Here is a 144179-nt window from a genome sequence, read left to right as displayed (position 1 = left end):
GGCGCCACATAACGGGCGTCATCCGCGCATGCGCGGGTTGGCCGGCGCCAACCCGCGTATGCGTAGTTGTCGTCCTCTCTAAATCTGACCCGCAAGAAGATGGGGGACGGCTCTTGCGGGGCCGCGGAAGGAAGGAGGTCCTCCTTCAGAGAGGAGGACCCGACGATCGGTGGGCACCGATCGCGGGCCACCCCCAATCCAGGTGAAGCCCGGTGCAGGATCCCCCCTCGCCCCCCCACAGGCCCCCCCCCCCCCCCAGCGTTCACGCACCGCCCACGACTGCAGCTACCAGGTGTGGACGGCGCTGGGGGGAACCCTCCGTTTTTGCCTGGCTGCTTGGCCCATCCGGGCCTCAGAATAGCGGGGGTGCCGGAGAATCGCCATTTTGGGTGTGTCCGGCGATTCTCCGGCCTGCAGCCCGCGAAACTTGACCGGGCCGTTCCCGCCGCTTGGGAGAATCGCGGGAGGGCGTCGGACCGGCGTCCCCGGAAATTTTGGCGGCCCAGGCGATTCTCCCAACCGGCGTGGGAGTGGAGAATCGCGCCCATTATTTCCACACTGTCCCCAGTCAAATGGAAAGGCTGCGGTGGCAGTGGGAATCGCCAAAGGAATCATCAAGAAATCAAACAAATCTAACACAGATGTATACAAGGCAATCCTCAAGTGGAGAAACACATCAACTGAAGGCATGGAAAGTAGTCCAACCCAAAGACAAATGTCACTTCACACCCAAACTACTCTTTCAATCGCGAAAAACCTACTGAAGCCAGAAGAAGTAACAGGCATGAGTGTAAAAATCAAAGTTAAATGGTAGAAAGCCAAATTTCATTTTGATGAGGCTTCTAAACTATTGGCAGAGTTGAGCATTGGAGAGCCAGTCAGGATACAAACCTTCAATTCTATCAACACAAATTAGCCTGTGTCAACTCGGGAAACGCATAGGGCAGTTCTACGCAGTGGAAGTGAACAACTAAATATACTCGCACAACCACAGGCATATATGAACAACTAGAGAAGCTGTTCTTTCACTGCAGGTGGCTGATCAAAAATATGGGGCTGGATTCTCCACTGGCGGGATTCTCCGTTGCGCTGCCAGCTGCCCTGGGATTTCCCGTTGGCCTGGGGCTGCCCACAATGGGAAACCCCATTGGCCGGCTGGTGGGACGGAGAGTCCAGCAGCCGGCGGGGGCGCACCGCGGGACTGAGAATCCCGCCCATGAGTGCAGAATAATCATCACTCCCAGAGGTCCACTGCTTCCTGACAATGGAAATGGGACAACAACAACAGTAACCTCGACAACAACTGCCAGGGGAACAACAGTGCCTGGAGTAGTAACATCACCAAGACGAACAGCCAATGGAATATGCACACGTATCATTAAGTGACCTGCATGTTTTAATAACAATGTATTCAATGCATGTACAGCGACTGATGAGAATAACAAATAGTTCGTTAATGCAGGAGAACTGTTGTGGTATGGGGATAATTTGAGCAACTCACAGTTACACATGATAGTGCATGGACACATGTTTGTTTATCATTATGAAGAGGAGGACATTTGAGTTCTGAAATTCAATAATTACTAAGTATCCTACCTGGCTTGCCACAGTTATGTGATCTCTCCCATGGTGGAATGTCTTGAGGCAGCCCTGATAAATTCAGTTCAATAAAGACAATACACTAGAAAGACTGTAGTCTTTGAGCTTATAACAGAATGGGCTTCTTTACATTTGATTGTATGATATTGCTGTGTGCTAAGGTAAACTAATTATAACCCAGTGATCTGGAAGACATGTGGATAATGTGGCTTTAATGACTCTTACGTGCTATGCAAATGTAATCTACATTTTATTTAATTAAAGTCACAATCAATTAATTTTTACATTTTATGAAAAGGTTTATTGTCATCGGTCAATTTGAAAATGAAAATAAATCATAATTTGGCTAAAAAGGCAAAAATATCTGGCATGATAAATTGTGCTCACCATGCAATTATAACTTCATATTCATTATATAGAAATCAAGTAAATTAACATGTTAATAAGATATTCATTGTTTCATTTGATATTTTATAAGTGCTTTGTTCTGTGCTGTATTACATCGCAATTAATTCCAATTGTTTGTTCGCTTGACTTAGCCCTTCTGAGCAAATTTCTAGGGTCATTTTCCAATCAGTTTTAATGATGAAATATTACAGTGAATTATGTCAGTTTCACCCTACAGTCATGTTTAACGGCCTTGAATTTCCTCTCTAAATGCAACACCGGCTTCGGACCTGGATGCGCCACATTCTTGACGTTCTTTCAATGTCAAGTTGCATTTAAACTTTCTATGAATCTGGTTACAAAAAAGATGTAATATAACATATGAAAACCAATAAAAATGTATATTTTTTAAAATCAGGGCCTGGATGATCTCAGCTCATGGGCTTCATTCTCCGACCCCCCAGCGGGAACGGCGGGACAAGGCGGCGTGGGCGGGGTCCTGGGGGGGGGGCGCGGTGCGATCTGGCCCCGGGGGTGCCCCCACGGTGGCCTGGCCCGCGATCGGGGCCCACCGATCTGCGGGCGGGCCTGTGCCGTGGGGGCACTCTTTTCCTTCCGCCTTCACCACGGTCTCCACCATGGCGGAGGCGGAAGAGACTCCCTCCACTGCGCATGCGCGGGAATGCCGTCAGCGGCCGCTAACGCTCCCGCGCATGCACTGCCTGGAGATGTCATTTCCGCGCCAGCTGGCGGGGCACCAAAGCCCTTTTCCGCCAGCTGGCGAGGCGGGAATTCGTCCGGCGCGGGCCTAGCCCCTTAAGGTTGGGGCTCGGCCCCCCAAGATGCGGAGTATTCCGCACCTTTGGGGCGGCGCGATGCCCGACTGATTTGCACCGTTTTGGGCGCCAGTCGGCGGACATCGCGGAGAATTTCGCCCCAGATGTCAGGACATTGTGAAGAAAATGTTACCTATTTGCCAAAAAAGAATCCTGTGGTATTCAACATACCTAATGGACACATACCTAATGAAGAGATGTGTTGTTATCATACACAACAAATCTCTGCCCACATTTCCACTCTATTATACTCTATTGCACTAAGAAGTGGAGCTAGAATCTCTTTATTTTGCTTCAATCAATACATAGTGATCAAAACAAACTCATTGCCATGCGAGGCATACCTGTAGCAGCAGATATTATGGGTTGAAATTACACCAGTGAAAATAGTTTAATAAAATCTACTTTGCACCAGAAAACAAACTGAAGCAATGTGAATGTGATGCTGTAACATAATATTGTGGGTTCTGATAGTAACATAAATGTATTTAAGCTTGTTCTCTGTGGTCTCACAGCAGAACTACTCAAGTGTGCTATCGCACACACAAACATTCATTATCTCCTTTTTCAGTTCAGTAAAAACTCAGAGATCTATTCTGTATCTCTCAGTCAACCACTGTACACAAATCACTGTCAATAATTTTGTGGCACCAAAATAAAAGTGAAAAATTGACTCATTAGTGACCCTTGACCTGTGTGATAGATGAAACAAAAACTATATAATCTTCTATTGGGGTCCATTGTGCATACAGTTCTGGAGTAAATGTACAAAATGAATGCTGCGATAGCTTTAGTTTCAATGTACATCTTATTTTTTGTTTTTTTTAATTCATTTTTGCGGGATGTGGGTGTCACTGGTTAGGCCAGCATTTATTGCCCATCCCTAGTTGCCCTTGTACACCCACTGTGCTATTAGGGAGGGAGTTCCAGGATGTTGCCCCAACGACAGTGAAGGAGCGGTGATATGTTTCCAAGTCAGGGTGATGAGTGACTTGGAAGGGAATCTCCAGGTGGTGAGGTTCCCAGGCATCTGCTGCTCTTGTCCTTCTAGACGGTAATGGACATGTGTTTGGAAGGTGCTGTCTTAGGGACCTTGGTGAGTTCCAGCAGTGCATCTTGTATATGGCACGCATGGCTGCCACTTTTTGTCAGTGGTGGAGGGCTTGAATGTTTGTGGAAGTGGGGGGGGCAATCAAGTGGGTTACTTTGTCCTGGATGGTGTTGCGCTTCTTGAGTGTTGTTGGACCTGCACTCATCCAGGCGAGTGGTGAGTATTCCATTACACTCCTGACTTGTGCCTTGTAGATGCTGGACAGGCTTTGCGGGATCAGGAGGTGAGTTACCTGCCGTCGGATTCCCATCCTTTGACCTGCCCTGGTAACCACAGAATTAATATGGCTAGTCCAGTTCAGTTTCTAATCAATGATAACCCACAGGATGTTGATTATTTACTGATTATTCCTTATAATAACTATAATAACAACTATATATAATTTATAACTTCTGAAATAGAAGTTTTGCATTTGTTTCACATAGCATTTGTACAGGGCAAACTTTGTAATTGCAGTTACAATATGATTCCTCTTCTATTACTAATTGGCACCACTTGTAATCACTGATGATTGTCCGCCAATAAAAGACACAACTCTTTTTTTATGATTATGTCCGCGTCATATTAGATCTAGATACCTTTCAGTGTTTGAAGCTGAGATTATCCAATTTAATTTGGCTGTACAACGTATTTGCTGCAGTTTTACACCACTGAATGTTGTCAATATATCAATGCAGTGAAGGCCTAATTAGGGACATAGAAGACATAAAGAATATTTCTCCTCTACCTGTGGGGGAAGCTAAGCTACAGAAATTACCATGAGACTCTGAAGGTTATTATGGGGTCCTCTTGTAATTTTTTTCATGATTTTTTCAAATAACATGTAGCTTGCCGACTCCCCTGCTCTACTGTTATGCATTTTAGACATGGATATAGAATTTACAGTGCAGAAGGAGGCCATTCGTCCCATCAAGTCTGCACCAGCCCTTGGAAAGAGCACCCCATCGAAGCCACACCTCTGCCCACACTCGTAACCCAGCAACTCCACCCAACCGCTTTGGACACTAAGGGCAATTTAGTATGGCCAATCCACCTAACCTATACGTCGTTTGACTGTGAAAGGAAACTGGAGCTCCCAGAGGAAACCAAAGGAGACATGAGGAGAATGTGCAGGCACTACACAGATAGTGACCCAAGCCGGGAGTCGAACCTGGGATCCTGGAGCTGTAAAGCGACAGTGCTAAACCACTGTGCTACCATGCCACCAAAAAAACACTGATCTAAAATTCATAAGATTAATGGCTTTTTCGTTTCAATCCTGAAATACAGGAGCAATGACTATGCTGCAAATCAAGCAGGCACTGGCTGGTCAGTTATGCCTGCAGAATCATGTTGGTCTCAAGCATGATCCAGCGTCTTGGCTTAGTCTTGTATTCATTCATATTCAGGGTGAGCTCGTAACAGTAACTGAACTTCCCATGGGTCTCTTGTCCTTTGTGAAAAATGGGGGTCGGGATTGTCCGTTGCCTGACGCCGAAATCGTATTCGGTGATCGGGCGGAGAATCCCCGTTTACGACCGAATCAGGGCCAGCACCATATTTTGGATGCTCCGCCCCCTCCAAATTGGCATCATCCAGGAGGGCGCCGCATGCCGTTGCGACGGCGTCAGTGCGTCACTTTTAGGCACTCCCCCGATGCTCCGCCCCGATGGGTCAAGTTCACAACCGTGTGGGTTGCATGTGGTCTGAGTTTTCGTAAACCCGGCGTGGCGGCTGCAGACTGTGTCCAGCGCCGCCACAGTTAGGGGTGTGGGGGGAGCTGTGCTGCTGGCAGAAGGGACTTCAGCGAGGGCTGGAGTTACTGGTGGGAGGTGGTCCAGGAATGGCAATGGGAGGTCCAGGGGGACACTATTTGGCCGGCCGGGTTTGCGCACAGCCGGCGCCATGTTGTATGGCGCGAACGTTGCAGGTCGTCGCCGTACGCATGCGCGGCCATGGACCTAGAAATTCTCCGGCTGTTTAAGTCGGGAACGCCAGGAGTTTTAAATGGCGTGACTCCTGGCCCCCCACCGTGCAGAGCGCCGCTGATTTTTTCATTGTAAAACTAGACACTTCCTCCGGACATAGCCTCAAAATCGGAGAATCTAGCCTTGGGAATCTGATGCAGCTGCAGTATGTATCAATAGCTTCCTTCAATTCTTAAAAGGAGGCCCATGCAGTGTAGGAGCTTGAGATTGGAGACCATTTATCACACATCATAAATAGAATGACTACAGCAGAGCTGCTGGCATAAGATTCCCATTTACATCTATCTCACTCTCTTTAAAGGCCTGAACCAGTCCACTTTAGACCCAGCATTACCAATCATTCCCTCCCTTGCATCCTATCCATCTGTTCCCATAACCACAGAACACTCCATTGCACAGTATGTTTGCATTCTCATGACCTGCAATTGCCTTCACATTGACAGTGCCTGCATGCACACCTCACAGATCAGCACAGCCTTTCAAAAGGTAACCCATTCCAACTCTAACCCATTCCAACTCTTTCTTTAAGAGCATCTGGCAAACAGAAGTCAGATACTGACATAACAGAACCATAGAATTTATAGTGCAGAAGGAAGCCATTCAGCCCATCGTGTCTGCATCGGCGCTTGGAAAGAGCACTCGACTTAAGCCTCTGCCTCCACCCTATCCCCGCAACCCAGTAACCCCAACTAACCTTTTTGGACAATTTAGCGTGGCCAATCCACCTAACCTGCACATCTTTGGACTGTGGGAGGAAACCGAAGCACCCGGAGGAATAGCACGCAGACACGGGGAGGACGTGCAGATTTCGCACAGTCAGTGACCCTAGCCGGGAATCGAACCTGGTACCCTGTAGCTGTGAAACAACTGTGCTAACCACTGTACTACCATGCTGCCCATAATGGCTGGTTGCTCCGGAAATATTTCTAAGTATGTTAGCAAGCGCGAACTGCCGCGAGCTTCCCGGCACTTGGCCCATCGAGGCTGGTAACGCTATTCAATGTTAATTGGTCCACATAACAAGGTCACATGGGCTTCGCACCACAAATCAAGGCTTGCATTTGATTCGCCAGCCCCGCTCTCGCCAGCCACCCCACCAATAAGGTTGGGCAGCACTCAAACAGCACTTGCACAGCCAACCCCAGCCATCTCGCAACAATGGGGCCCAAGAGACAGGCCCCAAACTTCGGGGATGCAGATCTAGCCTGGCTCCTCGGCACAATGGAAGCCAGGAGGAATATCCTGTTCCCCCGAGAGTCTCGGAGGGCCAGTTATAGGGCAGCCAGTGCTGCCTGGGGTGAGGTAGCGGCGGCTGTGAACTCCGGAAGTGTGACCAGGAGGACTGCCGACTGGCCTCCAGTGCTGGAAAAAGGTTGATGACCTACACCAGTAGCACGAGTGAGTTGACACCAATGCAACCCACCGCCCCCCCCCCCCCGCTTTCTGCCCCCACGCGAGCACCCACCCCCCAAGTCTCCATGCAACCATCAACCCTCTCTCTACCCACTCTCCCCTCAATACCCCCAATCATTCCTTCACGCCCCCCCTCCCGCGACTGTGAACCATGCGTGTGCCCCTCTCTGCGTCTCCTCAGGAAAAGATGTCCCACAATCATTGGGAGAGGGCCAAACTGGTGGTGGGGTGCCAGACTTAAGAATCCTCACCTCCTTCGAGGCACAGGCCCTGGACGTAACTGGTGTGGCCGAGGACAGGGCGGTACCAACGCGGAGGATGGCAGACGCTGCAGAGGTGAGGAACCACCAGGCTCCATCTGGAGACCTGTCATACAGGAGTTGTTATTGTCTTACTGACTGACCCATCCCTCCCACTGACCACATGTCCATTCTCCCCCAGGTCCTCCAGCCGACGGTGCGGGACCATCCCAGGTGGGCCTCCCAGGAAAGCACCTTGAAGGGGAGCTCCGAGGAAGACACGATCGACGCGTCACAGCTGTTATCCCCACCCTCCACCAGTGCAGATGCACTCACGTTGTTGGGAAATGTTAGTGGTCAAGCTTCTGGGGCACAATCTAGTGAGCACTGCACAGCTGCTGCTGCACATCAGGTGGAGGCAGGAACATCAGGCGAGACAGAGGTCTGGTGGATCCCAGGACCCAGCTCGGTCCCAGCCTGATGCTGAGCCTGTGGAAGAGGTATTTCTGGAGCTGATGGAGATGATAGGGAGCAGTCAGGACATTCAAAGGGAGATATTAGCGAGACTCCAGCAGATCCATTGCCGATTGGAGGAGTCCCAGAGGCTACGGGCACAGGATATGTTGCCAGCAATGCATAGCACCAAGGCCAACACTGCGAGGGTGATGACCGCATTGGAGAGTGCACGACGTCTGACCATTAGTGAAGGTGTCCAAGGTGTCGCGCAATCGGTGATGGCCATGGCTGAGGTCTTGACAGAATGTCCGCTTCGCTAGGGGAGGTGACTCAGTGCCAGGCTGACCATGGTGAGGTTCTGCGGGACATGCATGTCCCACTCTCAGATAGGAATGGCCGAGGCGCTGCGGCACTATGGGGAGCGTGGGGAATTGTTACACATAATAAACACCCTTGTACACAACCAGTATGATGCCTCTGTCACTTTCTTCCGCAATGTGGGATGACCACCGAACCCATGGCCCATCTCTCCAGTCATCCCCCCCCTCCCCGGGCACACCGCATACAGGTGATGGGTGTGAGCGAGCACTTAGTAGACAGGCAGGGGTCAGAATATGGCATAGATTGAGGAGAACTGGCGCTCAGCTCTCTGCGGGTTATCATTACCCCCCCCCCCCCCCCCCCCCCGCCCTCGACAGTGACCCGCTGACGGTGCTGGCACAGTGCCAGCACACTGGTGTGATGTGACACACACTTTGGGAGGGTGGGAAATGGGAGTGGGAGGATGGTGACAGACCAGGCCATGTCCTAAGTGAATCGGGCGAGTATGAGGGCCCCCCTGGCCCTCCGGGCTTGCCAGACCCTCGCCGCTACCGCCTGTCCTGCAGCCTCCGGCTGGTCCTTCGGTTCCTCCCTGGGCCTGTCCTCCATCCCCTGCGGCCTGGCGCCACCTCATCACCCTCATCCTCATCCTTCTCCTTGGAGGTGGCCACATGTTCCTCATTCCCCACCTCCAGCACGTCGCCCCAGCATGTCGCCCTGCTGCTGTGCAAGGTTGTAGAGGGCACAGCAGCCCACTACAAGGCAGGGGACCCTCCGGGTGATGTACTGCAGTGCACCACCGGAGTGGTCAAGGCTCAAGAACCACATCTTGAGAAGTCCGATGCACTGCTCAATCACAGCCTTGCTGGCCACTTCGGTCTCCAGCCTCCATACTGGTGTCATTAGCCAGATCCTCAGTGGGTACCCTTTATCCCCCAAGAGCCAGCTGCCCATGCTGGGGTAGTCCTCGAAGTGGCCTGGGATGACCGACTGTCCCAGGATCTGGCTATTGTAGACACTCCCCAGGAAGCGTGCACATATATGCATGATCTTCATCTGGTAATCGCACGCGAGCTGTATGACCTGGTGAGTGCAGGGCAACATGCGTGGCATCTATTACCCCCTGGACCTGGGGCATCCTAGCGATGGCGGAGAAACCTGCTTCTTGGGCATCTTGCTAGGCTTGGTCCATGTAAAGATGATGTAGTTTCCATCTGTGTTGGATGCACCTGTGGGCTGTGGCCTATGAGATGCCACACAAGTCCCCGCTCGAGCCCTGGAATGATCCCGAGATCAGGGTTGCAGTGACGTTGACGGCCACCAGGAGCAGGTGCCCTCCTCCTCCACGTGGTGCCAAATCTGCGAGGACAAGGAACATCGCACCGTCTTCTTGTTGAGGCGGAGTCTCTTGCAGCACGCACTGTCCATCATTTGTTCAAATGACCAATGACGCCTGTACACCCTGGGCTGTCGCGGGCCTCCTCCTCTGGGTCTCTCCCTGGCCTGATGGGCGGCCGAGTCCTCAGGATGCGGGGAAGGGGGGGGGGGGGGCGTGGTACATGGGCCACCGCCTCGAACATCTGCAGATGCTGCTGCTGCTGCCGTCTCCAGCATCTGCGCACCCGGCCTACCAGCAGCACCAACAGGGCCTGTTTTGCAGGTTCCAAAATAGTGTCCATACCGTTCAACATCTGTAAGGAATTGGGAGAGGGTGTTTGATTGACAAACAGCGGTGGCTCCCACCCCGGGACACCCCATTCCCCCATTGATTCCCCTTATCAACTTATCATAAAACACAACTGGTTCACAAAGTCTTTCAGGGAAGGGAGATAGGACCATTGTTGACATCATGTGATTGACTCTTAAAGAACCTCTAAAGTGTTCCAGCCAATCATTCCATCATAACACCAAATTGTTATCAGGATAATTAGAAGCAAGCAATAAATGTGACCTTGTCAAATCCATTACCAGAAAGTGACAATAAACACAGTCTTACAAAATCAGATCTCACACAAAGGCTGACTTCTATGATGCTTAGTTAGCAAACAATCCAGTTTGCGCTCAGAAGCAAAGTAGAGTTAGACTCTGTTGATATTTGGATGCGACGCTGCCAGGAAATACCAGGTGCTGCAGGATTACTGCCTTTCAAATAACACAAAAGATCCCATGACACTCTGTTGAAGAAGAGTGCATTCAAATAAAATATCAAACTCCGTAGCTGTTGGCCTCGCTGGAGGAACACTGCTGAATTCTCTGCCGCTAGAATGATAGTAATTGGATCCCCTCCAAATTTCACAAAGAACAAATGTTTGAAAATGTGCAGCATGGATGAGCTATGTAAGATCAACAAAGGGAAATTGGTACATGCAAAACAAGACGAACATCAATTCATGGTTCCGCTAGCTTGTGGAGCTGTAATGTGGTTCAATGTTTTTGATCAATTGTTTGTTCAAAACGATTATGATGAGAGATTATCTGTTCCTTTTTTCTACTATTTGTTCTTCTCAGTCATGGGATAGCTCGATGAAAAAATAGAAACAATTTATGCAATTTATTTTTGTGACAAATAGTTTTAAACACTGATGTGTTAGGCAGGTCAGTTTGATGTGGACTGCACTCGATGCAGGGAAGCTAGAAACAGACGTCTAACACTGGAGAGGATCCAACACTGTTTTATTCAATGATAGAACTGATATACATATTCAGCTGTGGGTCGACACTCTACTGAACTGACTGGAGACCTTGTAGTAGCCTGACCAGACTTACTAGCCTACTGCAAGGTGTTTGCACTTGCTCGCTCGTGGACTCTGACTGTCTCAGTGGCTGGGTCCCGAGAGCGTGGGAAACCTAGTGCCCTCTGGCTTTATAGTGGTAGTGTCCTGTCTGGTGATTGGCTTCACTGTATTGTGTGCTTACTGGTCATCCTGTGTGTCAATCACTACCTGTCTGCATCTCATTATATACAAGAGTGGATATTATGACAAACACAACTTTCAATTTAGATGAACATATGTAACAATTCTTGGAAAATTGTCAGTTAATGGGGTCAGAGTTATTGACGATAAAGACAATGAGCGGAATCTTGTGAGACAATGGGACCCTTGGCTTCCAGCTGGAGAGCCACCTAGACCTGCGGAGCTCCTCTTTTCCTGAAGATCCGCAGCATCTTGTGTAATTCAGGTACTTGTCAGGCCAGCGATGACCTTCCCCTGGGATCAAGAACCGTGGGAACAGTAATATGATCCACCAAGATATGCCAGTCAGGGGGTGACAGTTCTTCTGTACTATAGTGTCACCAGCGAGATGGTGGCTGCTTCCAGTAATGCACCACCCGAGGCTTTGGATCGAGGAGGGTCCCAGGCGCAGGTAACTGATGGCAGAATGGAGAGAGTGGAGTGGGTGTTGCTGAGGAGGGGGTAAAGGTGGTCATCAGCAATAGCGAGAGGTGGCTTTCAGTGGTCTCCCCCCTCCCGATGCCAGGTCTCTCGATCAGGCACTGAGCGCAATTGAACAGGTGACACCCAACGACCCACGCCTTGGGAGCCGGCAAGAAACATGCTCGGAATTGTTTGCCATACTCCCTGCATGGCGAGATCTCAGGCTGCATCATGCCTGAGACAAGTGGCAGCAGAATGGGACCCTTAAATGGGTGTTAACAGGGAATTACAGACTGGTTAGCCTAACATCTATGGTGGGGAAACTGCTGGAGTGTATAACCAGGGATGGGGTTACTGAACACCTCACAAAATTTCAGATGATCAGGGAGAGCTAGCATGGATCCACGAAGGGAAGATCGTGCCTGACTAATCCTATTGCATTTTTTGAACAGATAACTAAAGGGAAAGTCTATGGATGTTATTTGTATAGATTTCTGGAAGGCATTTGATAAAGTCTCACATAAGAGGCTGTTAACTAAGGTGGAAGCCCACGGAGTTGAGGGCAAATAATTGGCATGGTTAGAAATTGGTTGAGTTGTTGAGGCAACAGAGTAATGGGAACTTACTCAAATTGGCAGGAGGTGACTAGCGGTGAACCACAGGGATCTGTGTTGGGGCCTCAATTATTCACATTATTCATTAATGACTTGGATGATGGTATGAAAAGTATTATATCCAAATTTGCAGATGATACAAAGTTAGGTGGCATTGTAGGCAGCCTAGATGATAGCATAAAATTGCAAGGCGATATTGACAGATTAGGTGAATGGGCAAAATTGTGGCAGATGGAATTCAATTTAAGCAAGTGTGAAGTTACCCATTTTGGACCAAAAAAGGAAAGAGCAGAGTACTTTGTAAATGGAAATAGATGAAAATCGCTTATTGTCACAAGTAGGCTTCAAATGAAGTTACTGTGAAAAGCCCCTAGTCGCCACATTCCGGCGCCTGTTCGGGGAAGCTGGTACGGGAATTGAACCGTGCTGCTGGCCTGCCTTGGTCTGCTTTCAAAGCCAGCGATTTAGCCCTGTGCTAAACCAGCCCCTAGATTAGTTATCGTGGATGTCCAAAGAGATTTTGGAGTTCAGTTGCTTAAATCCTTAAAATGCAACGAACAAGTGCAAAAAATAATCCAAAGACTAATGGAATGCTGCCTTTATATCTCGAGGATTGCAGTGTAAAGTCACAGGAGTAATGCTGCAGCTATACAGATCTGTCCACTTGGAGTACTGTGAGCAGTTCTGGGCACCTCACCTTTGGAAGGATATTTTGGCCTTGAGAAAGTGCCGCGCATGTTTACAAAAATGATACCTGGACTACAGGCGTTAATTACGAGAAGAGATTACTCAAATTAGACCTGTTTTTGCTAGAATCTAGAAGGTTAAACGGTGACCTGATTGAGGTATTCACAATATTAACAGGGAAAGACAGGGGGCTGGATTCTCTGCACCCCGACGCCAAAATCGCAGCCGTGGTGGGGTGGAGAATCCATATACGCGCACGAAATTGGGACCGGCACAGGTTCCCCAATTCTGATGGCTCCGAAAAGCAGCGTACTCGGAGGCACCGCGCCGCGTATCTCCTATCTGCGGTCATTGCTGGAGGACTGCCCCGTGCCCAACCAGCCGAAGTTCCGATGGCGTGGATCTAATGTGGTCCTGCCGGTCGGGATACTAGCATGGCGGCTGCGGACTCAGTCCGTGGCCACAATATTCTGGGGGCGGGCCGATCGGAGGGCAGGGGGTGGGCCTTATACGGCACTGGGAAAATATTGGGCGGGCGGTCTGGGTCAGGCGGGCTGCCGATCGGAGGCATTATTTGGAAGATCCAACTACGCAGTCTGAGTCTGCCATGGAGCACGGCGCGGCCACTGGAGGCTTCCGCCGTGCGCATGCGCGGCCTCTGACCCGGAAGTGCGGGGACCCGTATCTGCAGCAAAAGCTGCGAGCTTCCCGAAGGCTCACTGCTAGCCCCCTGCAGGGCTATGAATATGTGGCCCTTTCACGCCAGTTTTCCTGTTGTGAAAGGCCATAATTTGTACGACAGCATGGGGACATAGTCCCAAAAACAGAGAATCCAGCCCAGGGTATATAAAGTATTTCCACGAGTTTGAGATTCTAAAACTCGGAGTCATTGTCTAAGATTTAGGGCTAGACCGTTCAGAAGAGATGTTAGGAAGTACTTCTTCACTGAAAAGGTGGTCGAGATTTGGAATTGTCTTCAGCAAACAGCAGTTGAAGCTAGAACAGTAAAATCTGAGATAGATAGATTTTTGTTCAGCAAAAACATTAAGGGATATGGGGCAAATATATGGAGTTAGGTCATTAAACGGCAGGACAGGCTCGAGGGGCTGAATGACCTCCAGTTCCTATGTTAATTGCCCACTTAAGAAGGTGAATTGATGGTGGGCCGGGACTGCTGTCCATGGGCCTTCCTGCCATGCACTTAATCAAGGTGGAGAAAAGGAGATAGTGAGGTCCCTACATGCCACACTCCCACCCAATTAAATACTCCTCTGCCATCAAACTCCGCATGGGAAGGGCACAACTTTTGCCAAATGACAGCCTGCTAATGCTGAATGTATCAACAACTTTATGACTTAAAAATGCATTGGCCCTGAAATGTTGTATGTCGTGAAGCAGACATGTCTATTATTATATAAAACCCCATAGGTTGCACGGTAACCATGACAGTTTGGTTCAAGTCGCGAGCAACTTTAGTGTCAGTTAAAGGTCCCAGTTTCTGGAGTCAACAATGGCGCAAGCAATATAAGGACCCCATCACCGACTCTCTTTGATCCTATTAAATATTGGACAGGAGAACCAGTGTCATTAACCCTGTGTTGGGCAGGTGGTTCATTGAGCAGATGATGTTCCTGTACTAAATATCTTGTTTTTAGGAATCATCTGTGTGCATTAAATCTGAATCAATCAATGCAAATGTAGAGTGGATTGTAATTTCAAATAGCTTCCCCTTATCTTTTGAAGCAGTGATTGATTTTTGTTTCCAATAAAGGGACAATTTAGCGTGGCCAATCCACCTAGCCTGCACATCTTTGGGTTGTGGGGTGAGACCCACGCAGACATGGGGAAAATGCGCAAACTCCACACAGAATGTGATCCGGGGTCAGGATCGAACCGGGATTCTTGGCCCCTTGAGGCAGCAGTGCTAACCACTGGGCTACTGTGCCACCTGCAGTGATTGATTTTTGCTGGAATCCAGAATCAAGGGCACCAGACGACCTCTACGCATGACCCAAATGACCAATTTTCAAGTGCGACCTTGAACAAAAAATACTGGCAGATTATTGGGAGTCTCAGATCCCTTGTCACTCCAGTTAAGGTCCAGCAAACTCATCATAGACCGGGGACTGGATTCTCCGAGCCCGCGCTCGGCTGGATAATAGGAGTTTACGCCGAAACAGCCTGCGACGCCGCTCCGACGCTGTTTCCCAATTCTCCGTACCCAAAGAAATCGCGGGATCGCCGCACGACCCGGAGAATCGCTGGAGTTAGCCCGTGACTGATTTTTCAAGACCATAACTAAGCTGCGCCCCGGATGGGCCAAAATCCCAATGGCACGTTCCGAAGTCACGACAGCGTGGTTCTAACTACCTATCAAAAATCGTCAACCAGTCGTGCTGGCTGGAGGCTTCCGGAGGAGGTAGGGGGACCTGGGGCTCTCAAAACGGAAATGGCCGTGGCTGACGCGGGGCGGGGAGAAGCCATCCAGGTCGGGGGAGTGTGGGGGAAGGTGGTGGGAGGGACAGGCTGAGCGGCCGGGTACCACCCGCCATGACAGGGCGATGCCCTCAAAACGGCCGCTGTTATGACAGCCATGCCAATGGGCAGCCACACCGGGCGCTGGACCATCGCAGGCACCACGGCCGTTTGGGCGTTTGCCGGGCCCCTCGCTGGCCACCCCACCCAGCCTGCAGGGCCACACCCACTACAGTCCCCGGTGAGGGCTGTGCCATGGAAAGGTGGCCCTGGTGGGAGGGACGGACGACAGGTGTGGAGGCACTGACAGAGTGGCGGTGGGGGGCATGCGTGGCTGGGGCGCACGGTGCCAACTGGGGTGGCCATGTAGTCCATGGCACCTGGTTGTGGATGGCTGTATGCGCCATGATAACATTGCGTTTCCACTCACTCCCTGCAGATCATAATGTTTCGACACCACCCAGTGATGTTGGCGGCCATGGCGCTGCCCTTCATGTCGCCTTGTGGGATCGTGAGCGGGGACAGCTCAGAGAGGAGGCGCAGGCCGCAGCAGAGGAGCGGGCCGCAGAGGGGACCCCTACGCCACGGGGTCGTTCTAGTCGCCGAATGGGGACCTGTCAGGCATCTCACAGGTGTCAGTGCACAGGTGCATCCGTGCCATGTATGCCATGATGCCCTGTATGCCATTGCGGACCGGTACATCCAGTTCCCCGTGGAGTGCGCCCACCAGGTTGTCCGAACAGCGGGGTTCGCTGCCGTCGCCAGGATACCCATGTTCCAGGGGGTCATCGATGGGGTGCACATCGCCCTGCGGCCACCATCGTACAACAGGCCGGTATTCATGAACAGGAAGGGCTACTACTCCATGAACTACCAGATGAAGATACTGCACGTCTGCGCCTGGTACCCGGGCAGTGTGCATGGCTCCTTCATGATTGCACAATCTGTGATCCCCGACATGTTCGAGGGACACCCCTCCCCGTCTGCGGGGCTAGTTGCTGGGCGACAGGGGTTACCCATTGCGGCCATGGCTGATATACGGAGGCCACAGACCGATGTGGGGACCCGCTACAATAAGGCCCAATGTGCGAACAGGGGTGTGGTAGAGAGATGCTTTGGGGTCCTGAAGATGCGCTTCAGGGGCCTGGAACGTTCTGGAGGGGCCCTCCAGTACGACTCTCGGAGTGCCGGCCGCATCATTGTGGTCTGCTGCATTCTCCACAATATAGCCCAGCAGAGGGGCGATGTGCTGGAGGTAGAGGAGGAGGAGGATCAGGAGGAGGGGCAGGCCTCTCCAGATGAGGGGGAGAGGCGGGTCATGGGGGCTGGATATGGGTGGGTGGCAGCACGAGACCATCGGCAGGGCCAGCGAGCACGGGACAGGTTAATAGCCACATGTTTCCCCAACTAGCAGGGGGGTTCTCTTGATGCGAAGGGGCACGGACACCACAACATGGCACCACCTGACCACCGACCACCCTCCCCCACCCCCCCCCCCCCCCCCACACCACCGGCCACACTCACCTCCCCCACCACCCACCACACTCACCTCCCTCACCACCGACCACAATCACCTCCCCCCCACCGACCACCCTCCCCTCCCACACCACCGACCACCCTCCCCTCCCCCACCACCGACCACCCTCCCCTCCCACACCACCGACCACCCTCCCCTCCCCCACCACCGACCACACTCACCTCCCCCACCACCGACCACACTCACCTCCCTCACCACCGACCACAATCACCTCCCTCACCACCGACCACACTCACCTCCCTCACCACCGACCACCCTCCCCTCCCCCACCACCGACCACACTCACCTCCCCCACCACCGACCACACTCCCCTCCCCCACCACCGACCACACTCACCTCCCTCACCACCGACCACACTCACCTCCCTCACCACCGACCACCCTCCCCTCCCCCACCACCGACCACACTCACCTCCCCCACCACCGACCACACTCCCCTCCCCCACCACCGACCACACTAACCTCCCTCACCACCGACCACAATCACCTCCCTCACCACCGACCATACTCACCTCCCCCACCACCGACCACACTCACCTCCCTCACCACCGACCACACTCACCTCCCCCACCACCGACCACACTCACCTCCCTCACCACCGACCACCCTCCCCTCCCTCACCACCGACCACAATCACCTCCCCCACCACCGACCACCCTCCCCACCCACACCACCGAACACACTCACCTCCCCCACTACCGACCACCCTCCCCTCCCTCACCACCGACCACCCTCCCCTCCCTCACCACCGAACACACTCACCTCCCACACCACCGACCACCCTCACCTCCCACACCACCGACCACCCTCCCCTCCCCCACCACCGACCACACTCCCCTCCCCCACCACCGACCACACTCACCTCCCCCACCACCGACCACACTCACCTCCCTCACCACCGACCACAATCACCTCCCTCACCACCGACCACACTCACCTCCCTCACCACCGACCACCCTCCCCTCCCCCACCACCGACCACACTCACCTCCCCCACCACCGACCACACTCCCCTCCCCCACCACCGACCACACTCACCTCCCTCACCACCGACCACACTCACCTCCCTCACCACCGACCACCCTCCCCTCCCCCACCACCGACCACACTCACCTCCCCCACCACCGACCACACTCCCCTCCCCCACCACCGACCACACTCACCTCCCTCACCACCGACCACACTCACCTCCCTCACCACCGACCACCCTCCCCTCCCCCACCACCGACCACACTCACCTCCCCCACCACCGACCACACTCACCTCCCTCACCACCGACCACACTCACCTCCCCCACCACCGACCACACTCACCTCCCTCACCACCGACCACCCTCCCCTCCCTCACCACCGACCACAATCACCTCCCCCACCACCGACCACCCTCCCCACCCACACCACCGACCACACTCCCCTCCCCCACCACCGACCACACTCACCTCCCTCACCACCGACCACACTCACCTCCCCCACCACCGACCACACTCCCCTCCCCCACCACCGACCACACTCACCTCCCTCACCACCGACCACAATCACCTCCCTCACCACCGACCACACTCACCTCCCTCACCACCGACCACCCTCCCCTCCCTCACCACCGAACACACTCACCTCCCACACCACCGACCACCCTCCCCTCCCCCACCACCGACCACACTCCCCTCCCCCACCACCGACCACCCTCCCCATCCACACCACCGAACACACTCACCTCCCCCACTACCGACCACCCTCCCCTCCCTCACCACCGACCACCCTCCCCTCCCTCACCACCGAACACACTCACCTCCCACACCACCGACCACCCTCACCTCCCACACCACCGACCACCCTCCCCTCCCCCACCACCGACCACACTCCCCTCCCCCACCACCGACCACACTCACCTCCCCCACCACCGACCACACTCACCTCCCTCACCACCGACCACAATCACCTCCCTCACCACCGACCACACTCACCTCCCTCACCACCGACCACCCTCCCCTCCCCCACCACCGACCACACTCACCTCCCCCACCACCGACCACACTCCCCTCCCCCACCACCGACCACACTCACCTCCCTCACCACCGACCACACTCACCTCCCTCACCACCGACCACCCTCCCCTCCCCCACCACCGACCACACTCACCTCCCCCACCACCGACCACACTCCCCTCCCCCACCACCGACCACACTCACCTCCCTCACCACCGACCACACTCACCTCCCCCACCACCGACCACACTCACCTCCCTCACCACCGACCACCCTCCCCTCCCTCACCACCGACCACAATCACCTCCCCCACCACCGACCACCCTCCCCACCCACACCACCGACCACACTCCCCTCCCCCACCACCGACCACACTCACCTCCCTCACCACCGACCACACTCACCTCCCCCACCACCGACCACACTCCCCTCCCCCACCACCGACCACACTCACCTCCCTCACCACCGACCACAATCACCTCCCTCACCACCGACCACACTCACCTCCCTCACCACCGACCACCCTCCCCTCCCTCACCACCGAACACACTCACCTCCCACACCACCGACCACCCTCCCCTCCCCCACCACCGACCACACTCCCCTCCCCCACCACCGACCACACTCACCTCCCACACCACCGACCACCCTCGGCTCTCCCACCACCGACCACCCTCCCCTCCCCCACCACCGACCACACTCACCACCCTCACCACCGACCACACTCACCTCCCTCACCACCGACCACCCTCCCCTCCCACACCACCGACCACACTCACCTCCCCCACCACCGACCACCCTCCCTCCCCCACCACCGACCACCCTCGGCTCTCCCACAACCGACTACCCTCCCCTCCCCCACGACCGACCACACTCACCTCCCCCACCACCGACCACCCTCCCCTCCCACACCACTGCAACACCCGCATGCACACCACCCCTCCATTCCACATCCACCTGCGGCACATCGAGCTGGGGGCACATGGTTGCCAGTGACAATGTCTGCCTCATGCACACACTAAAACCTAACACCATTCAGCCGGGGGCGGGGTGGTGTGGATTTCCAGGGGGGTGCGGGGGGGTTACTGGGGCTGCACAGCACACCCAGCGGGGCTCAATGTTCCATCACCCCCTCAGCCACAGTGGCACTAACCTCCCTCCCCATCCCCGCACACATCAGACCGAGCACAGAGGCAGCTTCCATCAGTGATAAAAAGTGTTTAATTTGTACAGTTATCTCAATGTGCCCTGGCCCCTATAGCTGAACTGTGCCCTTCACCCATGCCAATTTACTCAGTGTCTAACCTTCTGGCCTTACGGGCCCTATCACTACGCCTACGTGCTTCCCCAGACAGCTCAGCAGCATTGCAAGTGGACTGTTGTGATCCCTGCCCTGCGACAAGGGTCCCCATTGGCACACGTTTCTTGGATGTGGCCGGCCGTTCCTCGGGCGTGCCGGCTGACGTGCTGCCGCCCCCTGATGTGTTGGGTGCTCTGGATCCGTGGAACACATACAGGCCACCAACACTTAAAATAGTGCAACACTATTTTATTAAGTTAGAAACTGTTGAACATACTTTCACTGTGGGTTAACATGATGTTAGATTAAACTAAAGACCTATGCCTGTCCGAACCAGTCTATGCACTCAGCAGATGGTGAGGATCTGTGCAGTAAGCTGTAAGCTCTGTCCTTGTAGGAGGTTGCATCCCAAATGAGCAGGAACTCTAATGCCCCCTGTCTTTATAGTGCGTGTGCTCTAACTGGTGATTGGCTGCGGTGTTGTGTGTGTTGATTGGTCCCGCTGTGTGTCCATCAGTGTGTGTGTATCTGCACCATGATATACTGGTGTATATTATGACATCCCCCCTTTTATAAAAGAATGTATGTGTGTGGCAATAAATAATGTATGGTGAGAATGTTCCTAACTATGTGTGGGGTGCGAAGACATATTTACTGGACTACGTACATGAGAACTAAGCTATTTACATGGGAAGGTGCCTGGTGCAGAGAAGCAGTATGCAACAAGAATAACGAGATCAACACTATATACAAACCAGGGAAACGATCAAACAAAGCAACAAAGCAATTCAGAGAGTCTATAAGTCCGCAAAGTTCATAAATTAAGTCTCTGAGGTGGGCGCCGAACTCTCATTGATCGCCTCAAGGGTGGGTCGAGAGCCGCCGGTTCAGGAACGGGCTAGACTGCATCAGAGTCAGGGGGATGCAGAGTGACAGGGAGCTCTGCATAGTCCGTGGCAGGGTCAGCAGGAAGGCGAGGCGACAGTGGAGGGTCACGTGGCGAGTGTGGAACGAGACGAAGGGCATGCCGATTGCGGTGCAGAATAGAGCCATCTGGTAGATGAACCAGGAACGAGCAGGGGGACACCTGCCGAAGGACAACAGCGGTTGCAGACCAGCCCCCATCCGGAAGATGGACGTGGGGACGTTGTCATCGGGAGCCAGAGCAGGGAGATCAGCTGCACGGGAGTCATGAGCCGCCTTGTGCTGTGCATGAAACAGCTGCATCCGACGAAGGACCGGAATGTGGTCGAGGTCTGGTACATGGATGGACGGCACCGTCGTCCTCAGGGTATGACCCATGAGTAACTGGGCTGGCGACAGGCCAGTGGACAGCGGGGCGGAGCGATACGCCAGCAAGGCAAGGTCGAAATCGGACCCAGCATCGGCAGCCTTGCATAGGAGCCGTTTGTCTATATGTACTCCCTTCTCCACTTTGCCGTTGGATTGGGGGTACAGGGGACTGGATGTCACATGGGCAAAATTGTACCGATGGCAAAGTTGGACCATTCCTGGCTGGCAAAGCAGGGGCCATTGTCCGACATAACCGTGAGCGGGATGCCGTGTCGAGCAATTGTTTCTTTACATGCACGAATGACTGCAGACAAGGTGATGTCGTGCAACCGTATCACCTCCGGATAATTCGAAAAGTAGTCCACGATCAGGACATAGTCTCTACCCAGCGTGTGGAACAGATCGGTGCCCACCTTGGTCCATGGTGACGTGACCAACTCATGGGGCTGCAGGGTCTCACGTGGTTGGGCCGGCTGGAAGCGCTGACAAGTGGGGCAGTTGAGCGCTGTGTTGGCTATGTCCTCATTAATGCCGGGCCAGTACACTGCCTCTCAGGCCCGTCGGCGGCACTTTTCCACGCTAAGGTGGCCGTCGTGTAGTTGTTCCAGGACAAGTTGGCGCATGCTATGCGGAATGCCAATGCGGTCCAGTTTTAGAAGAACCCCATCTACTGCCGCCAGATCATCTCTGATATTACAGAACTGAGGGCATTGGCCCTTGAGCCACCCGTCCGTTAGGTGGCGCATAACACGCTGTAGCAAGGGGTCAGCCGCCGTCTCGCGGCGAAATTGGACAAGGCGTTCATCCGTGGCAGGTAGATTGGAGGCCGCGAATGTCACACGGGCGTCAACCTGGCAGACAAATCCCGCTGGGTCACATGGAGTGTTGACTGCCTTGGAGAGAGCGTCAGCAATGATGAGGTCTTTGCCTGGGGTGTATACCAGCTGGAAGTCATATCGCCGGAGCTTGAGAAGAATACGCTGGAGGCGAGGCGTCATGTCGTTCAAGTCTTTCTGTATTATATTGACCAGCGGGCGATGGTCGGTCTCGACGGTGAATTGAGGAAGTCCGTAGACATAATCGTGAAACTAAACTACACCTGTCGGAAGGCCCAGGCACTCCTTTTCTATCTGCGCGTAGCGCTGCTCCGTGGGGGTCATGGCGCGTGACGCATATGCAACGGGGCCCATGATGAGGCCTCATCACATTGAAGGAGCACTGCCCCAATGCCAGATTGACTGGCATCGGTCGAAATTTTGGCCTCCTTTGCTGGATCAAAGAAAGCCGTCGTCAGTTTTGCTTTGAGTACTCTCCATTCGCGCTCGTGAGCAGGGAGCCATTGGAAGCCTGTTGTCTTCCTGACCAGGTTCCTGAGAGCCGTGGTATGAGAGGTGAGGTTAGGGATAAATTTCCCTAAAAAATTTACCATGCCCAGAAATCGGAGGACCGCCTTCTTGTCCTCTGGTGTTTTCATAGCTGTGATGGTAGCTACCTTGTCCGCATTCGGCTGCACACCCAATTGGGAGATGTGGTCCCCGAGGAACTTGAGTTCCATCTGACCAAAAGAGCATTTGGCCCTGTTGAGGCAGAGGCCATGCTCATGCATACGTCTGAATACGCGCTGGAGGCGACTAACATGCTCCTGTGGGGTGGTGGACAAAATGATTATGTCATCGACATAGAAACGAACGCCTTCAATGCCTTCCATCATTTGTTCCATAATCCTATGGAACACTTCTCATGCAGATATGATCCCGAACGGCATCCTGTTGTAACAATATCAGCCAAAGGGGGTATTGAATGTGCAAAGTCTCCTGCTGGATTTATCGAGCTGGATTTGCCAGAATCCTTTTGAGGCGTCAAGTTTGGTGAAGAGCTTGGCACGAGTCATCTCACATGTGAGCTCTTCGCACTTGGGAATTGGATAATGCTCCCTCATGATATTGCGATTTAGATCCTTGGAATCAATGCAAATTCTCAATTTGCCGGAAGTTTTTTTTACGCGTACCATGGAACTGACCCAGTCGGTCGGTTCCGTGACTTTGGAAATCACTCCTTGGTTCAGGAGGTCCTGAAGCTGCTGCTTGAGGCGATCCTTAAGGGGTGCTGGGACCCTGCGAGGTGCGTGCACCACAGGCGTGGCATTCGGTTTTAATAAAATCTTGTAGGTGTACGGGAGCGTGCCCATGCCCTCGAAGACTTTGTGGTACTGGTTGATAATGGCGTCGAGCTGCGCCCTGAAGTCGGTGTCCTGAAAGGCAGACGCGTCAGCTGGAGAGAGAGAGTGAACTCTCTGAACTAGGTTCAACAGCTTGTATGCCTGCGCACCAAGCAGGGAGGCTTTCGAGGAGCCCACGATTTCAAAGGGAAGGATGGCTTTTCCGTGACCTGTGCGTCACTTCAAGTTGACACAAGCCGCTGGCAGCAATGGCTTTGCCATTATAATTTAATAGCTGGCAGGCTGATGGGAGGATGGCTGGTTTGACACGAAGGCTTTGGAGGTCAGACCGCGCAATGAGATTGGCGGAGGCACCAGTGTCCAGGCGGAATCGTATTTGGGACCGGTTGACTGTAAGGGTGGCACACCACTGATCGTCTATATCGATACTGTATACTGCCAGAGGCTGGCTTCTTTGCTTCGGGAACACCCTGTTTTTTGTAACGATACCGATGCGAAAAGGTACCTTCAGTTCCTCGGTGTCAATATCGGGTAGTAGGTCCGCATCGGACTCGGTGACTGTGGGTTGAATGGCATTGGACATTCCTGCGAGGCTGGCTGGAGCGATACGAATTGGCAGGCCGAGCTGATCTGCATAAAGCAGCATAGTGGCCAAGTTTGCCACATCTCAGGCATTGTCGGGATTTGGCAGGGCATTGCCGCTATAAGTGGGCGGAGCCACAGTTGCCGCACGCTGTAGCATCAGTACATTCGCTGCGCCACCGCGCATGCGCGGTGCAGACGTATGTGGTGCGCGCCTGCGCAGTACGTTCGTCGACGTCGCCATCCCCTCGTTCGGTGCGCACAAGCGCAGGAGTCCGCGAAAAGCGTGTGAAATGGCCGCCCTCATCCAGGCTGAGGCCCTGGAGTTGCTCGATTGCTTGGACCCGTTCTGCCTCGTGGGGACCTTGCCGCGCCATTTCAGCCGCTTGGATGTGGGAATACCGACTAGTGGCGTGTTCGTGTAGCACGCAGGTCTTGATGGTGGTCGCTAGGGTGAGCTGCTTTACCTTGAGGAGCTGCTGGCGTAGGGGGTCCGACTGAACACCAAAAATGATCTGGTCGCGTATCATCGAGTCGGAGGTGGGCCCGTAATTACAGGACTGCGCAAGGATGCGGAGGTGGGTGAGAAAGGACTGGAAAGGTTCATCCTTATTCTGCAAATGCTGTTGGAATACATAGCGCTCAAAACTTTCATTCACCTCTGTGTTGCAGTGAGTGTCAAACTTGAGGAGGACCGTCTTGAATTTTGATTTATCTTCATCATCAGCAAAGGTGAGAGAATTGAAAATGTGGATGGCGTGATCCCCGGCCATGGATAGGAAGAGACCGATCTTCTTGGTGTCCGAGGCATCTTCCCGGTTTGTGGTTTCCAGGTAGAGCTGGAAGCGTTGTTTGAATATCTTCCAGTTGGCCCCTAGGTTACCGATGATGCGAAGCGGCGGCGGCGGGCGGACACTGTCCATTTTGCAGGATGACTGTATGCTGGTGGAAGGCAGATCACTTGCAGGTAGGTCTAAGAAGTTCTAGTATCCCTCAACTCCTGGTATCATGATGTGTTGGGTGCTCTGGATCCGTGGAACACATACAGGCCACCAACACTTAAAATAGTGCAACACTATTTTATTAAGTTAGAAACTGTTGAACATACTTTCACTGTGGGTTAACACGATGTTAGATTAAACTAAAGACCTATGTCTGTCTGAACCAGTCTATGCACTCAGCACATGGTGAGGATCTGTGCTGTAAGCTGTAAGCTCTGTCCTTGTAGGAAGCTGCATCCCGAATGAGCGGGAACTCTGATGCCCCCTGTCTTTACAGTGAGTGTGCACAAACTGGTGATTGGCTGCGATGTTGTGTGTGTTGATTGGTCCCGCTGTGTGTCCATCAGTGTGTGTGTATCTGCACCATGATATACTGGTGTATATTATGACACCCTCCTCTGCCCGCTGCCCGCCAGATACATCCGGGACGGGAGGGGGAGAATCCGAGGTGTGCAGTGTTCCACGACCTCCCCTGAAGGAGTCACCGGTACGATCCCCGGCACCTCCTCCTCCCTCGGGGCACCCAGTGGCCCCCGAGCTTCTCCATGGGACGTGGGTGCCAGCGGAGCCCTCCCCCGAGGCACCCCCAACATCTGGCGCTGCCAGTCCTGGAGTCCCGCCATGGCATCGATAAGGGTCTGGTCGTTAGCGGCTATGGAGCCCAGGGAGTGAGCCATCACTGACTGGGATTGTGACACATCCCACTGGGACTGTGCCACCTCCCTCTAGGACTGTGCCATCTCTCTCTGGTTCTGTGCGACGCCGGCCAGGGCCTGGGCAATGACATGGATGCTCTCAACCATGGCCTGCTGGAACTGGGCCATGGCCTGCTGAGACTGGGCCACAGTGAGGAGCATCACCGCAATCTGCACATGGCTCTGGCACATGGCTGCCCGTGAGTGGGCAGCCTTGTCCTGGGCCACGGCCCTTACATGCACATAAAGCCCCACACCTTGCATAAACTGACCCATATCCGACACCGTCACCCCCAGTGCCTCCACCACGGATGTCACCTGTGCGGTTTCAACCTGGGTGGCACGCATGACCGGCACTACTCCCTGCACCTGCATGCAGTTGGACTCCTCCACCTGCGTCTGCAGGTGCTGGAAGCCGGCCATCATTCCCTTGTCCGGTCCCTGGGTCGCTGACTACATCGCATCTATGGGTGGGAGTAGAAATTCCAGGAACCCGAGACCCGTCTGGGCGGCAGCAGGTTGCTGGGGTCGGGCTGCCCTCTGACCGTCCGGCCCCTCAGCTGCTCTTATCGCCACCTGCTGAACCGGAGCCGCTGTGTGGTGCGCACCAGTAAGTGTCCCAGAAGCCGCCTCACTAATGATCCCAACTGAGGTGATAGTATCTGCGGTGGTGAAGGATGTGGGTGATAGCAGTGCCGGAGAGTCTAATGCAATGTCCTCAGCGGACCCGAAGCCCAGTGTCTCCTGTGTCCTTGTGTGCTGTCCGTTGGATCCCTGCGTGTTCGTCCCTTGTGTATCCGTCCCCTGTGTCGATGTGTGCTGTGTGTCCGTCCCCTCTGTTTCTGTGCCCTCTGTTTCCGTCCCCTGTGCAGATGTGTCCTGTGTAGATGTGTCCTGTGTAGATGTGTCCTGTGTAGATGTGCCGGGTGCAGGGCTGTTGAGACGGCTGGCCTCCCCATCGGTGCTCGTGTCCCTGGGAGGCACCGGCCCTGGCACTGGCTGGGGGCGGGGGTCTCCAGATGGGCCCGGAATATCGCAGGCTAGTCCTGTAAGACACAAGACAGCGTATATGGTTAGACCGACAGGCAGGGTAAGTTGGGGGGGGGGGGGGTTGTTGTGTGGGGGGTTGGGGTGAGGGGGTTGGGGTGAGGGGAGTTGCGGTGGGGGGGGGGGGGGCTCTGTGGTGATGGGGGTTGTGGTGAGGGGGATTGTGGTGAGGGGGGTTGTGGGGAGTGGAGTTGTGGTGGGGGGGTATGGTGAGGGGGGGGGTTGATGGGGTTGTGGTGAGGGGGCTTGGGGTGGGGGAGTTGTGGTGAAGGGGGTTGGGTGAGGGGGGTTGTGGTGAAGGGGGTTGGGTGAGGGGGGTTGTGGTGAGGGAGGGTGGGGTTTGGCACAAATGTGTTGTGAGGGGCTACGGCCAGGCAGGGGGGCATCTCACTTGGTGGCACGCCTCCGACCTCGGCATCGGTAACCTCCCGATCCTCGGGTCCGCCAGCGAGGTCAAGTGCCTCTGCTCGGCCACGGTGAGTGGATGCAGTTCAGGTCCGCCCCCCCCCCCTCGAGTCTTCTCCCACTCCCTGTGGTTATGGGAATTCTTCTCCTGGGGTGGGGGGGGGCACCCAAACATCAATGGTGTTAGGCGGTCCGATGCATGCTGCCCAGTGGTTGGGTCCCTGATGGCATTGGTGCACAGGGCAAGAGGCCACTGCGGCTGCCATGGGTGGGTCAGGGCAGGGGTGGGAAGTGCTTGGGGCCATGCGATGGAAGTGCTTGGGGCGGATCTGGCTTTAAGGTGCCGCAGCGAATCGGCAGCCGCTCCCTCAGGCGCTTCGCACGGCGCCCATGCTGGCCCTTTACGGGCTGTTGAATCGGTGGACCTGGGGGCCCGTTGACGTCATCGTTAAACTCTACAGTCTACACAACAGCTTCAACACTTAGCCCCATTATCAGAGAATGCAGCCCCAGATATCAAACCCGGAGGCATTCTGCACATCATTCAACACAGCACTGATCAAAACATTTCCCCACAGAGGCACTGGGCATCCCAGAGTAAAATAATTTAATCCTTTTCAAAAAGGAGTGACATGTGAGGTCCAAAAGTAGCTACATGACAGGAAGCCCACCCAACACAGCAGCCAACTTGCTGAGCTGAACAGCTTTGAGTGCATGAAGTAAAGCCTATTCGATCGAGCTCCATTGCATGTCAGCCGAAACTGATCCGTTCCATCGCCATGGATCACCTGCTTCTGGAATCTGTAGTCAGGCTGATTAAGTTAGTGGGCACAAGCTTGAAGTATTAGAAAAAATCCTCCAATTTCCTAAAAGGCTGTAAGCTAGTTGCAGTTTGTGACCACTGCAGATTAATTTATCTGCAAACAAATAAAAGCTATGTCAGTGGCAAGCAAGCATTTAGTTTATCCATGGTTTGATTGGGTTGGAGTTGTCCATTAATATTCCAACAAGGCATTCAGGTTAATTGAAGTGAAGCCCAACTAATTCTCTGCACAAGGCTGAACACAAAATTGGAATCATCAACACAAATGGTGGTCAAATGACACCTCTCCTTGGTGTTCGATTGCATCTGTTCATCACTAAGTTTGAGAATTGTTATTGACAAAGGATGGCATTAGTATTATGGATAATATTATTCAATGGGAAAACCACTGAGACTGGAAGGTAGTTGCTGGACTGTCAAGGAAGTGAACTGTGAATGGCTGACATGCTGCAAAGGGCAGATATGCTCTGAGCCTAAAATCCTCTTGAAGATTAACCTACACAATCTCCGCATCCTCACAGCCATTAACACAACAGAAATGAGACAAAGCCTGATCTCCAGTATTAGGGTTTTATTTTTCCAGTCAGTATTATGGAGCCAGTGTGAAATCTCCTACCTTTTTGGCAGAAGTATATTGCATATGCAGTTCAATCTGAACAGGAGCAAGCATTGCCTGGAGTCTTCATTAACAAATGGATAAATAGTACCTGCACACCTGAGCTCTGTAATTACTGCAGCGAAATGAGCTCACAGTTCAGATTTTCTATGCAACCCACTGTCACATAATGTGCTGCTTATTGCATTAAACAGCTCCCTGTTGCATAGTGGTTTAATTAAAATCACTTCACAGAAGATAATTTTATTTTCGAGATATCATCCATCTGTGAAGAATTCAGGATCCAAATTATTGAAGTCATCTAATAAACACCTCAAACGTAAATTAAAAGCAGGCAAAAAACGGCGAGGACTTAATCAAGATACTGATTTGTTATGTTCTAGGTGTAACATAAGCGGCTTCCTTGTGGTGCACTTGACAAAGGAAGGTTCAGACGTGGAGATAACTTCAACACGTTTATTAAACTATTTACACTTCTATTACTCGGGTTCGACACTATTGCTAATTCTACTATAGTTACCCAGACTGACTAACCAATTGCTGCAACCCACGTGGTGGGTGTAATATTGAATCAACCATGTGTCTCTACTCACTGACTATCTCCAATGGAAAGAGACAGATCATGTGTGTGGTGTCCTTCATATATATGGGTTGGTGTAATGCCCTCCTGTGGTTGTGTCACCTCTGTGTGTATCGTGAATGTCCATTGGTCGTGTCGTATCCAACTGATCTATTGGTTGAGTGTGTGTGTGTGTGTGCGATGTTTCTGGTGCTCCCTCTAACGTCTAGCTAGCCTACATGCATTTACATTGATGCACATCACCACATCCCTCCCTTTTTTATATGTTACATATTTTCTGTACACTTTGAGAAAATTGAACAAAGAACAGGTAGATAAGGTAAGGTAAGGACAAGCCATGGGAACAGTAATTAAACAATAAGTCCAAATCATTCGTGTGAGTCCGAAAACCATCAATCATCATGGTCAAATGTCTCTCTTGGTTATGAACGCCATCAACGTCCCTGTGCCACAGGAACCAAGAAGTGGTCAAATAACTTTGCTGTCTGATTTGGATTCCCTTTTTCGATGTTTGTGATGGTGCTGTCGGATGGCATCTTGTAGCTGATAAGGTTGTGGTGGTATGTATTAAGGGTAATACGGTACACCATGAATGCCGAGGAGCCATTGGAGGACAGATGCTGGATCCCGATTGGATCCGCCGCCTACTGGGCTCCACCCAGATAGGCAGGGTATAAGAACCTGGGCTAATCCCCGCAGCTGCATTCTGTGACTGAGCTGCTGGGGAACGAGTCTGAACAAGTCTGCTCAATAAAGCCTCGATTGAAGTTCTTTACGTCTCGCCTCGTGTGTGATCGATGGTGCTACAATTTATTGAGCAGACTTAAAAAGGAATATGGAGCTCCGGATCGCCCCGGAGTGCCTGCGAATCGGCCCCCAAGCAGCTAACGCAACATCGGTGTTTAAGCACTGGCTGGCGTGCTTTGAGGGATACCTCCGAACGGCCCCCGGCAGACCAACAGAAGACCAGAAGATGCAGATCCTGCATTCCAGGGTGAGTCCCGAAATCTACTCACTCATCGAGGACGCGGAAGAATTCCCAGAGGTGCTCAACTTGCTGAAGGAGATCTACATTAAGCCCGTCAACCAGGTCTACGCACGCTACCAGCTCGCGACGAGACGACAAATCCCCGGGGAATCGCTAGACGATTTCTTCAATGCTCTAACGATCCTGGGACGAAACTGCAACTGCCCAGCAGTTACGGCAAACGAACATACGCACCTCCTGATCAGAGACGCTTACGTAGCAGGTTTGGCATCGTCGCAAATTCGCCAGAGACTTTTAGAGAAAGACTCTCTCGGACTCACAGAGGTACGGGCCCTTGCAGCCTCCCTTGACGTGGCCTCCCAAAACGCCCACGCCTATGCCCCCGACCGCGCTGCAGCCCCTTGGGCTCCGTGGACCCCCGCCACGACCGACCCCCCGGCAACCCCCACCCCTCTGCAAGCGTGTGCAGCCAGAATCCCAGACCACACGGGGGGGGCCCCGCTGCTATTTTTGCGGGCAGCCAAAACACCCCCGCCAGCGCTGCCCGGCCCGCTCGGCCAACTGCAAAAGCTGCGGTAAAAAGGGGCACTACGCAGCGGTGTGCCAGTCCCGTGGGGTCGCCGCTATCTCGGGGGAACAAATGGGACCACGGGCTCAACCCCCCAGCGACCCACGGGCGGCCAACAGCCGGCGCCATTTTGGACCCCGGACACCACGAGGGGGGACGGGCGCCGCCATCTTCCTACCCACGGGCCGCGTGCGATCCATGGGAGCGGCCATTTTGTCCACTCCCGGCCGCGTGCGACTCATGGGAGCGGCCATTTTGTCCACCCCCGACCGCGTGCGATCCATGGACGCCGCCATCTTGGCTGACAGGCAAGGACCCCTGCATGGACGGCTCCACACTGCCTGAAGACAACGATCTGATACACCAACCACGTTTGGCATCGGTGACCCTCGACCAGTCGCGGCCCCGGACGCTCCAGACGACAACGACAAAGGTGCTGGTGAACGGGCACGAGACGCCGTGTTTGATCAACTCGGGGAGCACGGAGAGTTTTATTCACCTGGACACGGTAAGACGCTGTTCCCTTGTAATTCGGCCAAGCACCCAAAAGATTTTCCTGGCCACGGGGTCCGTTGAAATCAAAGGGTTCTGCATCGCAAACCTAACGGTGCAGGGGAGAGAGTTCAAAAATTACCGGCTGTATGTCCTTCCCCACCTCTGCGCTCCCACCCTCCTGGGGTTGAACTTCCAGTGCAACCTCCAGAGCTTAACATTCAAATTTGGCGCCACTAGGAGCAGACGGTACAGCACCCAGGACCGGATGTTTATCAGGTCCGAAGTCCAGCGGCTGCTGAAGGAAGGCATAATCCAGGCCAGCAATAGTCCCTGGAGAGCCCAGGTGGTAGTAGTGAAGACAGGGGAGAAGCAAAGGATGGTCGTAGACTACAGTCAGACCATCAACAGGTACACGCAGCTAGATGCGTACCCTCTTCCCCGCATATCCTACATGGTCAATCGGGTTGCACAGTACAAGTTCTTCTCCACCGTGGACCTTAAGTCCGCCTACCACCAGCTCCCCATTCGCCCCGGTGACCGCAAGTACACTGCCTTCGAAGCAGACGGGCGGCTATACCACTTCTTAAGGGTTCCATTCGGCGTCACAAACGGAGTCTCGGTCTTCCAACGGGAGATGGACCGAATAGTCAACCAGCACGGTTTACGGGCCACGTTCCCGTACCTCGACAACGTCACCACCTGCGGCCACGACCAGCAGGACCACGACGCCAACCTCCAAAAATTCCTCCAGACTGCTAACGCCCTCAACCTCACCTACAACGAGGAAAAATGCGTGTTTAGCACCGACCGTCTAGCCTTCCTTGGCTAAGTAGTGCGTAATGGAGTGATAGGCCCCGACCCCGAACGCATGCGCCCCCTCATGGAGTTCCCTCTCCCCCACTGTACCAAAGCCCTGAAACGCTGCCTGGGCTTCTTTTCTTATTACGCCCAGTGGGTCCCCCGGTACGCAGACAAGGCCCGCCCACTAATCCAGTCCACTACTTTTCCCCTGTCGACAAAGGCCCGCCAGGCCTTCAGCCGCATCAAAGCGGATATCGCAAAGGCCACGATGCACGCCATCGACGAGTCCCTCCCCTTCCAAGTCGAGAGCAACGCGTCCGACGTAGCTCTGGCGGCCACGCTCAACCAAGCGGGCAGACCCGTGGCCTTTTTCTCTCGGACCCTACACGCTTCAGAAATCCGCCACTCCTCAGTAGAAAAGGAGGCCCAAGCCATAGTGGAAGCTGTGCAACATTGGAGGCATTACCTGGCCGGTAGGAGATTCACTCTCCTCACTGACCAATGGTCGGTAGCCTTCATGTTCGATAATGCACAGCGGGGCAAGATAAAAAACGACAAGATCCTGCGGTGAAGGATCGAACTCTCCACCTACAATTATGAGATCTTGTACCGTCCCAGAAAGCTGAACGAGCCGTCCGATGCCCTATCTGTGCCAACGCACAAGTGGACCGTCTCCAAGCCCTCCACGAGGACTTCTGCCACCCAGGGGTCACTCGTTTCTACCACTTCATAAAGGCCCGCAACCTCCCTTACTCTGTCGAGGACGTCCAAACAGTCACCAGGAACTGCCAAATCTGCACAGAATGCAAACCGCATTTTTTCAGCCCAGATAGAGCGCACCTGATAAAGGCTTCCCGTCCCTTTGAACGCCTCAGTTTGGACTTCAAAGGCCCCCTCCCCTCCACCGATCGCAACACGTACTTTCTTAACGTCGTTGACGAATACTCCCGCTTCCCCTTCGCCATCCCCTGCCCCGACATGACCGCGGCCACGGTCATTAAAGCCCTCGGCACCATCTTTACCCTGTTCGGTTTCCCCGCCTACATCCATAGCGACAGGGGGTCCTCCTTCATGAGTGACGAGCTGCGTCAATTCCTGCTCAGTAAGGGCATAGCCTCGAGCAGGACGACCTGCTACAACCCCTGTGGGAACGGGCAGGTAGAGAGGGAGAACGGAACGGTCTGGAAGACCGTCCTACTGGCCCTACGTTCTAGGAGCCTCCCAACTTCCCGCTGGCAGGAAGTACTCCCGGATGCCCTTCATTCTATCCGGTCCCTGCTGTGTACCACCACTAACCAAACGCCTCACGAGCACCTCCTTGTCTTCTCTAGGAGGTCCGCTTCTGGAACGTCACTTCCGACCTGGCTGGCAGCCCCAGGACCCATCCTGCTCCGGAAACATGTGCGGGCACACAAATCAGATCCACTGGTGGAAAAGGTACATCTACTCCACGCCAACCCGCAGTACGCCTACGTGGCATACCCAGACGGTCGACAGGACACGGTCTCTCTGCGGGACATGGCGCCCGCCGGAGCTCCACACCCCCCCCACCCCCCAACACAGATCACCTCCCCCTCACTCCCGCCGGTGCACCGCACAGCCACCCCATTCCCGGGGGGATCAGTTCTCCTCCCAGGCCCATCCAGGGGTAAGGAAACAGAGGGGGGACAGCGCGATGCTCCCAGAGTCGACCAGACCCGAGCCAGCACCATCGCCACCACCCGGGCTGAGACGATCGGAAAGGGCGACCAGAGCACCATCTCGACTCACCGAATCGACTTAAGATGTATATAATTCAGTGGCCCAGTAAAGCGGCATTGTTGTAAATAGTTAACGCTGCAAATCGGGTAAAATGTGAATAATTCGGTGGCCCAGTAAAAGCAGCATGATTGTATATAGTTCAATGGTTAATGCACCGACCCTGTAAACCCCTACCACCATACCACCCACCACCCCGCCGGGTTCTTTTTTAACAAGGGGAGAATGTGGTGGTATGTATTAAGGGTAATACGGTACACCATGAATGCCGAGGAGCCATTGGAGGACAGATGCTGGATCCCGATTGGATCCGCCGCCTACTGGGCTCCACCCAGATAGGCGGGGTATAAGAACCTGGGTTAATCCCTGCAGCTGCATTCTGTGACTGAGCTGCCGGGGAACGAGTCTGAACAAGTCTGCTCAATAAAGCCTCGATTGAAGTTCTTTACGTCTCGCCTCGTGTGTGATCGATATGGCGCTACAAAGGTGTTGACGTTGAAGAGGTACCATCAACAGTATCATTCGAGGTCATGGATGTGCCTTATGTTGAAATTGGGTAAGACTGTACATACTGGTACTGGCCATGTGTTGTGCAGGAAGGGTGATCCTGCTGAGAACCGTTGAAGCTTGTCGAATTGGAAACAGAATTGCTGCTCGCATAAATACCTGGTGATGGTGTGAAACTAGAACCTTGCATCTGATAAGAATATGCCGTCTGGCCAGGCTGGGGTGCAGCAAATCCTGGGCAGTAACTAAGGCATCCAGTCTGTAGTGCAGATTGAGCTGGCGGTAGTCCTCCTTCGGTCTTGGTTCCATTCCGTAGTGCTGGCCTGTTTGAGAATATGCTGCATCGACTGCTGGCTGCTGCATGCCTGAACACTGGGTTTGTCCAGCATGAGCTGTCATTGGCTGCACTGCTGGTGTGGAAAGAATGTGTGGATATAGCTGTGGTGAATATTGGTGTATTCCTCTTGGACTCTAGCCGCTGCTTTTTCTTACTGACCCAGTGTAATTGTTAAGTGATCCATCTCCTGTCGTTGTGGCATCTGCTGTCACCCTGAGCGTGCCATCACTGAGGTTGCGGCCCTCCCTGTCTGGAGTAAAGTCCGGCTTACGTGAATCAGAGTCGGCGTTTGGTTGCTCCCCATCTGGAGTCTGGTCTGTTTTCACTGAGTCCGTGTTGGTTTGTTGATGCTCCCCGTCCGGAGTCTTAGCAGGTTCACTGGAGTCAGCTGAGATTTCTTGAAGCTGCACGTCTGGAGTTGGAACATGCAGGAATGCATTGACTTGTGGATTGGATTGGATTGGATTTGTTAATTGTCACGTGTACCGAGGTACAGTGAAAAGTATTTTTCTGCGAGCAGCTCAACAGATCATTAAATACATGGGGAAAAAAGGGAATAAAAGAAAATACATGATAGGACAACACAACATATACAATGTAACTACATAAGCACTAGCATCGGATGAAGCATACAGGGTGTAGTGTTAATGAGGTCAGTCTATAAGAGGGTCATTTAGGAGCCTGGTGACAGTGGGGAAGAAGCTGTTTTTGAGTCTGTTCGTGCGTGTTCTCAGACTTCTGTATCTCCTGCCCGATAGAAGAAGTTGGAAGAGTGAATAAGCCGGGTGGGAGGGATCTTTGATTATGCTGCCTGCTTTCCCCAGGCAGCAGGAGGTGTAGATGGAGTCAGTGGATGGGAGGCAGGTTCGTGTGATGGACTGGGCGGTGTTCACGACTCTCTGAAGTTTCTTGCGGTCTTGGGCCGAGCAGTTGCCATACCAGGCTGTGATGCAGCCCGATCGGATGCTTTCTATGGTGCATCTGTAAAAGTTGGTAAGGGTTAATGTGGACATGCCAAATTTCCTTAGTTTCCTGAGGAAGTATAGGCGCTGTTATGCTTTCTTGGTGGTAGCGTCGACGTGGGTGGACCAGGACAGATTTTTGGAGATGTGCACCCCTAGGAATTTGAAACTGCTAACCATCTCCACCTCAGCCCCGTTGATGCTGACAGGGGTGTGTACAGTACTTTGCTTCCTGAAGTCAATGACCAGCTCTTTAGTTTTGCTGGCATTGAGGGAGAGATTGTTTGTCGCTAAGCCACCCCACTAGGTTCTCTGTCTCCCGCCTGTATTCTGACTCGTCGTTATTCGAGATCCGGCCCACTATGGTCGTATCGTCAGCAAACTTGTAGATGGAGTTGGGACCAAGTTTTGCCACGCAGTCGTGTGTGTACAGGGAGTAGAGTAGGGGGCTAAGTACACAGCCTTGCGGGGCCCCGGTGTTGAGGACTATTGTGGAGGAGGTGTTGTTGTTCATTCTTACTGATTGTGGTCTGTTCGAGCGAATGAGGGTGGAAGTATCATGGTGTCACCGGAGTCACCAGTGGTCTCACAGTGATCGTAGAGTGCCTCTGTACACACTAGCTGAGGTCTGTCACTTTGCACATCTTGCATGGGAAGTGGGATGCTGTCGTCACTCGTCTCACATACCGTGGGTAGAACCTCGGTAGCTGTTTATTGTTCACTTGGGTTGGGCAAATTGTCAGAGTCTTCATCTGGTGGCGCAAACAATGTGGGTGGACTGTCATTGTCTTGCTGTTGTCCTTCATTTGTCCTTGGACTGTCATCGTCGCTTTGTTCTTCACTGTAGCATGATAGACCATCATGGTCATCCTGCTGTGCACTGGAGCATGGTAGACTGTCATCGTCTTCTTGCTGTTTACTTGAGCATGGCAGACTTGCATCGTCTGCCGCTAGTTGGTCAGAGGAGGTTGCTAGACCCTCATGATCTTGTTCCTGCAAGGACTGCGTGTCGGAGTCTTGCATTGCTTCTATGGTGGAGGCTGTCCACGAGCTCGCTGCGGAGGCTTGTGACACTGGAATCACGTCTTGTGTGTGCAAGGACTGCGCTCTGGAGTCTTGCGTTTCTTCTATCGTGGAGTCTGTCCACGAGCTCGCTGTGGAGGCTTGTGACACTGGAGTCACTTCTTGTTCGTGCAAGGACTGCGCTCTGGAGTCTTGCGTTTCTGCAATTGTGGAGTCTGTCCATGAGCTCGCTGTGGAGGCTTGTGACACTGGAGTTGCTTCTTGTTCATGCAAGGACTGTGGTGTGGAGTCTTGCGCGTCTTCTTTCGTAGAGTCGGGAACCCTGAGCAGTGCGTGGACCACGCTCTATGTGGCAGCAGGCCGCTCTCTGTGGGCTTGTACCACTCTGTGTCTTTTGCTTTCAGGCCGCAGCATAATCCTGCACTCACGAGTCGGGATGTCATATCTGCTGGGCTGAAGATCCTCAAATCCGAAGAATACGTCGTCGGGGTCGTCAATGTGCAACATGTCTAGTTGCTGTTCGGATTTGGTACTGGGGTAGCCTCCCAAGGTGAAAGGTTTGTCCGAGTCGTAGTCTTCTAGGACCTTATCATCACTGTTTGCGTCGGAGCTGGCATTGGGCTCGCGAGGTCCAGAGAAAATGTAAAGGTCGGTGTCAAAGTATTCAAGGTCGGAATCATCGGTTTGGGCGTAGGTAACTGCTTGTTGCAGGGTTCTTCGGAGGTTAATTTCATTTCCTGGTTCTATTTGAGGCATTGTGCTGTCATTCCAGGTGAAAGAAGGTTGTTTTACGGTTTTAAAAGATTTTTTCTTTGATTTGGGACGTTTCCCCTTTAAATGGGCGTGATCCGGGGCTTCTGATGTCATGACGCATGTGACATCATTCATAGGAAGTGTTTGCACACGCGCAAATCGCTGTTCCGGTACCGGGTGCCGTTTTCGTGATTGCGCAAACGGACCTTCCCGTTCTGTGCGCTTCTCGCGCAACTGCGCAAGTGGAGTCTCTTTAGAAAGATGGCCGCCGATCAAAATTGTTCTCTGCTCCAGGATCTCGGCCTCGTGGTGAGTACGGGCGCTTCTCTTACCTTTTCTTGCTGGTTGGAGTGTGTTTTCCTCACAGTATTTGCCGAATTTGTCCAGAACTGCCTGGTGGAAGTCGCTCCTGTTTTTCCCTTTGGAGAACTTGAATTTTTAAAAGATTTCTTCTGCTCTGACACCAGCCATGTCTTCTAGTTCGGCTGCTACCAGGAAGATTTTAAACATTTGCTGGAATGCCCGCCAGTTTTTGCGGAGATCGCCGTGGCACTGGAGCTGCTGCGGAACCCAGATCTCGAACATCTTGCTTGGGTATCATTGCTGGTTGTCACTGTACGCTGAGGTATGGCTACATGGATTGAAACAGTTCACTGCTGGTACCATGATTTGTTATGTTCTAGGTGTAACATAAGCAGCTTCCTTGTGGTGCACTTGACAAAGGAAGGTTCAGACATGGAGATAACTTCAACAGGTTTATTAAACTATTTACACTTCTATTACTCGGGTTCAACACTACTGTTAATCCTTCTACAGCTACCCAGACTGACTAACCAGTTGCTGAAATCCACGTGGTGGGTGTAATATTGAATCAGCCCTGTGTCTCTACTCACTGACTGTCTCCACTGGAAAGAGGCAGATCAAGGGCGAGATTCTCCGACCCCCCGCTGGGTTGGAGAATCGCCGGGGGCTGGCGTGAATCCTGCCCCCGCCGGTTGCCGAATTCTCCACTACCGGATATTCGGCGGGGGCGGGAATCGCGCCGCGCCGGTCGGCGGGCCCCCCCCCCCCGCGATTCTCCAGCCCGGATGGGCCGAAGTCCCGCCGCTAAAATGCCTGTCCCGCCGGCGTAAATTAAACCAACTACCTTACCGGCAGGACAAGGCAGCGCGGGTGAGCTCCGGGGTCCTGGGGGGGGGGGCGCGGGGCGATCTGGCCCCAGGGGGGTGCCCCCATGGTGGCCTGGCCCACGATCGGGGCCCACCGATCCGCGGGCGGGCCTGTGCCGTGGGGGCACTCTTTCCCTTCCGCCTCCGCCACGGTCTCCACCATGGTGGAGGCGGAAGAGACTCCCTCCACCAAAGGCCTTTTCCGCCAGCTGGCGGGGCGGAAATTCGTCCAGCGCCGACCTAGCCCCTTAAGGTTGGGGCTCGGCCCCCAAAGATGCGGAGCATTCCGCACCTTTGGGGCGGCGCGATGCCCGTCTGATTTGCGCCGTTTTGGGCGCCAGTCGGCAGGCATCGCGCCGTTTTCGGAGAATTACGCCCCAGGTGAGTGGTGTCCTTTATATATGGGTTGGTGTCATGCCCTCCTGTGGTTGTGTCACCTCTGTGTGTATCGTGAATCGCCATTGGTCGTGTCCTATCTAACTGATCTATTGGTTGAGTGTGTGTGTGTGATGTTTCTGGTGCTCCCTCTAGTGTCTAGCTAGACTACATGCATTTACATTGATGCACATCACCACAGACACAACAGTCTTCCTCGTGAATTCATTTCACTTCAAATCATGGCAGGGGTTTATGAACATGCAGGTATAAATTTGATGTTTCTCAGCTTCTTGGAAGTTCACATACTCTCCACAGTCATTCAAATCTACCATTTTAGTAAGTGTCAAAACCTACTAAAATCCAGCAGATGCCAGATGATATACGTTTGTGTATCATCAAATTTGGCATTTGCACTTTTTAGCAAAGTTGTTGAACAAATATTCTGTAGTTGTCCCATTAAGCTCTTTTTTTCAAACCAACACTTCTTTATTCATTCATGAATATAATTGTTTATTCATATGTGTTGATATGTAAAGGCTAATGTAGGAAGCAAAAGATTGTGTCAGAATTAATTTACCTGAAAATTGAAGTCTTCTTTTGAATCTCACTTTTAAATCCTGCAACTATCCCTGTTAAAAAAATAATTTAAGCAAAATATAGTAAGAGATCAGAGTAGAAATATGCCTGGGCATTGCATGCTCAATTTGAGGTGCCACATTTGTGATGATATGCATACGCAATCATGTAAATAGTAATGTATATGACCTCCAACCAGCAGGTGGAAGTAGTGAACTTCCACATGGCACTGTTACCTCAGGGAGTCTGGAGATAGTCGTCATAGTGGATAGTTACATTTGTAGTAGCTCTTAGATAATTTATAATTGTTAGTAGTTTTTGATAATTTTCATAAGGTTAACAATAAACATTTAACTAGTCACAAACCAGACGTACTCTAGTGCACTTATTCCAATCGGCCAAGCACCAGAACGTAACATGGTACCAGAATTGGTTTTAAAGATCTAACAAGATACAAGAATTGGTTCTGAAGATCCAAAATGACAAAACTAACAGAGAAGAAAGAAAAAAAAGAATTTCTACTAACCACGTAGAGTACTGACAGATACCACTCATCACACTACTAGGCATCAAAGTCAATGATGGAAGGTCTGAAGTCTTCACACCAACTTCGAGTCACTGGTAATATAGATGTGAATTGATCTGTTTTGAGACAGTTAATCACACTGGACGTAGCAGCTTTAGATCTTCAGGCACAGCCTGATGAACGGAGAATAGCGGTGTTGCTCACTGAAGCAGGTCCAGAGGCAAAAGAACGCTTTAACACCTCCGTATTCAATAATGAAGCTGATAAAAATAACTTTGATGAAGATGTGAAAAAAGATGATCAGCACTACACACCAAAACAAAAATAAGCGTCCGGGCAGTACGTTTTTCGCACGCGTACACAGCAGGCAGGTGAATCAATCGCCAGCTTCTTAACAGACTTGAGATTAAAGGCTCAGACATGTAATTGCAACTTTACAAGCATCGATGATCTGCGATCAAATTGTGTTCAGGATTAGCAATGACAAAATTCGGGAGAGATTGTTGAGAGACGTGCTTCAGCAAACTAGCTGCATCGCAGGGTTTTTGGCAACTCAAGTTGGATAAGGAGAGCACAACATTGTGCACCTTTAACACTCCATTCGAATGATACTGTTTTCTCAGAATGCGATTTGGTATTGTTTCAGCATCTGAAATTTTCCACAGGGCAATGGAACACGTAGAAGGAATTCCAGGTGTCAGAGTCTACGTAGACAATATTATCGTTTGGGGCTCAACAAGAGAAGAGCACGACAAAAGGTTCATCAAAGTGCTGAGAAGCATCAAAAAGCATGGTCTGAAACTAAATAAAGCCAAATGCCAGTTTGGTGTCGAAAAAAATCACATTCTTGGGAGCGACATTTTCTGCTGGCGGTATACAACCTGACCAAGAGAAGATAAAGGCAATGTTAAACATGCCACGTCCAACAGACAAAAAAAGTCCTCAGGATGCTTGGCATGATAAATTTCGTAGGAAAATTTATTCCAAATCTATCAGCAAAAATGACATGCTTGAGGGAAACAATCAAAAAGGACACTGTTTTCCAGTGGCCTGACAGACATGAGCATGAGTGGCAAATGTTACAGGAAGCATTGACAACAGTTCCAGTGCTGATATTTTTTGACCCTACAAAGAAGTCAAAAATATCGACAGATGAGTCGAAAGATGGGTTGGGAGCAGTGTTAGTGCAGCAAGACAATGTTGAAAATTGGCTTCCAATTGCCGATGCTTCAAGGTCAATGACTGTCACAGAGAGGAGATATGCTCAAATAGAAAAAGAGTGCTTGGGCTTGATAATTAGATTAAACAAATTCCATGATTACGTATAAGGCCTACCGATATTCTTAGTTGAGACTGATCATAGACCTTGTGGCGATAGTAAAGAAAAATCGAAATGGGATGCCAGTGAGAATACAATGTATGATGATGTAGTTACAGAGGTACGTCTTCAATCTCATTTATATGCCGGGTAAACATCTCGTAGTAGCTGATGTACTTTCTCGAGCTACAGACATGAAGGAAGAACAACATATGGATGAGGATGTGCAGGTACACATGAATCTTGTGACAGAATCCCTTCCAGTGTCCGATGAGAAGTCAAAACTAATCAGGGATGAAACCAAGTAAAATGAAACCTTACAGAAGGTAATAAAATATCTCACTGAGGGATTGCAAAAAGGATTCTGTCCCAAATATTATAACATTAGAGCAGAGCTAAGTGCAGCCAGTGGTTTTTTTGCTCAGGCAAAACAGGATTGTCATACTACAATCTTTACGATCCATGATTCTAATGAAGATTCATGATGGGCACTTGGCATAGAAAAATGCAAATGAAGAGCCAGAGAAATGGTAAAATGACCAGGCATCAATCAAGACATTCAGATCATGATAGAACACTGTGCAATTTGTCAGAAAGTTCAGTACAAACAACAAAAAGAACCAATGCAAATGGGTGAAATAATTATCATTCCATGGCAGAAAGTGGGAATGGATCTGTTGTATCTGGCAGGAAAAGCATACCTGTTAGTGATCGACTATTCTCACTGGAACGAAGGAGGTTGAGGGGCGACCTGATAGAGGTATACAAAATTATGAGGGGCATAGACAGAGTGGATAGTCAGAGGCTTTTCCCCAGGGTAGAGGGGTCAATTACTAGGGGGCATAGGTTTAAGGTGAGAGGGGCAAAGTTTAGAGTAGATGTACGAGGCAAGTTTTTTACGCAGAGGGTAGTGGGTGCCTGGAACTCACTACCGGAGGAGGTAGTGGAGGCAGGAACGATAGGGACATTTAAGGGGCATCTTGACAAATATATGAATAGGATGGGAATAGAAGGATACGGACCAGGAAGTGTAGAAGATTGTAGTTTAGTCGGGCAGTATGGTCGGCACGGGCTTGGAGGGCCGAAGGGCCTGTTCCTGTGCTGTACATTTCTTTGTTCTTTGTTCTTTGTTGTATTTCTCTAACTTTCCAGAAGTGATACAAATAGCAAACTCATCAGCTAGGTGTGTAATCAAACATACCAAAGACATTTTTGCTCGCCATGGAATACCTCAAATTGTCCTGAGCGGCAATGGCCCATGTTTTAGCAGTCATGAATGGACAGAGTTTGTACAGAGCTCTGGGGCGCGATTCTCTGCTCCCGCGCCGTTTCAGAGAATCACCTGGGGTGCCATTTTTACCTGCGACGCTGGTCTGACGCCCTCCCGCGATTCACCCCAGCGGCGAGAACTGCCCCGTCGAGGTCTGTGCGGCGCAGGCCAGAGAATCGCCCGGGACCCCCAAAATGGCGATTCTCCGCTCTCCCGATATTCCCTGGCCGAGATGGGCAGAGCGGCCTGCCCAAAGCGACGGCTTCACGCCGGCGCCATCCACACCTGGTCGCTGCCGGCGTGAGCACCGCGGGAATGCTGGGGGGGGCGGCATGTGGAGGGGCGAGGGGGGTTCCTGCACTGGGGGGTGCACAAAAGGGGTCTGGCACGTGATCGGTGCCCACCGATCGGCGCGCCGGCCTCTCTGAAGGAGGACCTCCTTTCCTCCGCTGCCCCGCAAGATCGATCCGCCATCATCTTGCGGGGCGGCCGCGGGGAGGACGTCAACCACACATGCGCGGGTTGGCGCCGGTTATCCCGCGCATGCGCGGTTGACGTCATTTACGCGGCGCCGGCCCTGTCATTTACGCGCCGCCACGTTTACGCGGCGCCAAGGCCTGGCGCACGTAAATGACGCGGCACCGCTCCCAGCCCCCCGGGGGAGTGTGAATTGGGGTCTGGGAACGGCCTCCGCGCCGGAGTAAAACACCCCGGTTTTCACTCCGGCGTCGACACTTAGTCTCCAGATCGGAGAATCGCGCCCATGATTTTCAATAAATTACTTCTAGTGTTCTTTATTCGCAATCCAATGGGAATGCTGAAAAGGGTGTTCACATTGTGAAGCAGCTACTCAAAAAAGCTATGGACAGCGGGGAAGATCCATATCTTGTGTTACTTAGCGAGATAGTAGCACCATTGATTAATGGATTATCCCCGTCGTAGTTGTTGATGAATCGACAGCTCAGAACAACCTTACCATACATTCCACAGGAACCAACAAATCAAAAACTTGTGAAGAAGCTCACATTTCAAAAAAGGAGACAGAAGAGGTCTTATGATAAATCCACAAGATGTCTGCAACTTTAGCAAAGAATGACACTTAATAACTCAGACTCTACTTCTCTCTGTGGTAAAGAATTCCACAAATTCACTACCCTCTGAGAGAATAAATTTCTCCTCATCTCTGCCTTTAATGAGCGACTCCTTACTCTGAGATTATTAATTTTTTTAAATTTAGAATTACAAACAACAAAAAGAACCAATGCAAATGGGTGAAATAATTATCATTCCATGGCAGAAAGTGGGAATGGATCTGTTCTATCTGGCAAGAAAAGCATACCTGTTAGTGATCGACTATTTCTCTAACTTTCCAGAAGTGGTACAAATCACAAATTCATCAGCTAGGTGTGTAATCAAACATACCAAAGACATTTTTGCTCGCCATGGAATACCTCAAATTGTCCTGAGTGACAGTTCGCACAGGGCTATGACTTTGGTAATGTCTTTGCTATGTCTGATTACACACCTAGTTGATGAGTTTGCTATTTGTACCACTTCTGGAAAGTTAGAGAAATAGTCGATCACTAACAGGTATGCTTTTCCTGCACATATTAGAGTTGTTAGGGTACGACCTATGCAGACACGGGGAGAATGTGCAAACTCCACACGGACCCAGGGGCAGGATCAGACCCGGGGTCCTCAGCGCCGTGATGCAGCAGTGCTAACCACTGCACCACCGTGCCGCCCCTACTCTGAGATTATGCCCTCTGGTCCTAGACTTTATCACAGGAGGAAACATCCTCTCAGCATCTACCCTATCAAGACCCCTGAAAATCCTATATGTGTCAATATGTTCACCTCTCATTCTTCCAAACTCCAATGATTACAGTTCCAACCTACTTGACTTCTCCTCATAAGAAAATCCCTCCATACCCAGGGTCAACCCAGTGAACCTTTTCTGGACTGCCTCTCATGCCAGTATATCTTTCCTTAGAGAAGGAGACCAAAGCTGTTCACAGTATTTAGCAGGTCTTCGCCATTATTATACACCATACCCTTTGAAATAAAGGCCAACATTCCATTTTTCTTCCCAATTACCTGCTGAACCTGTACGCTTGTGTTCTATGCACAAGTGTTCCTAAATCCCTCTGTTCTGCAGTTTTCAGCAGCCTTTCTCAATTGAATAATATTCAGCTCCTTTATTGTTCGTACCGAAGTGCATAACATCACATTTTCCTACATTATATTCCATCTGCAAAGTTTCTTTTCTGAGGACTCACCGAACCTATCGCTATCCCTCTGTTAACTCTTTGTGTCATCCTCACTACTTGCCTTCCCACCTATTTTTATCTATAGCTTTTGTCTCCCTCCCTTTTTGAGTAAGCATTGGCAGTTTTTCAATTGTCTGGGTCTTTTCCAGAATTTAAGGATTCTTCATAGATTATCATAGAATTTACAGTGCAGAAGGAGGCCATTCGGCCCATCGAGTCTGCACCGGCTCTTGGAAAGAGCACCCTACCCAAGGTCAACACCTCCACCCTATCCCCATAACCCAGTAACCCCACCCAACACTAGGGGCAATTTTGGACACTAATTGCAATTTATTATGGCCAATCCACCTAACCTGCACATCTTTGGACTGTGGGAGGAAACCGGAGCACCCGGAGGAAACCCACGCACACACTGGGAGGATGTGCAGACTCCACACAGACAGTGACCCAAGCCGGAATCGAACCTCGGACCCTGGAGCTGTGAAGCAATTGTGCTATTCACAATGCTACCGTGCTGCCACGGTAGCATTGTGGATTCTTGGGAGATTACTACCAGTGCATCCATTATCTCTGCAGCTAGTTCCTTTAATGTCCTGGGATGCAACACATAAGATCCAGGGGACTTATCAACTTTTAGCTCCATTAGTTTCCCGAGTACTTTTTCCCTGGTGATTTTATTGCACTCATTTCCTCCCTCCTTCTGCCCCTTAATTATGAAATATTTTTGGAATATTATTCGTGTCCCCCACTGTGAAGACTGATGCAAAATATTTGTTTAACTCCTCTGCCATTTTCTGCATCCCCATTATTATTTCCCCAGTGCCATTCTTTAAGGGCCTACATTCACTTAGGCTTCTCTCTTCATTTTTATACATTTAAACAAGCTCTTTCTGTCAATTTATATAATACTTGTTAGTTTACCCTCATGGTTTATCTTCTCCATCTTTATTATTTTTTGGTCATCTTTTGTTGGTTTCAACAATCGCCAGGCAGGAGTGTTCCCTTCCAATCGGGGAACACTTCAGCAGTCAAAGACATTCAGACTCCGATCTTTGAGTAAACATTCTCCAAGGCGGCCTTCAAGACATGCGCCAACGCAGAATCGCTGAGCAGAAACTTGGATCCAAGTTCCCCACGCATGAGGACGGCCTCAACCGTGATCTCGGGTTCATGTCACTTTTCATGTAACCCCCACCATACTGCCCGGGATTGCAGAGTTCTACTGACTGTCCTGGTTGAGACAATTCACACCTCGATTATCTGTGATTATCCTTTACTCCACTCACATTGTTTGTATCTGTAAAGACTTGGTTACCTGTAAAGACTCAGATTTCAACCATTCTTCACATTCCAATCTTTAATTGCAATTGTGTCTCTCCTATACATGCTGTGTTTGTGAACCTGATGAAGCTCTGAAAGCTTGTGATTTCAAATAAACCTGGTGTTGTGAAACTTTTTACTGTGCCCACCCAGTCCAGCGCCGGCATCTCCACATCACATCTTGAGTAAGATTCCGGATATGTTTGATGGGCCACATAGGAACCAGGGCATGCTCAAAGAACATGGCTGATAACACCAAAGATGTATCAGAGAGTAGATGAAGCTCATTCTGCCACCCACCCATTGGTGGAGCAGACTATAGGAATCTAAAAGATTAACATCTTAAAGTATTGGTCCTGACCATCTCTGCCATCTCGTGCCAAGTCGGAGTGCTGATGTTGTTGGACCTCCTACAGCCAGAACGGGGGGAGCGGACAGCACAACGGTGACACACTATTAAACCTTGGGTCTGTTGTCTTCTTGCTTTTTGGGGCCATGTTTTCAATGGAGAAAATCATGCACAGCAGGCAGTGAGATCGCTGTGCGCGGCTGCACTTTAAATATGGCACATGAAGTGAGGAAACAATGAGCTGAGCTGCCTGCCCTCCGATTCAATGTGTTACCCATGCGCGCATTATTAATTCAGTGAGTAGTGCACAAATACGGCGTAAAACCCCGCCAGCCGTCTTTCCCACCCCACACCGCCCTTACAGCACAGATGGGAAAATCCTGCTCTATATTGCTGTTCCATCACTTTCACTGAGTCAAAATCCCTCCCTAATAACACCATGGGTTACCCGACACCAGTTGAACTTCAACAGTTCAAGAAGCCTGCTCAACACCACCTTCTCAAGGACAATTATGGATGTGTTGGCTGAACCAGTGACACCCACATCCTGTGAAGGAATAAAAATAAACTTAAAATGTGTGTTCTTTGGTTCATGAGCCTTCTGCCAATTGGAACAATTTCTCTCAAACTACTCTGTTCCCTTCATGGATTTGAGTACATCTGCCAAATCTCCTCTTCACATTTTCTTCTCTAAGAAGACCAGTCTCAGCTTTGTCAGTCTATTGACATAACTGAAGTCTGTCGTCTCGATAACTAGTCCCATCAATCTTTTGTATCCCATTTAAAGTCTTCACGTTCTTCCTAAAATGTGGTGCCCAGAACTTGGCACAATAATAGATGCCGAACCAGTGTTTTATAAATGTTCATCATCACTTCCTTTCTTTTGTACACATATGACTTTACGTCCAAACTTCAGGATGCTTTTTGGCTTTTTCAACACCTTCTCAACCTGACCTGCCACCATCAACAATTTTTGCACACATGCTCCAGTTCTTTCTATTCCTGAATCGACTTTAGAAATGTGACCTTTAGTTTATATTGTCTTTCCTCAACCTTCTTACCAAAACGTATCAGTTTGTACTTTGCCAAGTTGAATTCTGTCTGCCACCTTTTACCATTTCACTCACCTGACTATGCCTTGCTAGTGTTGTCCTGGATTATCATTTCTAAATGAATTCCCAGCATTGAGGTTAAACTGACTGGCCTATAATTGCTGGGCCTATCCTTGCACCCTTTTTTAAACAATGATAGGACATGGGACTTTCCTCCTCCTCTATGGTGTGTTCTGCAGCAGCAGAGGGCGGCTCGCCAGTGACCGGTGGTGTGAGCTACTGGTTCTGCCATTGTCACGCATCCCTCGCTGCTGCTAAACCTGTGGTAAGTGTGCACGGTTGGTGGTAAGACCAGTATGAATGGCAAGAAAATCCTGCTCAGAATGTTTTGCAATTCTTCAGCCCATTGGCACCATTCCTGCATCTAAGGAAGTTTGGATAGATTAAGGACCGTATTCCCACAGTTTTCACCCTTCTTTCCCTCGGCATCCTCAAATGCATCCCATCCAATCCTGGTGACTTATCAACTTTAAATAGAAATATACACAGACAGGAGTTTCAAAACCAGTTCAGCCATGCAGCGAGAAAAATAACAAGTAGGAGGGGAAATAAATATTAGAGCAAGAAAAGAGCAGATCAGATTTCTCTCTCTCTCTCTGGAATAAAAAGAATATCTTCAACAGAGTACAGACCTGACAAAGTAAACCCCAGAATTCTACCGGAAACCAACTAAACAGATCGCCCCGCACCCCCCCCCAGGACCCCGGAGCCCACCCGCGCCGCCTTGTCCCGCCGGTAAGAGAGGTGGTTTAATCCACGCCGGCGGGACAGGCATTCCAGCAGCGGGACTTCAGCCCATCCGGGCCGGAGAATCGCCGGGGGGGGGGGGGGCGCCAACCGGCGTGCCGCGATTCCCGCCCCCGCCGAATATCCGGTGCCGGAGAATTCGGCAACCAGCGGGGGCGGGATTCACGCCAGCCCCCGGCGATTCTCCGACCTGGCAGGGGGTCGGAGAATCCCGCCCCTGAGATCTATGCGTGTGTGTGTCTTTCACGTATTTTTTTCTCAGGTTAGTCACTAAAAAAACCTGATTGGCCCCTCATTAACAAATGAAGACATTTGTTTTGGAAAGACTTTTGAAAGGAAAATAATTTTTTTAAGCCTTTATTATGACAAACCAAGGGGTTACAAAAGGGAGCCAGCTGACTCCTGCTCACCAAGTCTGAAGGCTATTTCTATGTCAATTGAAGGTGCGATAATATGCATTTCAGGGATTCCAGCATGGTTTCACTGAAAAGAAGTGTGTCATGCGATCCAGTTTTAGTTTCATTTTTACTTTGAACAGTACACAGACAGACAGCTCTCTGCAGCTCTGATATGTCCAATCGTCCTTCCTGATGATTCCCTTACTTCCCCGTTCTTTATGTTTGCTAATATCAGTTTGATCCATGGATGCTAAATGTATATATACCTTTAAGTTACGCAGGGGAAGAAAGGAATTCAAAAGTTACAACAGAGACCACTCTACTAGCTTTGGACAGAGAAACTCAGACTTTCTGGCATCTGAGAGATGGGGTGGGATTTGGTTTGTTAGGTTGGCTGGTAGCCAATAAATTGGCCAAAAGGCCGTATTCTGCCTGGTTACAGGTGGTGATTGGGCCCTACTCAAGTGCAATAATTTTCAGAGACCCAAGGAGTTCAGTTTGAATTCAGGACACTCAAGTGAAGGATCTGTTCTTCTTCTCTCACTCTCTCTCTCCCCCCCCTCTCTCTTTCTCTCCAGAGAGGCTGTGATTTGCTGCATTTCAGAAACTGCAGGGGCCTGAATGAATTTCCAGTGAAAACCATTATAGACTGGAAAGCAGAAACCTTGACCTGAAAGCCTGGTTTAAGAGGCAGTGTGCTTAAAGACAACCAATGAAACAAAGATTATTTTCCCCTTCTCTTCCTTCTCTTTCCCGCTGTGTTTATCTGTCGTGTGTGTGTGTGTGTCTAGAGGGTAGGGCAAGTTAAGGTGGGGGGCTTAAAATTTAGATAATGGTTAGCCAGTTGTACTTACTGCATTGTTTTCGCTGAGGCAAAATCATGGAACTCCCTCCCTAACAGCATAGTGGGTGTGCCTACACCTGAAGTTCTGCAACGGTTCAAGACAGCAACTCATCACCACCTTCTGAAGGGCAACTAGGCCTAACCAGCGACGTCCACATCCCATAAATGAATAAAAATAAATAAATAAAATAAACAGTAATTGTGTTTAAAGTCACAAGCCTAGTGACTGCAATTATTGAACAGCCAAGGGACAAAGCCGTTGGGTATTTTTCAAAGAATTATTGGTTAATTCAATTGTGTTGTGACTCCGGGTCAAGTGAGGCTGGAATTTACTGCTGAGTTGCCCACGGCATAACACCCTCATAAGACCCAGGGGACACTCTAATTGATCTCCCTGTGGGACTGGTGGAATACGAGCTCCCCCACTAGTGACTGGAGCTCGAAAAACACCCTTTATAAAAGTCAGCCCAGGCTGGGATCCGTCTGCTCGGTAGTCTAGTTGGGACCTTTGGACTGTAAGCTGCGATGTGGCCTTTACGTTTGTTGCTAAATTAAACTTTGCTTGAACTTACCTTCTCGGGTCTCCTGAGCTTTTATTATGTGTATCTGTTCACATGTGCCCATACTTAATGAATGAGCCACAATGTGTTTACCATTCCCTCATGAGCAATTGGTGGTTTTATATCTTTGACAAAAGGTAGGGGAGCTTCAATCCTTATTTAAGTTGTCCCAGTTATGGGAAAATTGCTAAAGGCCAAATATGGCTTTGGATGATTTCCCCCCCCTTTTTATTAGGACATAGGTATAGCCTTGCAGAATTGGTAGTCTCTACTTTTCAAATGGTAAATTTATAAGTTAAATAAGCATACTATATTTTGGATTGCATATGTCAGACTGGCTTGATGTGTGAGTGTTACTTGCCTAAGTTCCAGGGATAATGCATTTGTTTCCTTATTTATCTACATTTATGGTGTACCAAATAACCATCATCAGATTTTTTTTCTTTGGTATATTTTAGCTACTGTTTTTATGGCCATGTTCCCACAGGCACATTGAATCTTAAAAAAGATAGCAGAACAAGCCACACATGATTTTGACTGACAATTTTTATTTAACATTAACCAAACAGCTACAATAACAGAGTTATTTTTATGATAGTTATTAAAATTAGTTAACTCCTTCCATAAGAGGAAATAGTAAATAATTTGGAGTTAAATTACTAAGCCAGGGTTGTTAAAAAGAAATTGCTGATTATTCACAGTAACTATGGCAACACGACAGGCACTAATTTCAGTTGTCTTAGATAGACTCAAATGTACTTCACATGGAGGCTTATTTTTTAAAAAAATCTAGCGCTATTCAGTAACCAGTAGAGTAAACATTCACGATGATTAAACAATAGTCATTCATTCTCCTCAGTCTTTTATCAACCAACAGAGTAAGAATTTGAAGTACGTGTGGATATAAATGTAAATATTAACATCAGGATCACGCAAACAACAATGATGTCTATTGCTCATTTATGCGATTAGCCGCATGGATTCTCAACTGGCCACATATGACTCATAGCCGATGCATTGGACAGCACTGTACTAGACGACACATAAACTGATTTTTAATATAACATATGGAGTTAAACAAAGAATGCAAAAATGTTTAATCTTCATCACATCATTCTATAAACTCAACAAAATCTTGGCTGAAAAAATAAAATATTTTTTGAAGAAATAAATTACCTGCGTCAGTCTTGCCTGTCAGCAACCAGCTGTTGTCCACTAACACCAGGCCTGCTGTGGGCAACATTAAACATTATTAAAACTTTACAATGGCAGTTATGTTCAGAGGAGCACAGTTCTGTGTGTGTGTGCAATACAGTTTTAAGAACAAAGTCCATATCCTGAATTAAATTGCATTCACGGCCAGAATCCTCCATTCTGGAGTCTAAGTTTGGTGGCGGGCCTGGAAGAGAGAGTGATTTCCACATCGGGGGGGGGGGGGCGGGCAGGGTGTGTGTGAGGGAGTGGGGGGCAGCTAGCCACATGGGATTTTATGCTGTTCAGCTCATTAAATATGCATCCGTGCAGAGCATGGCAAAACTCATGGCAGCGGCAGGCAGGAATTTACCATTCACATTGTGAGCTCATGGGAAGGTCCGGGCGCCATATATAAATGGCGCCTGGACATCCTGAACTATCCCTCCCATCGTTGCTTAGCCGCTGCTCCATCCTACCCTGCTAACCATTCCTCCCTTCTTTCCTCTTTGGTCATCCTCCACACAAGATGCACTGCCACCACTCGGTCTCAAGAATAAGCTGGAATTTACCGACATTCCCGAAAGATGGCAATGCAGTGGCAACTCACCATTCATCACAGAAGAAGTCAACCTCACCAGATGCACACCCCTTATGTGCAGTTACGTGAACATTCCAATTTCTTGCTGTTGGGTGACTTAATTCTGGTGAACTGGTCTTTTCATGATCATGCCTAATACACTGATGCATCCAAAAGAGCTTCCCGACATTGTCCATTGGGAAGCTCAATCATCTTTAAAGTCGCAAGAACTTAATCGCTAAAGTCCTTCACACCATTGGGAAACTGATTTACGGCCTGACCAGGGGCTTTTCACAGTACCTTCATTGCATTGCTAAAGTAAGCCTACTTGTGACATTAAAGATTATTTATTTATTTTATTCAAATTAATTCCCCCACCCGCCAAGCTTCCCACTGCTGGTGGGCCAGGACCATTCCGCCCCACATTCAACAATGTTGTTTTGAGGCTGACATCCAGTAACTAGCCCAGAGTTGGCAGACTACAGGTGCAGGTCTTGAGACGCACAAGGTCTCAAAATATTTAAGGATAAGGAAGGCCATTTCGCCCATTTTAGTTTAGCAATGCAGAAAGATCTGAAAGTCGCTTCTTGCTGCACCAAAGTGTTTGTTAATGGACTCCATGGCTTTTGTTTCCACATTGAACTCTATTCTACGACTGGGATTTTCTGACCTTGTCGTGGCGGGACCCCTTGCGGGAGATTCAGCGGTCCAGCCAAACTTCCATTGACTTTCAGCGGGACTGGATAGTCCCAGCAACAGGCGAAGCCAGAACATCCTGCCCGACGTGTTCGATACTCTTTGTACAAAAAGAAACTTCCAGGTCAGCATAAACTGGGCCTAGGAGACAATGTCAGTGCCTGAACAGGGACTTCAAGGGATGATATTAAACATTGGGTCTTATTAAATTAATGGAGCTACTAATGTCAACTGGAAGTTTCTTTTAGTACATAACCTTCAACTGGAAGTTTCTTTTAGTACATAACCTTTTCTCAATTATAAACCTCTTGCTTTGTATTCTTCACATCATTTATTTCTCACATCTTAGCACTTCTGCAACTGGAACTCCTCCCATGGTGCCACTGTCACTTCAAGCTCTTCGCTGTACAATCAGCATACATCCAGCTTCATGCCAGTATGCGGTAAGGGTTACACCAATTTTCTGCAAACCACCATGCTGAGCAACACAGGGAGGAGCAAAATCAAGGGACCACCAAGATGATTATTGAACAAACCGTAGGGTAGCTAAAACAGACTCAACTGTCTTATCAGGTTTGACAGCTCCTTGCTACGTCCTGAGCTTTGCATCCAATACACTCAATGAGGCCAAACATCTCAAATGAATTTTCCCACAGCCACTCACTAACTCCCCTGGAAGCAGAGGAATTAATTGATGAAAAAAATACTTTTTCACTTTCTACCATTCTGAGTGGCCACATGCTATAACAAGACTTGCTGACTAATCATGGGCAATTCAACTCTCATCTCTCTGTTTGCATAGCAAGACAGCAGATAATGCCAAGGAGCAGAGCAAGATTGGTTGGGGAGGTACACCTAACATTGCAGCCCTCACCCAAATGCAGCAAGCGACATAGGACTTGAATTGCTGAGCAATTAACTTGCCCTGTAGCTGTGAAATGCCCCCCCTAAATGTTCAAAGGCAATAACTATGCCTAATGCTAACAAACCAAAATTCAAAGGGGAACTTAACAAATTGATCAAAAATGGAGTGATCGAGAGTGGGACAACAAGCGGTTGGGCAACCCCTATTGTTCCAGTTATCAAGCCAGATGGCTCAGTAAGAATCTGTGGTGAGTTTAAAATGACAATCGACTCAGTGTTGTGTGCTGACCAGTATCCCTCTTTCAGTGACCCTGAGACACAAATTCCACAAGATTTTACTTGCATGCATTCATGAAGCTCTCACTCTTCTGGAAGACATGGCTGACTAAAAGAGCGGCAATAAAAATGGCAGCCAGCAAAGAACCTGACCGTTCAATTCTCACAGGACAACGTGCACTAAAATCATCCTTGAGTATTCTTGTTTATTGTATGCAGCTGCCCTCTTACCAGTTGTTCCATGCGGAGATTACTGCAGCAATGGGGGGTGAATATTCCCAAAACATCCAATCCTTATTATTTCTCCTTGGTTTGAACATATTCTTATGCCTTTTTGAGTTTCAGCATCTGCCATTAGATAGGCTTGCCCTAGCACCCCTCAGCTCAAAACTGTTGCCCAAGAAGTTTCTGAAAGTGAAATTTCACAATGGTGCAGCGAGGGAAATGGGGCATCTGACATGGAGCCTGTGTGAACAGGGCACAAACATGTCGCCTGAGCTAATAGTGATGGAAACAGACACAGAGGAAGGAATGATAATTAGTGTGAAGTAATCCATGGGGGAGGGGATGAATAAAGTACAAAAAGAGAAGCAAAGAGACGGAAAGAAAGATTGGATTCGGCAACATGTAAAGCAAGACAAAGAAAATTTAAAATCTGACTTTTTAAAAACACTCTGTAAAATTCAAAGTTAACTCTTACACTTGCAATAGATAACTTTCAATACCAAAGACAGAGACGGACTTTCAATGAAAAGCCTATCAGTAGGTAATGCAGAACAACACTGGGCTCTGATTCATGGTCTCCCCTTTAGAGGAGGAAAATGATTTGCCAGGCATTGAGAGGTGTTGGGGACTTTGAGCAGTTCAGACATAGATCTCATGAATTGGTGTAAAGTTTCTAAACTGTCATTGAGTAAAGGTGCAAAGCAGCAGCCAGGTTTCTGACGGGCAGCCTGAGGCAAAAGTGAGATCGCCGACCTAACATTGGGGTACGAGCCTGCGAAGCCTTTAGCGAGGCAAGGTGGTGCTGGTCAAAGGCCATTTAGGGGAGCAGCAAGGTCACTCTCGACCTTCAGGTCTAGAGCTGAGGAGGGAGGGAGGGCAACCAACCAACCAGCCAGCCAAATAAAAACAGGCCACCAGACCAGATAGTCAGCAACAGCAGGCCAGGAGCACACATGATTGTTGAGGGTAGAGGCTCAAGGCCAGGTCACCCGAGTGAGAGTTGACGGGCAAGCAGAGCAGCATTCAGGATGTGCAAAGATGGGTAGGCAAACAACGGCATTGTGTCTTCGGGAATCGAGGAACAGAAGCCAGCGAGAACGAGGCAACTCGTTCAGAGCCAGAGGCCAGTCAGGCAGCAAGGCTGAGATTGAGAGGACTGGGATGGGCTGGGCTGGGCTGGGCTGGGCCGCAAACGGACTGAGCGGCGAGGGTAAGAGGGACCAGAGGCCAGACCAGGTACCCAGCAGCAGCAGCCAGGAAGCCAGCTGAGAGCTGTCAAGCAGTGATTATGGGTTCCTGTGCCTTGTATTGTGTGAGCTGAGGATGGACAGAGTCAGGAGGGCATTGACGTCATTCGGGGTGGTGCTCGACGTCATTGGGGATGGAGCTCGACCTCTTTGGGGATGCGACTCGATGTCATTGGGGACAGGGCTCACGTCATTGAGGATAGTGGCTCAATGTCATTGGGGAATGGTGCCCAACGTCATTGGGTACAAAGCTCAACCTCATGAGGGCAGGGCTCAATGTCTTTGGGGCACGCGGCTTGACGTCATTGGGGTCAGAGCTCGACCTCTTTGGGAATGGGGCTCACTGTCATGTGGACAGAGTTGACATCATTGGTGTCAGGGCTCAACATCTTTGGGAGATGGGGCTCGATGTCTTTTGGGACGGGCACGATGCCACTGGGGGACAGGGCTCAACATTATCGGGGGATGGAGCTCGATGACATTGGGAGAAGGGCGGCATGTGGCACAGTGGATAGCACTGGGACTGCGGCGCTGAGGACCCGGGTTCGAATCCCGGCCCTGGGTCACTGTCCATGTGGAGTTTGCACATTCTCCCCTTGTCTGAGTAGGTTTCACCCCCACACCCCAAAGATGTGCAGGTTAGATGGATTGGCCACACTAAATTGCCCCTTAATTGGAAAAAAATAATAATCGGGTACTCTAAATTTATTTTAAAAAAGAAATAAAGAACATCATTGGGGGATGGGGCTCAATATAATTGGGGGTTGGGGCTCCATATCATTGGGGGTTGGGGCTCCATATCATTGGGGGATGGGGCTCCATATCATTGGGGGTTGGGGCTCGATATCATTGGCGGATGGGGCTCAACATTATTGGGGCCGGGCCTCAATGTTTATATATTTAACAATGCGTTCGCTCCTTGCCTGATGTTCCTGTATTATTTACCCATATATAACAAGCATCGTTAACCTCATCATTATTTTGACAGCAAGTTCTGGCCTGTATTTCAGTTGGAAACCTGCACTGTAGCATACTTCTTGGGGACGATTCTCCCAAATGGAGCCCAAGTGTTTGTGCCGTCGTGAACGCCAGCACGGTGCTGGAGCGGTTGACACTGCTCCAGCCTCCCTTCTCGGCGCCAAATGGGTGCCGCGCCAACCCGCGCATGCGCAGTTGGGCCGTGCCAACATGCGCATACGCGGGAACTTCTTCCGCGCGCCGGCCCCGACTCAACATGGCATCGGTGTTCAGGGGCCGGCCGCGCAGGAAAGTAGGCCCGGGGAGGAGAGGCTGGCCCGCCAATCGCTGGACCCCGATCGCATGCCAGACCCCATCGGAGGGCCCCCCCCCCCCCCGGTGAAGGAGCGCTCCCCCCCCCCCCCCCAGCCCGCCCCCCCCGCCCCCAACCGTTCGCGCAGAGTTCCCGTCACTGCCGGCGGGACTCTGTCGTACCACGCAGCCGCTCGGCCCATTCGGGCAGGAGAATCGGCGGCCCCGCTGCTTCCAGCGGCCGGCGCCGTGCCAACCACACCGGCGCAAATGGCGCCGATTCTCCGCACCTCGGAGAATCGCGCGCCGTCGTCGGGGCATCGTGGCGCGGTTGCGGTGATTCTCCGGCCCGCCGCGGGATTCGGAGAATCGCCCCCCTTGTATTTCAAAGATTGCTCACTTACTTCTAAAACCAGAGCTCATCAATACCGGATGATCTTGGAATCTGCTTATTAGGCAAGGACGTGTTATTGATTTTGGAAGTTCAGTAAACCTTACTGCCTTGGAGCTCATTTGCTGCAAGAATAAATCTTTTTGCCAACAGCTATTCCCAGCATTAAAACCATTAATGTCACAAGTTGAGGTTTGCTTACTCCGAAAAATTGTGTTTCACCAGCAAAATGTTGATCCTTTAAAGGAAATAAGCATAGCATTACCATTCAGCTATTTGTAAGGTTGAAGGTGTTGCGTGTCCCAGCACCTTTATCAGTGAGTTTGATATGCAGTTTGGAATGTTACTACCTCTAATCACTGATACATATTATTAAGCACATCATTATTGTAATTAATCATTTTACTTATAGAAAACTGTAAAGACTGCAATTACCACAGTCTGAAACTCGGCTGCACCGTATTTCAGTCCATCTACTGGATGTTACATGGTTTCAATTTGCATTACAATCTGAGCAGCAGCTCACTCTATAGTCGCCTGGTACAAGTGTTCAATCTCTGGCAGAGGCAGCAGCTGCCACATCTTGTCAGTCTCCCATTACAGCTGTTCATCTTACTGCCTAGATGTTTGGTGTGATGAATTCAAAATTACCTACTTGTGGGATTAGTTCAGAGTTTGCCACAGACTTCAAAGATAACAAAAGCAGCTTATTGAAAATCCTGCTATTTCATATGCATTTTCAGTTCTATAATTTAAAAAAAACTCTCTAAGGAATTTCTTTGCAATATACTTGCCTAAGATAGTGAAGAAACACCACCTGAAATCTGAACTGGTTGACTCTCTTAATCAGAATAAGAGAAAGGCTGTGCAAGCTGTTTTGATACCCTGGGCTAATAGACAGTCAATTCCAGCCCCAAGTGCCCCGGAGTCACAACACAAGTGAATTAAACAATTATTCTCATAAAAATATCTGAAGTCTTTGGCCCTTGGCTGCCCAAGAATTACAGTCACCAGGTTTGTAAAGATAAACACAATTATTGTTTATCTATAACAAGAACTGTAATGAAATATGCAGCAAATACAACTGGTTTACTATTAACTAATACCTGAATCTCACTTTAACTTGTCCCTACCCTCTACACACACACACACACAAGACAGAAAAATGCAGAGGGGTGGGAAGGGGTAAAAATCACAAGTGAAAGGAAAAATAACCTTTGTTCCAGATAATTTTTTTTGCGCACCTTTCTTCACAGCAAGCTTGAAGGTTAAAGATTCTGTATCCTGGATAGTCTTCTCCGTTGATTCATTCATTCCTTCAGGTTCCCTGCAGTTTAGAAATGCAGTACTCACACTTTCCCTGGGACCTTCCTTCCCTTCAAACATTTCTTTCAGTTCATGGTTTGTATTCAGGCTGCTGTAGTTTCAGAAATACAGCACTCACAGCAGGCTTTCTGGAGAGAGAGATAGTCGGTTCACATCAGCCTTGCTGGAGAGGGTTAGTAGAGTATTGTCTCCGTGTTGCCAGAATCAAAACTAAAACCGTGGGACTTTGAAAAGCATTCCAGTGGAACAGGATCTAATCACCAAATGTTGCCAGGTAGAACCCAACCTTTTGGGCCAATTCATTGGCAACCATCCAATCAATCAAACCGAGTCTCAACCCGATCTCTCACACTGGTTCGGACAAGTCTGCAGCTTTTGTTTACACCAGCCCAGACTAGCAGAATGTTCTCCCTTGTAACTTCTGGATTCTTCTTCCTGAATTAAAGATACAGGCTGCTTGCCTTAAAGCGACATGTCCGATAATCATCAAAGGATCAAAATAAGAATGGCAAAATAAAAGAAACGGGAAATAAGGGAATAAACGGGAAGGACCCTTACAAAGCTAATGTTCACTTGAATCTCAGCCCAGCCTGAATTATTTTGGTCAAAATTATAATGGGAAACTAGGGTTAAAGCTGCTCCACCTTTCTTCTGTCACCATGTTCTGTTGACCATAATTTCTCCACACTCAATTTCATTGCTTTAACAGTACCAAAGCAGCCATGCAGACAAGGTGCTCCATTTTCACACACTTGCACTCATATATTTATGTATATTCATATTTACATTTCTATTCCCATGGCAGTGCAATGGAATGGAAATCTACCTTTGGTACTTCCATTTGAGTAAACTTCAAAATAGTCTGTGGGTTAAAAAAACGGGTTGTATTTTGCAGTCAGTCATAAAGCAACAGCAGCCACTGCTGACCTTAAAGAAAACTACACACAAAGATCCTGGCCGAAGTTCTCCGGTCGTTGCGATTCACATTTTTCTGCCGGCAGCCCACGCTCGCCGCGGGTTTCCCGACTTTATTTTTGAAAATGAACTTTTCAGGGTCAGTGAAGATGTTCAGCAGCAATTCTGCACATAGTACACCAATCAAAATCCAGCTGCTCCCCATTCCATAAATTGTTACCTTTTCATGCGTTTTTTACAGCGAGGCAAAGTGTAAAAATGGAAGATTTTGTCAATTCACTGATGTCTTTGGGTTTACAAAGGGGACCTTAACAGTAGACCCTCTGGAGAATTACTGAAAGGGACCTCTTAATTTCTATGCTATTCTGTGGGTGTGCAGACTCCTGAAGTTGCGGTCACTTTGAGTGGAGTAATGTCGGTGAACACGAACAGTTTCCCTGTCATTACCATCGAAAAATCTGGGCCGGTATTTCTGAATCATAGAATAGTCAATAAATACAGAAAGTAAAGTCATCTGAATGTGACAACTTTATGCAAATGTTATTTTAGCTTTGATAATCAAAGGCAAAATGTATCTGTTTTATAATAGAAATTTGAAGAGCAGAAACTATACAGAATTCACACGGATGTTCATTAATGCTTGGGACAGGTGCAGCTAAACATTGCAGACTTGTATTAATTTCCTTCACAGCCATGAATTAATATACATGTTAATTTATTTCCTCAGTTGAATTATTGTCTTTTTCCTTTCAAAATATTCCTTCAGACATTTTTCACATCCATTGATATTATATATGTAATATTGTCAGAAGTGAATGAATCAGTAATTTGTACCATGTGTGTACATTGATAGATTTTCAGGCCTGAAGCCCTTGCATAGTATTTAAAATTTAATGTGGCTGTGTTTGGTTTTGCTTCAGTGACATATCTTTAAGGCTGTGATTGTCTTGCAGGATTTTTGGTGCTTTCACTTTATACTAATTGTATATGGTTAGTTTTGTTCTTGGGCCCTGTTTCCAATGTAGATTACAGAATCATAGAATCATAGAATTCCTACAGTGCAGAAGGAGGCCATTCGGCCTATCATGTCTGCACCAGCCCTCTGACAGAGCACCCTATCTTGCCCCACTCCCTCGCAACCCCATAACCCCCACCTAACAATAAGGAGCAATTAAGCATGGCCAATCCACCTAACCTGCACATCCTTGGACTGTGGCAGAAAACCAGAGCACCCGGAGGAAATCCATGCAGATTCGGGGAGAAAGTGTAAACTCCACACAGACAGTCACCCAAGGTTGGAATTGAACCCGGGTCCCTTGTGCTGTGAGACTGCAGTGCTAACCACTGTGCCATCATTTAATTTCAAAAAATTTTCAAATGATCAATGTGAATGAAAGAATATATAGCAGTAGGACTGGATGGCTGCTGTATAAGTGTCAACCTGTGCTTCCTTTTGTACTCTGTGCCTTTCTATTGTATCCTAATTTACCACTGAGGCTGAGCGTTTGTATGTGGCATATTAAAATGTTTTGATTGGCTCCTGATGAGTGTCACAATGATGCTGTGAAGTTCAATTGGGAGGGAGTGCGTTTTTGTGTGTGCAGCTGGGATTAAAGAGAATAATTAAGAGTTGCCTTGATCATGTATATGCACATCTGCATCATGCAATCCTGACAGAGAAATTATTTTTGGAATAAATTTTGTGCACCTAAGTCAAAAAAAACACTAGTGGGCCAACATCTGGGGCGAAATTCTCCGGAAACGGCGCGATGTCCGCCGACTGGCGCCCAAAACGGCGCCAATCAGACGGGCTTCGCGCCGCCCCAAAGGGGGCCGAGCCCCAACATTGAGGGGCTAGGCCGGCGGCGGAGGAATTTCCGCCCCGCCAGCTGGCAGAAACGGCCTTTGTTGCCCTGCCAGCTGGCGCGGAAATGACATCCCCGGGCGGCGCATGTGCGGGAGCGTCAGCGGCCGCTGACAGTTTCCCGCCCATGCGCAGTGGAGGGAGTCTCTTCCGCCTCCCCAATGGTGGAGACCGTGGCGGAGGCGGAAGGGAAAGAGTGCCCCCACGGCACAGGCCCGCCCGCGGGTCGGTGGGCCCCGATCGCGGGCCAGGCCACCGTGGGGGCACCCCCCGGGGCCAGATTGCCCCGCGCCCCCCCCCCCCAGGACCCCGGAGCCCGCCCACGCCGCCTTGTCCCGCCGTTCAAAAGGTGGTTTAATCCACGCCGGCGGGACAGGCAATTTATCGGCGGGACTTCGGCCCATTCGGGCCGGAGAATCGAGCGGGGGGGCCCGCCAACTGGCGCGGCCCGATTCCCGCCCCCGCCGAATCTCCGGTGCCGGAGACTTCGGCAACCGGCGGGGGCGGGATTCACGGCAGCCCCCGGCCATTCTCCAACCCGGCGGGGGGTCGGAGAATGACGCCCCTGGTAACTTCATCCCTCACAGCCTTACAGGAGTGAATTCACCATATGACTCCAGCGTTTTATGAATGAGTCCCAGTGCCATCTTTCTGGATGAAAAACACTAACCTTGCCAGCAGCATCCATATTCTGAGAATTGCTTATAAAAAATCATAGTTGAAATCATATCATTTGATGAATACATTGTTTTTGTAGTGGTTGATAGCTCTCCTTTAAAAAGATATGTTTTTGTCTGTTGCTGGCTTAAGTAGATGCTATATATAATTTAAATTATAAACAAACAGATCAGGTTAATGCATTTTGATTTTTGTCCGAATAACTCATTTGCTTTGCATGTACACAGCACTGCACTGGAGGTGGATTACTTGGTACACAAGTTTTTGGTCTTAAAATCCCTGCTCCCAAAGTGATTCATTCCCTCTTAGTCTGCAACATGACTATAAAAATGGAGTAAAGGTTGCAGAAAGGGGAAGTGCTGCGAAGAGGAAGGAGGAGTTGGATTCTCCACAGCTGACTGTACTAACCAATAGCTTACTTCTCCTCGTTCCACCTTACCTGGGATATACCTAAGGTGATTCGAGCTTCAACAAGGAGGTGGTAATTGAACTGTGCAACCTCCTACAAATTGACCTCAAGTCTTAGATGAGGGCAAAGGTAGCCCTGCCAGTGACTGTCAAGGTCATGGTGACAGCAAACTTTTATGCATCCTGGTCTTCCTCGACGGACGCAGGTGACAATGTGAATACTTTGCATTACATGATCTATTGGAGCTTCCAGGAGGTCAGGAAGGCCAGCTCTTTCTTCTGAGGAGAGATCGGGGGGTGGGGGCGGAGTGATTCACCAGGGCTGCTAGCCAGTGGCCAGAATTACAATAGCCCGGAGAATCAGGCATGAGGCAAAAAATGGGATTGACGCGCTCCGGCGCACAGAAGGTTCCCCTTGGCCCCAATGCGGTTCCCTTCCAGACCTGGTGTAAACATGCAAACATCTCATCAAATCTGATTTAAATATCATTATTGGCAGGAGGCCTGATTCACCAACCTCCTGGGATGCTCCAGCACCCCGAGTTGCTCGTCCCACTGGTATTAATTGGTGCAAGTCATCCTAAATGGGGACCTGGTGGCTGGCACTCCAAAGGATGGCAAGGCAGTCAGTATCCTCCCTCCACTTGCCTCCAAGGTGCTGAGGGGAGTCCTTCAGGGGAGGTGGGGGTCAATTGGCCTGTCTTCCCATCTCTAGCTTTTAAAACATTTAAACTGTATTTCATCATGTCAGGGTGAAAGATCTCTGAGAGTGGAAATCTTCTCTCAGTAGCCCAGGGGCTCTGTCTGAGTGCTGCCACCACACCTGCTCTTTCTAGGAAGCTCTTCAGAACAAAGAGACAACCTCTTTAAATAAAACTTTGGTGAGAAAGAACAGCTGCTCAAATGTGGAAGCATATCAGAGTTAGTGGATCTCTGTAGAGCTATATAAATAAATAACGGCAATCATTCCTTTGAAAGTGCCTGGACTTGCCAATCAATAGACTTTAAAAGGCAGTGGTCCATGAAATTGAATGTGAACTATATAGTTCAAAGCTTTTAGGCTTCTATGCAAGTTCAGAGGCTTGAAAAAGTTAAAGGGCAATGAAATTCACTGTGATAAAAGATCTTCTGGGGGAGTAAAAAAGGGGATAAATCTATACAGACTGTATAGTTGATTGTTGGGAAATATGTTTCCCGGGGTGTTTATTCACTGTACCTGTTTTGATACATGTTTGTGATAAAAGACATTTAAAAAAAACACTTCTAGGTAATCCACCATACTAAAGGGAAAACTTTTACCTTCAACTCACATATCTTGATAAGCTGTAAGGCAGTTTAAAGGGTTTGGGGCTACAGAGAGAAGACTTTCTCTTTCTCACGCCATGTCTCTTGTTTTGCAGGATCACCATCAGACAAGGCCGGGCCATCTGGGGTCGCTGCTCCCCATCTAGTTCCACGCTGGGGAAGACACCTAAGTTTCTCCACTGCTTTCACCTGAACCATCCACCATCGCAGAGACTATCACCTTGGTGGGTAATGTTAGTGATCAGGATCCAGGGTCACCCTCTGGTAAGCACTACACACATGCTTCAGCACATCAGGTAAAAGCTGAGACTCCTGAGGGAGGGGTTGATCAGAGAGCTCTCAATCCCAGGGATCGTCCTGGGGTTGTTGAGCTTCTGGAAAAAATGACCCCATCACTGGCGCAGATGCAGAAGCAGAGCCAGAATCTACAGGAGGGTATGTCAGTATCTTTCTGGTGCCTGAAAGTACAGCTGAAGGAATCCAGCCATCTTCCAGTGCAGGAGATGGTGCTGACAATGCATGGCACCTTTGTTAACACTGAAAGGGTGCCGTCCGCAGTGGAAGGCCTCAGGCACAATGTCAGAATCATGTGTCAGGACATCCAAGGCTTGGGGAACACTGTGCTGGCCATTGTTGAGGTACAGGACAGGAGAGCCCAGTCACAGGTGGACATGTGCCAGGCATAGAGGGACATTTCTACAAGGCTCCAGAATTTGGTCCATTCACAAAGGGTCATGGCTGAGGGCATTGAGAGCATTAATCAGGTGCTGACTGACTTCAGCCAGTCACAGAGAGACGTGTCACAGGCACAGAGGGACATGACACAGTCCAAGAGGGACATGACCCAGTTTCAGTGGTTGAGGAATCGAGACAATGGGTCAGACAAGGCCAGGCTTCCAGGACAGGCAGTGCCGGGTAGTGGTGGCGCTCCAGAGCTCACATGGCCTCCCATCCTTCCCATCGAGTAGCTCAGGTCCCAGCGAGAATCCCGAGGGAGGAGGAAGTGATGGGGCCCAAGCCAGTACCTCCCACAGATGAGGTGCTGGAACACCCTTCCGAATCACCCCCACCTAACCCTGGCACATCTCATGGGAAGCGGGCCGAACATGCTGACACATCGTCACCTGTGACACCCGAAAGTCGGTCGGGCTTACGCACTCCCAGGCCCTCCAGAGGACGCCCACCCATCAAGTGCATCATAGGGCAGAGGGCGAGATAAGCAGCAGGCCACCTCCACTTTTGATGTGCTGTCTGGGGTAACACCTGCAAGAAGCGGGAGACCATGAAGGAGTCGGGAACCGCCGAGATTGCCAGGAATCATGCGTCGCACATGCTGCCTGGATATCGGGTACAGACATGCATGATGTACAGCTGGTGGTTGTACACAAACTGCACATTCATGGAGTGAAAGCCCTTCCTATTGATGAAGGGAAACCCAAGTTGAACTGGTCCGCGGATGGCAGGTCCTGGGGCATGCCAGCAATGGGAGCAAATCCTGCTGCCCGGACATTTCTTTGAGCTTGGTCCAGTTTGAAGGTTATGTAGTAACACTAATAAAGATTATTATTATTATTTCTATGTAGTCTGATGCCTGGATACATATGGCATCCATGACATTGTAGATGCACCTTTGTGGAGAGGTTTGTGGTCCCCACAGGTCCACACTCAAGCCCTGGAATGAGCCAGAGGAATAAAAGTTCAGGACGACCATCACCTTGAAGCCCACCGGGTGTGGTTGTCCTCCCCCTTACCTCTGTAGTGTCAGGTGCACCACCAGCTGGCACACGTGGTGCACACTCGCCCTGGTAAGCTGGAGTCGTCAGCAGCACACACAGTCTGGCAGCTCCTTGAATGACAGGCAGCAATGGTATGCATATGGCCTGATGCAGCGTCTCATTTGCACCTCCTCCTCGGCTTGTTGTACAGAATGCACTTGAGCCTCTCCGGTTGGCCCCTGCTCTTCTGGGGCAGGCTCTGCTTGTGCAGGCTCTTCCCTGTGCTGACTCTGGTGCTCTCTATCCGCCGTGCATCCGCAACCACCAGCGGCCAGTTAGACAGTGAGCATAGCTGGCTGTAGTCCAAAGTTCATGTCTCTGCGAGGGGGAGGGGGAAAAGCGAGAGAATGTCAGCAAGATGGCGATTCCGTTGACCATCTAATACCACCAGGTTACATGTCACCCTGAGTTGCAATGATGCACCGCCTTCAACATGTCACCCACCCTCCATCGGCCTTTACAAGATGATGTAGTCCACACAGCACCCCTGTCCCCATCAGTGACTGACATCTGACCTGTGACATGTGGAACCTCTAAGTTCAGCATCCGTCCTTGCCAACAGGGGTACCGGTGGATGCCGTGACCGGTGTTAGCAATAGGCCCTGTCCTGTTTTTCCAAGTGTGTTCACCTGTAGGCCTACTCACTCGGTGTGCCTTGTGCGGTCTCACCAGGAGGATGGCAACTGGTTGTATGGTCGAGAAATTCATACAGTGCAACCATTCCTCTCCATGCTAAGAGACTGGTGTGCGGGCAGGTCCTTCAGACGGGAGTGAGCGGGGGATGTATGCATTTGCTGGGACTTTAGTTGCAGTTTTATGTGGAGTCTGAGTTTTACACACAGGTTGTGACAGGGAGCTGGTCAGGTTTCCTGGCAGGGAGCACGATGGATGCTATCAGGGGCACGGTGGACAGGCAGGCATTGGAGACATCTCGTGATCCTCGGTGATGAGTTAGCTGACAGTGTCATTGTGAAGCTTCCACACTGAGAGGGAGACTTCCAGCGACAACACTTAATGTGTCCTTTGTTTGGGGAGAGCTCTGCTAAATCCCCTGATTCCTCTGCTGTCGGGCTGCACTTCTGAGGAGTGCACTGAGGAGTGCCAACACCTGGTGGGCCGGCAATTGAGCCTGGCCATGCTCATCCCCTTGATGATACTGCTGGGGTCAGACGGAGGCTTTCCAGAGGAATGGGCTGGGTGACCAGAAGCCATCAGAGCATTTTAAGGTTCTGTGAGCAGTCAGCAATTTTAATAGAAACTTGTAAGTTGCAGCTAAGGGGTGAGTGTAAATGAATTTAGGCAACAATGAGGGTCTCAGCCAGGGCACCCTGATCCCACGGTCCACACGCTTGCCACTAAGTCATTCCTCTCTACTCCTTGAGTTCCAGGGATATAACCCCCCGTAAGCCCGGAAAGTTTGCTTACCCCCTTGCTCCCCCTCAATGACCATGAAGGCTGGGTCCTGCTTGTAAATACGTGCTGCAAATCTCGCCCACGTGAATCCTGGCTGAGAGGGCTGATCATCACTGAGGACAGGTGGACATGTGCCAGGCATAGATGGACTTTCAGCCCATTTGTCATATTAAAATGCATGCAAATTGCAGTTTTGCATGGTTCCGCCGGTGGGGGACCGGAGCATTGGAACGTGATCGGTGCCCAGCGCCAATCCTGTTTTTCGCCTAATGCTCCACTCCAGTACAGATCGAGAAACCCACCACCGGCGTCAGCAATGGAGAATCCACCTGACTGCCTTTGCCCTTATGTCCCACTTTCTTTCTACAGAATTGCAAATAACATCATTCAGCAGCAGCTTGTTGGGATTAAAAACGTCCCCCCTTTAAAGAGGGGTGGACTACCTTTCCGAGATGAAGGTTAGCTGCAGGTCTCACACACTATTTGGCCGCCAGTTGTGTGTGCAGCCAGTCAGCAGTGTGGGTTGCACTGAGCTGCATGCTGAAATCATGGAAATGAGGAAGCAACATGAAGTTCTGTGTATTACTTGACTTAATGAGAATGGGTGTGTTGGGGGGTGGGGGGGGGGGTGATGTTGATGGGTCCGGGGGTGCGGATTGAGGGGTCGTTCAAGCCATAATCATGACCTTTGTAGACACAAATGTCTCCAGACCAATTTCTTGTCTCCATCCTTTCCTGCAAAGCACCATTGATAGTACTGCTGCCCCACAGCGGCAGGGACCTGGGTTCGATTCCCACCTTGGGTGACTGTGTGGAATTTGCACTTTCTCCCCGTGTCTGCGTGGGTTTTCTCCAGGTGCTCCGGTTTCTCCCTACAGTCCAAAGATGTGCAGATTCGGTGGATTGGATATGCTAAATTGCCCCTTAGGATGAGATTACAGGGCAGGTGGTCGGGTGGCCTTTCAAAGGGTCGGTGCAGCCTTGATGGGTCGAATGGCCTCTTTATGTACTATAGGGAGTCTATGATTCTATGATATTCTATTCGGGGATATTAGCAAGTTTCAAAATTTAGAATGTAAAGGAAAAAATACGATCACAATAGATGTAAGAAGCTCTTGATGCCTTTATAATTCTGCTATTAAACCTTTTCATGCGATAATCTTGCCGTCTCATCATGTGCCACAGTGCCATGGCTTGTGATGTCATGGATTGTGATAGTTATTACTCACTGCTAACCATCCGACACTTCTACGTATCAGAGATCCCACAAAGGTAATGGAAGCACTTTCTCAATGCATGAGGGGTTTTATTAGAGGCAGGTGGAAAGCTCATTTGGCAATGAGGCCATTAGCCAGATGCTGTCAATGGTTTAATTTTATGGAACCGCCTCAGGCCAGTGAATATAGCATTACTTCTGCTTTTGCAAAGGTTACTCCTCCTGAGTCTCCTTAAAACTATTATTAGTGCCTCGCTATGGACTCCCAGTCTACCTGCTCTGAATCCTGGATCAACATTACACTGCTGCAAAGGGGAGCTATGTCTGCTCTCCTCCACTTTGGAGAATTTCAATCCTTCCCTGCTTCCCACTGTTTATTACAGTAAGTATACGGTCAGAGGTAGCAGAAAATAAAGCTACTTTTAACCATCATTCACAAACAGTAAGAAGATTCATTTACAAGTAAATATGTTAATTAGACACCAGCAACTGTGCCATACCAGATTGGTGATGATAGAATATTGAATTATATGATGCAGCTGAGATGTTGAATAAACCAATAGTAACACCAATCTCATTAATATGGTAATGGTTCACTAGTCTACACTGTCCAGGTGATCAGCAGTCTAACCAACAGTCGTTCAAGGGGCTGCTGGAGGCTGCAGCCCAAGAAATCTTCCTTTGTTTATCTTCCTGAGTCCAGGAGTATCAAAAGTTTTCCTCTTGAGGGTACAAAAGTAGTTAGCACACGCATAAGGCCCACCTCCGACGCTTCGGATCACCAAAAAGCCCCAACCTGAACTGCCGGCCAATTCTACATGACAATGAGCTGACTTCCTGTCCTCCCCAGTCACTGAGCTACAGCTGGGTGGGTGTCTGTTAAACCCTCTGCAACTTGAATTCCAATTGGATCTTAGGCCAGCGCTCTGTCAGTTGTGTACCATTTTGGTTTATCCAACCCATACTGCATCAATCAATTCAGATTACCATCTTCTCAATACAATCTGTACATTAATGCATTTACCCTTTCTTGCCTAATCATCAAATAAGATTTCAGACATTAAAGTCACAATGTTCATGAAATTTAGGATGTCAATGAGCAGTAATTAAACACTCCATATTTCCTTCTGGATTGGATTAAGAGACAGAATGAATACTGTATCACACAAGTAGTTCAGTTATGTTATGGGTCAGGGTTTAGAGAATCCCAAAGTGTATCATGGAGTTCACCTGACCCACAACTTTTAATAGATTGTGGTATGGGGAGCACACGGCCCACTCTCCAGGAATGGTACAGCAGAAATGGACCAGTATTTTTAAAAACAAAACAATGTTTATTCTATGTACTCAAGTTAACCTTTTTAAAACAAACAGTGAATATCTTAGCAACCATTAATTCAAAGATAACCCCCAAAGAATACAACACTAAGTAATCCGTCAAACTGTCCTTTTAACATCCAAAAGACTTAACAAACCTTTAAACAGGAGCACATTAGATTCATATTCACTATTGAGAACATTTATAATTCTGAATTCACCAAATGATCCAGAGATAGTCTTTGGATGGCAGAGATCAACAGGACAGCTCTTTGTTTAACTTCAGCTGCAGCTCACTGAAAAAACCCAAGACACACCCAAGCTTTTTCTCAAAGTGAAACTAAAAAGCAGAACCAGAGCTCAGCTCCACCCACACTCTGACATCATTGCAATAACATGAGCAGCTAACCATTTCTTAAAGCGACATTCTCATGACAGTTAGGTTACAGCAATTCACCATTAAGTGAATACAATCTGACAATTAAGATCAGTGTCCTAGATAGATATAAAATGGTGAGATTCATTAGTGATTGGATGTCTTCCATAGTTAACAAATTAACAACATTTGGAAGCCATTCTTTTCAGTAAGTTAAAGTCTGGATAATACTCGCTTTTTGTCACAAGTAGGCTTCAGTGAAGTTACTGTGAAAAGCCCTTTGCCACACATTCCGGCGCCTGTTCAGGGAGGCCGGTACGGGAATTGAACCCGCGCTGCTGCCTTGTTCTGCATTACAAGCCAGCTGTTTAGCCCACTATGCTAAACCAGCCCCCTGGAGTGAGCATTGTTTCCAGAACTTGCACTGCCGTAGCTTTGAGCTGGCATAATGGAGCTGGTTGCCATGCCCTCTGCTGCGGTGATTATATTCCTGAGACACCAGAATGATGAACTTTCATCCATTGAGGTAATTTATTTTCCCCCCTTGGATCCTTTGCCCCTCGGCCTATTCACCTTGCATGCTAATGGACATATTTGGAGTATTTGACTTATATCTCACTTCCCTATACCCGAGGAAACCTTTGCATCTAAGTGACATACTTGGGCGTCATTCTCCAACCCCCCGCCGGGTAGGAGAATGGCCGTAGGCCGCCGTGAATCCCGCCCCTGCCCCCGCCGAAGTCTCCGGTACCGGAGATTGGGCGGGGGCAGGAATCGGACCGTGCCGGTTGGCGGGACCCCCCGCTGGATTCTCCGGCCCGGATGGGCCGAAGTCCCGCCCAGAAATTGCCTGTCCCGCCGAAATAAATCAAACCTGGTATTTATCGGCGGGACCAGGCGGCGTGGGCGGGCTCCGGGGTCCTGGGGGGGGGGGCGCGGGGCGATATGACCCCGGGGGGTGCCCCCACGGTGGCCTGGCCCGCGATCGGGGCCCACCGATCCGCGGGCGGGCCTGTGCCGTGGGGGCACTCTTTCTCTTCCGCCTCCGCCACGGTCTCCACCATGGCAGAGGAGGAAGAGACTCTCCCCACTGCGCATGCGCGGGAAACTGTCAGCGGCCGCTGACGCTCTCGCGCATGTGCCGCATTTCCGCGCCAGCTGGCGGGGCAACAAACGCCATTTCCGCCGGCTGGCGGGGCGGAAATCCCTCCGGCGTCGGCCTAGCCCCTCAATGTTGGGGCTAGGCCGCCAAAGATGCGGAGCATTTCGCACCTTTGGGCCGGCGCGATGCCCGTCTGATTGGCGCCGTGTTTGGCGCCAGTCGGCAGACATCGCGCCGTTGGGGGAGAATTTTGCCCCTGATGTCATACAACTGTCCAATGTTAACATAGCTGATCTTGTTCTCTCCTTCTCGTTCCCTCCTGCTCAGAGATGTCTGATTTTTTTCGCAGAGACAGCTGTCTACATATCCCAGACAATGAAGTCCTACACTGACAGTAGCTTGAGATCTAGGGATTCCCACATCTTAACATATTCAAAAGACTGAGGTAATTTCAGGAGGATTCATTTCGAGGACTGAATGAACCGAGGCTAAGAAGGGGTTGATTTGCGTTAGATGTTTCAGTTCCAAAAGCCTTCTTTAGGTTTGAGGTGGTGATGGAGATGGAGTATCCCTGAAGAAATTATCAGTGAATGTGATTCGAACGAATGGGTGGTATTCTCCGGCTTCCCAGCCACGTGTTTTCCGACGGTGGAAGACAGCGCGTTTGCTGGCGGCGGGATTCTCTGCTCCGCCGCAGTTAGTGGGAATTTCCCATTGAAGCTACCCCACACTGCTGGAAAACCGACGGTTGGCGGTGCGCTGCCAACAGTACCAGAGAATCCCGTTACCAGCGAACAGCTGGAGAATTCTGTCCATATCTCATCATGTATTTGCTACTCCATTCAATTCAATAGTTAGAACCCTGGAAAACAAGGTCAGTGACAAATTAAAGAAAATCTTATTAGAAGAATAAGCATCAGAGGACAAAAGTAATAATTCTAGAGTTTTAAAATTTATTTCGCAATACTTCTTTTAACAACGGAAAATCAATAAAAACACTATCCCAAATGGCAGGCAGGAGATTCAGAGAATCAGAGGCTGGGGTTATCTTGGCCCTGTCATAGTGGGGTCCACTGCAGGAGATTCAGCGGCCCTGCCAGAGGTACACTGACCTTCGGCGGCATTGGATGATTCCAGTGGTTTTCGGGGCCAGAAGACTTCTCCTGCAGAATAATACAGCTTGAGGCCATTCAGCCCATCGTGGCTATGCCGGCTTTTTGAAACAGCTGTCTAATTAATCCCACTCCCTGCACACCCTATGGTTTATTTCCTTTTGTGTAATCTTCTACTGTCCAGATCATCATTTACAGCTCAGGCCCAAATTTGTCTCCTCACAAACCTTGCCGACCCTCTCAAACTTTGAAACATATTTTATCTTTCTTGTTAGTTTTAACCTGGACCATTGGAATCTCTCCTGTAAAATAAACAGGAGTAAAGAAAGTGTCCGTTTGAGAACTGAAGTGACAGTTCAGTTTTAAGGCACTTTCTCTTCCCTGGGGAAGAACATTAGCCGTGAAGCAGCAGCTTCTGATTTTCCAGATACTGGATGACTGCTGAGAATTGTAAGCTTTATTGTGGTTTTGCTTTCAAATTTAGAGACATAGAATAAGCCATTCAGCCTATTCAGCCCTCAAGCCTGTTCCATCATTCAGTTAGGTCATGGCTGATTTGTATCCGAGCACTATCTCCATACTTTAGTTTTGTAATCCTTTATTCAGGCACATGGTAGTACAGAACTTGAATATTGCTGAAAAGCGAGGCATGTTACCAAAGCTTTTAGTCTTGTACTTATCAGAACAAGAATGCCAAATGTCTAATGGTCACAACAATTTCTACAACATGAGGTGAGAATGCAGATTTGTTCGCAAGTCAACTCTGATTGGCCAAGGCCTTACCATGGAAAAAAAACAGGAAAATACAGGCTTCCAAACATCATGGGCAATTTTTAAAAAGGCACGAGGCTTGGATGTAGTCTTTTTGTTTGCAGAGAATGGGTCCCTGTCTATGAATGTTTGTCATTTCTAGCATACAAAAATGAACCATGTTACAAGCATAACAGATTATCCTCAATTGGTTGTTCGTGCAACTATTGTCACACTCAAGATTATTCAGCAAGTGCTGCCCAATTGCAGAATTACATCTTACAGTAGATGCTTTGTTCACCGTGTATCATGAAAATTTGCAAATGGGCCTGAAGATTTTAGGACCTAGGGCGAAATTCTCCGGAAACGGCGCGATGTCCGCCGACTGGTACCCAAAACGGCGCCAATCAGACAGGCATCGTGCCGCCCCAAAGATGCGGAATGCTCCGCATCTTTTGGGGCCGAGCCCCAACATTGAGGGGCTAGGCTGGCGCCAGACTAATTTCCACCCCGCCAGCTGGCGGAAAAGACCTTTGTTGCCCCACCAGCTGGCGCGGAAATGACATTTCGGGCGGCACATGCGCGGGAGCGTCAGCGGCCGCTGACAGTTTCCCACGCATGCGCAGTGGAGGGAGTCTCTTCCGCCTCCGCCATGGTGGAGACCGTGGCGGAGGCGGAAGGGAAAGAGTGCCCCCACGGCACAGGCCCGCCCGCGGATCGGTGGGCCCCGATTGCGGGCCAGGCCACCGTGGGGGCACCCCCCGGGGCCAGATCGCCCCGTGCCCCACCCCGGAGCCCGCCCATGCTGCCTTGTCCTGCCGGTAAGGTAGGTGGTTCAATTTACGCCGGCGGGACAGGCAATTTATCGGCGGGACTTCGGCCCATCCGGGCCGGAGAATCGAGCGGGGGGGGGCCCGCCAACCGGCGTGGCGCGATTCCAGCCCCCGCCGAATCTCCGGTGCCGGAGACTTTGGCAACCGGCGGGGGCGGGATTCACGCCAGCCCCCGGCGATTCTCCGACCCAGCAGGGGGTCGGAGAATGTCGCCCCTGAAAAGTGGCCAGTCTACCTCAAATTTCCCCAGGAAGGCAAAGTGTCCTAAAAAAAAATTGAACAGATTAAACAAGTTGTTTTTCAATATTACTATGTTCTATTAACAGGATTTTGAATTTGTCCAAATTAACATCCTGCCTGCCACACAATTGAGCAACGTTTTGTATGAATTTCAGTGTTGATACAATGCAAGATACGTGGGCCATATGTCCTAATAACGGGCTACTCAAATCTGACAGTATGTTCCTTTGGTTCTTCATAAATGCAGTACAGCTTGGGCAGCATGGTAGCACAGTGTGTAGCACTGCTGCTTCACAGCGCCAGGGTCCGAGGTTTGATTCCCGGCTTGGGTCACTGTCTGTGCGAAGTCTGCACGTTCTCCGTGTGTCTGCGCGGGTTTCCTCCGGGTGCTCTGGGTTCTCACATGTCCCGAAAGACATGCTTGTTAGGTGAATTGGACATTCTGAATTCTCCCTCTGTGTACCTGAACAACCGCTGGAATGTGGTGACCAGGGGCTTTTCACAGTAACTTCATTGCAGTGTTAATGTAAGCCTACTTGTGACAATAAAGATTATTATTATTATCACAGTTTGTACTCCAACAACCAGCGTTTGCAAACCCAAAACAGAAGTTCTTCTATTTGATGTGATTCCATCATTGGAATAGCTACAATAATAACTCAATGAACATAATCAGTCGAGCTTGTAATATGGCTCATTTACACTTTCTCGAAGCAACATATATTCATACACAGGAGTTCGTTCTCTGTAAACAAAAGGAACATGGTGAAGCTTAGAGTCTATTTTAAATAACCAGAAAGCTTGCAGTACCTATGATTCCCCACTGCTTTCTCCATGGCAAAGACTCAGGCTATCAGAGTTGACTTGCCCACCAGTCAGCACGTTTTTCTCCTGTGCATCTTGCGTTTTCCCTGATGGAGCTGTGATGAAAACCTGTGTACACGTCTCTCTATTCAGCAATAATCCTTTATCCCTTCCTTGACCAAAAGCAAATCTATCAATCTCAGTTTTGACATTTTCAACTTGTCTTACTTTGCAGAGTGCAGCACCTGAACAAACTGAATTGATGACACTTTTATTGAATTCCTTATGCCCCTTATCAATTAAACAAGACTTGTATCATTGTCATTATCTTCATGCTGCAAGTCATGAACAAAATTGTGGCTTTGTCATCCATTATAGGAGAAGCATACAATATCTTCACTCCAGGCTCAGTGAGGAACAGAGAACAAATTAAGAAACATAAATTGTAGCATCTCTGCAAAATCCTGCATTTATAAAGAAAGAAGAATTTCTGAAGCACCGTTCATGACCTCAGGAATCCTAAAGCCCATATAAGGGCGGACTAGTTTCCAGTGTAGAGACTAGAAAGGGAACTTGTGTAATGGGGATGCATTGGATGCATATGTGTTTGTGATTTATATCTTGTGTACCTCATAATGAAAAGTCTGTGTCCTGAAGTTTCATTCTTTTGTGTGTGTGTGTGTGTGTTTGGGGGGGGGGGGGGGGGGGAGGGATGTAAGGGTCCTTCCTGTTCCCTGTTTATTCGCTTATTTCCTCTTTCATTTATTTTGCTGTTGCACTTTTGACATTGTTGGTGTAAACTTTCTGCTTTGATAATGTACTGGGATATGAATTAATGCCTGCTTATTTTCTGCTGAGACAGTGAACTTTGCAATAAGACTCTAACTGGTGTACCTTCCAAAGACAATGGGTCAATGATGACCAGTGCTCCACTTCTGCAGGAGCTGTTATTCTAAGCTGTCAAAACAGCTGCGACCTCATTCAGGATTGTCAATTCATGACCTTATGACTGGCAACTCCTAACCTTATGACCTCATGTAATCACATGCACAACATATGGATTGGACAAAAAATAAACTACTGTGTAAAGAATTGATAACTATATATGGTATGAATTGCAATATTAAGAGAATTGATTGGCTGTATGTAAATGAGAATGTGAACTAATTCTGCTTTGAAAGGGTATATTAACACAATTTTAAGCCACAGCTCAGAGTGAAGGTGTGCCAGCAGGACTAAGAAGTCCAGGACCTTTTTCCCAGAGCTCTGCACAATAAATTGCTTCTTTTGCTCACGTTAAGGTCTACTTGTGAATATTTTCACCCAACAACCTATTGGTGATTGATACTTCAAAGGCTATGGCCCTGACAATATTCCAGCAATAGTAATGAAGACTTGTGCTTCAGAACTTGCTGCACTTCTCGCCAAGCTGTTCCAAAACAGCTGCAACACTGGCATCTACCCAGCAATGTGGAAATTTGCCCTGGCGTGTCCTGTACACAAGAAACAGGACAAATCCAACCCAGTCAATTACCACCCTTTCAGTCTACTCTCCATCATCAGCAAAGTGATGGAAGGAGTCATCAACAGTGCTATCAATGAAATGAAAATGAAATGAAAATCGGTACTCACTCAGCAATAACCTGCCCACGGATGCTCAGTTTGGGTTCCGCCAGTGTCACTCATTACAGCCTTGGTTCAAACATGGACAAAATAGCTGAATGCCAGAGGTGAGGTGAGAGTAACTGCCCTTGACATTTCATAGAATTTACAGTGCAGAAGGAGGCCATTCAGCCCATCGAGTCTGCACCGGCTCTTGGAAAGAGCACCCTGCCCAAGGTTAACACCTCCACCCTATCCCCATAACCCAGAAACCCCACCCAACACTAAGGGCAATTTTGGACACTAAGGGCAATTTATCATGGCCAATCCACCTAACCTGCACATCTTTGGACTGTGGGAGGAAACCGGAGCACCAGGAGGAAACCCACGCACACACGGGGAGGATGTGCAGACTCCGCACAGACAGTGACCCAAGCCGGAATCGAACTTGGGACCCTGGAGCTGTGAAGCAATTGTCCTATCCACAATGCTACCGTGCTGCCCCTATCAAGGCAGCATTTGACTGAGTATGGTATCAAGAAGCCCTAGCTAAACGAGTCAATGGGAATCAGGAGGAAAACTCTCCGCTGGTTGAAGACATACCTGGCACAAAGGAAGATGGTTATGGTGGCAGGAGGTTAATCATCTCAGCTCCAGGACATCACTGCAGGAGTTTGTCAGGGTAGTGTCCTAGGCGCAACCATCTTCAGCTGCTTTATCAATGACCTCCCTTCCATCATAATGTCAGAAGAGGAGAAGTTTGCGGATGATTGCACAGTGTTCAGCACCATTTGCATCTCCTCAGAGAATGAAGCAGTCCATGTCCAAATGCAGTAAGATCTGGACAATATCCAGGCTTGGGCTGACAAGTGGCAAGTTACATTTGCACCACAAAAGTGTCAGGCAATGACCACCTCCTACAAGAGAAGATTAAACCACCACTCCTAGATATTCAATGGCATTACCAATGCTGAGTACCCCACAATCAACATCCTGGGGGTTACCATTGATCAGAAACTGAACTGGACGAGCTATATTATTACTGTGGCTACCAGGTCAGGTCAAAGGCTAGGAATTCCTACGGCGGGTAGCTCACCTCCTGACACCCCCAAAGGCTGTCCAGCATCTACAATGCTCAAGTGTAATGGAATACTCTCCACTTGCCTGAATGAGTACAGCCTAACAACACTCAAGAAGCTCGACACCACCCAGGACAAAGCAGCCCGCTTGATTGCTCCCCCTTCCACAAATATTTAAAACCTCCACCACTGGGCAAAAGTGGCAGTCATGTGTACCATCTACATGATGCACAGCAGTAACTCACCAAGATTCTTTCGACAGCACTTTCCAAACCCACAACCACTACCATCTAGAAGGTCAAGAGCAGCAGGTATGTGGGAACCCCACCCCCTGGAGGTGTTCCCTCCAAGTCACTCACCACCCTGACTTGGAAATATATAACCGTTCTTTCACTGTCGCTGGAGCAAATCCTGGAACTTCCTCCCTAACAACCCAGTGGGTATACATACACTTCAAGGACTGCAGCAGTTCAAGAAGGCAACTCACCACCACTTTATAAATGGAAACTAGGGATTGGCAATAAATGCTGGCCTAACCAGCGACACCCATATACCATAAATGAATTTTAAAAAATATCTCACTTTAAGGCAAGCAGCCTGTAAGAAGCCTGTACCTTTAAATCAAACAGAAGAATCCAGGAGGCTGTGCTAGCTCAGACTGGCCGGCATCAGTCAGGACTCGGTTTGATTGATTGGCTTGTGGCCAATGAATTGGCCTAAAAAGATGTGCTCTGCCAAGTAACAGGTAGTGATTGGATCGGATTCCACTGACATGTTTTTCAAAAACCCAAGGCCTGTGTTTGATTTCAGTTTTGATTCGGGCAGCCCAGTGAAGAGATCTAACTAACTCTCTTCAAAAAGGTCCAGCTAATTCTTTCCAGAAGGCCACTGTGAGGGTTGACTCTCTCTCCAGCGAGCCTCTGTATGCTGTTCTCGAGACTTTAGAGGACTGAAGTAAAACCACAAGCTGAAAGTAAAGTTTGGTGTGTAATAAAGTGTCTCTCCTGAAAGATAGAGGCCTGAATGCAACCCTCGAGCTTGATGAGTATTAAAGGGCTGGATTCTCCGTTTGGGAGACTAAGTCCCCACGCCGACGTGAAAATGGTTGTGTTTTACGCCAGGAAAACTGGCGCAAACTGGCCACCGATTCCCTGCTCCGGGGCGTAGGGCTGGGGGGCGGGGGTCTAGCTGCCAGGCACGTAGAGCTCCCAGCTCTAGTTGCCGATATGGCCTGGAGCATTGCCAGGTCCATGGCCAAGCATGCACACGGCGGTGGCCTGCAGAGGCTGCGCTGTGCTTCATGGTGGATGTAGCCCGCGGACCCGGCCCACAAAAATAGTCCCCCCTTTGGCCGGCTCGCGCACCTCGGACTGCCCCCCCACAGTGCCCCCAGCCCCAATTAAAGCCCCCCCCATCCACGGATTGGCCCTCCCCTGACTGTGGCCGCTGGACTGAGTCCGCAGCCCCACACTGAATTCCCAAAGGATGAGAGTCCCACGCTGTAAGGAACTCGGCAGGTCGGGGACAGAGCATCGCCTGGCGAGCCTCAGGCAACGGCCTGAGGCCGTGGATACAGCATGCGGCGTACTAGAGTACGCTTCTTTTCAGGGGGCGGAGCATCATCAAAGCGGCGCTGCCCTCGATTCTTTTTTTTAGTATGCCCAATTAATTTTTTCCAATTAAGGGGCAATTTAGCATGGCCAATCCACCTACCCTGCACATCTTTGGGTAGTGGGAGCGAAACCCACGCAAACACGGGGAGAATGTGCAAATTCCACACGGACAGTGACCCAGAGCCGGGTTTGAACCTGGGACCTCGGCACCATGAGGCAGCAATGCTAACCACTGCACCACCGTGCTGCCCTCGCTGCCCTAGAATCTATTGTCATCGCTGATTCTCCGCCCCATCGCCGAACGCGATTCCGGCGTCAGGGATCGGAGAATCCAGCCCAAGGTGTCTCTCCAGAATGTCTGCTGCCTGGGAGTACTGCATTTTCTAAACTACAGGGAGATGAATGAATGAATCAACAACTAAGACCATTACCAGTTGAAAATCAAAGACACAAATTGCTGTGAAGAAAGTGTGCTAAAGAACCACCATCTGAAGCAAAGACTCTTATCCTCTGTCCTCATTTATTTTACCCCTTTCCACCCCTCAGTGTGTCTTTCTTGTGTGTGTGGGTAGAGGGTGGGACAGTTAAAGTGGGTAGTAAGTATTATCATGTCATTAACCAATTGAAGTTACTACATATCTTGTTGTAGTTCATGTTATAGGTAAACAATAATTGTGCTTGCATTTACAAACCTGGTAACTGAACAGCCAAGGGCCAAAGAATTATTAGATAATGCAATTAAAATCATAAAATCATAGAATCATATAATTTATAGTGCAAAAGAAGGCCATTTGGCCCATTGTCTCTGCATCGGCCCTACTTAAGCTCACACTTCCACCTTATCCCCGTAACTCCACCTAATATTTTGGACATTAAGGGCAATTTATCATGGCCAATCCACCTAACCTGCATATCTTTGGACTGTGGGAGGAAATTGGAGCACTCAGAAGAAACCCACGCAGACACGGGGAGAAAGTGCAAATGCCACACAGTCACCCGAGGCCGGAATTGAACCCGGGTCCCTGGAGCTATGAGGCAGCAGTGCTAACCACTGTGCCACCATGCCACTCTGCTGTGCTGTGACTCTGGGGCACGTGGGGCTGGAATTGACCGTGCACTAGCCCAGGGTGCCGTAACACACTTTACAACCAATTATGTACTACTGAAGTGTAATCACTGTTGCAATGTAGGAAATACGGCAACCAATTTTACACACAGCAATCTCTCATTAAAAAAATGTGATAATGAGCAGAAGAGATTTTTTTTTCCGGTGTTGATTGCGAGGTAAATGTTGGCCTGCACAGCAGAAATAAATCCCCTGCTTTTTTTTTGTAAATAGCGCCATGCGATTCTTTTGTGCCCACTTGAGAGAGCTGGTGAACATGGGAGACAGCAATTCCTGCTGTACAGCACTGGAATGTCAGCCTCGATTTTGTGCTCAAGTAGATTTTCATTTTTGCATTCCTACACAATGAAACCGAGGTAAATACTGATTTTTTACTGAACAGTAAACTTAGATCAATTATATATAATATATACATATTCTTAACGCAATAGATGCATTATAAAGTAATGCACACCTGAACTGTGCTTTATTAATTAACATTTAAATTTTAATTGCGGTTGTTGGATGCACAGAATAATTAAGTGGAGTTAATGACCTAACATGGCATATAATTTAATTCTGGCAGCACGTTAACATCTTGTACAGAGCAAATGACATGGATTAATTTTTTTCTAAATTGAAATTGGGAGTGACTCATATTTTTGTGCATTATGTTTCATGAAAATGAAAGACACCATGAAGTAAATCAAATTGACATGTTTTGATTTTTGAACGATAGTTTCATTAAAAAGTCAGTAGTTCATCCGTTTTAAAAGTGTTGTTTACAATTATTGTCTGAATCAGAGCTAGGAATTGTATCAGTTAGGCAAGGATGATTAAGGGCCTTATGGCTGGAACAACCCATCACGGCAGTTTGGAGCACACTTGGGTCCATTTTTGAGCTGTCCAACAACTCATTCATGCCTGCTGAGGTTCCTGTCCCTTTGGTGAAAGGGTAACCGCCCTCAAGAGCTGCTGTCCAATTGAAAGGCTGGTAAATCAGCAGTGCCACCGGAAGTGGTGGCCACTGCTGGGACCGCATCCAGAAGACGAGAATGTCATTGGTGCAGGTGACTCTCCCAACCGGGTGAGAGTAGTCAGCGAGCACAAGGGCCTCTCAGACAGGCCCTGGTTAGAGGACAGGGTGTTAGTGAGGGCTGCCATTCCTGCTGGGTGGGTGACCCTCCCTGTGCCACAGAGTGCTGGAATAGGAGGTTCCCATCTTCCACCCTAAGTCAACAAAGAACAAAGAACAAAGAAATGTACAGCACAGGAACAGGCCCTTCGGTCCTCCAAGCCCGTGCCGACCATGCTACCCGACTAAACTACAATCTTCTACACTTCCTGGGTCCGTATCCTTCTATTCCCATCCTATTCATATATTTGTCAAGATGCCCCTTAAATGTCCCTATCGTCCCTGCTTCCACTACCTCCTCCGGTAGCGAGTTCCAGGCACCCACTACCCTCTGCGTAAAAAACTTGCCTCGTACATCTACTCTAAACCTTGCCCCTCTCACCTTAAACCTGTGCCCCCTATGTCCATGAGGAAGCTATTAAGGCTGACCTAGTGGTCTGAAGTGTGGTGATATGCTGATGGGCTATATCACAGATGGATGGTGGGTGACCTCCAACCAGCAGGTGGTGGTGCGGACACTCCATGCAGTCTCAAGACCAAGGTCATGTGACCAGTGACTCCCATATAAGGGGAGACACATCCGGGCATCATCAGAAGATTGCAGAGGGTAATAAGACATACAAATGAATGGTCGATGTGAGGTGCAGTTCCAGAGGAGTAACAAGCAGACTGCATGATAACGTGCTCTGTAACAGATCTTACCACACGAGACCCAATAAAGATCCTGGTTTGGGCAAGTCTAGGTGTTTGGTGGATTCCTTCAAAAGGTATAGAAGACCAAGCACAGCATGGCGCTGAAGGTTTAAAGACAGTGACGGCAGTGGCAACATTAAGCATTCGGCTGGAAGACCGGTCTGGTGAACTGCAGCCTGAGGCGACCCAGCGTGCACGAAAATGCTGAAGCTCGAGATGGACAGACAGAGGGCCCCCACCAGCTTCAGATGTCTGGTAACGTAGATGAGAACTGGCGGCTGTTCAAGCAGCAGTTCGAACTTTATGTTTCGGCCCTGGGCCTACAGACCCAGCCTGATGAAAGACGAATTGCGTTGCTGCTAACGGTGACAGATCCACAAGTGCTTGAACTGTATAACTCATTTGTGTTCGATAATGACTAGGATCACAAGAAATTTGATGAAATGATGATTCATTTTGATAAACATTGTTCCCCGAAGAAGAATGAGAGGTTTGCGGGCTCCATGTTCCGTATGCATGCCCAAAGACCTGCCAAATCATTTGACAGTTTTGTCACGGACTTGAGGTTGAAGGCCCAGTCATGCAACTTCAGCGACCTGAAATCTACGTTGATCCACGACCACTAGGTCAGCCTTTGGTGTAGCTGATGATAAACTTCGGGAAAGATTATGGCAGTGAAGAGTTGCCAGGCGAGTGCGATAGCTGTGCAGAGGATAGGCACACTCTGCTCAGAAACTTTTGGCACCAACTCGGGAGAAGAAGCCTGCGCCATTCATGCTGTGATACACATCATGAAGAAACCTGGTCTCAGTGCGGGCGGCCATTTTAAGCAGCGGACAGAAGCCACAGCAACCACCTCGTGCCACTCGACATGCCCACGGCAATGTCCGGCGCACAGAACAGTTTGTTCCAGGTGCGGTCATATTGGGAATTTTGTAAAACAATGTTTTGCGTGTTATACAATGGACCATGCATGAGCGGTGCATGCAGTTGATAAGATAAATGCAGAAGAACAGTTTTTCAGCGATCTCATCGCAGCAAGGGATTAGAAGAGTACGCAGAACAATGATGAAAACAAAATCTTAAGGAAGACTGAAGATAGTAAGAACTGTCCGATGATCTTCACATCTAAATTGAAATCGATGGTGATACAGAACCATTCTTCAATACGTTGTGACTTTGGTCCATCTTCATGGGTCGGTCGGCTTTGCAAAAGCTGAACGTGCAGCGGAAATTCACCGATCGGCCAGGGCTGATGATAGACTTTGGAACAAGAATTATGGAGACCTTCGATGTTTGCGAGCTGATGCTCTCCGAGGCAGACATGAAGCACACACTACTCTTTCACATTATAGACATGAACATTGACTCAGTACTTGGAATAAAATCATGCGAATCCCTGAATCTAGTCGAGCGACTGTGTGTCCAAGAAGATTGTTGGTCATGTGAGCACTTTGGATCCCGACAAGACATTGCAATGTGCACAGTGCATAAGGATTCAGAAGAAATCCTGGTGGAGGACGACAAATCAGATGAAGGGACGGAACTACCAGTGAGCATTCCCCAACTCTGGTTAACAGTCTTCAAGAACGTGCACAGGCTCAATGGCATGATAGGAGAACATGATGAACCCTTATTACAGCCCCTGCAGGATGTGAGTGTTAAATGGACAGAGCCTGGGAAGCCGTGAAGCTTCAGTCTGGAGTTTACATTCGAGCCTAATTAGTATTTCACAAATGAGGTGATCACTAAAGTATATCAGTTGGACACGGGCCGCTTAAATCATTCTTTGCCGAACCACAAATCTTTAGTTGCACAGGCTGCGCAGTCATCTGGAACGAGGGCAAAAATGTAACGATAAGAACAATCCGAATAAAACCAAAGCACAAAGGTCGTAGTACTCCAGGAACAGCGACAATAACTGTACCAAATGAATCGTTCCTCAATTTCTTCAGTCCCACTGAAGTTCCACAGTGTGGAATCTTAAGCCAAGCTTTGGCGGGCAAACTAAAGGCTGACTTTGAACTTGGCACCCTACTGCATGAACAAATAATTCCGTATGCAATGTTATATTTTACAAGAGAGATCATTGCAGTTGATGCTGAATCCGATGACTACTACTATGGACATCTGCTTGACGATGATGCGAAAAGTGAAGGCATGGAAGGTGAGACAGATGAAGACCACTATGAACTGCTTGCAGATCTCTTTTGCAGACAAGGCTCCAAAGGCACTGCTCCAGTTGTCTGAAAGGAATGATGAGGAGGTCAAAGGAGACGCACAGACTGTGCTGGACTCTATGGAGAGCGGTGGTTTGGAGATGACGCATTTAAAAATTGAAGCTGCAAAAACAACCGAAGATCAGCCATTAACTGAACCACCAGATGGAAGAAAATATCCCGATCTTAGAAAAACTGGCCTCGGAGGTATGTGGTGACTCGTTCCAGGTCTTTGAAACGGTTGCTGTAATTCACTCCCAAACCATTGACGGCACCGATGACAAATGTGAAGACCTAGATGACGACTGTGATGACAGCAACGTGGAGATTGCAGAAAGAGACAGCGCTGAGACTGGCCCTGAGGAAGAGCTGCTGACAATTTCATTGGTGAGTTTGACTAAGATGACCCAGTGCTTGGATCAGCTCAACCAGAGACCATTGAAATCTCATGTGACGAAGAGCAAGTGAGCGATGCTCTAGTGAACCAGGAAGGGGCGATACCTGCATCCCCAGCTCCAAACTTCATTCAGGTACCAGAAACTGAGGTGTTCCAAAGTGTCAATGAGTCTGCAGAAGTGGGCGTGGGTCATACCACCCAAAGATGACGCGATGCCCCTCTTTTCGTAACGCTATAATTCCAAGTTTTGTGCGATGTGCACATTTTCAGATTATACCCTGTGTACCCAAGTTCATCATTAATATATATCAAGGAAAACAGTGGTCCTCATACTGATCTCTAGGAAACAGCAAGTATACTGACACCCAGTATGAAAAACAGCAATCACCACTAGTCTTTGTTCCTGTCACTCAGCCAACTTTGTATCCATACTGCTATTGTCCCTTTTATTCCATGGACTTCAGCTTTGCTGGAAAACTTACTGTGTGATATTTTTTGGAAGGATATATACATCACATCAACTGCATTATCCACACCAACCCTCTGTTACCTTATCAAAAAACTCAATCAAATTAATTAAATTGATTTGCCTTTAAAAGATCATGCTGGCTTTCCTTAATTAATCCACACTTGTCCAAGTGATTGTTATTTTTGTCCTGGATTATTATTCCTAAAAGCTTTCCTGCTACCTAAGTTAAACTGACTGGCCTGTCCTTGCTGGGGGTTAGCCATACATCCTTTATGGAAGAAGTGTAATATCTGCACTTTTCCAGTTAACTGGCACAACCTCCATATCTAAATGGGATTGGAATAGTGGAATTATGTCTACCACATCTGCACTTTTCACCTTTAAGCGCCTCAGTATCTTCGGATGCGCCTCATACTGTCTTGGTGGCTTATTGGGCGTGATTCTCCAACCCCCCGCCGGGTTGGAGAATCGCCAGGGGGCGGCGTGAATCCCTCCCTGCCGCTCCGATGCCGGCTGCTGTATGCTCCGGCACCGGTTTTCAGGCAGGGGCGGGGAACACGCCACGCCGGTCGGGGGCCGTTGGCAGCGCCCCCCCCGGCAATTCTCTAGTCCCCAATGGGCCGAGTGGCTGCCGGTTTCTGGCCAGTCCCACCGGCGTGAATTGGATATGGTCCCACACAACAGGACCTGGCAGCTAAGTCCCGGCTGGAGCGATCCTCGTGGGGATGCGGGGGGGGTCCGACGCTGGGGGGGGGACACCCCATGGTGGCCTGCCCCGCGGTCAGGGCCCACTGACCTGCGGGAAGGCCTGTGCTATGGGGGCACTTCTTCCTTCCGCGCCAGCCCAACTAGGGCTCCGCCATGGCGGGCGAGAAGACACCCCCCTGCGCATGCGTCAGAATACGCCGGCCTGTCTGCGCATGCGCTGAACTACGCCGGCGGTTCTACACATGTGCTAACTCGTGCAGTCCCTTTGACGCCGGCTGGCACGGCGCCAACCCCTCCATCACCGGCCTAACCCTCGGAAGTACGGAGAATTCTGCTACTTCCTGTCGGCCCGACGGTGGAGTGGTTTGAGCCCTTTTTTGCGCCGGCGTCAGGCCTTCACGCCGATTCGGGAGAATCCCACCTCTGGACTTTAAGTACAGCCAGCCAGCGCTCATTTCCAATTTTTAGCCCATCCAGTATCTCAACTATCTCTTCTTTCACTATTTGGCAGTAGTTCCATCCTTGGTCAAGACAGGTGGAAAATATCATTTAGTACTCACTCTGCTCTGAGTGGCCTCTGTTCATTATCTGAGTCATGCCATAATCGAAAGAAATGACCATTAAATAACCATATCTAGAAGGTCTTTCTGATTTTTATCTTTGCAGAAAGCACTTAACTGTCTTTGCTGTGGCCCCGGAGCAGTCAATCAAAGCTAGACGTTTACAAACGTTTTGGTTAGTTTCACTGCTGACTCCTTAAAATCCAGTCAAGAGTGAAGGGGAATGAATTAAACAACCCATACATGGGTATGTGTGTGTGGGAGCTGTCAAACACAACTGAATACAATCAATTTCAAATAGATATGAATGAAAGGCTTGCAGATCAATGATCTGAGGGAGTTTAAACTCAGCTGACTGTTTTTCTCTTTCCAGGAGTTTACAGGTGCTGCTTCTTCTGCCTGAGCCAGCAGCTGTATTGCACAGGTGAGTTTTGAAGCAGTGATTGTTTATATACTAGAATCGTTGAATACCTACAGTGCAGAAGGTTTCCACTGTCTCTGTCTGGACTGCTCTCTAGTTTCCAGACAGTGGTCTCTGTAACTGGGGGGTCTCTGTAATTGGCGAGTCTCTGGTAGGGGCCTTTGTAATTTGGGGTCTCTGGTGGGGTACTGTATAAGTCAAGGGTCTCTGATGAGTCTCTCTTATGAGGGATCTCTGGAGGGGGGCAGTGATCTGGAGGGGGGCAGTGATCTGGTGCAAGTGGGGTGGGCTGGATTTGCATTGTGGTGGAAGGATGGCCCTCTGATGGACTTTGGGCGCAACGCCATTAAAGAGTTATGCTTTTGGCCCACCGGGAGGTCCACCGTGTCAGGGCCATGCTTATAAATGCCTGCACCAATTCACGTCCACGTGAATCCTGGCCCAGAGGGCCAGAGAATCACAGGGGCTTGGAGAATCAAGTGCTCAGCCCAGAAAAAGGATGCAAATTGACCCATTTGTATCCTCCAGCTGGCACAGGGCATGAACATCGATGCTGCCGCCCGCCAGTGGGCGCTGATCCTGTTTTTTGCCCAACGATGGATTCTCCGCCGCATCAGGAACTCCGCTACCAGCAGCGGCCAGCGGAGAATGCAGCCCAGTTTCTGTAAATTGTAACTCAATGAATAGTTATGAGCAGGGCATAAAGCATTGCCTGAGAAGTTTAAAAGATTAGGAGAATACCTCTGTCAGTTCGTTTCAAATACCTGTTTTCTAATTCCTGATTAGCTAATTAAATTCTATTAAAAAGTTATGGTTTTAAAATGATAGAATCCCTACAGTGCAGAAGAAGACCATTCCATCCATTGAGTCTGCATTGACCCTTCGAAAGAGCACTTTGCACAAGTCCGCTCACCCATCCACCCCATGCTATCCCCGTAACCCCATAACCTAACCTACACATTCCTGGACACTATGGGGCAATTTATCATGGTCAATCCTCCTAACTCCCACATCTATGGACAATACGAGGAAACTGGAGCATCCAGAGGAAACCCATGCAGACACTGGGAGAACGTGCAAATTTCATACAGACAGTGACTGGAATTGAACCCGGTTCCCTGGTGCTGTGAGGCAACAGTGCTAACCATTGTGCCACTGTGCTGTCCACAATACTCAGGGCAAAGAAAATCTCCCCAAATTTTAATTTGATTAATTATTGTTTCCCAACCGGATTATGAGTACTGTGGACCTTATGTTTTCATGTGAGTTGAAGTGTTTCTCACAGAGGTCAGTTTCATTTTCACACAGTGCTACGGGACCATGAGGACAAATCTCAGTAAATGGTGGATTTGTATTTTGCAGATAATCTATAGAATTAGTAATTCTCTTCCCTGTCCTACTCATTTAATGGAAACTGGGCTGGGCTTAGTCCCGCGTATTGTAAACAATTGCAGATCCTGACAGCTCAGTCCCCGATGTTAAGATTTTAGAATGAAATAATGTTTATTTTTTTTATCCCAATTCCCAAGCGCAAGCTCTTCATTCTCAAATTGTCAGCAGATTCACACTGTCATGTTCAAATCCCCGTTGGCAGGGCAGAAGCATCAAAAAGGAATGATGGGGTAATTGCTGTTTCTGAAAAGAAATCAGTACAACTTCACTACTGAGCATGCGATTAATAAATCCAGCAGTTGAAAAGTACGACTTAAGGAAAAATACTTGGTATACTGCAGTATTGTAACAATTCACAGGTTTAAACACAACATTCTTTGTTGTTATACTCAACAAGCTTTGCAATGGAAGCCGAAGACAAAATCCACTTCCGAAAGAAAAGAATAACTGAAAGAATAAAAAGAGAATAAAAACAGACCAAAACTCTGATTGAAAATGGCATTAAAATGTTTAAAGGAAACAGATTATGGATAACATCTACAGAGGCACAAATATGGATAAGCTGTATACGTAGGTGAAGTTTTAATAATTGGATAAACTGTTTAAAGGTTTTCCCAATGTAAGTATAAAGAGGATTTGGAAACACGGGAGTAATTTCTTTGTCATTGCTGTTAAGTCCAATCTGGCAGTGTGGATCACTCGCGCGTTGTACAATCAGTGTCATTTTCATATTGAAATCGATGGAATGAAAACCAAGTTGGTCTGCTTCCCCAGACTACTGCCCCTGCTGTGAAGATGAAAATGTACCTGCAAGCCTGCCTTCTAATCTACTCTCAAAAGTACTTGGATTATTAATTTTGGAGTGGGTGCATGCAATAAATCATCAGATCAATACATGGTGCATCTTCTGGAAGGTTTGTCACCTCTTCTTGAAGTGGTATAAGTGTCTTCACATTGTTGTCATCTGAAATGAAAGGAATGGACAAGGGTTTTAGTGTGAGGGGAGAACAGAGAGAGAAGTGGTTTCTAGAGAACCGGGAACTTGATCTGCATATCCTGCGGCCACATTTTGCTTTTTACAAGTGCTCCCTCTTGTCTGCAACAAGAGTACACCTGCCATTTGAAATATGGTGAATGAGAAACTGATCAATGGTTTCAAAAGGAAATTGCCTCCCCAGGATACCCAATCCCTGTGCACTCAAAAACCAGGAACTTACCTGGCTCCGGTTGCCATCTGCTTTCTGGAGATGTTTGAAGTGTTAGTAGCTCCCATTACTGAGTTCTGGTGCTGCTGGGACTGCAAGAGCTGCTGGACAATCAGATTAGCTGGCAGCTCTTGAAGACATAACTTGCTTTCACTGAGGGACACAAGTCCTACTCTCAACTTATTAAGGCCACCTGCACCGCAACATTGATTTAGAACTGACCTTTTTAATGTCGATCAGCTTGTGAGCAATTTTTCGAACGGGGTCAGGGGAGCTCGATGTTGGCTGTTTTTAAGTGACATCAGAATCATTTAATTCCCAGAACCCCTAGGTATCTAGCCAATGAATAGAGTTGGTATCATTGGCTGACTGTTTTGATTGAGGCTCTAGCACCAATTTAACATGTTGTCTGGGGTCATGTGAACTATTGGATGAACTGTGAAACTGGCAACTGTGTAGGATCCTGACGAGACCCAACAATTTGCAATTTGTAAAATTGTGAGGAAAGGAAGCTTCACCATAGAAGTGATAGCACTGACCAATAGGTATCTTTTATGTTGAAACAAACTTTAAAGTAAACACACAATCAATCACATTAGCAACAGATTAAGAGCTTCACAGTTAACAGTTCAAACAGTTCTTAAATAAAAGAGAAAAAAAACTTTAACTGACAACCTAGACCTGCCATTATATATTTGAATTCAGCAAACCAATTGAGTTTCAAAGTACACATATGAATAAAGTTAGCAATCAAGCTTACTTGCTTTGTCTATGAAGAATCCTTAGAGAGAACCTTTCCAGAGCAACGGAAGAGCTGTCTTGTCGGACACTTCTGTTCAACTTAAAAATCCTACGGCAAAACTACAGACAGGTCTGGCTCCACCCATTAATTGCAACATAAGACATTCTTCAGTGTCCTCCCACTAAGATGACCCATAACCTTCTTAGCTAGGACTAAGCACCATCCCTCATAAATTATCTGCACCCCATGGATCAAAATCAAAACAATGTTCCATTAGCCACCTCCCTTTAAACAAGTAAATAGCTAAAATCAATGATCACCTTACCTTTACGACTCCTTAATCACAGCTTGAACAGATATACAGCATGAATGTATATGAACCTAGGGTTTTTAATAACATTATTGCAACAAATATAAAATGCAATATATAACAATTTCCGACATTCATCAGAACATATTTTGAATTTGATTGAATTTTGAGACCAATATGGGAGGTGACACTCACCGCCAGATCAGAAATTTGGCGTCCACGTTTCATGCCAAGAACTAGAGACCATTATCAATATGACCATCTCAGGGAGTCCTTTGGGTATGAAGGTCAATCTTGTCTACCTGTTTTGGAAGATGTCACAGCCTTATGCTGCGCTTGGAAATATTCCTCCATTACCATTGCTACCAAAATGCTCATTTCTCTGAGAATCGAGAATTGTGATTGATGGGTATTGTTTGAACTGGAGGGATGAAAACCTTTGGTAACCCTTGGGGTCAGTGATGGAACCATTGTTCCTCTTAAAATATAAATGATCCGGATTTGGATAAATAAACTACAATATCTAGATTTGCAGACAACATAAAAACAGAGAGCATCATTAATCATGAAGACATTAAATGTGACTGCAGTGGTTGCATGCTGACTAATAGCTGAGGCAAAGGGATGTTAAATGAAGACAAATGTGAATGGAAGTGTTTCAGGAAGAACAATATGAAAAGCCAAAATATTCTGAATGATAAAAGGAATAAAAGAAAAAAGGGCTCAAGGGAGTATTTGAAATCCCCCCATATGGCTGAAACACAGTAAATGAGGGTGGGCAACTTACCACCCCTTTCAAATTTTGTCATCATGGGCCTTCTGCTTACTGTCAAGACAACCATCTGAGCAAACATAAGCCTCAATAATCTTAAGGACTCCATAGCTTACTGGGTGGGATGTGCATGTTGAGCACTCAGTTAGGTCAAAACGGCTGGCCAAGAGGTCTCAAAATGGTCTCAAAAATAAAAATGCAAAATTCCTTTTCTGGAAATCAGGAAGAGCGGGAGTATTTCTTTGACTTCCAAGAACAGCATGGGCTACTGTTGCTTGAGCTTCATGCAACAAAAAAACATTGCAATGGACCTGCAGAAATGTTTTATGGGAGTGACAAAGAGGGATAAATGCATTCAGGAGGAAGGGGAAAATGTGAGTGGGAAAGAGGTGAAATGCTATTGACCTGAAACGTTGGCCCTCTGCATCCCTCTCCACAGGTTCTGCCTGACCTGCAGAATGCTTTCTGTGAAATGATTGTGCATTGCATCTTCAGCTAACATACAAACTTTCTATGAATTATTAATCAACTTAAAAGAATAGGGTAAACTTTTCCATTCATAAAGTTAAATATTTATATTAGCTACATTACATTAGCTATCAAAATCTTTAAACTGTTGGTCTCAGAATGACCTCTGTCTGCTAAGTGAAATGACATTCAGGAGGGCTCTATGTGACCATACAGTGTAGTCTTTGCACATGAGTTTTCTTTTTAGAATAAAGAAATTATATAATTAATGAATTGAATGTTGCATTCATTTCATTCATGAACTCTGCAATTCAAGCATGATTGACTACTGTCACCGGAAAATGTCTGTCACCTGTATTTCCTTTTTTGGAAATATTCAGGTTTCAAGAATACTTTTTTGACTTATTGGCTGCTAACATCATTTTTAAATGACTCTTGGGGTGATTAGGTATTGTATGTGGCTCTGGTCCGAGCAAGATTTTTAGTTTTTAAGTTTAAACAAGCTTGCTGTAGGAAAACATCAGTTCAGTTGAAATCCCGGGTGCTGGAGAAAAGAGTTAAATGTCTTGTTAGCTGAAAAGTCCATTCGAACTATTGGTTCAACTGAAAATTGTGCTTTCTGCTATTTATGAAAAAAATTTCAGAGGAGACCCAATGTATACATATGTAGATAGGCAAATCATTACGTATTGATGCAAGAGACTTTGTAAATGTGATGGGTCAGGATTTCCTATGATACTTCAAGAGAGAAAATGATGCAGTACTGAGTTGAAGATGTCATTCCCTTTTTTGGGCAGCAAACTATTAAATGCGTCTGTGAGGAGTTATGAACTGCAGACTCTCCTGAGCTTCGCTTGTTGCCTTAGGAAAATGGAAAATAATTACCTGGACATTTTCTTAAATTGGTTGTGTTTTTCTGCTTTTATTACACTTCTAACACTGAGATTGATGGTTAGATTGGGTATTTAAAGCATTCTTGAACCAGGGCAGGATAAGCTTGATGGGCCCAATGATCTCTTTTCACCCTTTTTGCATGTTGGCCCATTCCTAAATTCTATTCAATATTGAGATTAGTACTGTTACAATAGATTAAGTGAGATATCATTTGCCCATTAAGAGTTTGCTTCATTTTCAAAGGATGCTGTCAATTGTTCAGAAGAGGTTATTGAAAAGGGTACATTAACCCTGAATTGACTTTGCTAATTACATTCATATCTGATTATTGCAGCTTAATAACATGTATTGATTTTGTCTGATACCTGGGGCGGGATTCTCCCCTACCCGGCGGGCGGGGGGGTTCCGGCAAAATGGAGTGGCGGGAACCACTCCGGCGTCGGGCCGCCACAAAGGTGCGGAAGTCTCCGTACCTTTAGGGGCCAAGCCCTCACCTTGAGGGGCTAGGCCCGCGCCGGAGTGGTTTGCGTGCCGCCGGCTGGCGGGAAAGGCCTTTGGTGCCACGCCAGCCGGGGCTGAAAGGTTTTGCCGGGCGATGCGGATCGGCAATTGCGCGGGAGCATCAGCGGCTGCTGACGTCATCCCTGCGCATGCGCAGGGGAGGGAGTCTCTTCCGCCTCTGCCATAGTGAAGACAATGTGCCGAGATTCACGACCCCATGCCGGGTCGGAGAATCGCCGGGGGCTGGCGTGAGTCCCGCCCCTGCCGTGTCCCGAAGTCTCCGCCACCAGAGATTTGGCGGGGGCGGGAATCGCACCGCGCCGGTCGGCGGGCCCACCCCCGCCGATTCTCCGGCCCGCAATGGGCCGAAGTCCCGCTGCTGGAATGCCAGTCCCATCAGTGTGGATTAAACCACCTTATGAACGGCGGGACAAGGCGGCGCGGGCGGGCCCCACGGTCCTGGGGGTTGGCGATCTGGCCCCGGGGGGTGCCCCCATGGTGGCCTGGCCCGCGATTGGGGCCCACCAATCCGCGGGCGGGCCTGTGCCATGGGGGCACTGTTTTTTTTACACCTTTGCCATGGTCTTCACTATGGCAGAGGTGGAAGAGACCCCCTCCCCTGCGCATGCGCGGGGGTGACGTCAGCAGCTGCTGAAGCCCCCGCGCATGCGCCGACCCGCGTCGCCCGGCATAGACCTTTCGGCCCCAGCTGGCGTGGTGCCAAAGGCCTTTCCCACCAGCCGGTGGAGCGCAAACCACTCCGGCGCGGGCCTACCCCCTCAAGATGAGGGCTTGGCCCCTATCTCTTTCCTCATGATATTTCTCTCTCTCCTTCCCCCCGTTCACACTCTCTCTTTGGTCAAAAGCAAGGTTCCTTGAGATGAATTTGACAGAAAATATATTAATTGTGTAAAGTGGTGTAATTTAAGTGTGCAATGTTTATTATATGTGTGAATAAACCATGGGATTAATTCTCCCCCAGCGTGCCTCCCGCTATTCTCGAAGAATAGTGGGAGAGCCTCTCAACAGGCAACAAACGAAACGCGATGCTCCTGGCCCGTGGCATTGGATGCAATCTGCTTCACGCCCTCACTTGCTATGAACCAGACTTACATATTCAAACAAGTCTTTAAACTCATTTAAATATGCATTTTCAGGTTCCAGGTGGAGTAGGTTCCCGTGATGCATCTCTTTATGGAATTATTCTGTCACATAAAATGTAGGATGGGTGAGAAAGCCCCTCAGCTATTCTCCTAGGACCCTAACTAATGCAGAAAAGGCATGCTTGCAAATCGAGCAGTCAGCTTCGGAATAAAGAAATTCCACAAATATGTTTACGGACGGCATTCCACAGTAATAGCTCATCACAAACCCCTGCTATGTCTATTTAGAAAGGACAAAGTCATCCCCCCAATAGTGTCTGCAAGGGGTTTTATTTATGAATATACTTTCCAGCGCAGACCAGAGACCAGCCTTGAGACATCTCCCACTACCGGAAAACACGCTGCCCCCGCCAGTGCCACAAGAAATTATCCTTGCCTTGAATTTCTCAACACATCGTCTGTGTCGTCGCAACAGATCAAATATAGACTAGGAAGGATCCAATATTGTCCGGAGTTAAGCATATGGTTCTTCATGGTTGGCATTACCGGGAAATGTCTTTTCAAATAAGGAAGGACGACTGAGCCGCAAAGACGGGTCCCTTTGTGGGGAGCGAAGATGGTAATCCCCACGCCCAGCAAGAAGTTGTTATTGGAGGAACTACATAGCTCCCACCCAGGGATGTCCAAAATGAAAATGTTGACTTGCCAGCGTTAGATGCAGACATGAAAAGTTTGGTAAACATGGTGACCAATGGCAGGTACAACAAAAGTTGCCACCAGCATCCCTGCAGACCAAATAAGCATATTTTCTTATTACCTATTGAACAATGCCCCACACGACCACTGAGTAGCTCCTGCCAAGTTGCTGATGGGTAGGCATATTTGGACCATGTTAGGCCTGGGTCTGGATTCTCCGCTATTGCGACTACGTTCCTATGCCGGCAACAAAACTGTGGGGTTTGGCACCAGAAAAGCTGGCGAAACAGGGCCACAAATTCCTAGCCCTACAGGGGGCTAGCAGGGACCCAGTATAGATCTAGCAGCTTTTGCTGCAGATACAAGCCCCCGCACGTCCGGGTCGGAGGCCGTGCATGTGCATGGCGGCGGCCTCCAGCAACCCTGTCCACCTGCACAAACATTCCCCGGCTGCCTATAAGAACCCCCCTGCCCTCCGATCGGCCCGCCCCCGACCAGGGTGGGCGCGGACTGAGTCTGCAGCCGAAACGCGAGCATCCCGACAGGTTGCGCCACAATAGATCCACGCTGCCGGGTCTTCGACTGGTCGGGGGCGGAGAATGGCTGAGAGGACCTCTGGAAATAAGGGAGTTCGCCGCTTTTCGGGGCCTGCAGAATTGGAGAACTGGCGCCGGTCCAGATTCCTTATGGGAAAATTGATTCTCAGCCCCCGCACTGACACCAATTTCGGAGTCGGGGTGTGGAGATTTCAAAATTTGGTGGAGAGGGTGGAGGCAAAGGAAAGTGTGAAAAGTAAACATCAAGATTCGACAAAAAACTGTGAGAACATTTGAGCTGGATGATTTGGTATATATAAAGAATTTTGGTGCTGGTCCAAATTGGATCGCTGGAATGGTCATGATCAGAGCAGGTTCAGTGTCGTATGAGATAGATGTTCAAGGAAAAAGGTGAAGGAACACCTGAATAATTCTAGAAGAGGAGAATCACACAGAGAGCCTGTGATGCACTCCGCCTCTAATATGCCTGTCAGTGATATTGCTACGGATGAAAGTAATGCTGTGGCAAGGTACCCCAAGGAAGAGGCAAATATTGTTCCACTGGGAACTGATAAGTTATCTGCACTGACGCACCTTCACAAGTCAGAGTCAACACATTGAAGTTCAACCCAAAGTTATCTCTACTGCTGGAGGAACTGCTAGCGAAGTACAATGCTCCCAAAGAATCAGGAAGCCCCCGGATAGACTTACCTTACAAGGGACAGTGTTGCAATCCAGTTGTTGTATAATATTGTAAATAGTTTCATTGTTATTGAAATGTGTTAATCAAGAACTCGCACCCTGACAGCACAGTGGGTGTAGCAGTTCAAGAAGGCAACTCACCACCACTTTCTGAAGGGCAACTAGGGATGGGCAATAAATGCTGGCCGAACCAGCGACGGCCACATCCCGTAAATGAATTTATAAAATAGGAACAGGGATGTGGTAGCGTGTTGCTTTTATATTTATGTTGTTTTTCTCAAGGGAAATTATGGGTCAAGTTTCTGTTCAAACTTATTTGCATAATCAACAATTAAAATTGGCCAAAAACCAGCACAATTGGGCAGTGTTTTCAGACATAACTGTTATTTTAACACTTGCATGAAACATATTGCTTGCTACATTTAAAAATGGTAACCTGGTGCAGTTTGATTAATTCGGTTGAAGATGGGTTTATCATCAAAAAGAGACATTTTGGGGCGACACGGTGGCACAATGGTTAGCACTGCTGTCTCACAGCGCCAGGGACCCGGGTTTGATCCTGGGCCCGGGTCACTCTCTGTATGGATTTGCATATTCTCCCCGTGTCTGTGTGGGTTTCACCCCCACAATCCAAAGATGTGCAAGGTGGTGGACTGCCACGCTAAATTGCCCCTTAATTGGAAATAAAATTGGGTACTCTAAATTTAAAAAAAATAAACATTTTTGATCAGAATCTTAGTACATCACCTGTGGGTAACCCTATTTTAAATTCCTGAAAATATATTGACAAAAACTAGACACAACCATTTCCAAGCTTCATTTCATCAGAACGATTAGATGTTAACTCTGGCCCAGATTTTCACCACAACAGAGTTGTGGCAAAAAATCCCAAAATGTCCAAAATGTTTTAATTGCCATCCCATGAACCTGACATTCCCTGTCTTCGCGGGACAGGATTGGAGTCGGGTCAGAGTTCACGTATGCATGAATTGCAGAGGCAGCTGGTCTTTTTAATCACTGATTTCCAATTTTTGAACTCCAGCTGTGCAAATCCCTGAGTCCGCAGAGGAGACCAGGTAAGTGAATACCTGAACTTGGTGAATTCTTTGGATGGCCAGAATACCCCTTTGGAGAGGTAAGGGATAGTGTTCCAGGAGATCTTTGGAAGAGGGAAAGCACGTTTTGAATTGTTAGAAATAAACACAAATATGCACAAACTCGTTGCTACTGTCTAGCTGTCAATGGACTGTTCAGAAACATTCAAGGAATTGTTGAGCTGTTGAGGAAGTGTCAAAGCTGTCCACAAATTGTTAAAAGCAAATTACTGCGGATGCTGGAATCTGAAACGAGAGAGAAAATGCTGGAAAATATCAGCAAGAATGAAAGATTAGTCATAGCCACAGAAACCCAGGGAAACCGGGTGCTCATGGCCACAGAAACCAAGGGGAAAGAGTGCTCATGGCAGTCCCCAGAGAGGACAAAATATGTGAAAGGTCAAACAGCAGGGAAACTAACATCAGAAGATGACCTGTAGATGTGGGGGAAGGGGAAGGGGGAAGCAAAGTGGAAAAAGATGAAGGAAAGGTGGATAAGATTGTGGGGGGGGGGGAATTAAATATATATTAAGAAAGAAAGAAATGTTAAAAGACAGTTAAAATGAAATGAAAACAAATGGGCCGAGGTGGGGTAGAGCTGATCATCTGAAGTTGTTGAATTCGATGTTCAGGCCGGAAGGCTGTAGCGTGCCTAACCGGAAAATGAGATGTTGTTCCTCCAGTTTGCGTTGCGCTTCACTGGAACATTGCAGCAGGCCAAGAACAGACATGTGGGCATGGGAGCACGGTCTTTTGTTAAAATGGCAAGCAACAGGAAGGTCAGGGTCCTGAATGCGCACAGACCAAAGATGCTCAGCAAAGCGATCACCCAGTCTGTGTTTGGTCTCTCCGATATAGAGGAGACCACATTGGAAGCAGCGAATGCAATAGACCAAATTGGAAGAGATGCAAGTGAAGTGCTGCTTAACCTGGAATGAGTGTTTTGGGCCTGGGATGTTAAGCATGGAAGAGCTAAAGGGGCAGGTGTTACACCTTCTGTGATTGCATAGGAAGGTGCCATGGGTGATGGGAGAGGTACTGGGTATGGTGGAGGAGTGGACTAGATTGTCTTGGAGGGAATGGTCTCTGCGGAATGCTGACAGAGGGAGTGAAGGTAAGATGTGTTTGGTGGTGGCATCACGCTGGAGTTGGTGAAAATGGTGGAGGATTATGCTTTGCATACGGAGGCTGGTGGAATGAAATGTGAGAACGAGGGGGACTCTATCCTTGTTCTGGGAGGGAGTGGAGGGGACGAGGATAGTGGCGCGGGAGATGGACCGCACAGTGTTGAGGGCCCTGTCCACAACTGTAGGTGGGAAATCACGGTTGAGGAAGAAGGAACACATTTTCGAAGCACCATTTTGGAAAGCGGCATCATCGGAACAAATGCGACGGAGGCGAAGGAGGTGAGAGAAAGAGATGGCGTCCTTATAGGGTGTAGGGTGCGAAGAGCTGTAGTCCAGATAGCTGAGGGAGTCAGTGGGCTTGTAGTGGATATTAGTGGATAGTCTATTGGCAAAAATGGAGACAGAAAGATCAAGGAAGGGAATGGAAGTGTCTGAGATGGACCAGGTGAAAGTGATGGAGGGGTGGAAACTGGAAGCGAAGTTGATGAATTTTTCCAGGTCCGGGCGAGAGCATGACGCGGTACCAAAATAGTCATCAATGTATCAGTAAAGGAGTTGTGGGAGGGGGCCTGGAAAAGCCTGGAACAACGAATGTTCCACATACCCCATAAATACGCAAGCGTAGCTAGGACCCATACGGGTACCCATTGCTACACCTTTGATTTGGAGAAAGTGAGATGAGCTAAAGGAGAAGTTGTTGAGAGATAGAACGAGTTCAGCCAGGCGGAGGAGAGTGTAGGTGGATGGGAATTGTCCAGGCCTCTTTTCGAGAAAGAAGCTCAGGCCATCCTGGTGTGGGATGGAGGTGTAGAGGGATTGCACATCCATGGTGAATAGAATGCGGATAGGGCCCACGAACTGGAAGCTGCCAATATGACGCAGGGCATCAGAGGAATCCCGGATGTAGGTGGGGAGGGAATGGATCAGAGGAGTGAGGATGGAGTCAAGACAAGAGGAAATAAGGTCGGTGGGGCAGGAGCATGCTGACACAATAGGCCTGAGGGACAGTCCTTTTTGTGGATTTTGGGAAGTAGGTAAAAGCGGGCTGTCCGGGGTTGGGAGACTATGAGGTTGGAAGCCGTAGGGGGAAGGCATCCAGAGGAAATGAGGTCGCTAACGGTGTTGGAGATAATGGCTTGATGTTCAGTGGTCTAGTCATGGTCCAGGGGGAGGTAAGAGGAAGTATCTGAGAGTTGGCGCTCAGCCTCTGCGAGGTAGAGGTCAGTGCGCCAGACGACAACAGCATCCACTTTGTCGACAGGTTTGATGACAAAGTCGGGGTTAGACCTGACGGAGTGAAGAGAAGAAAGTTTAGGAAGGAGAGGGGTTGGAATGGGTGAGGGGGGCAGAAGAATTAAGACGGGCAATGTCCCGTCGACTGTTGTCAAGGAAAAGATCAAGGGCAGGTAATTGTGCCGGCAGGGGGGTCCACTTGGAGGCAGAATGTTGGAGGCACATGAAAGGATCAGCGCAACGGGAGGAGGATTCTTACCCAAAGAAGTGGGCATGGAGACGAAGGCGGTGAAAGAAGAGTTCAACATCATGTCGAGCCCAGAAATCATTGAGGTGCGGACGTAAGGGTACAAAGCTGAGTCCTTTGCTGAGAACAGCACGCTCAGCCTCAGAGAGGGAAAGGTCGGAGGGTATAGTGAACACGCAGCTAGGGCTAGGGTTGGGAGAAATGGGGTACGAGGGATTGGGACTGGTGGTGGGGCCTGCAATGGGCAGTGGTGTTGATATTGGGAGAAATGGGGTACGAGGGATTGGGACTGGTGGAGGGCCTGGGATGGGCAGTCGTGTTGATATTGGGAGAAATGGGTACGAGGGATTGGGACTGGTGGAGGGCCTGGGATGGGCAGTGGTGTTGATATTGGGAGAAATGGGGTACGAGGGATTGGGACTGGTGGAGGGCCTGGGATGGGCAGTGGTGTTGATACTGGGAGAAATGGGGTACGAGGGATTGAGACTGGTGGAGGGCCTGGGATGGGCAGTGGTGTTGATATTGGGAGAAATGGGTACGAGGGATTGGGACTGGTGGGGGGCCTGGGATGGGCAGTGGTGTTGATACTGGGAGAAATGGGGTACGAGGGATTGAGACTGGTGGAGGGCCTGGGATGGGCAGTGGTGTTGATCCTGGGGGAAATGGGGTACGAGGGATTGGGACTGGTGGAGGGCATAGGATGGGCTGTGGTGTTGATGAGTTGTTGAAGCTTGTGTTCCTTAACATCTGTAAGAAACAGGAAAAGATTCTTGTTACGGCGTCGAATGATGCGAAGGATGAAATGAAACTGGGGAGAGGGACAGCTTTGAGAGAGAGTAAGACGGTGCTGCTGGAGAGAGATGTCAAGTGTCTTCATGTGGCGGCGCATGGTACTGAGTGTGGCTTTCAGGATGTGGCGAGAGCAGCAGTTGGAAGAATGTTGTATATCCTGGAGGTACCTGTAATCCTGGAGGTTACATGCAGGGTGGAATTTAAGTTGAAATCCCCATGGGGTAAGTCAGAGACGAAGACAGTCACTGAGGAAGGAAATATGGCTGTGGAAGCGAGTCTTGGTAAATACCTTGTCCAACACTAAGAGATGAATGAACGGACATTGTGCGACAATCACCAGGCAGGAATGTTCCCTTCCAGTCGGGGAACACTTCAGCAGTCAAGGGCATTCAGCCTCTGATCTCCGGGTAAGCGTTCTACAAGGCGGCCTTCAGGACGCGCGACAACGCAGAATTACCGAGCAGAAACTTATAGCCAAGTTCCGCACACATGAGGCCTCAACCGGGACCTGGGATTCATGTCGCATTACATTCATCCCCCACCACCTGGCCTGCAAAATGCTACCAACTGTCCTGGCTTGACACAATTCACACTTCTTTAACCTGGGGTTACCCCATCTCTGGATATGTAAAGATTTAATCACCTGTTAATGCTCGCATTCCAAGCATTGTCTGGCATCTTTGAATCTGTCTATATATATGTTTCTGGAACATACCTCTTCATTCACCTGAGGAAGGAGCAGTGCTCCGAAAGCTAGTGACATCGAAACAAACCTGTTGGACTTTAACCTGGTGTTGTAAAACTTCTTACTGTGCTCACCCCAGTCCAACGCCGGCATCTCCACATCAACACTAAGAGAGAAATGGAAAGCAGTGAGGGAAGGACTTACGGAAATTCTGTCGCAAAGAGCAGTACAGGGTAGGCATTCCTGGAAGAGAGGTGGCAGTGAGTTAAACACTGGATAAAAGCAAATTACTGCGGATTCTGGAATCTGAAACGAAAGATGCTGGAAAATCTCAGCAAGTCTGGCAGCATCTGTAGGGAGAGAAACGAGCTAACGTTTCGAGTCCGATGACTCTTTGTCAAAGCTAACAGACAGAGAAGTGGGAAATATTTATACTGTGGAGTGAGAATGAAAGATGAGTCATAGCCACAGAAACCCAGGGAAACTGGGTGCTAATGGCCACAGAAACCAAGGGGAAAGAGTGCTAATGGCAGTCCCCAAGGAGGACAAAAGATGTGAACGGTCAAACAGCAGGGAAACTAACATCAGAGGATGACCTGTAGATATGGGGGGAGGGGAAGGGGAAGCAAAGAGGAGAAAGGTGAAGGAAAGATGGATAAGATTGGGGGAGGGGGAAATTAAATATATATTAAGAAAGAAAGAAATGGTAAAAGACAGTTAAAAGATAATCACAAATTGTTAAAGCTGTCAAAGCTGTACAGGAAGTCTCAGAGCTGCAAAGGCTGTCCAGGAAGTATCTAAGGATACTATGTGATGGGGTAGGGGGAGTGTGTGGGGGTATGTGGCTGGAGGGGTGTTTTTTATTTCATTACTTTTAATTTATTCAAGCACAGTGGCAGAGCACAGAAACAGGTTGTGCACCCAGCACGCATCTGCACCCAGAAACCTCTGCGAATGCACCCAGAAACCTCTGCGAATACTTCTAACATTTTCTGTTTTTATTTCTGATTTGTGGAATCTGCAGTATGAGAGTCATTGGTCTGTACTGTTGAGTCTTATTTTGTAAAACAAATATTCATTTATTATTGAAAATCTTTTAAAGGGTGCCAATAGTACCGGGGTGAGGTTTGTCTGGGTAGTGCCCTGGCACTTCCCCTTGTCACAGCCCCCAATACTTTCTCCTGGCATGGCCGTGCCAAGGGAAAGTGCCAGTGGCAATACCAAAGGGGCCCTCCTGGGGCGCTCCATTGGAGGTGATTCGCCTTATGTGTAGGGTGTAACCCAGTGCTTGTGTTGGGGCGGGGGGATGGCCCAAATCCTTGGGTAGAGTGGGTTTCCCAGTACTTGTGTGTGCGGCGCGGGTTCCCCTTATTTATGGGTGGGAGGGTTGTCCTGGTGCTTGTTTGCAGGATGTGATTTCCCCTTATCCTGAGGGGGAGAGGACTGGGGGGTGTTGCCCTGGTTCACATGAAGGGGCGGGGGGTTCCTCATATCCATGGGGGTTAGTTATTTCCAAGCGTGGACTGGGGTGCCACTTGCGCAGCCGTTGTTGTTGGCTCTGTCAGGCCTCGCCCTGCCAACATGTCAGTGTCAGGGACACCTGCAGCATTTGTTCACTGAATTATCTGGTGGGAAAAGCCAGCTGCGCAGTCGGAGAGCTGCTCATTGGTTTTCTCGCCCGAACCAGCACTTAGAGAAAGAATTGGAAACTTTCGCCCATCTTGCTTGTTTCAGCTGAAGAAAATAAGTGATAGCCATTCACTGGATCATTCCTCAGGGCAATGTCTTGACAAATCAATGTCAAGCTGCTTGGTGTAAATTTTCTAACAATGCTTGGCAATTAACTGTCACTCACCATCAACTGGTGCAATATCCATGGCAATGCCTCCACCAATCAGGGTCCACTTGCCAACCAATCAATGCTCTCTTCTCATACAGTATGAAGTTATTGTTCCCCCGACATTGGTATTCTTGTGACTGTCTTGATGAGTGCAAGAGCAAAAGCTTTGACAAAATGCCTGGCTTCAGCAATACTAAAGGTATAGGCGAACAAAGAAAATGTGCAGAAATATGTCATGGCGACTTGGGGGCATAGCTCCCAATGTTACTGGTGACATTTCAACACAATGGGCAGGATTTTCCATGCTCATCACCCCCATGTGATGTATTTTATTGCAGGGGAGGCGGCCCGCTATTGACCAGCAGTGAACTCATCCCATCCCTCTGCTGAAAACAGAGTTTCTGCAACTATTCGCCCTCCAATTCTGGGAAACCCATGGCGGCGGTTCGCCATCGGTGGGACCGGAAGATTCCCCCCGACCAGAACGGCCAGAAAATTCCGGCCAATATTTTTTTTAAAGTGAAAAAGTTTTCAAGGAGACAGCTCACAGCCACTCCCTCCAAGGAAATCAGGAATGGCTAATAAATACTGATCTTTCTTGAGACGGTCACAGCAACAACCCATCAATTAATTAAGGTCACAAAACTCAATTTGTGCTCAATGCAGCTCAAATTGGAAATTCCACCATCTTTTGAGCTTTGTTTTGAACAAAAAGGAAAAAAATATTTACAGAAGACATTCTACACAATTTTATGAAAACAGCTCAGTTACCATAGAATTGTCGCTGGATTTTGATTGGACTTTTTCCCACGAGCGTGAGCCTGTGTTGACCCCATGGGGTTTTATCAGACCTATTATTGAGGGCAGGCCCCAAGGCTCATGTGAAGTAGTAGACAAGAAACGTAGAGTTTTAGCAGCAGTTAAATTATGGCAGGAACTTAGAGGCAGAGGCACAGATTTTTGATCTGGGAGCATGGAAGATGCTTTCTACCTGTAATGATCCTCACGATACCCATGGGCTTGGCGCTGTTATGACCCCTTTGCAGGCCATGGACTGTGCTCTATATGATTACCCCGGGCAATTGGGGCAGAGTTTTCCCTTAACAAGGAGGACCCACTCAGGATAAATACCCTGATCTGGATCAGGAAGGGTGATCCAAAGGGGAGAGTGTAGTTGTAGTTTTGTTCTTTGTGTATATTGTAATAAATCACTTGTTCTCACGATGCTGAGGACCCGGGTTCGCTCCCGGCCTGGATCACTGTCCATGTGGAGTTTGCGTGGGTCTCACCCCCACAATTCAAATATGTTCAGGGTAGGTGGATTGGCCACACTAAATTGCACCTTAGAAAACAATTGAAAAAAGAATAAAAAACGTTTGTTCAATCCCATCCTGCCGTGCATTCCTGTTGTCTCCCGTCAGATCCGACAACATAATTGGTCCCCCCACCTTGGGGCTTGTGGAATATGAGCTCTCCCACTGATGGGCAGAGACCTATTAGCAGGGGCTCGTGAAGTACCGGCATGATCGGTAGTCCCGGTTGGGGCCTATGCGCAGTATGCCACGTTGCAGCCTTTTCTTTTGACTAGAAAATAGACCTATGTTTGGATCACCTTTTTGGTCTCCTGAAGATTTTATACTACCAAAGGAGCATTGTGAGAACATCACAGCAACAGCAAAGAGCACCCAGGTTTTCAGAAGCATTCGTTTATGTTTTAGTTTTCCAAATAAGGGAAAGAAAGTGAATACATGTTTGGAACTGAGAGAATGAGGCCAGCCAGTTATGTTCCAAGAACAATATCAATGCTGTGGCGTTCAGTACTATCTCCACCACACACCTCATGACAACTCACTGTTACACGAACCTCAATGAATTCACTAGGGAATAAGAAATAAGCACATGTTATCACACTGTGCAAGAATAAACTGTAATGGCATACATAAACAGCTGTGACTGTGATGGAGTGGCTCAACAACTTCAAGTAAAATACAGAAGACACTATCAGACACTTCACACCCATTTCGACTTGCATATATTCTTTTACACATGAAGACAATGTGAGACAAAGCTGTAAGAGTCTCAAGGGACTAAATCGGAAGCCCCAAAAGCAAGTGCCGAGATTGTGCTGCTCGGCTACTCGGCCACCATTCAGTGTAGTACAAGTTGATGTGTTCAGTAAGTTGGTTCAACGTTGATTGCAACTGGATGCAGCGAAACTAGAAACAGGCTTCTGACACAGGAGATGGTCCAACACTGTTTTATTGAACTTCCTGATTGCTGTACATAGTCTGCTGCGAGTTGACACTCTATCAATCTAACTGATAACCTCCTACTGGCTTGACCAGACTAACTCTCTACCTCATGGTGATAGTGCTCACTAGCTTGTGCACTCTTACTATCTCAGTAGCTGTGTCCTGTAGAGAGAGGGAGAGTCTTAATGCCCTGTGTGCTTTATAGTGGTGGTGTCCTGTCTGGTGATTGGTTGTTATGTGTTGTGTGTGTTCATTGGTTATTCTGTGTGTCAATCACTGCCTGCCTGCATCTCATTATATACATGAGTGGATATTATGACATCTCCCCTTTTTGAAGTAAATTTTGGGACGTGACGATATATATACATGCATGATTATATACAAGTGGTGAGTGAATCAACATATGTACATGGGAAGATGTCTTGTCGATCGCCTCAGAGGTGGAGGGGGGAACGCCGGCATTTGGACAGGCGGGATTGCTGCCATGTCGGTGGCCTCATGGAGAGGCGGGATCGCTGCCAGAGCAGTGGCCTCGTGGTGCGAAATGTCCGGAGGAGGCATGATGACATGCGGAGAAGTGCAACCAGTGGGCAGGGAACTTTTCATAGTGCTCTCCTGTTGCGCCGTAGAATGGAGCCATCAGCCATTTGGACAACGAAGGATCTTGGGGCAGCCTGCCTGACGACAATAGCTGGGGTTGACCAACCTCCCTCAGGCAACTGGACGCGAACAACATCGTCTGGAGTCAGCGCAGGTAGATCCTTGGCATGAGCATCAGACGTGATCTGCTGCTGGTCCCTGGATCGCTGCACTTTCTGCAGCACCGTGAGGCGGTCAAGGTCTGGAACATGGATGGCTGGAACAGTCGTCCTCAGGTTGCAGTTCATGAGCAGCTGCGCCGGAGACAAACCAGTCGACAGAGGGGTTGCCCTGCATGCCAACAGCGCCAGGTTGAAGTCTGAGGCTGAGTCTGCAGCCTTGCACAGCAATCGCTTGACAATATGGACCCCTTTTTCGGCCTTCCCGTTTGATTGCGGGTAATGGGGAATGGATGCGATGTGACTGAAGTGGTAGGATCGTGCAAAGTCGGACCACTCTTGGCTGTAGAAACATGGGCCTTTGTCACTCATTACTTTGAGTGGTATGCCGTGCCTGGCAAACGTCTCTTTGCTGGCTTTAATCACTGACTTGGATGTGAGGTCCGACAGTTTCACCACTTCCGGGTAGCTGGAGAAGTAGTCGACCAAGAGCACGTAATCGCGTCCATTTGCGTGAAAGAGGTCTATCCCCACCTTGGACTACGGAGAAGTCATGATCTCGTGCTGTTGCAGTGTTTCCTTGGGCTGAGCTGGTTGAAACGTCTGGCATGTTGTGCAGTTGAGGACCGTGTTGGCGATGTCCTGGCTGATGCCAGGCCAGTAGAGTGCCTGCCGAGTTCTGCGTCCACATTTTTCGACCCCAAGGTGACCCTCATGGATCTGTCTGAGCACCATGGCTTGCATGCTTTGTGGAATGACGATTCTATCCAGTTTAAGAAGGATCCCCTCGACAACCGTTAACTCGTCGTTAACGTTGAAGAACTGGGGGCACTGCCCCTTTTGCCAGCCATGGGCAAGGTGTTGCATCACGCGCTGCAGTAGAGGATTTTTGGCAGTTTCTTCGTGTATCTGGACAACTCGTTCATCAGTGGCTGGGAGGTTGCTGGCACCCAACTGCACCTGTGCCTCGATGTGGCGAATTAAGTCGCCCGGTTCACACGGCATGGTCATGGATCGGGATCGGGCATCCGCAATGATCAGCTCCTTGCCCGGTGTGCAGACGAGTTCAAAGTCATATCGGCGGAGACGAAGAAGAATTCGCTGCAGCCGAGGTGTCATGTCATTTAAATCCTTCTCGATTATGTGGACTAAAGGCCTGTGGTCTGTTTCCACCGTGAACTTCGGCAGACCGTATACGTAGTCATGAAACTTGACTATTCCTGTCACTCCTTTTCGATCTGGGCATACCGTTGTTCGGTTGGAGTCATGGCCCTGGAGGCATATGCCACTGGAGCCCAGGACGAGGAATCGTCTCGCTGGAGGAGCACCGCCCCAATGCCGTCCTGCCTTGTGTCTGTGGATATCTTGCTATCCTTGGTTGGGTCAAAGAATGCCAGTACTGGGGCTGTGGTGAGCTTCGCCTTCAGCTCAAGCCACTCCGCTTGAGGTGCCTGGAACACTGTCGACTTTTTAATGAGATGCCAGAGGGCGGTGGTGTGGGATGCCATGTTGGGAATGAATTTTCCGAGAAAATTTACCATCCCGAGGAAGCGGAGGACCCCCTTTTTGTCCTCTGGTGTCTTCATGGCATTGATTACCAGCACCTTGTCGGCGTCAACCTCATGATGATAGTGCTCACTGGCTTGTGCACTTTTACTATCTCAGTAGCTGTGTCCTGTAGAGAGAGGGAGAGTCTTAATGCCCTGTGTGCTTTATAGTGGCGGTGTCCTGTCTGGTGATTGGTTGTTATGTGTTGTGTGTGTTCATTGGTTATCCTGTGTGTCAATCACTGCCTGTCTGCATCTCATTATATACATGAGTGGATATTATGACACAAGCAGCATGCCATCTTAAAAGTAAGAAGGAGCCATTGTTTTGTTCAGAAGCCTTGAACTCAGCATGAAGTCATTCAACGTCCTTTATGCCATTCCCTGTCGGTTTTTGAAAATCGAAACAACTATGGAAAGCACCACAAATGTGTAGAATTATAGCAACAGCCTGAAGAAATCAATTAACAATTAATATGGAAGTGGTTGATGATCCCTTTAAGTAGCACTCGAGGCTCCCTTCACACAGCATGTTCAAGTATGCGAGCTTAAGAAAGTTGGCGCAAGAAATTTAAAAACGCTGGCGTCAAATCAGCCTCACACAGTGATTGTCTTCACGATCAGCCTGCTCTGCATCGATGTCACTAATGTGCAACACTAATAAAAGACACCTGTATTATTCTGACCACAATTACCATAATTTGAACTTGCCTGGAGGTGGGAAAAGACACCCGTAGGTTGAGAATTCAAGTGCTGATTCGGAGCAATTTTCTGCGAGCAATAGATGGAGATTGACTGCACTTCATGCACTCATTTCTGTTCAGGGACAGCGGGAACTAGCACAAAAGTACTCAAACATGACATTGGAGGTCCTGTTGGAGAAAGTCAAATGATGGGGAGTACATCCTGCATCCACATGGGGAGGGGAAAACACCACCTCACTCTTCTGTTCCTGTCTGCAGCTACTGCTGCTGCTCTGCCGGGTCACTTGTCTTCCTCCCAGTTCCTTACCGAGGCCACAAAGGAAACTTTCGCAATGTGCCAATGACCAAGCATTCCCTTTCTCCTGGTGGTTCCTACAAAGTGGAGTGGCAAAGCGCTCTTCGTGGATAAAGTTCTCAGAGAATTTCCAGAATAAGTGTAGGTGAAGGTTTTCCCAGAAAGTCTCTCAGTGGGAAGAATCTGTCCAATAAAATGGCAAAGTGTCAGTTCTGGTGTGAAAAGTGGTGTGAAAAAAGGGAATTTTGAAGCTCTTAAAAGTTTCCCCACGAGAATCATGGCCTCCCACAGGTTTGCTCATCCCGGATTTCATAGAATCCCTCCAGTTCTTTAGCTTTAAATATTTTGTTGGCAGAATTAACTTGTCAATGAAAGGTGAAATTGTATATCAAGCAAATGAACACCTCTTGTGGTAGAGGAGGCGCAGCTGATTAGAGTGAAACCTGCAGTTAGCATGACAAGCACACATCTATAGGGCACCCTCATTCTCCCATTTCACAGCCCTGCACATTTAATCCTGAGAGACAAACCTCCTGGACAGGTGAATTATTATTTAATTGAGCTTATCCCCTTGATCCCCAACATTCTGCCTGAGTATGAGAATCTACTCAATTCAGTTGTGCTTCCCCAACTGAGGCTGTGATTGACAGCTTCCACAGACCCACCTGTCTGCATTGTTTCATTCATCTCCCTTCATGCTTGAGTAACTTTCGAGTAGTCAGCTGTGAAACTAATCAGTTAAGTGCTCTCATTGCCTCTTTTCCATGGAAGAAAGCACTTAACTGTCTTTGATGTGGTCCAGGAGCTGTCAATCATAGATGCTTATAAACATTGTGGTTAGTTTCATAGCTGACTACTTGGAATTCACGAAAACATGAAGGAAGATGAATTAAACAGTGCAGACAACTGGGGGAATGTGGAAGATGTCAATCACAGCCCAGTTAAAGCAATCCCACATTGATCGGAATGAAAGCCTTGCAGATCAAAGATCTGAGTGGGTTTAAACCCAGCTGACTGTTTTTCTCTTTCCAGGAATTGACAGGTGCTGCTTCCTCTGCTCGAGCCAGCAGATGTATTGCACACGCACGTTTAAAGCTGTGATTTTTTTCACTGTCTCTGGCTGCACAATTCTCTAGTTTCCAGGCAGGGGCCTCTCTTCTCGGGGTCTTACAGCCAGGAGTCTCCCTTATGGGAGGTCTTTGGTGGGGTCTCTGTAATTGGGGAGCTCTCTCAATGGGGTCACGGGTGGGGGAGGTACACCCTCGTACTAGATGGGGAGGTGACTCAGAAATCTGGGTGGATGCTAGCTAACCTTGCTATATCAGGCCACCTACTCAAAAGGGCGGTCCAATAGCGGGATTCTCTAGGAAACCCCTCGCAATCCCCGCCATGCAGAAATTTTCATGGCTAAGGATTGTGACTCGCTTCCGGATTTGCGCTCCCACTGTGAGTGCAAATCAGGTGTGATTCAGCTCTAGTGGGAGAACACACAGCTGGATTCTCCGATTGCCGATGCTGAAATTGCATTTGCCGATTAGCCAGAGAATCTGTTTTGACGGCGAAATTGGGGCCGGTGCCATTTTTTGGATTATCCGCCCCTCAAAAACGGCATCATCACTGAGTACGCTGCAGGCCATTGGGACGGCCTCAGGACATCACCTGAGACCCTCTCCCGATGCCCCGTCCCGATGGGCCGAGATCCCGACGGCGTGGGACATGTGTTTTCACAGTTTTCAGGGACCTCGCATGGCGGCTGCGGACTATGTCCAGCGGCGCCACAGTCGGGTGGGGGGCGGGTTGGTGCTTCGACGGGGTTTGGGGGGACTGGCGGGGGATGGTCCAGGGAAGGCGAGGGTGGCTTACAGGTGGGCACTATCTGGCAGGCCGGGTCCGCGCATGGCCAGCGCCATGTTGTATGGCACAACCGCTGCAGATCGCCGCCGTGAGCACGCGCGGCCATGGACCTGGCAATTCTCCGCCCATATCTGCAGGTAAAGCTGGGGCTTCACGTGGCGCGGCTGCTAGCCCCCCCCACCGGACAGAGCATCGGTGCGGGGGCGCTGCTGGCATTTTTGTCGTAAAACTAGACACCAGGGGCGTGATTCTCCGACCCCCTGTCTGGTCGGAGAATCGCCGGGGGCTGGCGTGAATCCCGCCCCCGCCGGTTGCCGAATTCTCCGGCACCGGATATTCGGCGGGGGTGGGAATCGCGCCGCGCCGGTTGACGGCCCCCCCCCCCCCGGCGATTCTCCGGCCTGCAATGGGCCGAAGTCCCGCGGCTGGAATGCTTGTCCCACTGACGAGAATCAAACCACCTCTCTTACCGGCGGGACAAGGCGGCGTGGGCGGGCTCCCGGGTCCTGGCGGGGGCACGGTGCGATCTGGCCCCGGGGGGTACCCCCACGGTGGCCTGGCCCGCGATCGGGACCCACCGATCCGCGGGCGGGCCTATGCCGTGGGGGCACTCTTTTCCTTCTGCCTTCGCCATTGTCTCCACTATGGCAGAGGCGGAAGAGACCCCCTCCACTGCGCATGCGCGGGGATGCCGTGAGCGGCCACTGACACTCCCGCACATGCGCCGCACGGCAAAGTCAGTTTCGCGCCAGCTGACGGGGCACCAAAGGCCTTTCCCGCCAGCTGGCGGGGCGGAAATCAGTCCGGCGCGGACCTAGCCCGTCAAGGTTAGGGCTCGGCCCCTCAAGATGCGGAGGATTCCCCACCTTTGGGGCGGCGCGATGCCAGACTGTTTCACGCCGTTTTTGGCGCCGGTCGGCGAACATCGCGCCGTTTGCGGAGAATCCCACCCAAGAATCCAGCCCATCTCCCAAATGGAGTATTCCGACCGGAGTTGGAACAAACACGGGCCACCAAAAATGCTGCACAGCCTCCTTAATGAGCACCCAACAAGCATTTTAAATTGGAACCATCCCTTTAATGAGCCTTCACATGGTTGTCCCTGGCACAGACTTCAACTCTTTACTGAGACCTCACCCTGGCCATCTCAGAGGATCATTAACAACAGAATGAGCTGCCAAGTGTTGTCTCCAATCTCTCATTAAAATGCAACATGAAGCTTTAACACCATTCCTTATACTGAAAGTGGATGCCGTATTGCTACCCAGTCAGCTACCCACCCTGTCTTTCTCCACGTTTTGTGCCCTCCTCAATGTGTCAAAGCAACAAGCAGAAGTGTAACCTGACCCCTCTGCAGTTCTGGCCATACAGGAAGGTGTGAGAGGGTCCAGAGGAGATTTACAAGGATTTTATCTGGATAGGATAATTTTAGTTATGAGGAAGGATTGAATAGGCTAGCGATCTTTACTTAACACAGGAAGCTGAGGGGAAACCGATATGAAGTGCAAAAAATTATGACGGGTGTGTAAAGATTGGGGAGGAAAAGCCAATTCACCTTTGTTGAGGGGCTGACCAGGAGTTATAGGTTGAGAGTAAGATGTGGATGGTTTTGAGGGGATTTAAGAAGAATTTTGTTTACCTGGAGAGATGTGGTGATCTGAAACTCACTTCCTGAAAGGGTGGTAGAAATGCTCACAACAATTACAAAGTACTTGGATAGACACTTGAATTGCCTTAATCTACAAGGCTACAGATCAAGAGCCAGAAATCGGGATTAGGCTGAATGGTTCCTTGTTGGACCGCGCAGACAGAGTGAGATAATTGGCCTCCTTGCATGCTGTGAATTGCTACGATTCTATTTAAGTTCTGACGGCACTGCCTCCCACCCACCAGTCATCACTCTCTCCACTACCAGATAGCAACTCCGGGATGCCTAACATGGGAAGAGGTAGTTAATAAGTCACAGGAAAGTGCTCAGGATAGTGTGGCGGACAAGGGATCAAGAATGCTCAAAGTTGAGAAGACAAGTATTTTACAGAGAGTAAGGAATATCTCCCCTTGCCAGGGGAACAGAGGGATGCAGATGTCAGGGGCGGTATTCACCCCCCCCTCCCCGCCGGTGGGAGAATCGCCGGGGCGCCGCGCGAATCACGCCACGCCGTACCGACCCCCGCACGCGATTCTCTCGCTCCCTCAAAACCAGCGCCGCGTGGATCGCGCCGGGCCTTTTGGAGAATCGCCGCAAACGGCGAGCGGCAATTCTCCGGCCCGCATGGGCCGAGCGGCCGCACTTAAACGGCCTAGTCCCGCTGGCTCCGTCCACACCTGGTTGCTGACGGTGGGTACTCGTCGCGAAGGCTTGGGGGTGCAGCCTGTGAAGGGGGGGGGGGGTTCCGTTCCCGGGGGGGCCTCCGGAGTGGCCTGGTACGCGATCGGGACCAACCAATCGGCGGGCCGGCCTCTCTGTCGGCGGGCCTCCTTTCTTCCGCCGGTGATCCTGGATCCATCCGCCATGTTTGTGCTGGGCGGCCTGGGGGAGGACGGCCACCACACATGCGCTAGTTGGCGCCGGCCCAACTGCGCATGCGCGGGACCCAAGGCGCCGCATCTTTTACGCGGCGCCGGATCTCTGATGCCACGCCGAGGCCCCGCCCCCGTAAATCGCGCAACGCCCCTGCTAGCGCTACGGAAGGGAGAGAATAGGGGTCTGGGAACAGGCGCCGACGCCGGAGTAAAACACTCCGGTTTTTTACTCCGGCGTCAGCACTTAGACTCCCGTTGGGAGAATCCTGCCCCATGTATATTAATTTAAAATAACAATGCCTCAAGAATATCAAATACTAACAGAGACACAATAATGGGCAAACAGATGTGACAGGCGGTGACTCAGTTGAAATAGCTTATTACCCAGATCTGTGGAACAATTGCGAATGTTATGTACGCATCACCTTCATAATTCTGGACCAGATACTGATTCTGAATAAGCAAAATGATAATACTTTCCAGCACTGAACCTGCAAATGCTGCCTACAAGGCCTTGAAAATCAGAATGGTGGAGTCTTCAGTCTCCAAGTGATTCAGACTGGAACTAATAGCTGTCAATGATTCACTAATCTTACCGGAACCACTTAGCTTGCTTTCCCAAAGATCAGAAACAATACAGACTGAGGGCTCATTACCAGTCGGATGGTAGATAAGCATTTCCATGAGGATAATGCAGTGTGTGTGAATCCTGTCACTAGATCCATACAATGTATGCATGTAAAATGCCTTTGGAGCTGCAGAGGAGATTGTAACCTGCAATATGTTCCACCTGGGGTTTCAGTCTGATAAAGGCCTTTGCAGTTCTCAAGAGCTTATGGAGGAAGCAACAGTTAATCACTTTACATCCACTGACTGAACTTCAAGGGGATGTAAGAGTGAAAGGGACATCAAGGGAAAGCACAGTGGAATGAAAAGTAGGGAGGCATGTAGTTTTATTTCCATTCGCACAAAATTTACACTAAAGCTGCGTGTTCATATAGACATATAGCTAGGTGTTCCCGATAGTGGAAATGTCTTGGGTGAGACAACAGGAATGGATGATAAGTATGAGCACAGCTCTACTCCAACACTACCACTACCTACACATTGTTGATGACGGATAAGTATCTGTACAGGAATGAATTGGTGCTTGCAACAGTGTACATAAAACAGAAACAAAAGCTTGTTTGACACACGGATTAGGTACCACAGTAATATTATTGAACAAGATATATTTGTGTGCAAAGCAGTCCAGGCCCCGTTAAAATTGCACCGTTTAGCACATGTTGTCCAACCTCATTCTGATGAGGCAAGAAACTGAACATTAACAGGTAGGTGTCCAATTCAGTTGGTCCAAATGCACGGAGTTCTTGCCGATTGTTGCAGATGGAACATTTACTGCATTGTCTCATGTTTGAAGCCATCCAGCTCTTGATTTCAAGTCTTGCCTGTTTCATTCAGTGGGTTTTCAAAGCAATCAACTTCATATGGTGACAGTATTCTTGACATCCACACATGAAAAAATGAAATTTGATGGGCAAAGTAATAGCAGGAAAACAAATCCACTGAAATTAATATAGCTGCAGCTAGATTTGTTTTTTTACCAGCACATCTGTCGCTCACCATAATTGAAACTTGGCAGATCTGAAATGTTATAACTCAAGTTAATTTACTGCTTACCTTCACAAATCAACTGGTCTTGTCACCTTACGTGAAATACCCTTTGGCGTCCTCATATCAACTTACTTTTCTGGGGGTTTTTTACATCTCCCTCACCCACTGTCCCTGGTGCTTCCCCCTTGAAAAGAGACCTCCATCTCTTTTTAATTCTCTTCCTCCTTTATTTTGTTCCCCCTGCAGATCCCTTTCTCCTCACTGTTTTCTCTTTGCAAGCAGTCTTCCCCACCCCGCCTTGCTTTTTCAGTTTTAAAACATCTCCTCTTGCTTCTTGTCATAGCTATGTTTTTATACCCTAGATTCCGGAGTCAGCAGTGGGGCAATGTTACATCTCTGCTGACCTCCAAGACAGCTGCCAGAAGAGATGGAGTGGTTTGTGGCACAGTTTTCCCCTTGCCTGGCAGCAGTTCAAATCTGCTGCCAAGTCAACAGAATATCTTGGCGTGCTGCAACAGGGATGGCAGCAAGCTAATGAGTAGGCAATCGCATTGAAGTATTCGCACACAGCAAGTCAGGAATTTAAAGGCCCATCTTTATTCTTCCCTTTGAATTTACATTTCTGGACAGCGAAATAAACTTTTATGATTGGTTTAAGGAAGAAGTTAAAATAAAGGTTTTGAAAACAGAACCATTGTAGAGAAATTTAGCATTTCACAAATATAAAATGAGATTCTACGGGCCAGCGTAAACGTTTAATAATAACCCAAGCCAATATTTTATTGGCCATTTGAAAATGACTTCGGAGGTGAAGTGGGGGTGGGGGGGGGGGGGGGGGGGGCGGTGGATGTAATGTAGGGAGGCAGTGCCATAGTGGTATTGTCGCTGGACTAGTAATCCAGAGACCCAGAATCATGCTCTGGGGACTTGAGTTTGAATCCCACCATGGCAGATGGTGAAATTTAAATTCAGTCAAATAAATCTGGAATTAAAAGTCCATAGATGAGTATGAAACCATTGTTGATTGTCATAAAAACCTTTTGTTTCACGAATGCCCTTTAGAGGAGGAAATCTGTCATCCTTACCTGGTCTGGCTTACATGTGACTCCAGATCTACAGCAATGCGGTTGACTCTCAAATGCCCTCAGGAATGGGCAATAAATGCTGGACCAGCCAGTGACACCCACATCCCATGAACAAATTTTAAAAAATGTTCGGTAGCGTGATGGGGGGGAGGGGGGGGGGGGTGGGATATGGGGGAGTTGTGGGGAGGTGTAGTGATATTGGGGAGCAGTAATAAACTTGGAATGGATTATATTTGATGGGAAGTCCGATCTCTTCTCCTGTTTCTGTATTAAGCAGGTTGTGGCCAACATAGAAGGAGAACTTCATGCATGATCGTAGCAGGAAGGTATTTCAGGCAATTTACTGGCCAATCGATAGCAATTTTATAGAGGGGTTTTGAATGTTACAACGGAAGCACAGGGCAACAAAACTTTACTGCGTAAAAGAAGGCAGCAGGGCAATAGCTGGAGCTCAATGCACAATCTCTCAGACAGCCATGGAATAAGTCAATAAGGCATGCCAGCGAAGGTGAAGCAGCACAGGCACCAAAAAAATGAAGCCAGGAGGGAGGAATATGCACGATGCATAGTGGTAGCACTGTTGCCTCATAGCGCCAGGCACCAGTTCGATTCCGACCTGCCTGTGCAGAGTTTGCATGTTCTCCTTGTGCCTGCGTGGATTTCCTTCGGCTGCTCCGGTTTCCTGCCACAGTCCAAATATTTGCTAGTTAGGTGGATCGGCCATGCTAAATTGCCCCTAGTGTCCAAAAGGTTAGTTGGGGCTCGATAGTACAGTGCGTAGCACTTTTGCTTCACAGCTCCAAGGACCCAAGTTCGATTCCCAGCTTTGGTCATTGTCTGTGTGGAGTCTGCACTTTCTCCCCATGTCTGCATGGGTTTCCTACAAGTACTCCAGTTTCCTCACACAAATTCTAAAAGACGTGCTTGTTAGGTCATTTGGACATCTGAATTCTCCCTCTGTGTACCCCAACAGGTGACGGAATGTGGCGACTAGGATCTTTTTACAGTAACCTCATTGCAGTGTTAATGTAAGCCTACTTGTGACAATAAAGATTATTTATTGATGAGGTTATGGGGATAGGGAAGGAGCCTAGGTAAGGTGCTTTTTCCAAGGGTCAGAGCAGATGTGATAGGCTGAATGGCCTCCTTTCTGCCCAGTAGGGCTTCTATGATTCTACGAATATGGTGCCAGCACTATAGGGGGAGCCGTCAGTCTACCATTGGGGAATTGCGAGTGAGCACAAAAAAACAGGAGAAAGGTATCAGTGTCCATTTGCACAAAAGGCCTTGCAAACTGAGAGAGGCCATCTGCCACATTCATCCAGGCCTTTGGGCTCCCATTGAGGAGGAGGGCATCAGAGAGGAAAGGAGGTACATACACCAGCAAGCAAGACAGCAGTAACCTCAGGGCCAACAAGATGGCTTACCTCAGGATAGGGATGCAGGAGAAAGTGGCAAAGAGGCACACTAAAATTCTCCTTTGTGCAGAAGATTTTACTTGACAGAGAGAATCAACTAGCACCAGATTCAAATGACAGTGTCAATGAAGACTGCACCTCACATGGGAGGCCAACACTGAACCATGCTGCAGGATAAGCTCAGCCCCATGGGAGATGGTGACCACCAATTGCCAATGACACTGAAGGTCACTGTGGCATGGACCTCTACATCTCTGGATTTCTCCAGTGATCCACTGGACATGTGTGTGAGAATTCATAGACATTAGCACAGACATGTGACCAACGGCCTGTTCAAGAAGGTCACCAACTGTGTGCACTATAACACCGATCCAGCCAGTCTTTCTGATAGTTTTGTTGGATTCAGGGCCATCAATGGTTCCCACCGGTATAAAGGGTGTCAACTACATGCCTGTGGCTACTTAGATGCACAGACCAGCTGACGGCCTTCATGAACAGGAATGGATTCCATTGTCTCAATGTGTGCATGTTCCTTGGAAGCACCATGTCACTAACATATTGGGCATTCCCAGGTGCCATGGTTTTACTGCCACCTCCGAACCCCCACTCCACCATGCACCTTTAGGAATCGAGAACTAAAACGCCACCCACTGAGGACATGGTTACTTACACCACGTGAAGAACCCAATGTGGAGATGCAGAATTGTCGCCGGCGAACGCGAGCAACCATCAAGCTTCTAAGATGCGATTCAGTTGCCTTGATCTTGCAGGTGAAGTCCTTCAGTATACTCCAGTAAAAGTCTTGTGTATTGTGTTGGTCTGCTGTGTGCTGAGCTGAACCTGACCTGCTTGAGACAGCAGATAGTTTGAAAGGTTATGCGCTTCCCTTTGTGTTCGTCACACTGCTCTGACTGTGGAGATCCATGTGTCCAGTGCTGGACACATGAACACTATGGATTTTGCGTGTCTGATGCACCTTTACTCCCTCACATTTTGTTCCCCAAATCTTTTCTTGGCTGACGCTCCTGTCTCACCATCGGCAATGGTGGGAGGCACGGTGGCACGTAGTTAGCACTGCTGCCTCACAGGGACCTGGGTTCACTTCCGACCTTGGGCAACAGTCTGTGTGGAGTTTGCACTTTCTCCCCGTGTTGGCATGGGTTTTTTCCTCCCACAGTTCAAAGATGTGCAGGTTAGGCGGATTGACCCTGATAAAATTGGCCCTTAGGTTAGGTAGGGTTATGGGGATAGGATGGGGGAGTGGGACTGGATAGGGTGGGGCTCTTTCAGAGGGTTGGTGCAGACTTGATGGGCTGAATGGCCTCCTTCTGCATTGTGTGGATCATATAGCTCTACGATTCTAATGGAAAAGCTGCTGTGCTGTTCGAACACCTCTATCTCTTTGGGGGTCAGAGTATATAGGTACAGTACCCTGCCACTGGTCTTGTTCCATTCCTTCATGTTATGGGTGTCTTCTCCGACAATTACAAAATTGTACACTGTTCATTTCCGCAAGGAGACGAGCACAACACCGATGCTGTTGGTAGCCTCGTGGATCATGATGGGGGCAGATGAATGCCTCTTGCACACATCCGTCCTTGAGGGACCTTCTGATGGTCCAACAATAACAGACAAACATTACTTACTGAGATGCAGCCATGCCTTGACAGCATCTGCTACTGCCTGACCATTTTGTCATCGGCTGTGTGGTCACTCCCTCGCTCCCATACTTACCCTCCCATATTGTCACATGCAAGGCCCAAAGGAAAAAGAGCGATGGAAGTACTCAGCTTGGAGTCCCAACAATGTCATTTTTGCGCTCATGGCTCTTGATTCAAGTTCGGGAGCTGCTGGCCTTCTCCGTGATCTCCATCCAGGCTTGCTTGTTCTGTGGGCAGGCTTCTTCCTCTGGTCCCTGAGGAAGCAGGCCTGGGGGAGAGGCTGAAGGGAGTGCTCAGTGGAAGCACCAAAGGACTTCCTTCTGCTATTGTGGCTGCCGACCTCCTCTGATGTCTCAGATCCCCAGACAGGGAGTCCCCATTAAAAGCAATTCTGACAACCTTTTGTAGCCACTTAAAATGGCCAACTCACGATTCAAAATGGCGAACGGCAAAGGCTGATGGGAAAGTCAGCCAACAGGACAAAAATGAGCAGCTGCAGGTTAACTGTGTATTTGCCTCTGGAAAGGCCAGACAAGATCGATACCAGCAACCATCAGCATAACAAAACACCAGCCTTCTGCATACTAATGAGCAATCCCCGGGAACAATGAGCAACATTTAGACACATAAAGAAAAACCAGACTCTTCGGCACCAGCAGAAGCCTACACAAAGGGAGGTGAACGACCCACCTCAAGACCGCCCATCGATCAGAGAACCGCTACAGCATTGGAGAAAATTGAACCAAGTGATTGGGCCAAAGTCCAATCACTTGGGACCAGGTACAGGGTCAGCCCCGAAAGGCGGGAAGCCCCTGGGGACTATAAGAATTGAGCCCCAAGTTCAAGGCGCTCTCTCTTCAACCACTCCCAGCTCTCTTAACTCTTCAACAGCTGCTCAAAACTGTAAGTCTTACTTCAACGCTCGCTACGAGATAGGCGCTCCGAGCTACCAATCTGTACCAACTTCGAATCCCGCAGGCTCAGAACCCGAACGAAAGGCCATTCGTTTCCTTGACCTGGTGGGCCAGTTCCAAGTTAAGTATTGGCCTGTTAGCTGTAGAAGTAGCTTAGACGTAGAATTTGTACATGAGTTGTGATTACTGTGTATAATAAATGTGCTTTGATTTAAATCTTACTAAGCGGTGTATTGGATTATTTATCATTACTCGGACTTGAACCATGTGGCAGTATCATAAAGGTACCTGGCGACTCAAGAGCAAAGGTGATAAAACAGAGCAATTAAACTAAGGGAAAGTTAGCAACACTTTTCAATATGGTGGCAGCACCTGCCATGGCATCACCTCAGCACCCTCTCCACTGCCTCGAATTCACCACTGTACGCCCAGTAGTCGATCCCCACACTTCCCCAAGGAAGATTGTGTGTGGCTCGTTGATTCAAGCCCCAACATTGGGACCTGTAGTCGAACCACATAATTGAGACCCCATGTAAAACCTCTTTCACAAGGTGTAACTTTTTCTCGGGTTTTTAGAGGGAGATTAATAAAGTAAGAGTGAAGAGTGAAGAATTCATAACATTTTCCATTGTTGGCGCTCTTGTGGTGCCTTAACAGTGCATCGTCTGGAAAAACGTAGAGTTACTGTGACTATGAAAACTCCCAAAGTCGCTGTCAGTTTCAATGGAGGAAAGAAATGTTCAGGCATCTTTACCATTGCATACTTTGAGCCATTATCTTCAAATCATATATCTCAATCCTTACAGGATTGTCTTCCAAATGGTAAGGAGGAGCTCTGATCCACAAATGTTGCAGAGTATTAAATGTTGCATCTCCGCACCTTATTGGTAGACTTAGTTTCCCATTGTGCTGGGAAAGTTACAGACGTTCATGTTGCTGAGTAGAGATTAAAGTGCAGTGATGGGTAGAGCGTGGCAAGCAGGATTGGGGAATGACTCAGAGAAAGGCAGAGATGATGCGTCAGTGGGCCAGTGATCACAGGATTTGTTATCAATGACTTGCCAATGATCATGAATTATGATGAAATTCCCTAATTATAGGAGTATGATTGATGATTGCCAAGTCCACTGATCTTGGTTGAGTGTTGGTGATGTTGGGGGAATCAATGACGGTGGGGAGTTTTGGTGAAAATCAGGATGGATTAGTGATCTCAGGGTTGGTCAGTGATTGTGGGGGGTTGTCACTGTTAGGGTTGCTGTTTGTGTAAGTGTGTTTCATAGCTTGGGGCGATTAATCACACAGAAGGATCTCATTGAGAGGGGTGGGGGACTGAAAGCAGTTTAGCTTGGGTATTGGTTGGAAGGACTCCTGTTCCTCCTGGTCCACAAGCAGTGCTGCAAAGACCCCTAATATTTCCATGCAGTAGTTCTTGCTTCCTCTAAGCTGTAAAGTTCCCCAAGGTCTGGGAGAGCCAGCTGACCAGGTTTAAACCCTGGACAAGAAACACAATTCAAGGCATGCAGCCTCATTAAAATATTTAAATAAGCAATACACCTTGTGGATTAGTTGCCCACTCTCAACCCCATCTCCATTAAAGCAAGTGTTGGCATGTTCAAGGTGAGTTGAGTGTGTGTTGGCAATTTTTCTAATGTATGCATGCCATGCAACCCAAATCTACCAGTTTTTGAGGGATATCTATCCCTCATAGATTTCTACAGAAGGAAACCATTCTGCTGATGCTGGCTCTTGAATTATCCAATGAGATCCATGCTCTTGCTATTTCTTGGTAGCCCTGTGATATTTCCTGTTCAAGAGAGGGCAGAAGGGCTGTGGTAGTATGTATTGGGGGTCATGTGGGACTGGAAGCCCTAATGTCATTGGCTGACAGATCCCGGGTCCTGGTTGGCCGTTGACCTCTAGCTCCGCCCTGAAGGCGGAGTATAAGAAGCCGGAGTCCTCCCCCGCAGGCCATTCTACTATCGAGCTGCGGGGGAACAGACACGCTTAATAAAGCCTCATCGACTTCACTCTATTCGTCTCACGGAGTCTTTGTGCGCTACAAGGGCGAGATCAATTGCCATGGGTCCCATAAGGAGGAGGATGATGCAGAGGGAGCGAGGAACAGACACCAGCAGCTCTACTGCAGCAGCTGCAGGAACAGCATAAGGACCAGCCTGCCAGTGGGCAAGCCGGAGTAATGAACAGAGAGGAGCGACAACAGCCCGCTGCAGCTGTCCGTCCTTGTGGAGTTCCCAGACCTGCATGAAAGAACACAAACCGTGAAGGGTTAGGGCTACAGATCACCTCCTCCTAGCCTATTGTGGATCTCCAACATGGCATGTTGGACACATGGGCACTATGCCTCCTCACTCTCTTGGGTTCACACTGCTGTTTCACCATCTACAATTGTGAGGCTGCTCTGCAAGCCAGCCAGTTCCAGGCCTCCTTCTCTGCTGCCGTCAGAGACTGAATATCAAGGTTGCCTTTACCATTCATTGCCACTTCCTTGTAATTGTCTGTGCATTTCTCTTGCAAGCAGGAGTGACATTTTTAGTCCCCATGCAGGCTGACACAACATTTACGCTGATGGCAGCTCTTTGGCCCGTTGAGGGCCACCTCCTGCTGTCCATTCTCAAAGGGAAATGGTGGATGTCAGCAAAGACAGACAACTGGTTGTCACCGAGATGGCACCATGTGTCAAAGGGATTTCCTGCTGCCATTGGTGCCCACTGCCTTGTCGCCATCTGTGTGGTTACTCCCTCCCCATCTAATGGACCATCATGTGTTTCCACATATAAGTCTGAAAGAGGAGAACAGAATGGAGCACTCACCCTGGCAGAGCGGAGGTCATTGACCTGTTTGTGCCACTGCATAATGCCATGGCTCCTGACCGCCTCTACAACCTCTGTCCAGGCTTGTTTGGTCAAATGGAAGAGACTCTTCTTGTTGCGCTCGGACAGGTGACCTCCTGCATTTCTCATGTGCGGCAGCGACACCCACTTCAGATGCTGTTGCCGGGAGCTGTGCCTCATGCCATTTGAATAATGTCATCTATTTAACTGTTGCAGGACACATTGATCAAACCGGACTGACGAACAAACTTCTCTTGCTGTGTTGCAGGATAAAGTGGTGTACAATGGAGCTCATGCAAAGGGAATAGTGTGCGCCAACATGTGCTGACCCCCTTTGGGGAGATGGTTATGGACATGATTAGGATGGCCTCGGTTGAGGCTAGGACTAGTGATGAACGTAATAAATTCAATATGACAGCGTCCTCATATCTAATCCTCCTTCTTACATTCCACCATCTCCCCCACCATTCCACACTCACCTCTGATTTGCAAACTGCAGATGGTATGAGTATGCACCTCCTCCTTTCTTTCCTCCCCTCAACCCTACATTTAAGCCTTGTGCCTTTTTTCTTTCAGATACCCAGAGGTGTAACCTGGTCAGGCAGTGGAGGGACACAGAGTGATGATGATAAACCAGCAGCACCACCACTTACTTTCATCAATTCAGTTATTGACACTGTGCACTGTTACCTCAAGGAAGCGGAGTGCACCTTTCAAACCACTGAGGTGACCTACCTGGGGAACCATGTAGATGCACAAGGATTACACCCCATGGAAGGCGAGGTCAAGATGATAAAAGAGGCGCCTACCCTCACAAACTCATCTGAACTCAAATTGTTTTGGGGGATGGTAAACCATCATGGATGTTTTTTACCAAACCTATTGACAGTATTAGCCCCGTTGCATACTCTGCGGACAAAACACCATTGTTGGTCTTGGAAGGCTCCCCAGGAGGAAACGTTCAACAGAGTAAAGTAATTGTTGCTTTCGTCCAACCTATTAGTACACTTCAACCCATGTAAGGTGCTGATATTGATCTGCAATGCCTTTCCATATGATGTTGTCCCGTGCGATGGACGACAGATCTGAAAGGCCACTAGAGTATATGCGAAGAACCCACTCAGAGGCTGAAAAAGGCTACTCTCAAACTGAGAAGCAAGGACAATCAATAATCTTTGGCGTCAAGTAATTCCACCAGTACTCATATGTCGATACTTTACCATAATTTTAGACCATAGACCGCTCTTGGGTCTCTTCAAAGAAGACAAGTCGATCCTGCCGATTTCCTTGGCAAGAATTCAATGATGGGCGTTATTTCTATCCACCTATGAATAAACTTTCAGGCACTGACCTCGAACACACATCATGAATGCGAAGGCTCTTAAGCCACCTACCCTTGCAAGAAAGTATCACATGTACACTCGTACCATAAGAAATCATCATGGCATTACATTTTTTAGACACATTGCCAGTCTCAGTGAAGGTGATCAGATACTAGCCCAATTGAGATCCATTTCTGTCCAAAGTGAGAGACAAAATACTTATAGTATGGGTAAATGAACCAGTTTCCAAGGAATTGAAACCATTATTTATCCGCAAGAATGAAGTGAGTTGACAGGATGGCATCAAACTCTGGGGAGTAAAAATAGTTATTCCTGTCCCAGGCAGAGGGCTGCTCCTCACTGAATTACACAGTGTTCATCCTGGGATCTCTACTATGAAGATGTTCATCAGGAGTTATGTGCGCTAGCCTGGTATTGATGCTGATATCGAGAAGCTAGTCAAGCACTGTTACCAGTGCCAACTGCAACAAATGTTGCCTGCTACAGCCCCACTTACCCTTGGGAATGGCCTGGCCACCCATGGGTACAAATTTATATTGATTAGATTAGTCCATTCCTGGGCACAATATTTTTACTCATGCTCAATGCACACTTTCAGTGAATGGACATTTTTGAGGTGAACTTATCTACATTGCATACTACCATTGAAAGATTGCGTCAATGCTTTTCAATTTACTGGTTGCGGGGGGGCGTCATTCTCCGACCCCCCGCCGGGTCGGAGAATGGCCGTTGGCCGCCGTGAATCCCGCCCCCGTCGCCGCCGAAGTCTCCGGTACCGGAGATTGGGCGGGGGCGGGAATCGGGCCACGCCGGTTGGCGGGACCCCCCGCTCAATTCTCCGGCCCGGATGGGCCGAAGTCCCGCCCAGAAATTGCCTGTCGCGCCGGCGTAAATCAAAGCTGGTATTTACCGGCGGGACCAGGCGGCGTGGGCGGGCTCCGGGGTCCTGGGGGGGGGCGCGGGGCGATCTGACCCCGGGGGGTGCCCCCACGGTGGCCTGGCCCGCGATCGGGGCCCACCGATCCGCGGGCGGGCCTGTGCCGTGGGGGCACTCTTTCCCTTCCGCCTCCGCCACGGCCTCCACCATGGCGGAGGCGGAAGAGACTCTCCCCACTGCGCATGCGCGGGAAACTGTCGGCCGCCGCTGACGCTCCCGCGCATGCGCCGCATTTCCGCGCCAGCTGGCGGGGCACCAAACGCCATTTCCGCCAGCTGGCGGGGCAACAAACGCCATTTCCGCCAGCTGGCGGGGCGGAAATCCCTCCGGCGCTGGCCTAGCCCCTCAATGTTGGGGCTCCGCCCCCAAAGATGCGGAGCATTCCGCACCTTTGGGCCGGCGCGATGCCCGTCTGATTGGCACCGTTTTTGGCGCCAGTCGGCGGACATCGCGCCGTTGGGGGAGAATTTCGCCCCTGAAGTCACAGGGCGGGATTCTCTGCTTGCCGACACCGATTTTGTAATCGGCGATCGGGTGAAGAATCCCTTCTTAACAACCGAATTAGGGACGGTGCCTGTTTTCGGGTGCTCCGCCCCCACCAAAATGGCATCTTCGAGGAGTATGCCGCACGCCGTTGGGATGGCCTCAGGATGGTACCTGAAGGCTCCCCCCCGATGCTCCACCCCCGATGGGCCAAGTTCACAACGGCATGGTTCACTTGTGCTCTCAGCTTTTGTGAGCCGCGTGTGATGGATGCGGACTATGTCCAGCAGCGCCACAGTCGGCGGGGCGGGGGGGGGGGCGGGGGAGGAGGAGCCCAACCGCTGGCGGGGGTGGGGAGCTTCGGCCAGGGCAGGGGGGACTGGTGAGGGGTGGTCTGGGGATGGCGAAGGGGGTTCCAGGGTGGCACTATCTGGCAAGTCGGGTCCACACGCGGCCGGCACCATGTTGTATGGCGTGACTGCTGCAGGTCTTTGCCATGCCATTCTCCACCCGGCCACTCTCCACCCATTTTTGGAGCGGGAGCAGGGAGTTCTACCCGGCGCCGCTGCTAGCCCCTCACCGGTCCTGGAATCGGTGAGGGTTCGGCACCGATTTTGCCGTCGTAAAATGCCACAGTTCCCACGCCGGCGTCAGCACTAATCCGCAGAATCGGAGAATCCAGCCCATGGCATCAAACAGTGATGCTGTATTCAGAAGTGTTGAGTTTCAAAACTTCATCACTCTCAGTGGTATTAAACACATTAGAACTGAGCCTTACTACCTTATATCAGATGGACTAGCTACGTGAGCCATCCAAACTTTCAAGTCTGGCCTGAAGAAACTCTCAGGAGGGACTCTGGAGTCCAAAATCTCACTATTCCCCTTAGCTTTCGTACCATTCCACATACAACAACAGGAGTTCCACCAGCAGAACTACTAATGAGACGTACTAGACTGAGCCTCGTGTTTCCAAATTTTCCAAGGAGGGTAGAAGCCAGAAAAAGTAATCAGAAAGCACAATTCACACAATACAGCATGATCATTTATGGTAAATTAAGTCGTATATGTGAGAATCTTCGGTAGTGGATCAAGTTGGATCCCCGGGTTTATTGTCTCGAAGAACGGATCCCTTTCATAATAAAAAGGACCAAGGACCATAGAGGGATGGATCATTGATAAATACGTGGACCACTTGAGGAACAGGGAGACATTCCAGTAGTCAGTGTTGCCAACAAGAATTGTTTTGAACCTGTAACCACCAAAGTACCGGATCGACCTGTTATCGACATAACTGACATCTCCGTGGAAGCAAAGTGATGAATCGCCTGTGCCCGAAGAGTACTCTTATTGCAACTCATGTCAGTGTCAATCCTGTGGAACCTTCTCAGACAACAGAATTACGCTGCTCTACAAGAAACAGAAGCCCCCCTTGAAAGACTCCATTTATAATTGTCCTGCTCATGTACATAATGTTTAGTTTGTATTTAGGACTGGGTGAATTAGTTATTGAATATAGTCTCAAGGACTTAAAGGGGGAGCAATGTGGTGATTGTCCATTTAAGGGCAACACAGCAAAGTAAGGGTCTCTTGGCCTATGCGGACCAATCGGGACTCAGAGTGTGGAATCATCCCATGGTTTCTCCCCGTGTCTGAATAGGTTTCCTCCAGGTGCTCCGGTTTCCTCCCATGGTCCAAAGATGTGCAGGTTGGCTGGATTGGCCATGATAAATTGTCCCTCAGTGTCCAACAAAGATGTGTATGTTAGGTTAAGAGATTATTAGGATATAATCAATAATAATAATCTTTATTATTGTCACAAGTAGGCTTACATTAACACTGCAATGAGGTTACTGTGAAAAGTCCCTGGTCGCTACATCCGGCACCTATTCGGGTACAAGGAGGGAGAATTCAGAATGTCTAAATTACCTAACAGCACATTTTTTGGGACTTGTGGGAGGAAACCAGAGCAAACCCACGCAGGCACAGGGAGAACGTGCAGACTCCGCATAGACAATGACCCAAGCCGGGAATCGAACCTGGGACCCTGGCGCTGTGAAGCAACAGTGATACCACTGTGCTACCGATAGGGTGGAGGGGGGTGAGCTTGGGTGGAGTACTTTTTCAGAGGGTCGGTGCAGAGTCGATGGGCCAAAGGCCTCCTTCTGTGCTGCAGGGATTCTCCAATTCGCTGATTCCATGGTGTGAGAGAATCTTAGGCAAGGGCATTCTGTACAATTCTTGTTAATAAATACCTTTTTGTTTGCAAATGAAGTCTGTGAAAGTGCATCTTTACAGGCATGGGGGGACTTTAAGGTTGTCACAGTGGTCTAGCAATCAGCTGTTCAACAGATTATTAGGATTTCTTAGGTGCCACCCTGGGGAATGACCATGATCTGTAGTCCCCCCTCAAGGAGATAGCGGGTGGTCTCCCATCACTGTCAATTAGCCAGTACCTTTGTCTCTCTCTGTCAGACAGTTTAGACACCTGCCACCTGTACAGAGTTGGTGCCTTCTAGGTCCAGAGTTGCTTTTTCCCATCCTACAAGGCTATACACAATCCCTCCACTGAAAGTCAGCAACCTTTGACCAGCCATGTTGCAACCACTGGGGTAGCACTATGTAGGAGCACTTAGACCCAGCAAAGATACACTTGAGACAGACATGGAGGAAATCCAAAATGGTGTTTAGCTGACATTTGTTTGGTACTTGGCATGTTTTGATTGAGCAATTTTGTTTTAATGTTTGAATTGCGGTGGCTTTTATTTTTTGCAATAGTATACTGTGATAGTCATTGACAGAGAAAGGTTAATGTGTGGGACTGTTGGTGAATAGGGAATTAGGATTGCAGTACTCATATCACATTCAGCTGAGTACTTCATGGACAACCTGAGCTGAAAGGGGCTCTCTCTGCTGCCCCATTCACTCCTCTTTTTCCTCATCATCCTCAGCTTTTCCCAATATACCCGATAGCAAGGGCAGTTCCCTCATAATGGTAAGGTTCTGCAACACATGGTAGACCTCCAAGCATCTTGACACCCGTTCTGCTGAGTACTGCATGGTCTATCCAGCCAGGAGAAGCTGAATTTAAGGCCCAGGGAAGACTGGCCTGGAATCAGGACCTGAATTTTTGGGATGGAAAGTGTGTCAGGACAGATGCCAGACTCATTACCGCCACCTGGGGGCTTTCCCAGGAATGAACTGGGAATTGAGTCAGCTGCCAATATCTTGGAGCAGGTCCAGCCATTTAGTGCAATTAAGGGGCCATTTTGCCACATTGTCAGTGTTTCACCAGTATTGAAGCAGCACCCATGTGCCCCCGCCCTCACTGTCTACAGTGATTGACAACTTACTGGAGGCAGTTGATGGGCTGCAGGAGCCAGATGCTCCGAAGATATGTCATGCCCCAGTGACAAGGGAAGAGGGATGAAAGGCTAAAGCCTCTTCCATGAATAAACCTACAGAGATCTTATTCCAGAAAAATGGCCCTTGGCTTCAGATACCTTTTGTTGATCATTCTTATGCAGGCTTGCAAGCACACGGCCCTGTTAATGTACCCTCACAGTCACTTGGCTGCCTCAGTGAGACCCACCTCTCCCAGTGGGACTGCTGGCCTGATATCGCTATGTATGCATCTGCTGTCCTTGACAGGACAATTAGGTGGCTGCATCCCAGAATGTTGCACTGGTGGGCCTGGTGAGGACATCAGCAGACTTGGGATCCTGAACCAGACTTGGGGGTCCAGAACATTCCCTCTGTAAAATGCAGCCGTTACTCCAGCAAGCCGACAGCCTGTTGCATCACCTTTTGAGTTGAAGCATGACTTCCATTTGTGCGCAATAACCAGAAAAAAGTAAATGGCAACCAACATGGAAGTAAGTTATGATCCCTTTAGGTGGCATTAGTGGGGGATTCCTGTCCATTTGTGAATGACTGTTCAACGATATGAGATTGTAAGGGTGGCATGTGGCACAGTGGTTAGCACTGCTGCCTATGGAACTGAGGACCTGGGTTCAAATCCCGGCCCTTGGTCACTGTCCATGTGGAGTTTACACATTCTCCCCGTGTCTGCATGGGTTTCACCCCCACAACCCAAACATGTGCAGGGTACGTGTACTGGCCACACTAAATTGCCCTTAATTGGGGAAAAAAGAGTAATTGGGTGCTCTAAATTAATAAAATAAAATAACAATTTAAAAAAAAAAACTATGTGAGATTATGAGATGAGTTGGAGTGCTGAGTTCCAAAATAAGAAGTCTTACAACACCAGGTTAAAGTCCAACAGGTTTGTTTCAAACACTAGCTTTCGGAGCACTGCTCCTTCCTCAGGTGAATGAAGAGGCATGTTCCAGAAACATAGATATAGACAAATTCAAAGATGCCAGACAATGCTTAGAATGCGAGCATGGACTTTAACCTGGTGTTGTAAGACTTCGTACTGTGCTCAACCCAGTCCAACGCCGGCATCTCCACATCATGAGTTCCAAAATGGCAGTGCTGGCATCAAATCAGCATTGCATGCTGACTGACATCACGATCTGCCTACTCTGAAGTTCCTGTGGCCATTTGTTGCACTTATATTGGTGTCTAGATCAGTATGATGTCCAGTGCAAAACATCCCACAAGTACATACCTGCATCACAGATGTCATTTTGGAGCTCTACAACTTGTAACTCTCAAAAGGCAGGTGCTAATGAGCCCAATTTATCACCCGTTGTATTTTAGGTGCTTCCCAGTTTCCTTGAAGCTAGGCCTGGTAGAAGATTGACAACAGCGCAGACGAGGCACTTGAGGCTAGCCTTGCCATGTGGTGGTGGCAGAGCCCTGGCTTTAGAACCACCTGTTTTCCTCATGGCAACTCTATTCCTCTCTGCCCAAGGGCCTGTGCCTCAAGGAATGACCTGCTGAGGCACCTGACGACGCACAAATCATGGAGCATGGCAAATGTCATCCTTGTTTCGAGGGACCGACAATGCGAAATGTGAAGAGGTAGTCAAAACACCTTTTGAGCAAGATTTTCTGACCCCACCGGCTGCCAGGATCATCCGGCCCCACAAAAGTCAACGGACTTTTCACTGGGCTGTCGAATTTCCCATGGCGGGTCCTTCCCCAACGTGACCGGAAAATCTGGCCTCTATGTTTTATTTATTACAATACTCCTAGAATTTGTGGGCAACATTTTTGTATGTGCACTGTTAGTTCAAGCTTTCTTTAAAGAACTATGATGCCAACAGATTAACTAGCTCAAAGCATTATCTGTACCATTAAAGGGAACAGAGAAGCAGAGTAGGCATTTGAAAACAGGAAGGTAGGAACAGACCAAACATTCAACCATGGCCCATTTTGTGAAGGCCCTAGCAGTTGGCTTAAGAACAGCATTGCTTTTTGAGTGGGGAAGAGAGAACTGAGTGTGTGCGCGTGTTTGTGTTGAGGGGGAGGGATGTTGGTGGTAAGGAGTGGGATGAAAATATTCCATAGAAAAATGAAGCAGAAAAAGAGGCAGAAGTTCACTGCTAAATTGATGAAATATGGGTGATTAATTGCAGATCATTATCCAGTGTATGTTTATTGAGCCTGGTGATTTTGTTCTTTTTTAAACAGGGGAATCAGGAACTGTGAGAAAAAAAGCCCATTCTGTTCTTAGTACATCATGTACTGGAATGCAAAGCAGGCTTTACATTATTAATGCTTCTCTCTAAGGAGCCGTGCACTCACATAATTCCTTTTGCTTCAGTTTGCATAAGCAGTCCTTCTAGATCTGCCACTCTGTCACTGGGACAGTACAATGAGCTACTTTTACTGCTCATTACTTATTTTTTATATTAAAAACAATGTGCAGACTTTCATGAGGTGTAAGATTTAAATGGAAAATTATCCAAACCAATATCTAGTTGATTAAAAACATATTAATAATTAAAAAGAGTGGAAAGTGCATGGTTGCACAATGCTGGGTCTCTCTGGAAGTTGTTGTCCAAAGCTTCCTCCCGTGATTGTTATGATGGAACTATTTACAATGGGCGGCACGGTGGCACAGTGGTTAGCACAGTTGCTTCACAGCTCCAGGGTCCCAGGTTCGATTCCAGGCTTGGGTCACTGCCTGTGCGGAGTCTGAGCGTTCTCCCCATGTCTTTGTGGGTTTCTTCCAGGTGCTCCGGTTTCATCCCAAAGTGGATGGGTGCTCTTTTCAAGAGCCGGTGCAGACTCGATGGATCGAATGGCCTCCTTCTGCACTGTAAATTCTATGATTCAGGCATTAAGTTTGAAGTGCTTTTTAAAAAAAATCATTGGTGGGATGCGGGCGTCGATGGCTAGACCAGCATTTATTGCCCATCCCTAGTTGCCCGCGAGCTACCTCCTTGAACCACTGCAGTCCCTGAGGTATAAGTACACCCACAGTGCTGTTAGGGAGGGAGTTCCAGGATTTTGACCCAACGACACTGAAGGAATGACAATACATTTCCAAGTCCGGATGGTGAGTGACTTAGAGGGGAACCTCCAGGTGGTCACGTTCCCAGGTATCTGATGTTCTTCTCCTTCTTGATGGCAGTGGTCATGGATTTGGAAGGTGCTGCCTAAGGAGCCTTGGTGAATTCCTGCAGTGCACCTTGTAGATGGTACTAGCACAGTTGCCACTGTTCATCAGTGGTGGTGGGGTTGAATGTAATAAAAATTATCTTTAATAATCTTCATTATTGTCACAAGTAGGCTTACATTAACACTGCAATGAGGTTACTGTGAAAATTCCCTAATCGCCACACTCTGGCACCTGTTCAGGTACACAGAGGGACAATTCAGAATGTCCAATTCACCTAACAAGCACGTCTTTCAGGACTTGTGGGAGGAAACCGGAGGACCTGGAGGAAACCCACGCAGACACGAGGCGAACATGCAGACTCCGCACAGACAGTGATCCAAGCGGGAACTGAACCCGGGACCCTGGTGCTGTGAAGCAACAGTGCTAACCACTGTGCTACTGTGCCGCAAATGTTTGTTGGAGGAGTAGCAATCAAGCAGGGTGATTTGTCCTGCATGGTGTCAAGCCTCTTGTGTGTTGCTGGAGCTGCACTCATCCATGCAAGTGGAGAGTACTCCATTGCACTCCTGACTTGTGCTTTGTAGATGGTGAACAGGCTTTGGGGAGGCAGCAGGTGAGTTACTCACCACAGGATTCCTAGCCTTTGACTTGCCCTGATAGCCACAGCATTTGTATTGCTGTTCCAGTTCAGATTCCGACCAATGGTAACTCCAGGATGTTGAATGTGGGGGATTCAGCAATGGTAATGCCATTGAATGTCAAGGGGCGATGTTCAGATTCTCTCTTGTTGGTGATGGTCATTACCTGGCACTTGTGTGGCATGAATGTTACTTGCTACTTGTCAGCCCAAGCCTGGATATTGTCCAGGCCTTGATGCATTTGAACATGGACTGCTTCAGTATCTGAGAAGTTATGAATGATACTGAACATTGTGCAGTCATCAACAAACATCCCTGCTTCCCACCTGATAATGGAAGGAAGATAATTGATGAAGCACCTGAAGTTGGTTGGTCCTAGGACACTGAGTAACTCGTGCAGTGATGCCTGAATTCATAGAATTTACAGTGCAGAAGGATGTCATTCAGCCAATCGAGCCGACACCAGCCCCTGAACGCGCATCCTATTTATACCCACACCTCCACCCCATCCCTGTAACCCAGCAACTCCACACAACCGTTGGACACTAAGGGGTAATTTAGCATGGCCAATCCACCTAACTTGCAGATCTTTGGACTATGGGAGGAAACCGGAGGAATCCCACGCAGACACAGAGAGAAAGTGCAAACTCCACGCAGACAGTCATCTGAGACGGGAATTGAACCCAGGTCCCTGGAGCTTTGAGGAAGCAGTGCTAACCACTGTGCCTCGTGCCACCCCACATGTTGAGAAGATTGACTGCCAATCACCATAACCATGTTTCTTTGTAGCAGTTTGTCATGATATGCACTCATGCACATAATGAGATACAGACAGGCAGTGACAGACACCCAGTACAGCCAATCAACACACAGGACAGAAAACAACCAATCACCAGGCAGAACACCAGAGGGTGGTCTCCCACTATAAAACACACGAGGCATCAGCACTCTGCCTCTTTCCACTGGTGACAACTGTAGTGACAGTCAGGGTGTATATATCAGTTAATACCTTCTACACGTGGCTCAGAGCTAGTCTGGTCTAGTTAGTTATAATAAGCACGCTTAGATTAGTAGTGTCAAACCCACAGCGAACTGTGTGCACTGCCTAACAAGTTCAATAAAGCGTATTGAACTAACATCACAGTTTGGAGTCTACTTTCAAGTACAACTGCATCCAGTTGCAGTCCGTGTTACCCCAGGGTGAATAGCACGACATGGTACCAGTAGTCTACTTTCTCTAAGTGGTTTACCTCGAGTGATTCCGTGACGACCAGCAAGTGCCTTCCAGCGGCATGGAGAAGATCGAGGCCCCTGCACAGCTACGGATCTCCGGTAATCTTGGCGCCAACTGTCGGGTCTTCAAGCAAAGGTTCCTTCTCTACATTGAGGTCTCAGGCCTCGAGGATGCATCCAATGCCAGAAAAATCACGCTGCTCCTATCAAATGCGGGGGATCAAGCCATCCAGATTTTCAACTCGCTTAATTTTACCGACGGCCAGGACAAGACCAAATTCAAGACGGTTTTGGAGAAATTCGACAGTCACTGTGAAGTCGAAACAAACGAGAGCTTTGAACGCTATATCTTCCAGCAACGCCTTCAGGGTAAGGATGAACGTTTCCAATCCTTTCTAACTCATCTCCGCATATTAGCGCAGTCCTGCAATTATGGTGCAACCGCTGATTCCATCATCAGGGAGCAGATCGTGTTTGGGGTGCACTCCGATTCCTTGCGGGAGCAACTCCTCAAAATTAAGCACATGACCCTGCCAGTCGCAATCGAGACGTGTATAGTGCATGAGCATGCGAGAAATCGGTACTCCCGTCTCAAATCGGCAGAATACGAAAAACTTGCCTCCCACGAGGCAGAGAGTGTACAAGCCATCGCCCGGATGCGGTGCCTCAGTATCAATGAAAGCGGCCATTCCAAGCGCTTTTCCCGGGGCCCCACGCATGCGCAACACGACCGGGAGAACGAAGCGGCCGAAAACCAAACTGCGCAGGTGCAAACATCGGCTGACCGCACTGCGCATGTGTGATGACGCACAGAGCTTAACGACGTCAACGTCATGACATGCCCGAACTGCGACACCGCCCACTTAAAGTGGCAATGCCTTGCAAAAGGCAGGCATTGTTTAAATTGTGGGAAGCCTGGACATTATGCAGCCTTGTACAGGTCTTCACCACCAGTCAAGGGCCAGCAATCCCAATTTTAACGCAAGCGCGTTCGATGTGTACAGCAAGGTTTACTGGATTCTGATCCTGGTAGCATTACGGATCCAGAGGACTGCCTGGAGTCCCCCTATCGTGTGGGCATCATAACTACATGTGAGTATTTCTCCTCAAATTCAGAAAGACGCCTATCTATCCTCAATGTGGATTCCGCGGACGAATGACGTGCTGTCATACACGTAAATCAATGCAGCATCCTGTTCATGATGGACACTTGTGCTTCTGCCAATCTCATCTCTCAAGCTGATTTTGACCGCATTAAAAAGCAACCCAAAATTCTTCCGCTAGCCTGCCAGCTCCTCGATTATAATGGCAATGCCATAACTGCACTAGGATACTGTCATCTATTCGTCTCCAATAAGACTATCAATGCCACATTGCGATTCGAAATAGTCAAGCCTGATAAGGCATGCCTGCTTGGTGCCCATGCATTCAAGCTACTCAACCTCGTACAGCGAGTCCATGCCATGTCTTCTTCCAATGTGGATCTTCAGGCTGACATTGATGACATCCTTGCTCAATATCCGGATGTGTTTGATGGAATGGGCACTCTGCCATACTGCTACAAGATCCTACTCAGGCCTGATGCCATGCCTGTAATTCATGCAACACGCCAGGTGCCGGCTCCTCTGAAGGAACGTTTAAAGGCACAGCTACAGGAGCTCCAAGACCAGGGTATAATCTCCAAAGTGACGGAACCGACTGACTGGGTCAGCTCGATGGTCTGTGTGAAGAAGCCCTCAGGAGAGTTGCGGATATGCATCGATCCCAAAGATCTTAACCGGAACATAATGCGGGAACACTACCCGATCCCGAAGCAGGAGGAACTGACCATTGAGATGGCACACGCCAAATTCTTCACGAAGCTAGATGCATCGCGTGGTTTCTGGCAGATACAACTAGATGAGTCCATCAGGAAGCTCTGCACGTTCAACACACCATTTGGCAGGTACTGTTGTAACCGTATGCCGTTCGGCATTGTCTCAGCCTCTGAAATCTTCCACAGGATCATGGAGCAGATGGTGGAGGGCAATGAGGGTGTGCATGTCTACATAGATGATGTAATCATATGGTCCACGACCCCCGAGGAACACATATCTCAACTCAAACAAGTCATTCGACGTGTCCATGCAAATGGCCTCAAGCTGAACAAGGCCAAGTGCTCCTATGGCATGTCATCCATCAAGTTCTTGGGCGACCAGATATCCCAGCAGGGTGTGCGACCAGATTCGGACAAGGTCAAGGCCATTAACACCATGAAGACCACGGAAGACAAAAAGGCAGTACTAAATTTCCTCGGAATGGTGAACTTCTTGGGAAAATTCATTCCCAACTTGGCCTAACACACGACGGCTCTTAGGCATCTGGTGAAGAAGTCCACTGCCTTCCAGTGGCTACCCACATATCAAGCAGAGTGGCTCGAGCTCAAAGCAAAGCTCGCCACTGCTCCGGTACTAGCGTTTTTGACCCGGACAGGGAAACAAAAATCTCCACGGACGCAAGCCAGGATGGCATTGGTGCGTTGCCCCTCCAGATGGATGACTCCTCTCCCTGGGCTCCAGTTGCTTATGGTCAAGGACCATGACTCCTACTGAACAGAGATACGCCCAGATAGAAAAAGAGTGCCTGGGCCTCCTAACCGTCATTGTAAAGTTCCATAATTACGTCTATGGTCTACCTACATTCACAGTGGAGACTGACCACAGACCCTTGGTCCATATCATTCATAAGGACTTGAATGACATGATGCCCAGGCTTCAGCGCATTCTCCTTCGACTCCAAAGATACGATTTTGAGTTAGTATACACACCAGGCAAGGAGCTGATAATTGTGGATGCCCTGTCCCGCTCCATCACCTCGCCCTGTGAACAGGTTGACTTAATCCGCCAGATTGAGGCACAGGTGCAACTGTGTGCCAGCAACCTCCTGACCTCAGATGAAAGAGTGATAGGCATTCGTGAAGAGACTGCCAAAGACCCTCTTCTGCACCGTGTAATGCACCACCTTGCAAATGGCTGGCAAAAAGGGCAATGCCCTCAGTTCTTTAATGTGAAGGACGACCTGACAGTCGTCGAGGGGATCCTCCTCAAGCTAGATCGTTTTGTTATTCCTCACAGCCTGCAAAGCTTAGTGCTCAAACAAATCCATGAGGGACACCTAGGTGTCAAAGTGTAGGCGCAGGGCTCGGCAGGCTGTCTATTGGCCTGGAATCAACCAGGGCATGTCCAACATGGTCCTCAATTGTGTGACCTGCCAGCGTTTCCAGCCTGCTCAAACAAAAGAGACACTCCAGCAACACGAGATTGTGACCTCTTTGTGGTCCAAGGTGGGAATCGACCTTTTTCCAATGGGCGAGACTATGCTCATCATAGATTACTTCTCAAATTACCCGGAAGTTGTGAAGCTGTCAGACCTCACATCAAGGACAGTCATCAATGCCTGCAAGGAGACATTTGCCAGGCATGGTATTCCACTCACTGTCATGAGTGGCAATGGTCCCTGCTTCCACAGCCAAGAGTGGTCCAATTACACCAAGTCATACCAATTCAACCACATCACCTCAAGCCCACACTACCCACAGTCCAACGGGAAGGTTGAGAAAGGGGTCCATATAGTGAAGCAACTGCTCTTCAAGGCTGCGGACTCAGCTTCTGACTTCAACCTTGCGCTGTTGGCGTACAGGGCAACCCCTCTGTCCACCGGAATGTCTCGGCTCAACTCCTCATGACTAGAGACCTGCGGACGACTGTTCCAGCCATACACTTACCTGACCTGGATCACCTCCCAGTGCTGCAAAAGGTGCAGCAACTGACATACGATGCTCATGTTACCGATTTGCCTGTGCTATCTCCGGAAGATGCTGTTCGGATCAAGTTACCTGATGGAGGCTGGTCAGCTCTAGCTGTTGTTGTTCAACAGGTTGCTCCCAGATCGTTTGTAGTTCGTATGGCTGATGGCTCCATTGTCAGGTGCAACAGAAGGGCACTGCGCAAAGTTGCCTGCCCACCACCAGATCATACTTTTCCAGATGTTGTTATGTCTCCTCCGGACACCTCGCACCACGAGGCCACCAATCAGGCAGCAAACCCGCCTGTCAATGCTCCTTTCGTCCCCACCTCCACCTCTCCGGCGGTCGACAAGGATCCGACGCAAGACCCAAAGATTGGACTTACAGACATATATCTTGTAAATTTTGTTCTGTATCTGCACGCTAGATACCTCTCATGTATATATTCATCCAATCGCCATTTAATGTAAATAGTTATACATGTAAATACAGTCGCATATGCTCCAAGCAACCGACATTTTGGGGGATGTCATGATATGCACTCATGCACATAATGAGATACAGACAGGCAGTGACAGACACCCAGTACAGCCAATCAACACACAGGACAGATAACAACCAATCACCAGGCAGAACACTAGAGGGTGGTCTCCCACTATAAAACTCACGAGGCATCAGCACTCTGCCTCTTTCCACTGGTGACAACTGTAGTGACAGTCAGGGTATATATATCAGTTAGCACCTTCAAACGTGGCTCAGAGCTAGTCTGGTCTAGTTAGTTATCGTAAGCACGCTTATATTAGTGGTGTCAAACCCACAGCGAACTATGTGCACTGCTTAACAGTTCAATAAAGCGTATTGAACTAACATCACAGTTTGGAGTCTACTTTCAAGTACAACTGCATCCAGTTGCAGTCCGTGTTACGCCAGGGTGAATAACACAACACAGTTATGACTCCAACCCTGAATTCCCATTGACTCTCGTTTTGCTAGGGCTCCTTGATGCCATACTCAGTCAAATGTTACCTTGATGCCAAGGGCAGTCACTCTCACCTGACCTCTGGCATTCCGCACTTTTGTCCATGTTTGAACCAAAGCTAAAATGAGGTCAGAAGTTGAGTGACCCTTGCCGAACTCAAACTGGGTGTCCATGAGCAGGTTATTGCTGAGAAAGTGCCGCTTGATAGCATTGTCGATGAGTCCTTCCATCACTTCACTGATGGTCGAGAGTAGAATGGTGGGGTGGTAATTAACCGGGTTGGATTTATCCTGTGTCTTGTGTACAGGACATACCTGGGAAATTTTCCACATTGCCGGATGGATGCCAGTGTTGTAGCGATATTGGAACACCTTGGCTAGAGGTGTTGAATTTCTAGAGCACAATTCCTCAGTACTGATTTTGGAATATTGTCAAGGCCTTTGCAGTATCCAGTGCCTTCAGCCATTTCTTAATATCATATGAAGTGAATCGAATTAGCTGAAGCCTAACATCTGTGATGCAGGAGAACTCAGGAGGAGGCTGAGATGGATCATCAACTTGGAACTTCTGGCTGGAGATTGGTGTGAATGCTTCAACCTTATCTTTTGCACTGATGTGCTGGGCTCCCTTATCATTGAGGATGGGGATATGTGTGGAGCCTCCTCCTTTGTTTAATTGTCCATCACCATTCACGGCTGGATGAGGCAACGCTTAGATTTGATCTGTTGGTTGTGGGATCGCTTAGCTCTGTCTATTACTTTCTGCTTATGCTGCTTGGCATACAAGTAGTCCTGTTTTGTAGCTTTACCAAATTAACAGCTCATTTTGCAGTATGCCTGATGTTGGTCCTGACTTACCCTCCTGCTACTCTTCCTTGATCCCCTGGCTTGATTGTAATAATAGAGTGGGAGATATGCTGGGCCATGCGATTACAGATTGTGGGTGAATACAATTCTGTTCCTGCTTATGGCCCACAGCGCCTCATGGATGCCCAGTCTTGAGTTGAAATGAAAAATGAAAATCGCTTATTGTCACAAGTAGGCTTCAAATGAAGTTACTGTGAAAAGCCCCTAGTCGCCACATTCCGGCGCCTGTTCGGGGAGGCTGGTACGGGAGTTGCTAGATCTGTTCGAAGTCTATCCCAGTGGTGTTGCCCCACAACATAATGGAGGGTCTCCTCAATATGAAGATGGGACTTTGTCTCCACAAGGACTATGTGGTGATCACTCCGACTGATACTGTCACGGACAGATGCATCTACAGCAGGCGGGTCGATGAGGGTGAGGTCAAATATGTTTTCCCCTCACCACCTGCTGCAGTCCCAGACTAGCAGGTATGTCCTTTAGGACCTGGCCAGCTTGGTTTGTGGTGGTACTACCGAGCCATCCTTAGAGATGGACATTGAAGTCCCCCACCCAGAGGATATTCTGCACCCTTGCCACCCTCAGTGCTTCCTCCAAGTGGTGTTCAATATGGAGGATCACTGATTTGTCAGCTAAGGAGATTCTGTGGGAATGAGTGAGACTCGCGGTTGGTGTGTTGCCTCCCAGGTGCCAGGGTCCGCGATGTCTCGGATCGTGTTTTCGGGAACCTTAAGAGGGAGGGGGAGCAGCCCCAAGTCGTGGGCCACATAGGCCCCAACGACATAGGTAGGAAAAGGGATAGGGATGTAAGGCAGGCATTCAGGGAGCTAGGGTGGATATTTAGATCTAGAACAACCAGAGTTATTATCTCTGGGTTGTTACCGTGCCACATGCTAGTGAGACGAGGAACAGGGAGAGAGAGCAGTTGAACCTGTGGCTACAGAGATGGTGCAGGAGGGAGTGTTTCAGATACCTGGATAATTGGGGCTCATTCTCTACAAACCTCTACAAACGGGATGGTCTACACCTGGACCAGAGGGGTACCAATATCCTGGGGGAAATTTGCTCATGCTCTTCAGGAGGGTTTAAACTAATTCAGCAGGGGGTTGGGAACCTGAATTGTAGCTCCAGTATACAGGAGGTTAAGAGTAGTGAGGTCATGAGTAAGGGTTCAAAGTTGCAGGAGTGTACCGGCAGGAAGGAAGGTGGTTTAAAGTGTGTCTACTTCAATGTCAGGAGCATCCGGAATAAGGTGGGTGAACTTGCGGCATGGGTTGGTGCCTGGGACTTTGATGTTGTGGCCATTTCGGAGACATGGATAGAGCAGGGACAGGAATGGTTGTTGCAGGTTCCGGGGTTTAGATATTTCCGTAAGCTCAGGGAAGGTGGTAAAAGAGGGGGAGGGTGACATTGTTAGTCAAGGACACTATTACGGTCGCAGAAAGAACATTTGATGAGGACTCGTTTACTGAGGTAGTATGGGCTGAGGCTAGAAGCAGGAAAGGAGTGGTCACCCTGTTGGGAGATTTCTATAGGCCTCCGAAAAGTTCCAGAGATGTAGAGGAAAGGATTGCAAAGATGATTCAAGATAGGAGCGAAAGTAACAGGGTAGTTGTTATGGGGGATTTTAACTTTCCAAATATTGACTGCATACGCTATAGTTCGAGTACTTTAGATGGGTCTGTTTTTGTCCAATGTGTGCAGGAGGGTTTCCTGACACAGTATGTAGACAGGCCAACGAGAGGCGAGGCCACATTGGATTTGGTACTGGGCAATGAACCAGGACAGGTGTTAGATTTGGAGGTAGGTGAGCACTTTGATGATAGTGACCACAATTCGGTTACATTTACTTCAGCGATGGAAAGGGATAGGTATATATCAGAGAGCAAGAATTATAGCTGGGGAAAGGCAATTATGATGCAATGTGCAAGACTTAGGATGCATAGGATGGGGAGGGAAACTGCAGGGGATGGGCACAATTGAAATGTGAAGCTTGTTCAAGGAACAGCTACTGCGTGTCCTTGATAAGTGTGTACCTATCAGGCAGGGAGGAAGTGGTCGAGCGAGGGGACCGTGGTTTACTAAAGTAGTTGAATCACTTGTCAAGAGGAAGAAGGAGGCTTATGTAAAGATGAGACATGAAGGTTCAGTTAGGGCGCTTGAGAGTTACAAGTTAGCTAGGAAGGACCTAAAGAGAGAGCTAAGAACAGCCAGGAGGGGACATGAGAAGTCTTTGGCAGGTAGGATTAAGGATAACCCTAAAGCTTTCTATAGGTATGTTAGGAATAAGAGAATGACGAGAGTAAGAGTCAAGGACAGCAGTGGGAAGTTGTGTGTGGAGTCCGAGGAGATAGGAGAGGTGCTAAATGAATATTTTTCGTCAGTATTCACACAGGAAAAAGACAATGTAGTTGAGGAGAAAATTGAGATACAGGCTACTAGACTAGAAGGACTTGAAGTTCATAAGGAGGAGGTGTTAGCAATTCTGAAAAGTGTGAAAATAGATAAGTCCCCGGGCCAGATGGGATTTATCCTAGCATTCGCTGGGAAGCTAGGGAGGAGATTGCTGAGCCTTTGGCTTTCATCTTTATGTCATCACTGTCTACAGGAATAGTGCCAGAAGACTGGAAGATAGCAAATGTTGTTATCTTGTTCAAGAAGCGGAGTAGAGACAACCCCGGTAACTATAGACCAGTGAGCCTTACTTCTGTTGTGGGCAAAGTCTTGGAAAGGATTATAAGAGATACGATTTCTCATCATCTCGAAAGGAATAATTTGATTAGCGATATTCAAGACGGTTTTGTGAAGGGTAGGTCGCGACTCACAAACCTTATTGAGTTCTTTGAGTAGGTGACCAAACAGGTGGACGAGGGTAAAGCAGTTGATGTGGTGTATATGAATTTCAGTAAAGCGTTTGATAAGGTTCCCCATGGTAGGCTATTGCAGAAAATACGGAGGCATGGGATTCAGGGTGATTTAGCAGTTTGGATCAGAAATTGGCTAGCTGGAAGCAGACAATGGGTGGTGGTTGATGGGAAATGTTCAGCCTGGAGTTCAGTTACTAGTGGTGTATGACAAGGATCTGTTTTAGGGCCACTGCTGTTTGTCATTTTTATAACTGACCTGAAGGAGGGCGTAGAAGGATGGGTGAGTAAATTTGTAGATGACACTAAAGTCGGTGGAGTTGTGGACAGTGCGGAAGGATTTTGCAAGTTACAGAGGGACATAGATAAGCTGCAGAGCTGGGCTAAGAGGTGGCAAATGTTGTTTAATACAGAAAAGTGTGAGGTGATTCATTTTGGAAGAAATAACAGGAAGACAGAGTACTGGGCTAATGGTAAGATTCTTGGTAGTGTGGATGAGCAGAGAGATCTCTGTGTCCAGGTACATAGATCCCTGAAAGTTGCCACCCAGGTTGATAGGGTTGTTAAGAAGGTGTACGATGTGTTAGCTTTTATTGGTAGAGGGATTGAGTTTCGGAGCCATGAGGTCATGTTGCAGCTGTACAGAACTCTGGTGCGGCTGCATTTGGAGTATTGTGTGCAGTGCTGGTCACCGCATTATAGGAAGGATGTGGAAGCATTGGAAAAGGTGCAGAGGAGATTTACCAGGATGTTGCCTGGTATGGAGGGAAGATCTTATGAGGGACGGCTGAGGGACTTGAGGCTGTTTTCGTCAGAGAGAAGAAGGTTAAGAGGTGACTTAATTGAGGCATACAAGATGATCAGAGAATTAAATAGGATGGACAGTGAGAGCCTTTTTCCTTGGATGGTGATGTCTAGCACACGGGGACATAGCTTTAAATTGAAGGGAGATAGATATAGGACAGATGTCAGAGGTAGGTTTTTTACTCAGAGAGTAGTAAGGGTGTGGAATGCTCTGCCTGCAACAGTAGTGGACTCGCCAACATTAAGGGCATTTAACTGGTCATTGGATAAACATATGGATGATAAGGGATTAGTGTAGATGGGCTTTAGAGTGGTTTCACAGGTCGGCGCAACGTCGAGGGCTGAAGGGCCTGTACTGCGCTGTAATGTTCTACGTTGTATGTTCTATGAGGGGGGGGGGGGGGCGTGCAGTACATTGAAATCAGCAGGAGGTTTCCTTGCCCATGTTTGACCTGGTGCCATGACGCTTCATGGGGTCCTGAGTCAATGTTCTGGGGCGAGATTCTCCGACCCCCCGCCGGGTCGGAGAATCGCCGGGGGGCTGGCGTGAATCCCGCCCCCGCCGGTTGCCGAATTCTCCGGCACCGGATATTCGGCGGGGGCGGGAATCGCGCCGCGCCGGTTGGCGGGCCCCCCCCCCCCGCGATTCTCCGGCCCAGATGGGCCGAAGTCCCGCCGCTAAAATGCCTGTCCCGCCGGCGTAGATTAAACCACCTACCTTACCGGGGTCCTGGGTGGGGTGCGGGGCGATCTGGCCCCGGGGGGTGCCCCACGGTCGCCTGGCCCGCGATCGGGGCCCACCGATCCACGGGTGGGCCTGTGCCGTGGGGACATTTTTTCCCTTCCGCCTCCACCACGGTCTCCACCATGGCGGAGGCAGAAGAGATTTCCTCCAATGCGCATGCGCGGGAATGCCGTCAGCGGCCGCTAACGCTCCCGCGCATGCGCCGCCTGGAGATGTCATTTCCGCGTCAGCTGGTGGGGCACCAAAGGCTTTTTCCGCCAGCTGGCGGAGCGGAAATTCGTCTGGCGCCGACCTAGCCCCTTAAGATTGGGGCTCGGCCCCCAAAGATGCGGAGTATTCCGCACCTTTTGTGCGGCGCGATGCCCGACTGATTTGCGCCGTTTTGGGCACCAGTCAGCGGACATCGCGCCGTTTCCGGAGAATTTCGTCCCTG

This window comes from Scyliorhinus torazame, chromosome 2 (genome assembly GCF_047496885.1).
Source record: "Scyliorhinus torazame isolate Kashiwa2021f chromosome 2, sScyTor2.1, whole genome shotgun sequence".
In the NCBI taxonomy this organism is placed as follows: Eukaryota; Metazoa; Chordata; class Chondrichthyes; order Carcharhiniformes; family Scyliorhinidae; genus Scyliorhinus; species Scyliorhinus torazame.
This window is presented reverse-complemented; position numbering follows the sequence as displayed.